This window comes from Mytilus trossulus, chromosome 6, assembly GCF_036588685.1.
Source record: "Mytilus trossulus isolate FHL-02 chromosome 6, PNRI_Mtr1.1.1.hap1, whole genome shotgun sequence".
Taxonomy (NCBI): domain Eukaryota; kingdom Metazoa; phylum Mollusca; class Bivalvia; order Mytilida; family Mytilidae; genus Mytilus; species Mytilus trossulus.
The window spans coordinates 79,301,195-79,445,373 of NC_086378.1; the positions used below are offsets into that span (position 1 = coordinate 79,301,195).

Here is a 144,179-nt window from a genome sequence, read left to right on the forward strand (position 1 = left end):
AGGTCGGATGCCTTTAAACGTTAGCGTCAAGTGTCAAATTAAATGCATATTCAGGACGAGAACATGATAATTTGACTACTTTGTACCACACAAACACGCTGAACCAGGTTTCTTAAATGCGTTTAGTCTTAGATGCATGATTTTTTAATTAGTGGTTAGAGACTTTGATCTAGCTGTCAGATAACTGCGAGAACTCTCAGATCTGTTCATTGTGTCTTTTTGTGTCGGGATGTGTAAGTACCCGACCACGTCCACTTGTATGTTTTGTCTCTTTAATGAGTTAAGCCTTTTTCAACTGATTTTTATAGTTCGTTCTTATGTTGTACTGTTATACCACTGTCCCAGGTTAGGAGGAGGGTTGGGATCCCGCTAACATGTTTAACCCCGCCACATTATTTATGTATGTGCCTGTCCAAAGTCAGGAGCCTGTAATTCAGTGGTTGTCGTTTGTTTATGTGTTACATATTTGTTTTTCGTTCATTTTTAGATCACCTGGCCCGAAGGGCCAAGTGAGCTTTTCTCATCACTTGGCGTCCGTCGTCCGTCGTCGTCCGTCGTCGTCGTCGTCGTTAACATTTTACATTTTGAACTTCTTCTAGAGAACCACTGAATCGAATGAAACCAAACATGGCATGACTGTTCCTTATGAAGTGCTGACCAAGTGTTGTTACTTTGTAGCCGATCCATCATTCAAAATGGCCGCCAGCGGGGGACTTAGTTTAACATTGGACCCTATGGGAAATGCATACAAATGACTTCTTTTAGAGAACCACTGAATGGAATGAATTCAAACATGGCATGCATGTTCCTTATGAGGTGCTGACCAAGTGTTGTTACTTTGTAGCCGATCCATCATTCAAGATGGCCGCCTGTGGGGGACTTAGTATAACATAGGACCCTATCGGAAATGCATACAAATGACTTCTTTTAGAGAACCACTGAATGGAATGAAACCAAACATAGCATAAATGTTCCTTTCTTAATGAGGTGCTGGCCAATTGTTGTTACTTTGTAGCCAAATTTTAGTATCTTTTTTTTATATGATTTCAAAAACCCAGGTAGAATCAGGTGAGCGATACAGGCTCTTGAGAGCCTCTAGTTTTACATAAATAAGGCCGTTAGTTTTCTCGTTTGAATTGTTTTACATTGTTTTATCGGGGCATTTTATGGCTGCCTATGCGGTATGGGCTTTGCTCATTGTAGAAGGCCGTACGGTTACCTATAGTTGTTAATACTTGTGTCATTCTGATTTCTTGGGGATAGTTGTCTCATTGTTAATCATACCACATCTTCTTTTTTTATATGTTAACTCGTTAAACAGTCAGCAGAAAACATGTCACTATATCTGGACACTCTTTTCTTAAATCGACCAAAAAAGTTTGCTTGACTCCTAAATGCAGTTAGCTAATTGGAGATACAGCAAAGACCAATTTGACTAGCTACTTCGAAACATCAGAGGCGGTTAAAAAAAGTAGCCTTATGATGACATGGTATCAATGCCTATGTTCTGGTAGACGACAACCTACAAACATCTTTGAATACAAATTTTCTGGCTTTGGACAGACACCCTAAGAATATGGCAATGTCAGGAAAGCAAATAGAATATGGACATTTAGAGATCATCATAATATCTAAATAACTATACATTTTTTCAGTCTCTTAATTACTCAGCTTAGTTAATACAGAGATTTGAATCAACAAAGTTATTTTTTCAATTAAGAAATGAATGCTTCTTTTTGTTATTTTATTGTAGTGTAAAAGTGTTGACCGAAGCACACTTTGTATGAAGCGCGGAAGCTAAATATGTGTGCACGATCAACATCTATACACCTCAATCCTCATTAAAGTTACAAAAAGAATCATTCATTTCTTACAATACTTTCTGTGCTAATAAGACCATGAACAAAAGTTTTTATCCATATGCGTATGTTGGCAAATAATGTATATTTATCTCTTTTTTCTTCTTTTTTTTTTTATCGTCGAAGAACTTTTTTCGGCCTCAAGACTGTTTTTTATTCGGACATTTTTGTCGTTGGGTTCTAGCCTCATTGACATGATCTGAGTGTCATATTTTGTTTTATTTAAGAATTGAATGCTTCTTTTTGTAAATTTATTGGGGTGTAAAAGCGTTGACCGAAGTACATTTTGTATGAAGAGCGGAAGCGCTTCATACTTAAAATGTACGCACGGTCAACGCTTTTACAACCCTATAAAGTTACAAAAAGAAGCATGCAATACTTATAATTACATTTTATAGCTATGATCATGAAAACACGAATTTAAAATTTTTGTATTTTATTCACCTGTGCACTTTATTGTGGGACCACGTGTTATCATGAATGAAAAGTGTTATTGAGTGATGCAATTGCTTACGGAATAACACGTGATGTGCAGTTAGCCAATCAAAATAAAGTATTATAATGAAACATACATCTAATGTAATTATTTACCTGTGCACTTTTCGGTGGAAGCACGTGTAATCACGAATGTAACACTTCATTCAGATATAAATGAAGATTATTTTTTGAATGACGTTGGTTTAATGAATCTAACGGAGTTTGTTGAAATATACATGTAATGTAATTATGAAAAAGGTTAAACTGTGTAACATAAGAACAAACAACTAATGACGTGGTTCTTAACTTAAGAAAGTCACGCAAATATTTAGCGATGCTTTGAGCGATAACCATCCCATTTTCAATCACGATCAGAAGCAGTAGCATTTATCTACAATAAGTAAGTGATCCACTTATTCTTGATCATTCTTGGCGCCGTGTTTGGCAAAGATAGTATGTGATCTTATTGTATAACCATAGGTAATAGAAGAGACTGATAAAAATACTGTAAAAATATATCCCTTAAGTTTATAGACAGCAAAAACAGACCCAGATGCACAAAAATACTGAATTTTGAGGATAATTCAAAATGTAAAGTCCGTAGTCAAATGGCAAAACCAAAAGCTCAAACACATTCATCGAATAGGAAACCAATTCTTAATAATAGATATATCTCATTAAAGAATTCTCGCACAATTATTGAATGTAAGTCTAGAGTGCTCACACCTGCTAATATTGAAAAATACTTCATTCTTACATGCATTGATATGAAGTTTAAAATAGATTTTTTTCTTCAAAATACTTGACAAAAGTACATAATGAGCTGATGTTTATGTAAGAAGGTTCGAAGAAAATATTATCTTATTGGAACATTTCAAATATCTCAAAATTCTTTTGAGGTTAAAAGCGTAATCCGTTTGTTTGGATGTTTAAAACTTAAATAATTAGGTTATAAGAAAACAAAGCCATTCACGGACCAATTGAAGTTGAACTGTTATCTGAAAAAGATGAAAGTTATGGTAAAACAGGCACGTATTTACACGAAAGAATGACCACCCGCGATACTTGTATCGTCCACGTGTACCATAATAATTCATATTTGAGTAAATTACAACGGTTTTCTGAAGTGTGGGGGAGTACACAAAATATCGTGTTGTTTTGCAAATGATTTTCATGTGAAAGACATAACAAATTTCGTGCAATTGATAAAACTAACTACCAGATAGACCCCTAAAGTTATGTAAACAAATAACACCCGAGTCACATCCCCTGACAAAAATAGCCCAAGCTAAGTATGTTTGTCACAAATAAAACCAGGATAAATTCTTCTGTGACCAGAACTTAAGTTAGAACGTTCGGAGACAAGAAGACTGTACAGACACTGGGACTTGATATGACCGTGCACAAGTGACAAAATAACAACATAGAGGATCGAAAGTTTTAACGATACAATTTGTGGATTTACTTTAGTTTCCGTATTATATAATCAACATGAAAATATTTTTAGTTTTTGGTAAGTACAACAATTATAGATTTTTATTGTTTGTTATTCTAGATAGAATACCGTGAAATATACAAACCTGTAGTTTTTTAAAACGATCCCATCAAACATGTATCAAATTTTCTTTTAATTCCAAACATTGAATTGAAAATAATTTATTTATTTATATATTTGTTATAATAAGAGGTTAATTCGAATGCTCTTTATATGCATTCACGCAATACAAATTGTGAAGTTTCATCAGTTAAAAAAAAAAAGACAAGCCGAAACGTTTTTATAATCTGTGTCTTTATAATTTTAAAACGTCGAGCAAAACAACCAGGCAGAAGCTAGCGAACAATAGCTAGCGAACAATAAGCCAGCGAACAATAAGGCGATATATCGAGAAACCAAAAAACAGAATAAGACAACAACGGCCTTTAAATAAAAAAATATTCAAAAAGGCAGAAAATCAGTTAAAATATAGCAATTTTAACTCAATTTTGAAAAGTTTTTTATCCAATCTATTGATTTAACAAGTCGCATAACTTTTTAGGCTAATATTCAGTACCACAATAACTATGCATCTATCAACGGATTATTTGTAGGTGTAGGGCCACCTATGCACCCTCTTCAATTTAGAACGTATGTAAAAGTAGTCCTACTCTGTAAAATATAGCACCTTTTATGTCATTGTGTAATCTAGAGCTCAAAATTTGAAAAAAATGTCAAAAAATTAGGGGGGTCGGCCTATTCCAGGGCTTCTAGAGAAAAATAATGAGGGGTGTCACGGGGAATGACTATATAGGTCTTGTAGAGGAGAAACAGGCGCTTCTTTTGCGCTAGGTATCGAAGGGCGCTATTTTCAAAAATCTGAAACTAGAGCTCAAAATTCGAAAAAAATGTCAAAAAATTAGGAGGGTGGGCCTATTCTAGGACTTCTAGAGAAAAATAATGAGGGGTGTCACGGGGTATGACTATATAGGTCTTGTAGAGGTGAAACAGGCGCTTCTATTGCACTAGGTACCGAAGGGCGCTATGTTCAAAAATCTGAAACTAGAGCTCAAAATTCGAAAAAAATGTCCAAAAAATGGGGGTAGGGTCGGCCTATTCCAGGAGTTCTAGAGAAAAATTATAAGGGGTGTCACGGTGTATGACTATATAGGTCTTGTAGAGGAGAAACAAGCGCTTCTTTTGCATTAGGTATCGAAGGGCGCTATGTTCAAAAATCTGAAACTAGAGCTCAAAATTCGAAAAAAATGTCCACAAAATGGGGGTAGGGTCGGCCTATTCCAGGAGTTCTAGAGAAAAATAATGAGGGGTGTCACGGGGTATGACTATATAGGTCTTGTAGAAGAGAAACAGGCGCTTCATTTGCACTAGGTTTCGAAGGGCGCTATGTTCAAAAATCTGAAACTAGAGCTCAAAATTCGTAAAAAATGTCAAAAAAATGGGGGTAGGGTCGGCCTATTCCAGGAGTTCTAGAGAAAAATAATAAGGGGTGTCACGGTGTATGACTATATAGGTCTTGTAGAGGAGAAACAAGCGCTTCTTTTGCATTAGGTATCGAAGGGCGCTATGTTCAAAAATCTGAAACTAGAGCTCAAAATTCGAAAAAAATGTCCAAAAAATGGGGGTAGGGTCGGCCTATTCCAGGAGTTCTAGAGAAAAATTATAAGGGGTGTCACGGTGTATGACTATATAGGTCTTGTAGAGGAGAAACAAGCGCTTCTTTTGCATTAGGTATCGAAGGGCGCTATGTTCAAAAATCTGAAACTAGAGCTCAAAATTCGAAAAAAATGTCCACAAAATGGGGGTAGGGTCGGCCTATTCCAGGAGTTCTAGAGAAAAATAATGAGGGGTGTCACGGGGTATGACTATATAGGTCTTGTAGAAGAGAAACAGGCGCTTCATTTGCACTAGGTTTCGAAGGGCGCTATGTTCAAAAATCTGAAACTAGAGCTCAAAATTCGTAAAAAATGTCAAAAAAATGGGGGTAGGGTCGGCCTATTCCAGGAGTTCTAGAGAAAAATAATAAGGGGTGTCACGGTGTATGACTATATAGGTCTTGTAGAGGAGAAACAAGCGCTTCTTTTGCATTAGGTATCGAAGGGCGCTATGTTCAAAAATCTGAAACTAGAGCTCAAAATTCGAAAAAAATGTCCACAAAATGGGGGTAGGGTCGGCCTATTCCAGGAGTTCTAGAGAAAAATAATGAGGGGTGTCACGGGGTATGACTATATAGGTCTTGTAGAAGAGAAACAGGCGCTTCATTTGCACTAGGTTTCGAAGGGCGCTATGTTCAAAAATCTGAAACTAGAGCTCAAAATTCGTAAAAAATGTCAAAAAAATGGGGGTAGGGTCGGCCTATTCCAGGAGTTCTAGAGAAAAATAATAAGGGGTGTCACGGTGTATGACTATATAGGTCTTGTAGAGGAGAAACAAACGCTTCTTTTGCATTAGGTATCGAAGGGCGCTATGTTCAAAAATCTGAAACTAGAGCTCAAAATTCGAAAAAAATGTCCACAAAATGGGGGTAGGGTCGGCCTATTCCAGGAGTTCTAGAGAAAAATAATGAGGGGTGTCACGGGGTATGACTATATAGGTCTTGTAGAAGAGAAACAGGCGCTTCATTTGCACTAGGTTTCGAAGGGCGCTATGTTCAAAAATCTGAAACTAGAGCTCAAAATTTGAAAAAAATGTCAAAAAATTAGGGGGGTCGGCCTATTCCAGGGCTTCTAGAGAAAAATAATGAGGGGTGTCACGGGGAATGACTATATAGGTCTTGTAGAGGAGAAACAGGCGCTTCTTTTGCGCTAGGTATCGAAGGGCGCTATTTTCAAAAATCTGAAACTAGAGCTCAAAATTCGAAAAAAATGTCAAAAAATTAGGAGGGTGGGCCTATTCTAGGACTTCTAGAGAAAAATAATGAGGGGTGTCACGGGGTATGACTATATAGGTCTTGTAGAGGTGAAACAGGCGCTTCTATTGCACTAGGTACCGAAGGGCGCTATGTTCAAAAATCTGAAACTAGAGCTCAAAATTCGAAAAAAATGTCCAAAAAATGGGGGTAGGGTCGGCCTATTCCAGGAGTTCTAGAGAAAAATTATAAGGGGTGTCACGGTGTATGACTATATAGGTCTTGTAGAGGAGAAACAAGCGCTTCTTTTGCATTAGGTATCGAAGGGCGCTATGTTCAAAAATCTGAAACTAGAGCTCAAAATTCGAAAAAAATGTCCACAAAATGGGGGTAGGGTCGGCCTATTCCAGGAGTTCTAGAGAAAAATAATGAGGGGTGTCACGGGGTATGACTATATAGGTCTTGTAGAAGAGAAACAGGCGCTTCATTTGCACTAGGTTTCGAAGGGCGCTATGTTCAAAAATCTGAAACTAGAGCTCAAAATTCGTAAAAAATGTCAAAAAAATGGGGGTAGGGTCGGCCTATTCCAGGAGTTCTAGAGAAAAATAATAAGGGGTGTCACGGTGTATGACTATATAGGTCTTGTAGAGGAGAAACAAGCGCTTCTTTTGCATTAGGTATCGAAGGGCGCTATGTTCAAAAATCTGAAACTAGAGCTCAAAATTCGAAAAAAATGTCCAAAAAATGGGGGTAGGGTCGGCCTATTCCAGGAGTTCTAGAGAAAAATTATAAGGGGTGTCACGGTGTATGACTATATAGGTCTTGTAGAGGAGAAACAAGCGCTTCTTTTGCATTAGGTATCGAAGGGCGCTATGTTCAAAAATCTGAAACTAGAGCTCAAAATTCGAAAAAAATGTCCACAAAATGGGGGTAGGGTCGGCCTATTCCAGGAGTTCTAGAGAAAAATAATGAGGGGTGTCACGGGGTATGACTATATAGGTCTTGTAGAAGAGAAACAGGCGCTTCATTTGCACTAGGTTTCGAAGGGCGCTATGTTCAAAAATCTGAAACTAGAGCTCAAAATTCGTAAAAAATGTCAAAAAAATGGGGGTAGGGTCGGCCTATTCCAGGAGTTCTAGAGAAAAATAATAAGGGGTGTCACGGTGTATGACTATATAGGTCTTGTAGAGGAGAAACAAGCGCTTCTTTTGCATTAGGTATCGAAGGGCGCTATGTTCAAAAATCTGAAACTAGAGCTCAAAATTCGAAAAAAATGTCCACAAAATGGGGGTAGGGTCGGCCTATTCCAGGAGTTCTAGAGAAAAATAATGAGGGGTGTCACGGGGTATGACTATATAGGTCTTGTAGAAGAGAAACAGGCGCTTCATTTGCACTAGGTTTCGAAGGGCGCTATGTTCAAAAATCTGAAACTAGAGCTCAAAATTCGTAAAAAATGTCAAAAAAATGGGGGTAGGGTCGGCCTATTCCAGGAGTTCTAGAGAAAAATAATAAGGGGTGTCACGGTGTATGACTATATAGGTCTTGTAGAGGAGAAACAAACGCTTCTTTTGCATTAGGTATCGAAGGGCGCTATGTTCAAAAATCTGAAACTAGAGCTCAAAATTCGAAAAAAATGTCCACAAAATGGGGGTAGGGTCGGCCTATTCCAGGAGTTCTAGAGAAAAATAATGAGGGGTGTCACGGGGTATGACTATATAGGTCTTGTAGAAGAGAAACAGGCGCTTCATTTGCACTAGGTTTCGAAGGGCGCTATGTTCAAAAATCTGAAACTAGAGCTCAAAATTTGAAAAAAATGTCAAAAAATTAGGGGGGTCGGCCTATTCCAGGGCTTCTAGAGAAAAATAATGAGGGGTGTCACGGGGAATGACTATATAGGTCTTGTAGAGGAGAAACAGGCGCTTCTTTTGCGCTAGGTATCGAAGGGCGCTATTTTCAAAAATCTGAAACTAGAGCTCAAAATTCGAAAAAAATGTCAAAAAATTAGGAGGGTGGGCCTATTCTAGGACTTCTAGAGAAAAATAATGAGGGGTGTCACGGGGTATGACTATATAGGTCTTGTAGAGGTGAAACAGGCGCTTCTATTGCACTAGGTACCGAAGGGCGCTATGTTCAAAAATCTGAAACTAGAGCTCAAAATTCGAAAAAAATGTCCAAAAAATGGGGGTAGGGTCGGCCTATTCCAGGAGTTCTAGAGAAAAATTATAAGGGGTGTCACGGTGTATGACTATATAGGTCTTGTAGAGGAGAAACAAGCGCTTCTTTTGCATTAGGTATCGAAGGGCGCTATGTTCAAAAATCTGAAACTAGAGCTCAAAATTCGAAAAAAATGTCCACAAAATGGGGGTAGGGTCGGCCTATTCCAGGAGTTCTAGAGAAAAATAATGAGGGGTGTCACGGGGTATGACTATATAGGTCTTGTAGAAGAGAAACAGGCGCTTCATTTGCACTAGGTTTCGAAGGGCGCTATGTTCAAAAATCTGAAACTAGAGCTCAAAATTCGTAAAAAATGTCAAAAAAATGGGGGTAGGGTCGGCCTATTCCAGGAGTTCTAGAGAAAAATAATAAGGGGTGTCACGGTGTATGACTATATAGGTCTTGTAGAGGAGAAACAAGCGCTTCTTTTGCATTAGGTATCGAAGGGCGCTATGTTCAAAAATCTGAAACTAGAGCTCAAAATTCGAAAAAAATGTCCAAAAAATGGGGGTAGGGTCGGCCTATTCCAGGAGTTCTAGAGAAAAATTATAAGGGGTGTCACGGTGTATGACTATATAGGTCTTGTAGAGGAGAAACAAGCGCTTCTTTTGCATTAGGTATCGAAGGGCGCTATGTTCAAAAATCTGAAACTAGAGCTCAAAATTCGAAAAAAATGTCCACAAAATGGGGGTAGGGTCGGCCTATTCCAGGAGTTCTAGAGAAAAATAATGAGGGGTGTCACGGGGTATGACTATATAGGTCTTGTAGAAGAGAAACAGGCGCTTCATTTGCACTAGGTTTCGAAGGGCGCTATGTTCAAAAATCTGAAACTAGAGCTCAAAATTCGTAAAAAATGTCAAAAAAATGGGGGTAGGGTCGGCCTATTCCAGGAGTTCTAGAGAAAAATAATAAGGGGTGTCACGGTGTATGACTATATAGGTCTTGTAGAGGAGAAACAAGCGCTTCTTTTGCATTAGGTATCGAAGGGCGCTATGTTCAAAAATCTGAAACTAGAGCTCAAAATTCGAAAAAAATGTCCACAAAATGGGGGTAGGGTCGGCCTATTCCAGGAGTTCTAGAGAAAAATAATGAGGGGTGTCACGGGGTATGACTATATAGGTCTTGTAGAAGAGAAACAGGCGCTTCATTTGCACTAGGTTTCGAAGGGCGCTATGTTCAAAAATCTGAAACTAGAGCTCAAAATTCGTAAAAAATGTCAAAAAAATGGGGGTAGGGTCGGCCTATTCCAGGAGTTCTAGAGAAAAATAATAAGGGGTGTCACGGTGTATGACTATATAGGTCTTGTAGAGGAGAAACAAACGCTTCTTTTGCATTAGGTATCGAAGGGCGCTATGTTCAAAAATCTGAAACTAGAGCTCAAAATTCGAAAAAAATGTCCACAAAATGGGGGTAGGGTCGGCCTATTCCAGGAGTTCTAGAGAAAAATAATGAGGGGTGTCACGGGGTATGACTATATAGGTCTTGTAGAAGAGAAACAGGCGCTTCATTTGCACTAGGTTTCGAAGGGCGCTATGTTCAAAAATCTGAAACTAGAGCTCAAAATTTGAAAAAAATGTCAAAAAATTAGGGGGGTCGGCCTATTCCAGGGCTTCTAGAGAAAAATAATGAGGGGTGTCACGGGGAATGACTATATAGGTCTTGTAGAGGAGAAACAGGCGCTTCTTTTGCGCTAGGTATCGAAGGGCGCTATTTTCAAAAATCTGAAACTAGAGCTCAAAATTCGAAAAAAATGTCAAAAAATTAGGAGGGTGGGCCTATTCTAGGACTTCTAGAGAAAAATAATGAGGGGTGTCACGGGGTATGACTATATAGGTCTTGTAGAGGTGAAACAGGCGCTTCTATTGCACTAGGTACCGAAGGGCGCTATGTTCAAAAATCTGAAACTAGAGCTCAAAATTCGAAAAAAATGTCCAAAAAATGGGGGTAGGGTCGGCCTATTCCAGGAGTTCTAGAGAAAAATTATAAGGGGTGTCACGGTGTATGACTATATAGGTCTTGTAGAGGAGAAACAAGCGCTTCTTTTGCATTAGGTATCGAAGGGCGCTATGTTCAAAAATCTGAAACTAGAGCTCAAAATTCGAAAAAAATGTCCACAAAATGGGGGTAGGGTCGGCCTATTCCAGGAGTTCTAGAGAAAAATAATGAGGGGTGTCACGGGGTATGACTATATAGGTCTTGTAGAAGAGAAACAGGCGCTTCATTTGCACTAGGTTTCGAAGGGCGCTATGTTCAAAAATCTGAAACTAGAGCTCAAAATTCGTAAAAAATGTCAAAAAAATGGGGGTAGGGTCGGCCTATTCCAGGAGTTCTAGAGAAAAATAATAAGGGGTGTCACGGTGTATGACTATATAGGTCTTGTAGAGGAGAAACAAGCGCTTCTTTTGCATTAGGTATCGAAGGGCGCTATGTTCAAAAATCTGAAACTAGAGCTCAAAATTCGAAAAAAATGTCCACAAAATGGGGGTAGGGTCGGCCTATTCCAGGAGTTCTAGAGAAAAATAATGAGGGGTGTCACGGGGTATGACTATATAGGTCTTGTAGAAGAGAAACAGGCGCTTCATTTGCACTAGGTTTCGAAGGGCGCTATGTTCAAAAATCTGAAACTAGAGCTCAAAATTCGTAAAAAATGTCAAAAAAATGGGGGTAGGGTCGGCCTATTCCAGGAGTTCTAGAGAAAAATAATAAGGGGTGTCACGGTGTATGACTATATAGGTCTTGTAGAGGAGAAACAAGCGCTTCTTTTGCATTAGGTATCGAAGGGCGCTATGTTCAAAAATCTGAAACTAGAGCTCAAAATTCGAAAAAAATGTCCAAAAAATGGGGGTAGGGTCGGCCTATTCCAGGAGTTCTAGAGAAAAATTATAAGGGGTGTCACGGTGTATGACTATATAGGTCTTGTAGAGGAGAAACAAGCGCTTCTTTTGCATTAGGTATCGAAGGGCGCTATGTTCAAAAATCTGAAACTAGAGCTCAAAATTCGAAAAAAATGTCCACAAAATGGGGGTAGGGTCGGCCTATTCCAGGAGTTCTAGAGAAAAATAATGAGGGGTGTCACGGGGTATGACTATATAGGTCTTGTAGAAGAGAAACAGGCGCTTCATTTGCACTAGGTTTCGAAGGGCGCTATGTTCAAAAATCTGAAACTAGAGCTCAAAATTCGTAAAAAATGTCAAAAAAATGGGGGTAGGGTCGGCCTATTCCAGGAGTTCTAGAGAAAAATAATAAGGGGTGTCACGGTGTATGACTATATAGGTCTTGTAGAGGAGAAACAAGCGCTTCTTTTGCATTAGGTATCGAAGGGCGCTATGTTCAAAAATCTGAAACTAGAGCTCAAAATTCGAAAAAAATGTCCACAAAATGGGGGTAGGGTCGGCCTATTCCAGGAGTTCTAGAGAAAAATAATGAGGGGTGTCACGGGGTATGACTATATAGGTCTTGTAGAAGAGAAACAGGCGCTTCATTTGCACTAGGTTTCGAAGGGCGCTATGTTCAAAAATCTGAAACTAGAGCTCAAAATTCGTAAAAAATGTCAAAAAAATGGGGGTAGGGTCGGCCTATTCCAGGAGTTCTAGAGAAAAATAATAAGGGGTGTCACGGTGTATGACTATATAGGTCTTGTAGAGGAGAAACAAACGCTTCTTTTGCATTAGGTATCGAAGGGCGCTATGTTCAAAAATCTGAAACTAGAGCTCAAAATTCGAAAAAAATGTCCACAAAATGGGGGTAGGGTCGGCCTATTCCAGGAGTTCTAGAGAAAAATAATGAGGGGTGTCACGGGGTATGACTATATAGGTCTTGTAGAAGAGAAACAGGCGCTTCATTTGCACTAGGTTTCGAAGGGCGCTATGTTCAAAAATCTGAAACTAGAGCTCAAAATTCGTAAAAAATGTCAAAAAAATGGGGGTAGGGTCGGCCTATTCCAGGAGTTCTAGAGAAAAATAATAAGGGGTGTCACGGTGTATGACTATATAGGTCTTGTAGAGGAGAAACAAGCGCTTCTTTTGCATTAGGTATCGAAGGGCGCTATGTTCAAAAATCTGAAACTAGAGCTCAAAATTCGAAAAAAATGTCCACAAAATGGGGGTAGGGTCGGCCTATTCCAGGAGTTCTAGAGAAAAATAATGAGGGGTGTCACGGGGTATGACTATATAGGTCTTGTAGAAGAGAAACAGGCGCTTCATTTGCACTAGGTTTCGAAGGGCGCTATGTTCAAAAATCTGAAACTAGAGCTCAAAATTCGTAAAAAATGTCAAAAAAATGGGGGTAGGGTCGGCCTATTCCAGGAGTTCTAGAGAAAAATAATAAGGGGTGTCACGGTGTATGACTATATAGGTCTTGTAGAGGAGAAACAAGCGCTTCTTTTGCATTAGGTATCGAAGGGCGCTATGTTCAAAAATCTGAAACTAGAGCTCAAAATTCGAAAAAAATGTCCACAAAATGGGGGTAGGGTCGGCCTATTCCAGGAGTTCTAGAGAAAAATAATGAGGGGTGTCACGGGGTATGACTATATAGGTCTTGTAGAAGAGAAACAGGCGCTTCATTTGCACTAGGTTTCGAAGGGCGCTATGTTCAAAAATCTGAAACTAGAGCTCAAAATTCGTAAAAAATGTCAAAAAAATGGGGGTAGGGTCGGCCTATTCCAGGAGTTCTAGAGAAAAATAATAAGGGGTGTCACGGTGTATGACTATATAGGTCTTGTAGAGGAGAAACAAGCGCTTCTTTTGCATTAGGTATCGAAGGGCGCTATGTTCAAAAATCTGAAACTAGAGCTCAAAATTCGAAAAAAATGTCCAAAAAATGGGGGTAGGGTCGGCCTATTCCAGGAGTTCTAGAGAAAAATAATAAGGGGTGTCACGGTGTATGACTATATAGGTCTTGTAGAGGAGAAACAAGCGCTTCTTTTGCATTAGGTATCGAAGGGCGCTATGTTCAAAAATCTGAAACAAGATCTCAAAATGCGAAAAAAATGTCAAAAAAATGGGGGTAGGGTCGGCCTATTCCAGGAGTTCTATAGAAAAATAATGGGGGGTGTCACGGGATATGACTATATAGGTCTTGTAGAGGAGAAACAGGCCCTTCTTTTGCGCTAGGTATCAAAGGGCGCTATGTTAAAAAATCTGAAACTAGAGCTCAAAATTTGAAAAAAATGTCCAAAAATTAGGGGGGTCGGCCTATTCCAGGGCTTCTAGAGAAAAATAATGAGGGGTGTCACGGGGTATGACTATATAGGTCTTGTAGAGGAGAAACAGGCGCTTCTTTTGCGCTAGGTATCGAAGGGCACTATGTTCAAAAATCTGAAACTAGAGCTCAGAATTTGAAAAAAATGTCAAAAAATTAGGAGGGTCGGCCTATTCTAGGACTTCTAGAGAAAAATAATGAGGGGTGTCACGGGGTATGACTATATAGGTCTTGTAGAGGAGAAACAGGCGCTTCTTTTGCGCTAGGTATCGAAGGGCACTATGTTCAAAATCTGAAACTAGAGCTCAAAATTCGAAAAAAATGTCAAAAAAATGGGGGTAGGGCCGGCCTATTCCAGGAGTTCTAGAGAAAAATAATGAGGGGTGTCACGGGGTATGACTATATAGGTCTTGTAGAGGAGAAACAGGCACTTCTTTTGCACTAGGTACCAAAGGGTGTTATGTTCAAAAATCTGAAACTAGATCTCAAAATGCGAAAAAAATGTCAAAAAAATGGGGGTAGGGTCGGCCTATTCCAGGAGTTCTAGAGAAAAATAATGGGGGGTGTCACGGGATATGACTATATAGGTCTTGTAGAGGTGAAACAGGCCCTTCTTTTGCGCTAGGTATCAAAGGGCGCTATGTTCAAAAATCTGAAACTAGAGCTCAAAATTTGAAAAAAATGTCCAAAAATTAGGGGGGTCGGCCTATTCCAGGGCTTCTAGAGAAAAATAATGAGGGGTGTCACGAGGAAAGACTATATAGGTCTTGTAGAGGAGAAACAGGCGCTTCTTTTGCACTAGGTATCGAAGGGCGCTATGTTCAAAAATCTGAAACTAGAGCTCAGAATTTGAAAAAAATGTCAAAAAATTAGGAGGGTCGGCCTATTCTAGGACTTCTAGAGAAAAATAATGAGGGGTGTCACGGGGTATGACTATATAGGTCTTGTAGAGGAGAAACAGGCGCTTCTTTTGTGCTAGGTATCGAAGGGCACTATGTTCAAAAATCTGAAACTAGAGCTCAAAATTCGAAAAAAATGTCAAAAAAATGGGGGTAGGGCCGGCCTATTCCAGGAGTTCTAGAGAAAAATAATGAGGGGTGTCACGGGGTATGACTATATAGGTCTTGTAGAGGAGAAACATGTTCTTCTTTTGCGCTAGGTATCAAAGGGTGCTATGTTCAAAAATCTGAAACTAGAGCTCAAAACTTGAAAAAAAAATGTCAAAAAATTAGGGGGGGTCAGACAGCAGCGGCATAACACAAAAAAAGTCATCATAAATACCAGACGCGCGTTTCATATACAAAGACTCATTAGTGACGTTCGAATCAAAATAATGCTTGAAAGGCCAAAATAAAGGATGAAGTTGAAGAACATTGAGAACATAACATTCCTAGCAGTTTTGCCAAATACAGGTAAGGCAGTCTATTCCTGGTGTAGAAAAACCTTAGTTTTTTCAAAAATTCAAAGCGATGTTAATTTATACGATTATATCAATGATAAGCAAAGTCAACACAAGTGCTGACTACTGGGCTGGTGATACCTTCGGGGAAACAAATCTATACCAGCAGTGGGATCGACTCAGTGGTTGCATTTTAAGTTTTAACTCATCATAGAGACCAGTATTTAAATTTTATATTTACGCCAGACGTGCATTTCGTCTACAATATATCAGTGAATTCCTGTGAAGGGAAAACAGGCGCATCGTTTGCGTAAGACTTCAAAGGGTGCTATGTTCAATTTTGTCGAAAGGAACTAAACAAATTTAATAAAAAACTCAACTGTCAGCCAAGAACGCGAAAAAAACCAACATATCATAGTCAGCAAAGACTTATTTTCAATTTCTTGTCATATACAGTCATAATTTCCCCATCCGAATAACATGATAAAAGAGTTTGTAAAATCTGTTATGTAAATACTGATAAAAAGAATGCTGATTACTGGCTGATTTTCTTTTTCAAGGGTATGTCGAAAAGAAAACGACGAAGATAAAAGAACTTTAGTGCGAATGCCAGCCAATTGGAATTGAAATTAAAAAAACACTCTTTATTTTTTTCTGATATAATTTGTCAAAATAGAACTAGTTAAACACTATTTAAATATCACATGAGTTTGATCAATAACTATCAACTCGATAAGTTATTATCTGCACATGCAGCTCCTGTACCCTTACACAGCAAAACATGTGTTTCATCCTCATTGTTTTCAACACTTTAAATAACCAAGTTTATAAAGTTATGTGATTGACACCTTGAAATAGGTCCTCCACAACTCATAACAGCAGCAAGATGGCAGATTATCAGCATGAGAGAGGCAGGAATGTCGCTGTGACAATTACACGTATTGTCGGTCATCACTTTTCCACTATAAGTCGTTTAGAGAATAAAAATTAGGCAATACACGATATAAAAGACTATCCGAGATAAAAAAAAAAAAAAAAAAAAAGACCCCCTAGGCCACCTGCAAAGGAAAATCAAGCATGATGAAGCTTAGTCAGAAAGAAACCCATTGCATACAATACAATCCTAAAAAGAGAGAGATGGGCATACAGAACCCTTTTAACAATAATTGTTCGAGATTGAATCATCTCTACTGGTTATTGTGCGATAAGACCATTTCAGACGTTTGCTTACGAACAGACACACAGTGTATCCGTATCCAATGTAGTGCAGAGCTCGCCAAAATTGGAAATTAGCATCGTGGAGGAAGATCCAATGTGCAAATGGAATTCGGATCATCTTCCTTGGCCTGATCGTAGCCCGGATTTAAACCATATCGAGCATATTTGGGACACTAATGGGCGGAAAGTGCACAAAAGGACAGACCAGTTCAAATACATCATGAAATAAACAATGCCCTTCATCAGAAAGAATCAAAGGACGTTTAGATGCGGTAATTCGTTTGATTGGAGGCTGCGCACAAAGTACTAATTCTTTGGCGTATAAAGATTAACCATGATGCGAACAATCATCTTAAGATTAATTTTGAAATACCTGACATTGTAAAGTCGACTACAGTAAAAGTTGAAAAATGCAGATTTTGTACAAAAAACACTACATTTTGGTATTAAAATTGTGGTTGCCAATGTTATCATAAACTATGTTTCAATAATATCATACACATATTTTATTATATTTCATCCAAAAAAAGAGGCTGATTTTTCAAGTTTTATAAAATCTAGGTGTTGCAATACTTTTTTCCATGTGTATATATAATCCATCCGTGCGTAAAATGGGTCCATTAGGGTTGTTAACTAAGCGTCTTTTTGAAATAAGTCACTCGCCTATTGCAAATAAGCGGTCGATGCTCAACATAAGAATACAACGACTCGCAACTATGTGAGTTTAAGAACATGGGTTGTTAACTATGCACTATGTAACCGACTTCATCTAGTCAGCCGTTAAACAAACCTCATCTTCACAAAAGTACAAATCGGTATAGATATCTCTTTAGAAAAGTTTGTTAAACGGATAAAATATTTCGACGTAAATTCGAGAAACGATGCTTGATCGTTGTTCGTTTCAGTGAAACTTGGATTACAGTTCTGTTTCAACAGAATAAAGAATTCACGTTTATTCTTCGATTCATTTATGTTTTACTTGCCAATATGACTAAGTGCCGCCCAAGACCAAGAAGTTGTGATGATCCAGGTTGCTTTTCATACCATATTCAAGTCAAGCATTTTCATAAAACTATGGACGGAAAAGATTACCGAATTCAACAACAAAGAGATCAAAGTACTATGTATAAAACACTGCTTTGATGTCTACTCTATCGACAAATGATCGATCCCGTAAGATTTGAGGAAACTCGAGTTTTTCTCGACCACTGAGAACATACCATGATGGGGAAGGTGAACAAATACTTTATGGCCAAATATATTCGCACTTGCGTGATTGGTACTTTAGATGATCTCATTAACAAACAAAAACACCACCAAACAGAGATCGACTTAGGACATGTGGCCGCAACTTATAAGAAATATGAAAGATAATAAGGTGAAGTGTAACTTGTATGCAGACATACTCACTATACAGCAGGGTCAGTTCCGCGTGATTACTAATTCCAGAATTTTAACAATGAGGAAAAACAGGGTTCCCGAACTTCTAAATACTGCGTATCGCATCAATAATCGTATACTTGGGTGATGTAAATGATCTCTTGGAGGAATGGAAAGGTATTCTCAGTCATTTATTTCTTGGTTCAAACAATAAGACATGGAGTCACAACCTCTATTTTGAAACACAAAGGTTCGTGGTTCCATCTCCGTTTCTGGGAGACAATTTCTGGGACCACATTTTCGGCTCTTCCTTCACACCATTTGCGAGTATTATCTTCTGGAACAACGATAGTCTGTCGGAAGGATACGCCACTGATCACGTGTTAAAAGAGAGTCATACCACTTGCACGTAAAAGACAACTTGATAGCTTCCAAAAAAGAGCAGGCTAATGGCGCTACAAGGCAGCACTCGCACAATAAAAGTAGAAAGGGGTATGATTAATTTAACTCATAATAACTTGTTTCCAAAATAACTATGCTTAACCTGACATCTCTAGAAGGTCTATATTCTTGATGATTCTCCAAGACTGTAAAGGTTATGAGAATGTAAAGGTTACTACTTGTAACCAATGATTCAGCGGTTTTCTCTGATAAATCAGAGTAACTACTATGAATATATGCTGCATTCTATAAAAAAAGAGATGTCGACGTGCATCAATTTCATTGGCGTGCCGGTACTATTGAGAGGATTGACTTGCGGGTACACATTGTCTGTAGGTGAAATTATGATATGAATTGGTGTATTAGAGGCAGTAACATGGCTACCTTAAAAAACGATAGTATTGACGGGTGAGTTATAAATAGATGATTGTGAGGATTGAATACAAAAAATCTAATTTGACGGATTTCTTAATCTTAACGAACTATACTGATTTGTTTGCTAAATCTCTTCCACCACCTTTTTATACGAGCAATCTTCTGCAATTTTATCATGATGACCTATATAAATATCATTTGTTTGTGAGTATGAATCTAAAATTTCTCAATTTTTATATCGAAACTATCCAGTGATGTATCCAAAATTCTTCTAAAGTCTTGTAAGTGCTCGTTCTTTTCCGGAACAAATGGCTTTAAGCTTTGTATTACTTTTCCTTTCTTAAAATAGAAATAAAGGACTTCTAAACTATGTGAGAGATGTATTAATCATAGAAAGATGTCAAAGTGACGTGACATTACATTGAGTGCGGCACATAGTAAACGCCATGTGTGTGGTATTTACGAGAGGTATGAGTATGATGCAACGTATTACCCTCAATTTTCAAGGTTTCGATATCTACTCTAGTTTGTCTCAACACATCTCACTCCGTGAATCTATTCAATTTCTCTTTCTTGTTCTTCTTATTTTGCTTACCAAACATTCATCACCTGGATCTCAGCTGCCTTTTTATTTTCGTGAAGTTAACAAATCAATGGTTCTGCATGTTTGAATTTGTGGTCATACTTGTCCAGCTTGTTCATTATTTTTTCTCACGTTCTTTTATTGCTGCATCATATTCTATTTGCATCCATTTTATATCCGTTTCATACGTGCTTTTGAATGAACCAACATTTCATTACAGCATCCGAAATGGCCCTCAGAGCTTTCAGGATGGTGATATTGTGGTCATTCATGTTCCAGTATCTGAAGAAACTACACTTGATCGTCCCTTTTTATCAATGACCCTTTCTGTTGTTATTTTCCCCGAAAAGTGTTATTCAAGTTGGATGACCGTTTCCGATGGATTTGGGCTCTTTTTGGTGAGTCGTCCAAGTTCGTCCCAAAGATGTACCATTGGCGATAATCTGAAGACAATACTGGCCACGTCAACAGTCGAATGGGATTATTCTCCAAAACCCCATTAAAATGTGTTTACAACGGGCGTTTTCTGTTAAAAATGTAGTTTAACGATGCTTTCGGAGAGACGGGAGAACTAGTGGAGCCAGAATTTCGTTCCTATACCTTTTTTCATTTAGGTTTCCTTTACTAATTGTCAGATCGGGGCTTTCCTGGTAGGTTATCCATCCCATACCATTAATTCGCCACCCTAAAGCCAATTTGTTTCCTGTACGTACGCATCAAAAGGCATGCCTTGCACCTGCGGCAGACCATGTCTCTGCCATCGATAAATGTCAAGTTGAATTTGGATTCAGCAGCAAAAAGGATTAGTCTCCATGAAAGTCTACTAGTATGTCATCGAATCTGTACCCTCTCCATTTAACTCGCGACATCCTTCGATTCTGCGTAAGGATAGGTCACTTCAACGAACGACGAACTCTTAGGCTGCCTAGATGAAGACGGTTACAAACTGTTTGCGCATATAGCCTATTTTTGCTTCTTCCATGAGTTTCTCCAAATCGACTACGGAGATGAATAATACGGATTTGCCAATCTTCACATAACTTCGTTTCACGTGAGTTGCAACCTCGGGGACGTTAAAATGTTGTACCAGTATCTCTAAGACGATTCTTTAGCGCCTTTCAAAGTCATTCTAGAGACATTGAATAGTGCTCGATACATTTAATGATCAAAAGGACAACTCCGTTCCATCTCTATAAAGGTAAATGGTTGAAAAAATGCGTATTTGTTTGAAATCGGAAAATAGCGTAAAGTTATCTTCGAATTTAAAAAAAATACTAAATGATCATGAATAGATTATTCAGGTCATTAGTTTTAATCGTGAAAATATTACAAACTAATATATTAAATATATTTTACTTAAAAAGCAAAGTAATGTTTCTTTTTTTATATATACACATGGAAAAAAGTATTGCAAAATATTGATTTTTTAAAACTTGAATAATCAGCCTTTTATTTTGGATGGAATATGAAAACATATTTGTAAAATAATATTGAAACATAGTTTATGAAAACATTGGCATTTTAACGAACAAAAATGTTTGAAAAAAAAATATTTATGTAACCACAATTCTAAAACCAAAATGAGGTGTTTTTTTGTACAAAAAACTGCATTTTACAACTTTTACTGTAGTCGAACTTTACAATGTCAGACATTTCAAAATTATTCTTAAGATGATTGTTCACATCATGGTTAATCTTTATACGCCAAAGAAATAGTACTTTGTGCGCAGTCCTATTTAAACGGTCAACCGCCACTTAACGTATTATGATTTCTGCCATAAATCGACTAATTTGTTGCTTAGGTAGCAGCAATCATTTCTGATGAAGGGCATTGTTTATTTCATCACGTGTTTGGACTGGGGTGTCCTTTTGTGCAAATTACGCCCAATGGTGTCCCATACATCCTTGATATGGTTCAAATCCGGGCTATGATTGGACCAAGGAAGATAAACAGAATTCTATTTGAACAATGGATCTTCCTCCACGATGCTTATTTCCAATTTTGGCGAGCTCTGCACTACATTGGATACGGATAACTGTGTGTCTGTTCGTAAGCAAACGTCCCTGAAATGGTCTTATCGCACAATAACCAGAAGGGATGATTCAATCTCGAACAATTTTGTTAAAAGGCTGCTGTATGTCCACCTCTCTCTTTTAAGGATTATATTTTATGCAATGGGTTTCTTTCTGACTAAGCTTCATCATGCTTGATTTTCCTTAGCAGGTGGCATAGGGGGTCTTTTTGATCTCAGATAGTCTTTTATATCGTGTTATAGTGGAAAAGTGATGACCGACAATACGTAAAGTTGTCACAGCGACATTCCTGCCTCTCTCATGCTGATAATCTGCCATCTTGCTGCGGTTAAGAGTTGTGGAGGACATATTTCAAGGTGTCAATCACATAACTTTATAAACTTGATTATTTAAAGTGTTGAAAACAATGAGGATAAAAACACATGTTTTGCTGTGTACGGGTACAGTAACTGCATGTGCAGATAAGAACTTATCGAGTCGATAATTATTGATCAAACTCAGGTGATATTTAAATAGTGTTTAACAAGTGTTTAACAAGTTCTATTTTAACAAATTAAATCAGAAAAAAATAAAGAGTGTTTATTTAATTTCAAATCCAATTTGGTTATATTCCAGCTGGCATTCGCACTAAAGTTCTTTCATCTTCGTCGTTTTCTTTTCGACATACCCTTGAAAAAGAAAATCAGCCAGTAATCAGCATTTGTTATCAGTATTAACATAACACATTTTACAAAATACTTTTTTCCATGTGTATACATCTATTTTTATCAGACAACACCCGCACGTGGACGAGGGTACTTATACCGTCTTTAAGGTTGTGGCGCTTGTATTGTCATTGATAAAGTTACCCTGTCTGTATGTAGTTTTACTATCATACTTTTTAACAATGCGGTACTCTTTGCTGATTTTGGTTATCTGGTACAAAACCTCTGATATGAAAAAACTGTTGAAAGAATAAAAAGTAGACTGTCTATTAAGTCTGTAAGTGTATATAGAACTTTAGGTTAAATACCAGCTGGCATTCGCACTAACGTTCTTTTATCTTCGTCGGTTTCTTTTCGACATACCCTTGAAAAAGAAAATCAGCCAGTAATCAGCATTCTTTTTATCAGTATTTACATAACACATTTTACAAACTCTTTTATCGTGTTATTCGGGTGGGGAAATTATGACTTTACATGACAAGATTTGAAAATTAGTTTTTACTGACTCTGATATGTTGTTTTTTTTTTGTTTTCGCGTTCTTGTCTGACAATTGAGTTTTTCCTTAAATTGTTTTAGTTACTTTCGACAAAATTGAACATAGCACCTTTTGAAGTCTGACGCAAACGATGCGCCTATTTTCCCTTCACAGGACATTCACTGATATATTGTAGACGAAACGCGCGTCTGGCGTAAATACAAAATTAAAATACTGGTATCTATGATGAGTTAAAACTTAAAATGCAACCACTGAGTCGATGCCACTGCTGGTAGATATTTATTGCCCCGAGGGTATCACCATCCCAGTAGTTGGCACTTGTGTTGACTTGGCTTATCATTAATACAATGCCGTATTTGGCAAAACCTTTTCAACTTTTGATCTTCAGGTCTGTATAACTTTGTACCTTTTTCACTTTAGATCTTTTATATCTTGGAGTTATGTATTCGGGTTTAGTTTTCTGTAATTAGTTAATACCTCAGTTTCTTTATGTTAACTCTTTCATATACATTTGATAAAATTTACTGTTTGCAATAGCATGAATTGTTCTATATAATAAGAATGTTCTTATCCCGGGCATAAAAACAATGCCGTATTTGGCGAAACCTTTTCAACTTTTGATCTTCAGTGCTGTACAACTTTGTACTTTTTTCACTTTCGATCTTTTATATCTGGGCGTCACTGTTGATTTTTGTGTGGACAAGGCGCGTTTTTGGCGTATTGAATTTTAAACCTGATGCTTTTTGTTATCTATTAATCATGTTTTTCTTTGTCTAATATGTTCTCCTATTTATCTGTATTGTAGTCCTGTAATTTTATGTTGTCATCTCAATGTTATATTAAACTTTGCCATTAAAGTGCGAGGTTTGGCATGCCACAAAACCAGGTTCAACCCACCACTTTCATTCCCCTTTAAAAGTGTCCTGTACCAAGTCAGGAAGATGGCCATTGTTATATTATTGTTCGTTTATGTGTGTGTTGCATTTTAACGTTGAGTCGTTTGTTTTTTCTCTTATTTTTGAGATATTGAGATAAGACGTGGCACGGTACTTGTCTATCCCAAATTCATGTATTTGGTTTTCATGTTATATTTGTTATTCTCGTGGTGTTTTGTCTGATGCTTGGTCCGTTTCTGTGTGTGTTACGTTTCGGTGTTATGTCGTTGTTCTCCTCTTATATTTAATGCGTTTCTTTCGGTTTTAGTTTGATACCCCGATTTTGTTTTTTGTCCATGGATTTATCAGTTTTGAACAGCAGTTTACTACTGTTGCCTTTATTTATAAAGTAACACCGCTTTGAATTTTTGAAAAAGCTAAGGTTTTTCTTCACCAGGAATAAACTGTCTGTATTTGGCAAAACTGCTAGGAATGTTTGGTTCTCAATGATCTTCAACTTCGTTCTTTATTTTGGCCTTTCAACCATTATTTTGATTCGAGCGTCACTAATGAGTCTTTTGTAGATGAAACGCGCGTCTGGTATTTATGATGAGTTTTTTTTTGTTATGCCGCTGCTGGCTGACCCCCCTAATTTTTGGACATTTTTTTCAAATTTTGAGGTCTAGTTTCAGATTTTTGAACATAGCGCCCTTCGATACCTAGTGCAAAAGAAGCGCCTGTTTCTCCTATACAAGACTTATATAGTCATGCCCCGTGACACCCCTCATTATTTTTCTCTAGAAGTCCTAGAATAGGCCGACCCTCCTAATTTTTTGACATTTTTTTCAAATTCTGAGCTCTAGTTTCAGATTTTTGAACATAGCGCCCTTCGATACCTGTGCAAAAGAAGCGCATGTTTCTCCTCTACAAGACCTATATAGTCATACCCCGTGACACCCCCCATTATTTTTCTCTAGAACTCCTGGAATAGGCCGGCCCTACCCCCATTTTTTTGACATTTTTTTCGCATTTTGAGATCTAGTTTCAGATTTTTAAACATAGCGCCCTTTGGCACCTAGTGCAAAAGAAGTGCCTGTTTCTCCTCTACAAGACCTATATAGTCATACCCCGTGACACCCCTCATTATTTTTCTCTAGAACTCCTGGAATAGGCCGGCCCTACCCCCATTTTTTTGACATTTTTTTCGAATTTTGAGCTCTAGTTTCAGATTTTTGAACATAGTGCCCTTCGATACCTAGCGCAAAAGAAGCGCCTGTTTCTCCTCTACTAAACCTATATAGTCATACCCCGTGACACTCCTCATTATTTTTCTCTAGAACTCCTGGAATAGGCCGGCCCTACCCCCATTTTTTTGACATTTTTTTCGAATTTTGAGCTCTAGTTTCAGATTTTTGAACATAGCGCCCTTCGATACCTAGTGCAAAAGAAGCGCCTGTTTCTCCTCTACAAGACCTATATAGTCATTCCCCGTGACACCCCTCATTATTTTTCTCTAGAAGCCCTGGAATAGGCCGACCCCCCTAATTTTTGGACATTTTTTTCAAATTTTGAGCTCTAGTTTCAGATTTTTGAACATAGCGCCCTTTGATACCTAGCGCAAAAGAAGGGCCTGTTTCACCTCTACAAGACCTATATAGTCATATCCCGTGACACCCCCATTATTTTTCTCTAGAACTCCTGGAATAGGCCGACCCTACCCCCATTTTTTTGACATTTTTTTCGCATTTTGAGATCTAGTTTCAGATTTTTGAACATAGCGCCCTTTGGTACCTAGTGCAAAAGAAGTGCCTGTTTCTCCTCTACAAGACCTATATAGTCATACCCCGTGACACCCCTCATTATTTTTCTCTAGAACTCCTGGAATAGGCCGGCCCTACCCCCATTTTTTTGACATTTTTTTCGAATTTTGAGCTCTAGTTTCAGATTTTTTAACATAGTGCCCTTCGATACCTAGCACAAAAGAAGCGCCTGTTTCCCCTCTACAAGACCTATATAGTCATACCCCGTGACACCCCTCATTGTTTTTCTCTAGAAGTCCTAGAATAGGCCGACCCTCCTAATTTTTTGACATTTTTTTCAAATTCTGAGCTCTAGTTTCAGATTTTTGAACATAGCGCCCTTCGATACCTAGTGCAAAAGAAGCGCCTGTTTCTCCTCTACAAGACCTATATAGTCATTCCCCGTGACACCCCTCATTATTTTTCTCTAGAAGCCCTGGAATAGGCCGACCCCCCTAATTTTTGGACATTTTTTTCAAATTTTGAGCTCTAGTTTCAGATTTTTGAACATAGCGCCCTTTGATACCTAGCGCAAAAGAAGGGCCTGTTTCACCTCTACAAGACCTATATAGTCATATCCCGTGACACCCCCCATTATTTTTCTCTAGAACTCCTGGAATAGGCCGACCCTATCCCCATTTTTTTTACATTTTTTTCGCATTTTGAGATCTAGTTTCAGATTTTTGAACATAGCGCCCTTTGGCACCTAGTGCAAAAGAAGTGCCTGTTTCTCCTCTACAAGACCTATATAGTCATACCCCGTGACACCCCTCATTATTTTTCTCTAGAACTCCTGGAATAGGCCGGCCTACCCCCATTTTTTTGACATTTTTTTCGAATTTTGAGCTCTAGTTTCAGATTTTTGAACATAGTGCCCTTCGATACCTAGCGCAAAAGAAGCGCCTGTTTCTCCTCTACTAAACCTATATAGTCATACCCCGTGACACCCCTCATTATTTTTCTCTAGAACTCCTGGAATAGGCCGGCCCTACCCCCATTTTTTTGACATTTTTTTCGAATTTTGAGCTCTAGTTTCAGATTTTTGAACATAGTGCCCTTCGATACCTAGCACAAAAGAAGCGCCTGTTTCTCCTCTACAAGACCTATATAGTCATACCCCGTGACACCCCTCATTATTTTTCTCTAGAAGTCCTAGAATAGGCCGACCCTCCTAATTTTTTGACATTTTTTTCAAATTTTGAGCTCTAGTTTCAGATTTTTGAACATAGCGCCCTTTGATACCTAGCGCAAAAGAAGGGCCTGTTTCACCTCTACAAGACCTATATAGTCATATCCCGTGACACCCCCCATTATTTTTCTCTAGAACTCCTGGAATAGGCCGACCCTATCCCCATTTTTTTTACATTTTTTTCGCATTTTGAGATCTAGTTTCAGATTTTTGAACATAGCGCCCTTTGGCACCTAGTGCAAAAGAAGTGCCTGTTTCTCCTCTACAAGACCTATATAGTCATACCCCGTGACACCCCTCATTATTTTTCTCTAGAACTCCTGGAATAGGCCGGCCTACCCCCATTTTTTTGACATTTTTTTCGAATTTTGAGCTCTAGTTTCAGATTTTTGAACATAGTGCCCTTCGATACCTAGCGCAAAAGAAGCGCCTGTTTCTCCTCTACTAAACCTATATAGTCATACCCCGTGACACCCCTCATTATTTTTCTCTAGAACTCCTGGAATAGGCCGGCCCTACCCCCATTTTTTTGACATTTTTTTCGAATTTTGAGCTCTAGTTTCAGATTTTTGAACATAGTGCCCTTCGATACCTAGCACAAAAGAAGCGCCTGTTTCTCCTCTACAAGACCTATATAGTCATACCCCGTGACACCCCTCATTATTTTTCTCTAGAAGTCCTAGAATAGGCCGACCCTCCTAATTTTTTGACATTTTTTTCAAATTCTGAGCTCTAGTTTCAGATTTTTGAACATAGCGCCCTTCGATACCTAGTGCAAAAGAAGCGCCTGTTTCTCCTCTACAAGACCTATATAGTCATTTCCCGTGACACCCCTCATTATTTTTCTCTAGAAGCCCTGGAATAGGCCGACCCCCCTAATTTTTGGACATTTTTTTCGCATTTTGAGATCTAGTTTCAGATTTTTGAACATAACACCCTTTGGTACCTAGTGCAAAAGAAGTGCCTGTTTCTCCTCTACAAGACCTATATAGTCATACCCCGTGACACCCCTCATTATTTTTCTCTAGAACTCCTGGAATAGGCCGGCCCTACCCCCATTTTTTTGACATTTTTTTCGAATTTTGAGCTCTAGTTTCAGATTTTGAACATAGTGCCCTTCGATACCTAGCGCAAAAGAAGCGCCTGTTTCTCCTCTACAAGACCTATATAGTCATACCCCGTGACACCCCTCATTATTTTTCTCTAGAAGTCCTAGAATAGGCCGACCCTCCTAATTTTTTGACATTTTTTTCAAATTCTGAGCTCTAGTTTCAGATTTTTGAACATAGTGCCCTTCGATACCTAGCGCAAAAGAAGCGCCTGTTTCTCCTCTACAAGACCTATATAGTCATACCCCGTGACACCCCTCATTATTTTTCTCTAGAAGCCCTGGAATAGGCCGACCCCCCTAATTTTTGGACATTTTTTTCAAATTTTGAGCTCTAGTTTCAGATTTTTTAACATAGCGCCCTTTGATACCTAGCGCAAAAGAAGTGCCTGTTTCTCCTCTACAAGACCTATATAGTCATATCCCGTGACACCCCCCATTATTTTTCTATAGAACTCCTGGAATAGGCCGACCCTACCCCCATTTTTTTGACATTTTTTTCGCATTTTGAGATCTAGTTTCAGATTTTTGAACATAACACCCTTTGGTACCTAGTGCAAAAGAAGTGCCTGTTTCTCCTCTACAAGACCTATATAGTCATACCCCGTGACACCCCTCATTATTTTTCTCTAGAACTCCTGGAATAGGCCGGCCCTACCCCCATTTTTTTGACATTTTTTTCGAATTTTGAGCTCTAGTTTCAGATTTTGAACATAGTGCCCTTCGATACCTAGCGCAAAAGAAGCGCCTGTTTCTCCTCTACAAGACCTATATAGTCATACCCCGTGACACCCCTCATTATTTTTCTCTAGAAGTCCTAGAATAGGCCGACCCTCCTAATTTTTTGACATTTTTTTCAAATTCTGAGCTCTAGTTTCAGATTTTTGAACATAGTGCCCTTCGATACCTAGCGCAAAAGAAGCGCCTGTTTCTCCTCTACAAGACCTATATAGTCATACCCCGTGACACCCCTCATTATTTTTCTCTAGAAGCCCTGGAATAGGCCGACCCCCCTAATTTTTGGACATTTTTTTCAAATTTTGAGCTCTAGTTTCAGATTTTTTAACATAGCGCCCTTTGATACCTAGCGCAAAAGAAGGGCCTGTTTCACCTCTACAAGACCTATATAGTCATATCCCGTGACACCCCCCATTATTTTTCTATAGAACTCCTGGAATAGGCCAACCCTACCCCCATTTTTTTGACATTTTTTTCGCATTTTGAGATCTAGTTTCAGATTTTTGAACATAACACCCTTTGGTACCTAGTGCAAAAGAAGTGCCTGTTTCTCCTCTACAAGACCTATATAGTCATACCCCGTGACACCCCTCATTATTTTTCTCTAGAACTCCTGGAATAGGCCGGCCCTACCCCCATTTTTTTGACATTTTTTTCGAATTTTGAGCTCTAGTTTCAGATTTTGAACATAGTGCCCTTCGATACCTAGCGCAAAAGAAGCGCCTGTTTCTCCTCTACAAGACCTATATAGTCATACCCCGTGACACCCCTCATTATTTTTCTCTAGAAGTCCTAGAATAGGCCGACCCTCCTAATTTTTTGACATTTTTTTCAAATTCTGAGCTCTAGTTTCAGATTTTTGAACATAGTGCCCTTCGATACCTAGCGCAAAAGAAGCGCCTGTTTCTCCTCTACAAGACCTATATAGTCATACCCCGTGACACCCCTCATTATTTTTCTCTAGAAGCCCTGGAATAGGCCGACCCCCCTAATTTTTGGACATTTTTTTCAAATTTTGAGCTCTAGTTTCAGATTTTTTAACATAGCGCCCTTTGATACCTAGCGCAAAAGAAGGGCCTGTTTCACCTCTACAAGACCTATATAGTCATATCCCGTGACACCCCCCATTATTTTTCTATAGAACTCCTGGAATAGGCCAACCCTACCCCCATTTTTTTGACATTTTTTTCGCATTTTGAGATCTAGTTTCAGATTTTTGAACATAACACCCTTTGGTACCTAGTGCAAAAGAAGTGCCTGTTTCTCCTCTACAAGACCTATATAGTCATACCCCGTGACACCCCTCATTATTTTTCTCTAGAACTCCTGGAATAGGCCGGCCCTACCCCCATTTTTTTGACATTTTTTTCGAATTTTGAGCTCTAGTTTCAGATTTTGAACATAGTGCCCTTCGATACCTAGCGCAAAAGAAGCGCCTGTTTCTCCTCTACAAGACCTATATAGTCATACCCCGTGACACCCCTCATTATTTTTCTCTAGAAGTCCTAGAATAGGCCGACCCTCCTAATTTTTTGACATTTTTTTCAAATTCTGAGCTCTAGTTTCAGATTTTTGAACATAGTGCCCTTCGATACCTAGCGCAAAAGAAGCGCCTGTTTCTCCTCTACAAGACCTATATAGTCATACCCCGTGACACCCCTCATTATTTTTCTCTAGAAGCCCTGGAATAGGCCGACCCCCCTAATTTTTGGACATTTTTTTCAAATTTTGAGCTCTAGTTTCAGATTTTTTAATATAGCGCCCTTTGATACCTAGCGCAAAAGAAGGGCCTGTTTCACCTCTACAAGACCTATATAGTCATATCCCGTGACACCCCCCATTATTTTTCTATAGAACTCCTGGAATAGGCCGACCCTACCCCCATTTTTTTGACATTTTTTTCGCATTTTGAGATCTAGTTTCAGATTTTTGAACATAACACCCTTTGGTACCTAGTGCAAAAGAAGTGCCTGTTTCTCCTCTACAAGACCTATATAGTCATACCCCGTGACACCCCTCATTATTTTTCTCTAGAACTCCTGGAATAGGCCGGCCCTACCCCCATTTTTTTGACATTTTTTTCGAATTTTGAGCTCTAGTTTCAGATTTTGAACATAGTGCCCTTCGATACCTAGCGCAAAAGAAGCGCCTGTTTCTCCTCTACAAGACCTATATAGTCATACCCCGTGACACCCCTCATTATTTTTCTCTAGAAGTCCTAGAATAGGCCGACCCTCCTAATTTTTTGACATTTTTTTCAAATTCTGAGCTCTAGTTTCAGATTTTTAAACATAGTGCCCTTCGATACCTAGCGCAAAAGAAGCGCCTGTTTCTCCTCTACAAGACCTATATAGTCATACCCCGTGACACCCCTCATTATTTTTCTCTAGAAGCCCTGGAATAGGCCGACCCCCCTAATTTTTGGACATTTTTTTCAAATTTTGAGCTCTAGTTTCAGATTTTTTAATATAGCGCCCTTTGATACCTAGCGCAAAAGAAGGGCCTGTTTCACCTCTACAAGACCTATATAGTCATATCCCGTGACACCCCCCATTATTTTTCTATAGAACTCCTGGAATAGGCCGACCCTACCCCCATTTTTTTGACATTTTTTTCGCATTTTGAGATCTAGTTTCAGATTTTTGAACATAACACCCTTTGGTACCTAGTGCAAAAGAAGTGCCTGTTTCTCCTCTACAAGACCTATATAGTCATACCCCGTGACACCCCTCATTATTTTTCTCTAGAACTCCTGGAATAGGCCGGCCCTACCCCCATTTTTTTGACATTTTTTTCGAATTTTGAGCTCTAGTTTCAGATTTTGAACATAGTGCCCTTCGATACCTAGCGCAAAAGAAGCGCCTGTTTCTCCTCTACAAGACCTATATAGTCATACCCCGTGACACCCCTCATTATTTTTCTCTAGAAGTCCTAGAATAGGCCGACCCTCCTAATTTTTTGACATTTTTTTCAAATTCTGAGCTCTAGTTTCAGATTTTTGAACATAGTGCCCTTCGATACCTAGCGCAAAAGAAGCGCCTGTTTCTCCTCTACAAGACCTATATAGTCATACCCCGTGACACCCCTCATTATTTTTCTCTAGAAGCCCTGGAATAGGCCGACCCCCCTAATTTTTGGACATTTTTTTCAAATTTTGAGCTCTAGTTTCAGATTTTTTAATATAGCGCCCTTTGATACCTAGCGCAAAAGAAGGGCCTGTTTCACCTCTACAAGACCTATATAGTCATACCCCGTGACACCCCTCATTATTTTTCTCTAGAACTCCTGGAATAGGCCGGCCCTACCCCCATTTTTTTGACATTTTTTTCGAATTTTGAGCTCTAGTTTCAGATTTTGAACATAGTGCCCTTCGATACCTAGCGCAAAAGAAGCGCCTGTTTCTCCTCTACAAGACCTATATAGTCATACCCCGTGACACCCCTCATTATTTTTCTCTAGAAGTCCTAGAATAGGCCGACCCTCCTAATTTTTTGACATTTTTTTCAAATTCTGAGCTCTAGTTTCAGATTTTTGAACATAGTGCCCTTCGATACCTAGCGCAAAAGAAGCGCCTGTTTCTCCTCTACAAGACCTATATAGTCATACCCCGTGACACCCCTCATTATTTTTCTCTAGAAGCCCTGGAATAGGCCGACCCCCCTAATTTTTGGACATTTTTTTCAAATTTTGAGCTCTAGTTTCAGATTTTTTAATATAGCGCCCTTTGATACCTAGCGCAAAAGAAGGGCCTGTTTCACCTCTACAAGACCTATATAGTCATATCCCGTGACACCCCCCATTATTTTTCTATAGAACTCCTGGAATAGGCCGACCCTACCCCCATTTTTTTGACATTTTTTTCGCATTTTGAGATCTAGTTTCAGATTTTTGAACATAACACCCTTTGGTACCTAGTGCAAAAGAAGTGCCTGTTTCTCCTCTACAAGACCTATATAGTCATACCCCGTGACACCCCTCATTATTTTTCTCTAGAACTCCTGGAATAGGCCGGCCCTACCCCCATTTTTTTGACATTTTTTTCGAATTTTGAGCTCTAGTTTCAGATTTTGAACATAGTGCCCTTCGATACCTAGCGCAAAAGAAGCGCCTGTTTCTCCTCTACAAGACCTATATAGTCATACCCCGTGACACCCCTCATTATTTTTCTCTAGAAGTCCTAGAATAGGCCGACCCTCCTAATTTTTTGACATTTTTTTCAAATTCTGAGCTCTAGTTTCAGATTTTTGAACATAGTGCCCTTCGATACCTAGCGCAAAAGAAGCGCCTGTTTCTCCTCTACAAGACCTATATAGTCATACCCCGTGACACCCCTCATTATTTTTCTCTAGAAGCCCTGGAATAGGCCGACCCCCCTAATTTTTGGACATTTTTTTCAAATTTTGAGCTCTAGTTTCAGATTTTTTAATATAGCGCCCTTTGATACCTAGCGCAAAAGAAGGGCCTGTTTCACCTCTACAAGACCTATATAGTCATATCCCGTGACACCCCCCATTATTTTTCTATAGAACTCCTGGAATAGGCCGACCCTACCCCCATTTTTTTGACATTTTTTTCGCATTTTGAGATCTAGTTTCAGATTTTTGAACATAACACCCTTTGGTACCTAGTGCAAAAGAAGTGCCTGTTTCTCCTCTACAAGACCTATATAGTCATACCCCGTGACACCCCTCATTATTTTTCTCTAGAACTCCTGGAATAGGCCGGCCCTACCCCCATTTTTTTGACATTTTTTTCGAATTTTGAGCTCTAGTTTCAGATTTTGAACATAGTGCCCTTCGATACCTAGCGCAAAAGAAGCGCCTGTTTCTCCTCTACATGACCTATATAGTCATACCCCGTGACACCCCTCATTATTTTTCTCTAGAAGTCCTAGAATAGGCCGACCCTCCTAATTTTTTGACATTTTTTTCAAATTCTGAGCTCTAGTTTCAGATTTTTGAACATAGCGCCCTTCGATACCTAGTGCAAAAGAAGCGCCTGTTTCTCCTCTACAAGACCTATATAGTCATTCCCCGTGACACCCCTCATTATTTTTCTCTAGAAGCCCTGGAATAGGCCGACCCCCCCTAATTTTTGGACATTTTTTTCAAATTTTGAGCTCTAGTCTAGTTTAAACAATGACATAAAAGGTGCTATAATTTACAGGGTAGGACTACTTTTACATACGTTCTAAATTGAAGAGGGTGCATAGGTGGCCCTACACCTACAAATAATCTGTGATAAAAGCAGAGTTATTGTGGTACTGAATATTAGCGTAACAAGTTATGCGACTTGTTAAATCAATAGATTGGATAAAAACCATTTCAAAATTGAGTTAAAATTGCTATATTTTAACTGATTTTTTGCCTTTTTGAATATTTTTTTATTTAACGGCCGTTGTTGTCTTATTCTGTTTTTTGGTTTCTCGATATATCGCCTTATTGTTCGCTGACTTATTGTTCGCTAGCTATTGTTCGCTAGCTTCAGCCTGGTAGCAAAACATAAAAGGAAAAGGGACGACTGAACTAAATAAGCAGAAAAAAGACATTTAAATAAAAACAGTTGTATATAATTATCTAAGTTTTTGGTTAAACCTTTTTCATGAAATAAGAATGGCAAACTGTGGTATATATTAAAATTCATCAAAATATCGATCTAATTCAGTGTATCAGCACATATGGCAACATGTAATATCGAATTATTTATATTCTGAATACCAATATCGGGGTAACTTTCATCAGACCCAATCAATGTTACATTACATGTGTTTCTGCATTAAAAAAGCAAATAATGAAAAACATAAATCATAAAAACTCGACTCAAGATGAGAAAGTTACGATTTTAAGTCCAACTTGATAATGACTTGTTTTATTTTTTTTCAGTTTGTCTTCCAACCTTTGTATACTCATGTAAGTATTCAGATAAAACCGTAACTTGACATTCATTTCATTTGTACTTCTTGTTGACATACGGAATGTACAGTATATACTTGTTAATGTTTGAAAACTTTGCAACATTAAACTGCACAGCAAGTCCAAATGGGCATAAACACCACGAGACAAAATTAACGCCGCAGATCACGATAACCTAAAAAAATCACAGATACAAGACATTGTTTTTGTTTTGATACTTGAATTTGTTCCCTCAAGACCCTCACGTCAAACTATTAAATCCGAAAGTTGTTTAAAACCCAAGAGCAAAATTTTCCTACTTTTTCCAGATGTGCATAACATATAAGTTTCAACGAAAAAATTGCTTGTTATTTTGAGAAAACAACAACGGAAAAATGTACATTTGTGAGTTAGATTTACATTGAACAATTGATCAATTGCCCGGGTCGAATTGTTTTTTGCGTTATCGTCCAGTGGCAAGTTTTCTATGTTTTATATTCAGGACAAATATTTAAAAAACTTAACTCATGCCGACAATTAGTATAGTTTTTTCCATTTTGAGTTTTGTAGGAAAAAACATACTAACCTTTCAAGTTGGATCCGTTAGGCTATATTATCCTATAGTAGTTGCAACAGAACTCCTTCAGTCATCATTTTCGCAAAAATGAAAATTGAGATTAATTTTATATGCGAAGATCTTTTGGTACGGGAAATTTCCAAGGCTTTTAGCACGGAACGCGGTAGACTCGACATGAATATGAATATGACAAAACAGTACATTTTCGGAGTTGTAAGTGATCCAAAATACAGGAGCGTGGAAATCTTCTAATCGTATGCGCGTTGAATTTGTGTTTATATTGGGGTTTCATCTTTAATATGAAGAAAAATGTCTGATTATATACTCTTATCATCAGCCTCAAAATATCAGTTTGACATTTCAACTCAGTCTAGAATTGACATTTTTTTTGTTTGTTTTTTAGCTACTTTCTACGAGCTACATTATTTTTGATAACACAACCGATAAGTACTTCCTGGATAAGGTTTTGTATTACTTCAACATTCATTGTTTAAATTCAAGTTAACCATAATTGAACCAAACGCCAAATTTCTTTCTCCGTCTCATTCAAGGTGTAGTTTTCAATTTCTTAATTTTCTGTATTTTAGTGAACTCAATTATATGTGACTTTCAAACAAAATCAATTTCATGCCAAAAAGGAGAAGTAATACAAATTAGAAGTGTTAATTTTGGAAGAACATCAACGAGGGTGTGCAGAAGTCATCCATCAGTAAACTGCTACTCATCCGGAAGGGTAACAGGACAGATAGCACAGGCGTGTAATAATAAGGATGTCTGTCAACTCACTGCCTCCTCACAGTTTCTTGGTGAAGATCCATGCCAGAATGTCCCTAAATATTTAGATATCATATATGATTGTGATCCAGTCCCAACAACTACTACCACAACAACAACGACAACTACACCTGCTACTACACTCAAACCTACAGTCAAACCACTTACAGGTACGTACATCTAACTATACTACACTCAAACCTACAGTCAAACCACTTACAGGTACGTACATCTAACTATACTACACTCACACCTACAGTCAAACCATCTACAGGTAAGCATGTGTGCTATGCAACAGTCAAACCTAAAGTGGAACCACTTACAGGTAAGCACAACTAACTATATTACAGTAAAACCACTTACAGATAAGCGCAACATCTATACTACACTCAAACATACAGTCAAACCACTTACAGGTAAGTGATCATACTACACCCAAACCTACAGTCAAACCCCTTACAGATAAACGAATAGACTATATTACAGTCAAACCACTTACAAGTAAGCACGCATACTATACTACACCTAACCCTACACTCAAACCTACAGTCAAACCACCGACAGGAAAGCAAGTGATCCGGAAAGGTAAGCTTTTTTGTTCCATATGCGACACCCTACGTTACTTTGAAATGAAAAATACGGAGTAGATTAACACATGATATGGGAATGGATGTATACAAGATAAAATCACATGAACAAACTTTGAATAATGACAATATATGAAAAGAAAATCACAGTTTTTATGTAATTTTGACACGTAGTTCCTAAAATGACGAACTTAAACCGCATGGTTTTTGTATTTGTCATATGAAAAAATAACAATTTGGAGTTATTAAAAGGTCATCAAGTATGTCACCAGTACCTTGTCTCCGGTCCGAAGGGAGTGACCAACACACAAATCCAAGCTTCCACTTTCTTCACAAATGGATCATCTCACAACTTTAGAGCTGATCGAGCACGATTACACACACCAACAATCGACTACCGGAATGGTACAGTGTTAGGAGGTGGATGGTCTGCAGCAATTAACGATAAAAACCAGTTTATTCAGGTAATTACTAGATAAAATCCAGATTATTCTGGTAACTTTTAGATATTTGTTTTTATGCCCAGCTTTCAAAAGTAAGGGGTACATTATTTTCCGGTATATGCGCCCGTCCGCCCCATCCGTCTGTTCTTAATCAGCTTATTTTTTTTTTACTTTAAACTAGTTTCCTGTAAGTTATGGTAACATAAAATTGTACTGGAACGAGAGCGGACAACTCGAATTCACACTTTGTTATTACAAATCAAAACAAGTATTCAGCGTTTTTTTCACGGCATAGTGAAATGGTTGCAAGAATAAAATGGAACATCAATTAAAACCTTTTTAGAATAGAGTTAATAAAATAGACTCAATTGAAAAGTTGTATGAGGATAATATACATATGGGGTAAAATCGTTATAAAACTAAGTTGTATGAGGATACACATATGGGTATAATCGCTTTAAAACCATGTTTAATCCACCATTTTCTATATTTGAAAATGCCTGTACCAAGTCAGGAATATGATGGTTCTTGTCCATTCGTTTTTAATGTGTTTTGTTATTTGATTTTGCCATGTGATTATGAACTTTCAGATTAGATTTTCCTCTAAGTTCAGTATTTTTGTGATTTTACTTTTTTTCCATACTCGTTTTAGTAATAAAAAAGGACGCTTCCGGGTGCGGGAATTTCTCGCTACATTGAAGACCTGTTGGTGACCTTCTGCTGTTGTTTTTTATTTGGTCGGGTTGTTGTCTCTTTGACACATTCCCCATTTCCATTCTCAATTTTAAATTCATAATAGATTTAAGTATTAAAAATTAAAGCCATCAATTTTCTGCATTATATCATTTATTTTGGTGACCAATTTTTATCGTTGAATTGCAGCTATTTGCGTAATATTGTATAATTGCAAAACAGGTTTAAATGCTTAATTTAGCGAAATTAAAAGTTAAAAAAAACCCAGAAAGTTAGAATTCATTTGTTGCAATACGAGGATTTCGCTTGATCATTGCTGATAAACATAAAGTGAACACTTTTTTTAAAACTTGTTTTGCAATTTCATAAGTGCCTATGTTTCAAATATTAATGTTTTATGACTGAATACATTATGCTCCTACACTTATACGGGAATATTCAATGTCATAATTTTGCATGTAGGTAGAATTAAACAAAGTGAGTACTATCCGAGGCGTAGTGACCCAGGGACGGAATATAGATATAGTAACTAAATGTTGTCATGAGAGAGTGACGAAATTTGCTGTGTCTTACAGTATTGATGGTGTAAAGTATGAATTCATAAAAGATCCACAAGGGAATAAGCAGGTATGTAAACACATCTACCCAGAAAATAACACAATAGGTTGTAAAACATTTGACTGCAATAGACAAAAATACTAACAAAAACATTGCAATAGAAAAGAACATATACGAAAACTATTGTCAAACTGGTTCTTGTTAAGGTTGTACTTTGGTCGGGTTTTGGAAATTGTCTTTTGTCAGAAATCTGTCTCCTTGGTTTTTTTCCTACGATACCTATTTTAATAGTTTGCCCCATAACACATTTTTTCATATCAAGACTTCAACAGCTAATAAAAGATCATTTACCCAAATTTTAAATTTCTTTTCTTTCGATTTGAGACCCAATAATTCCAATGCAAGTATAATAGGGTAAAAGTTAAAATCAGCCTTTTTCCGCTATTTATTTTACAGATTCTTAAATATTTTAAAAAGGAGGTCCATAACCTATAAGGCTTATTTTGTTCCTTAACTGATGCTCTTATGACTTATAGTATGCATTTTATATTTTCTAAGCACAAAACAAGTCATCTTTAAATTTGTAGAGTATTTTATAATCCATTAAATTAATATATCTACTTTTTAGGAGTTTATGGGGAACGTAAAAGACGAAGAATCAGTAGTTACAAACATGTTAGGATGTCCAATCATTGCTCAGTACGTCAGAATCCATCCAATCAACTGGCTATCTCATATCACCATGCGGTTTGATCTGATTGGTTGTCCAACTGATTCAGGTACTGTATGCAATATAAATATATAAATATGTAGATTGTTTAATTACTGCTATGTTGTCCCTGGACATGCAGTTTATAACTTGACAGTTATCTGATGTGTTTGTGCATTTGGTTTTGCCATTTGTTGAGGGACTTGACGTTTTGAATTTTTGAAGAGTTCGTTTTTTTGGTTTTTTTTGTAAAACGATATTGATAGATATCAAAATATTAATTTTAAAAGTTTTCGCTTTGGGATTTTACTATAGATCTTTCTGCAATTTCCAAAAAAAATAAAAAATAAAAAAAAAATAAAAAAAACCCAAATAAGACGTTTTTATTTTTCTCATAGATCCACTAGGGAAATGTCCCACGGGCTGGGAGAATAGACCTGGTACAGATGATTGCTACATTATTACATCCAAAAAGACAAAATCTTGGATGGAAGCAAGGCAAGACTGTCTGACCAATCAAGGAGATCTGCTTAAGTTAGACAGCCAAGCCGAAAAGGTAATAACATTGCCGTTTTTGTTTGAATAATTTTCATGCAAACGTATTGCGGTAATATTTTGCACGAAGACTGAATACAAATATAAATATCACCAGTAAATAAAACGCGCCTCCACAAAAGGCTCTTAGGTGACAATGGAATAAAAAGTTAAGTTAAAGTCATAAGAAACCTCAAATCAAAAAAAATAATGCATATGTTTTTTTATACCTCAATGGATAGTTTTAATTATAAAACTTATGTACATATTCTATTTTTCTGAAGAAAATTCTTTAATTCATTCATGTTTAGAAGAAGTTTACTTTATTTGAATTGCTTCCTTCCAGCAATTCCCCCGACATATTTTCCGTATGCAAAGTGACCTCAGTGTGACCCATCTCGTAAAAATCCGGTGATCACAATACGCATTGATGTCCTTAAAATAAACTATTATCTGAATTAACATGTTAAACACGTGCTCAATTTCCGTGCTTTTTTGTTGATTTTTTGTCGAATGTTGACAAACAGGTGACAATCGTTAAACTTCGGCTTCAAAACACGAACTCTAATTACCAGCCATATTTTCACAACAACACTGACCGATTGAAAAAAAATTACGATTATACGAAATTTACACGAAATTTTTTTTGATAAATTCGTGCACAGAAGACTTAGTTTGAGATGTTCGTATGCATTGGTTCAAGAATTGGAAGAACATTATTTTTCACCGGTCACTCGTTTCTTATGACTTTAAGAAGAGCAATGAAGTTAGAAGTTGATGATCATTGAAAACCAACAATTCTTAAAATATTTTCCAAATACAGCCAAGTATTTATTTCGAAAAATTCAAAGTGATGTAAACAGATAATTTATAACAGGTACAGTTCAGTCCGTCTAATATTTGATTTACATCTAAAAATGACAACGAGGGGCATTTGAAAACAACACTTTGTGACAAAAGAGAAGATTTCAGCTTCTTAATTGATCGTGAACTTTCCATTTTTATGTAGTATAATTTCAGCTTTACCTGCATACAGAGTATACTATATCCCAATTAATTGATACGATATTCCCGGGAAAGTATGTCCCGTCATGAGTTTCCTGGTAGAGGGTTGCTACTCAAAAGAAAGCTATTAAACCAAGGGTTCCAAATGGCGAGGTTGAAATCATCCTTTCGTGAATTTTACGGACGCCATTGCAAGTTTGTTGACCGTTAAGAAATATTCGTTTCACAGACGATAAACCATACCCTTTTCCACCTCATAATCACGTGCAACTAAATTTCATCATTATCGAATATACCACTTATCACGGCCTGTTTTTAAACATGTTAGTGAATATTTGTGGATCTGGTTGATTTCGAATGTAGAAGAATAAATTTCCCTATTACAATGTTGTCTTCTCTTAATTATATGGTTATAGCTGACGTAACAACAATTTGCAGTTAAAAGCAATGCTTTTTAATGATTTCAAAGATGTTCGTCAATAGTTTCGAACATACAGAAATATTTTTTTCTATTTTACCAATGCACTCGGTACTAAAGAATTGTATAACATATAAAAAATATAAGTTATCTTGGGGTCAGCACATCTTCAAAGTCGTTATTGTCGTACGTTAACTTTTACAAGAATCGCAAGATTAGATTTTGAACCATACAGCTGCCTTTAAAAACGTATAATTTTTGCATTGTTTTATGCATCACTTGTAGACAAAAACATCAGGTAAGGGACTCTGGCACCTTGTAGCATCTAGTTTAATATCCTTAAGGATCAAATAAGTTTTCAGCTGTTTAAGTTCCTATAATCCTTAGTTTGAAAATAAAAACTTTTGCCAGAGGATGAAATGCTCTAAGTAAGAAATTGTTTTTTTTCTTTGTTTTATTTCTCGTATATTGTTTCAATTTTTTCTCTCTCCATATTTTAGAGTTGGCTGACAGCACGATTATCACAAATACAACATTCTAAATTTGCAAGCAACCAACTTTATCAAGTATGGATTGGTTTGAACAACCGACCTAGAAAAGACTCCAGTAAATATGTATGGACAGATGGTACACCACATGATCTTACTTTGTTGTAAGTATAACGTTACTAGATTTTTATAACTTAACATGCATCTACTTCGTGTTTCATTTTTTTTTATGTTTCCTACATGTATACCGATTTGAAAAAATGTGATAACAAAAAAAAATCATGATCTACAACTTAAAAATACCTGTAGTTTTTATCCGTTTTCAAAATGCATCTGCAAGATTTATGTTATTACAATATAAAAGAAGAATACCATGCGATAATCAGAATTTAACTGGCCAGATTTTTTTTTCAGGCCATGGAAGAAGGGAAACCCAGACAATTATGCTGGAAGTGAACACTGTGGAGAATTTGTCAACTCCGAACTGAATGATGTCAATTGTTTTGCACCTTTACCATACGTATGTGAGAAAAAGAAATGTAAGTTTCAAAGAAATTATAATAACAAACATCAATCCAGATAATTTTACAAAAACATGTCTTTTGATTAACATTTCTATATATAGTGCAGATAAAATTTTATGTTTCCAAGTCATTGACAAGAAAAATAACTGCGTAAAAAAATAAATACTATAAGACATTGATGAAAAAAAAAATCCTCAATAATATGAACCAAAATCTTGGTCTGTTTTTATATAAAGACTGGACACCACCTGCTAATGCAATATACAGCAACAACAATAATAATAACAACAATAACAATGTAAATGGTTCTGGTCATGGAACAAGTGGAAGTGGCTGTCCTACCCCTGGAGGAACAGGAACTGGTGGAACCGGAACTGGTAGTACCGGAACCGGAAGTGGTTTCATTACACCTCCATCAAATCTCATTCCAGCTACATTGAAACAAATTGTCCCAACTAAGAGTAAGTTGATGTTTTTTTTAGTAAATAGAAAACAGTTTATAAAATAAAGGAAATGTTCATAAACTTTACAAACGTGAAAAATATACTATGAAAATAAAAGAAAGGAAACAAACTTCAACTTCTTGGAAAGGAGAAGTACTTTATATTTTTTTTGTAGAAAGGCGTTTTTGTTGATGTTAACTATTAAGTAACAACCGACCTCTTTTCGTTGATTATCTTGCACATAAATCAGGCGGTTATTTCTGTTCTGTTTGAATTGGTTTACGTTTGCAAATGTTTTTTTTATACTTTTGCAATTGAAATGATATTTTAACATTAGTGTTGTATTTATTACTCACAAGTTAACGTTAGTATTTTGTGACGTCATTTGGAATACATACTTCACGTTAGACAGAAGTGCTGTAGTAATATTTGTTGAATGATGGTTGATGGTATTCATTATCTAATTGTTCAGGCATTTTCTGTCCGATTGTCAATTTTAAGAAGAAATAAAAAATTGCTTTTAATTATGTAATGTTTTATTTTATAAACATCATGCTTAAACCGTTATTTTATTTTACTCACGCACGAGTTGAATGGAAAGCAGAATAGTTTAATGGTTTGCTGATATAACAGCGATATAACACTTTTTATTTTGCGGGGGCAAATACATACACGAAGAGAATCATATGAACATCACTAAAAGTATATCCAATTTAATATAATATATGTTCTTTTAAGTTTAGAATTAACACGATATAATCATAGAATTACAACATTTAATTGTTTTTTGCAGAACCAGGAGGTATGAATTTGCCGTGTCCAATTGGTGGTCAATGTTTAACAATAGGAAATAACTTTTATACCAGTAAGTAGAGATTCCAACTATTTCAAAGTTGCTACTGTTTTTCGAAAATTATTTTGTTATGGTGTGGTAAAAAATCTTGTAAGTGTGTTTTTAGTCCTGGTATCTATGATGAGTTTATTTATATTTATTTGAAAACAGTTTTAATCTATTAGAATTTCAAACGGTTTTTACTGTATATAAGGATTCCAGCTTAAGGAAACCGTAGTATACCACGGTTCGAAATTCATAAATCGATTGTGAAAAAAAAATCCGGGTTACAAACTAAATCTGAGGGAAACACATCATGAACAAGGGGAGAAGAACGAAACCACAGAATCGCTAAATTGCAACACACAGAGAAAAGAAATTTAAGACAAAAATAAAATAGTAATAGCCATTTTCCTGTTTTTATCATGTATATTTTTCCAAAATATTCATACACTTTTTTCCCCAGACGGATGTGGAAATGGAACGGACGGATGTATGCACAAAGGATTAGGAGACCACCAATCTTGCAAAGGGTGTCATTACTACCTAACGTGTGCTCCAAGTGGTGTGTTTACCAGACCGTGTCCAGTACAATTGAAATTTGACGACAACTTAAAGGCATGTGTTGGTATTTCGTCAACATGTAAAGGACCTTGAGCTGATTCGATGTTTATTCGTTTGACTTATAAAATTTATATACTACATGTACTCATTGGATATTAATTTATTACCATTGTTCTGTATCGATTTTAAATTTGCTTTATTTATGATGATTTCATTAAAAAAACTAAAAGAGTTACTAGTATTTCATTTCTTCAGCAACTTTGAAGGAAATCAATTTGTTGCATTCATTTTTCTTTGTCGGAAGGGAAGGTCTTTTCAGTTTTAGACTTGGACTCTTACTGCAGCTACTATTTTCATATATTATTCTATAACCATTTATGGTTTGGTCATATCAAATAAAACGATAATTGGTAGGAATAAAGGCAACAGTAGCAGACGACTGTTCTACTATGATAAATATACAAATCACCTGCCAATTAAGAGAAAACCTAGAATAATTTATGATCTTAACTTATAAAAATAAGAGCAAATATAACAGAGAACAAGAAAGTCTGATACAGTGATATGAAACCAAATGTTAAATGACCATGGATTTGTTCATTTGTAACAGCAATCGAGTCCTTGTGTTTTCAATTTAAACATTCATTTAGCAACTGCAATGTATCGCAGTATCATTTACTTGCGAGGATTAATATGTCAAGTGCCACTAGTTGAACAGGAACTGCTAACCTATTGAAACACACATACGGTTTTATTGAGATTCCTAAAACTAGATCGTGTGTTTTCTTTGTAATTTTCTGTTATCGTTTGTTTTCTTTCATCGTTTTTTCCTGATTTCTGTAGTGTTGTCTGTTTTATTAAACTTGATATTTCTTGCCACCTATATATCTTCCTGGAACTTTTATACCTAATTTTATTACGTCATTGACTATTGTCATTGCACAGACTTTTCTCTTAACCAAATGTTAAAACAGAAATTAAATATACGATATAACCTAATAGCATAATGAGCTGGTGTGTGTTATCTTATAATACAAAACAAGGAGATGCTGTATGATTGTTTCACTCATACGCATTGGCATTGCGTCAACTAACAATTTGACAAACATTATACTAATAACCTCCCCTAAGTGTTGAAATTGCATTTAGTTCAAATTTAAAAGATGGTCTTAACCTTTCACCTTGACCATCCTTTCCTGTCTATGGAACACGGACTATCACAAGATTCTTGGTCACTATTGTTTAAGGTCTATGAGTTACACCAACATACCATTAAAGTCGAATACAAAAAGGAAATACCTCTCATAACATATTACATGATCGCTTTGGTTCAAATTGAACAAAATATCCTGAGAAATTATCTAAATAAAACGTTTAACGTTTTAAATTTTCCGAAAATAAGCGATAGCAATAAAAAAATATGTATGGAGGAATAATTCAAATATGGTAAAGTGTTTGGTTTCACAGGATTAGTTTCAAAGGCGTAATAAGAATATCTAATTATGATATCATTATGATATCAACTTGGTTCGCAGAAAAGAATGGGAGAAAAAAACATTTATTTAATTAAACCAAAATCTTTCGGTTAATGAACAAAACACTATCAAAACTTTTCCCCATTTATAGTCTTACTTTGAAAGGAGTATATGCATGGAACAGTCTTTAAAAATTCTATATACATCCCGTGATTATCAAATGTATAAATGAGCGATTATTTGTGTATACATATTTGAATTTATATTTTTGATCACTGTAAATTGATGCTTACATCAACATGTTTATTGAGACGCATAACTGTTTTCAAACTGTATCTTTAATAAGACTGATTTAACCTATGGATGAATGCCGAAGAAAAACACCACAAAAGGATTTTTGCATTGTAAATGTAAAACGTATGAACTACTAAAGCCGGCATATAAGAGAATACTATATTGATATATGAAAAACCTTATTGCATGTTTATCAAATTGTTAGCACCCTCATCGTACTTTCTCCTTTCATGAACTGAAGTCAAATCATTAAAATCGAGCTTATTTTTTTTGTCAACCTATTACATGGACTAACAATAAATGCTACTTAAGTAAGTGTATCATAGAAAGTCAAACGCATAATAATTTCTGAACGAATTCAGAACTTTATGAATAAACTTTTTGTTAACGTATGCTAGTATAAGCTGATACGAAAATTAGCTATATATTTTCAAATTCAATTTTATTTTGTTAATACTCTCCCAGAATCTAAATCACCCTATGACAAATGTCATTCTCATTTCTGCCACTCAGACATGAGCGCCGAATTCTTACCGAATAATAAATATTTAGGTTTATAGATACTAGATATTTGATGAGATCAGAAAAGAAAATAGTGATAAGAAGTATTCAATAGAACTTCAAACCCTGACCACAGCAACACAATGAATACTCTTGTAGTTCCAAGTAAGTTTACTACTACAAATTTATTCAATATTCAAGAAAATGTTGTAAGTATTTGTTCATTGGTTTTTATTAACGTTTATGTTTTGACTGAATAATTCATTTCTACTTTGCTTTTTATATTAGATATATACGGAATCTGTGGTTTAATTTAAAAAGCACTTATTAATCAAAGTGACAACTGAAAACTCACCGGAACTTATGTTGTACTGTCTTTAGGTATATCCAACTTTGAATATATATTTTATGATTATGATTATGTTATACAAACAAAATGTCAACCTGTAGCTGAGACTCTTTTAATCAGGTGATCCAAAGAGTTTTAAAATATGATTTGCATGAAACACAAAACTATCTGAATTTCAATTACCAACAATAGATTTATACAAAGATAACTCATTACAAAATCCAGACATGTATTTGATTCAAAACTAGGAAACTGCAGGCGAAAGCGTATACCCTTGTAGTATAGAAAAAGCCAAACGATATTTAATTAAAAAAAGCCTGTCATATGAATTTTGTGTATTAACGATATGCTATTGATATTATTATATAGCGACGGGACACATTGGTGAAGGGAGTTGGGGGTTAGAAATATTTTTTAGAATACATAAATGGATTGATCTGTTCTGTATATAAATCGTGTGACAGGATTTTCACTGCATGATAGTATCAAGTAATAGGGCATTCTTATATCATATTGATCTCTTTTCCGACACACTATGCGTTTACATATACAATAAGATGAAAGAAGAAAATTTCGCAACAACTGCCTTAAAAAACCTATAACTGCTGCCTCAATACGAATAACCTCGTATCTATTATTCTTAATAGTAAATCATGTGTCTTCAAACGAGTAAATGTTCATCTTCAATAAAATCAAAAGTAGAATACCGCTGTGCAAATGTCATTAATCGATTTAGAGAAAATAAAGCCAAGTAACAAACTAAAACCAAGGGAAACACATCATATATAAGGGGAAAAAAGAAACAACAGAACACTGAAGTGCTACAAAAACAAAAACAATGCAAAATAAAAAGAAACACACTATATTAGATAACAACTGTCATATTACTGTCTTGGTACCGGACATTTAAAGAAAAAAATGGTGGATCGAACTGGGTTTAATGGCTAGCCAACCTCGCTTTAACCTTTTCTCATTGATAATATTCTATAGAAGTAATGAACCCTTATCTGATTAAGTTATTGCTTACCTACAATTGACCCATTTATATATGAATACGGACAGGTCATAATACTTTGTCTCTGTTAAAGATAAGGACTGAAAGTAGTCTAATTATTTGACCTGTAAGTTATGTGTTGACCTCCTGTACGGTCACCTATATTTGTTCACATCTTTGGCTTTTCGTCTCTGTTGAGTTGGTGTCTCATTAGAAGTCACATGACATCTACTTTGTTGATTGGTATATTATTGTCCCTTCCTACTCATACCAAGCAATTGCTCATGTATTTAAAAACACTTTTTTTTCACATAATAGGAATAAACTAGCATATAATTATAGTGAATAAAAAATCCATCTGATCCTAAGAGAATGATATGGATCAAACACTTTTCTAAATTTTGTCATTGTAGCATTTGTAGATATTGATTTTAAGTTGTTGCTGTTATGAATAACCTTGTACAGATTCTATTTTAATGAAGTTAAGAATTTCGATGTATACTGCATATGTTGTGTTGTCCTAAGTCAACGTTAATGAACCATTAAAAAAATCAGAAAAGATTAATAAATGTTTGTAAACGTCCATTGGGAATAATTAAATGTATCTCTGATTCGTTTAAGCTTTATAGCTCACGAGATAACACTCCACGGGAAGAATGACAAATGAAGCCCCTTCTAACACATTATTTGAAATCAGAACAGACTCCTACGCTCAACAACTTCGAATTGAAATAAATGCAACCAACCTAAACCACTGTTGAACGTAACATTTAAAATTACCAAGCTATTTCCATGAATTATAGAATTGTTCTAAATATCAATGGCATATTAATAGTTATATGGTTTGCTACTGACACATTTCGGGTCCATATATTTTATCCTGTATGGGTCCGTAGGAGTCCATTTGTTTTTATTAGATAATGTGCTCTATAAACATTGTGTTTATTATTATTTTTTTTTTTACTAAAACACGAATATGTCATAACACCAAGTCATGTGCAACTCATGTATAATGTAAAGTTCATTTAATCATATTTTTTGTAATTTCAGTTCTTTGTATTCTTATTGTTAGTACCCACGCATTATTATTAGATGTTACTGGTGGACCAACCCATTTCGGTAGGTGATACAAATATGCAGTTAAGTGATTCATTATTAAAATGTCGTTTGTTGGAAATGATTACCCGGGATGACCAAAAGAGGGATGAAAGATATCAGAGGGACATTCAAACTCATAGATTGAAAATAGAATGACAACGCCATGGCTAAAAATAAACAGGCAGACAAATGATAGTAGAGAAGACACAACATAGAAAACTATAGACTAAGTTACACAAACCCAACCAAAACTGGTGGTGATCTGCGATAACTTTGTTATTTTATGACAAAAGATATCAACCCATGTTCTTGTTATATTTCTTAACGCAAATATATGTATTCCATTGTGGCGGATACAATGTATAAGCATTCGAAAGGGGAACAATCGTGCCATTCTCTTAACTGATATGTTTATCTATTTTCATAAATTAGAATGTTCTTTTCATTTAAAGATTTGATTCTTCTTCTCTGTTGAAGATATCCTCAAAATTTAAGGACTAAGTGAGTTTTGTTTTAGATACATACCTCCTGTACATGTATGTTTATAATAAATTTGACACTGGAACGCAAATTACTACAGTTATATCACAGTTTATATGGTGTTTTTTTTTATCACAATTCATAGTGTCGCTGAGCTTCTACAATGTTTTAAATTAAACAAAATTCAAGAAAAAAATATTTAACAAACAGGCTTTGAATATTTTGACAAAATGCATGCTTCCAAAATGCCGTATGTGAACTTGAACATTTTGGTAAATACCAGTGAAATAAAATCTTTGACATTTCTGGATTATCCGAGAACTTAAATTATTTTCACAGAAATAAAGAAATGTATAATTATTTAATTCTTAAAACGATTTTCAAGTTTTCATACACCATTTTGGAAGCAAACTTTACAAACTTTACAAACAACTGACATTGGCAATTTTGTAATATGTCGTATTTCAAACGTTTTGATTGATCTAACTGTATGCTATTTTGTAATACCAAAGATTTCCTCCCGCCCAGACCATTGGTGTCAAAAAAGTCATATACGACATTTTAGAAGCCCAGCGACGATAGATTTTGCATGACTTTTTTGTCACAGATATTTGGGTTTTGAAAGTTTTGCTATGGGGTGGTAAAAATGCTGTATCTGTAAAAGTTTATTAATTGAAAAGTAGTTATAATTAATAACAATTTTTAATTTTTTTTTATGTTATTTATGCTTGGCCTCTTCTACTACTTTGATTTCTTTCAGACGGATGTGAACATGAAACATGCATGAAGAAAGGATTAGGAGACCACCAGTCTTGTAAGGGGTGCCATTATTACGTTACTTGCGCCCCAAATGGCGTGTTTACTAGACCATGTCCATTAAAACTACAATATGACGATAAGTTAAAGGCATGTGTTGGTATTTCGTCAACTTGTAGTGGACCTTGAGCAGATTCGATGATGTTTATTCGTATGACTTTACTTTACATATTACTTGTACTAATTGAAAAATAATTTCTAGTCATTGTTCTGTTGAAATTACTGGTTTGCTCTATCTACGATGATTGCATAAAAAAGTAATAAATATATATCTTCAGCAACATTTTTTAAGAAATTCAATTTGTAAGAGTACTTTCTCTTTTTCAAGTTTTGACTTGGATTGTCGTTTTGCAGTTACTTTGTTACGTCCTTCTTAAATAAAGGCAACATTATTATACCGCTGTTCAAACCTCATAAATCCATGTACAAAAACAAAATCAGGATAACAAACTAAAACTGAGGGAAACGCATTAAATATAAGAGGAGAACAACGACACAACATTAAAATGTTACACACACAGAAACGGACTCAGCATTAGACAAAATACTATGAGAATAACAAATATAACATCAAAACCAAATACATGAATTTGGGACAGTAATGTGAATTCACACTCAAAAATAAGAGAAAACAAACGACACAACGGAAACACAACGTTAAAATGTAACACACACAGAAACGATCTATAATATAACATGCTATTATTGATGTTCTTGGTATGTATCATAAAATAAATGATCGATTATTAGCATAAATTCTTCATAAAAAAAAAATGCTTGCACCAAGTCAGGAAAATGACAGTTGTCATCTGTTCGGTTAATGTATTTTAGCTTTTGATATTGCCATTTAGTTAAGAATATTTCGCTTTAAATTTTCCAGAGAGTTCGGTATTTTTGTTATTTTACACATTGACAAAAATTTTAATTCCCTCTGAAACCCCCTGTAAAAGTTTGATTTTGTTGTAGAGGTTCTCGCTTATCTTCGAAGAGGGTGTCAATTAAGTTTTGTCGGATCAAAAACAAATGAAATTGTATTCTGCATTAAGAAATGAGAGCAAACACTTTTTAGAGAAAAAAGTCTCACAAAATGTACCTTAGCGAGATCACACCTTATATTTCGTCATTATGCAAGTACAGTGCATAGAAGTGTATGAGCACCTGCGATCCCCCAAGTTTTTGGTGGTGTTCGTGTTGCTTATTCTTTAGTTTTCTATGTTGTGTCTTGTGTACTATTATGTAACTGTTTGTATTTTCCTTTTTCTGTCATGACGGTTTATTTTCGGTCTATGAGTTCCACTGTCCTTCTGGTATCCATCGCCCCTCATTCATATAATTCTACCATTCTATCAACATGAATGGGACTAGAATATTGCTTGTTGAAGGTTAGACATACGTGCATCCAACCTCAAAGAAAGGAAATGTGGCGCGGTACTTAAACATCTTGTCATTGTGTTATTGTGCTAATGTTAAATTTGTGCATTTTTGAGTTTTTGCTAATGTGCTTTGTTTATTTGAATTTAAGTTTTCTGTGCTGACACATTTAGATTGTCTTTCTACATTTATTAGGATTATAATACATTATTAGCAATTGTACTCCCAACTTTGACATGTTCACCTATTATGTCTGTTTGTTTTGTTCACACATTATTGTCAATATAATGGATTATCAAACAGGTAATAGGTTTAGCTATTTATGAAACCAGGGTTAATTTTCTTATTCCTACATAAGAAAATGCCTCTACCAAGTCAGGAGTTCGACAGTTGTTGTTTATTCGTTTGATGGGTTTGAGTTTTTGATTTTTCCATTGGATTACGGACTTTCGGTTTTGATTTCCCCCGGTGTGTAGTATTTTTGTAATTTTAATTCTGACAATTTTTGGTTTATCTACTGATTCATAAACAAGATTTATGGAAGATTGAATATGCAGAAATAAAAATTCAACGTAGATGACTAATGTTCCAAAATATCTCAACATAAAAAAAAAACCCGAACAACTTCGAGTGGAAAGAAATGCAACCAACCAAAATTGTTGAACGTAACATTTAAAATTAACAAGCTATTTCCATAAATTATAGAATTGTTCCAAATATGAAGGGTATATTAATAGTTATTTGGTTTGCTACTGACACCATTCGGGTCCATATATTTTACCCTGTATGGGTCCGTAGGAGGTCAGAAGTGGACCATGTAACGAATTTATTGCACACAGGACCTATCCTGCTAAGTTAAGTGTAACAATATACATGAGAACATTAATCGATAACATCACCATTAATAGTAAACGTGTCGTCATTTGTCCCATATGAAATCTACAAACCTCCTACTGATCCATAGGGGTCACCACGTGACGGTGTGAAACAAATCATAACGCAATAATCTACCCGAGGTGCGATAATGGTCATTAACATTTTTTTTAAATGACGCAAAAATTCTATAATTCTGAACAATGATACAATCTTGTATAAATCAACAGTATATTTTTCTATTTTAAAATAATTCACTACTTTATATGGTTTATTTTATAGTGTTTTGATTGAGTGTTAAACATACGAAAGTTTTATGAAGTCGTATTCAAGACTTTGTGGACTATTGTTGTGAAGTGTCCGTGTCACAGATGTCTGCTGAAATGTGTTCTTGTATAACAATCACATCATCTTTTTCATTTTCCCGTCGAACACATTTGCTAAATAGAACTCATGAAATTTCTGATCGAGTTTGAGGACTTCTAAGGATGGCTATAGTATGAGTTAACACGAATAGATGCTATCAATTTTAAATCACATTTTTTTTATTACTAAGGAAGCTCTTTGGTTCATCTACTGACCTATATCGTTTTAAATTCGTCCATAATGATTAAAATGACACCGTTAAAGGTCTTGTCTATATATCAAAACCAAGCATAGATATTTAGCCCTATAATCCCGGTAATAGAGAATTAATGTGATCAGAAATAAAATGGACAATATTACATAATACTTGTGTCTTATCAAGTACTCTATAGCTTATACTACATGACCTAGTGATAAGAAAAGTGTCGAGATAACTTCACTAACCAGACGACCGTATCCTGACCACAGCGACACCATGAATACTCTTGCAGTTCCAAGTAAGTCTACAGCTAACATATAATAAATAGTCAAGAATTGTTTTCATTGATCATAGGTAAATTTGTTTTAATTTTTCTGGCTGAATTATGCTGATCAGCATTGCTTTCTTTCATCTATTTTTCTGAAATTGTGCATGCAAGTTGAAACTATTACCGTATCTTAATAATGAAAAATATATACGAAGCTAATATTTCCATAGACATTTATGTATTTGATTTATTAAACAATATATATGTGTAAACGTATACAAAAAATGAAATATATATTTAAAAAAAATCCTGTTTGAGTTAAGTTAAAAAAAGTTTTGTTTTACAGTGGCATAACCTTTTGGGAAGAGAGTTCAATCACTTTTACCTATTTTATATATGGATAACTTGATTGTGTACATTATCAAAAGTGCAAAGTACATAAATTCGCTTCAATACACTTTCTCGGTACTTTGCTTTGTATGTCCCTTTGCTCTATTTTATTTTTATCAATATTCGAAAGCGTACACTAAAATGGACAAAAAAAACCAACAACAACAAAAAACAGACCTGCATTTAATATTTGATTTTTTTTCAAAACAATTATATCTAGATGGCAAAAACTTACATGGTTAATATTGCTACAACGGGATTTTATTATATGTACCTTTTAATATCTTCTGTCCTATATAAACCGTAAATAACATTCCAAAAAATAATAATGAATATGCGCATCACAAACTAAAAATTCACGTGATTTGGAAGCTTCCTATAAACGGTGACAAGGAATTATATAAAAGCGTATTGGTAATTATCCCTTTCTAGCACTGAGATATTATCATGATATCTATATATTTGTAAGATTTTAAATCGTCTTGTGAATATTCATTGAATGTTGAATGTCTGTAAAATGTTTATCTGTTAATGAGTATAAAGTTCCATTTTTACCAATTACTTTGAAAATCTTCAATTAAACTGATGAGCTCTTATCGTGTGTTAGCTGATACTTACCATAAGATTGACCAATATATAAGTTAAAACGGACAGGTCATAATACGGTGTCTCTGATAGAGATAAGAACAGAAATTCGCCTCATTGTTTGACCTGTAAATTATTAGTTTACTGACTAAACAATGACCTATATTTGTGTACACCCTCGTCCTTTAGTCTCTGGTTGATAAATGACGAATTGGTAATTAAATCATATCTACCTTATTTTCATATAACATAATATTAGGGTTTCCCTATTGGCCTTTTATGTCAAGCCTTGGCCGTGGTCTCGGTGGTCGAGTTGGGTTATTAGTCGCGATACTATATCACTAATATATCAATACGAAAGTCGTGAGTTTGCAGGGGCGCTCGATTCCAATAATTAGTATTGACTGGGATTGTTAGTTTTCCAACTGTAGGTGGGTGATTCTCACCGGGCACTGTGACCTTCTAAACCGACAACAATTAACCGCTTCAAAATAGACGAATGGGAATGCAAGTGGCGTTTAAACCCATTTATTCAAACAATCCAACAGCCAATAAATAAGTAAAGCTGAGCAATTGCTAATATTTCAAAACATTCATTAAATTAATATTTTGTATTAGCATAGTTGTACCTCAAAGCTATTAAAATTGTATGTTTACATCTCAGGTTGTATCATGATTTGCTAATAATCAAATCACAGATACCGGTTTGATCTTTTTAAAAACATCTCGGGCTTTCAAAGCTTATTTTAAAATGCAAAACCATTTAACTATAGTGTATACCCTCAAAAGGTTTATGACTGTTCGAATTTGTTATTGTAAGCATAAATAAAACAAGAATTGTTCTTCATGATGAGAGTTGTGCGAATTAATCATAGATAAGACGTCACATTTGAATTTAATGTTTATCACAGTGTACAAGCGGACAGTGACACAAAACGGAAGTTGCTGATCTGTCCGACGGCGATCGGCTCGTTGTTTTTCAAAAAAATATAGAATATCAACACAAAGTGTCCCATAATGGATTGTTCAGCAGCTCAAGGTAAGTGAATAACTACAATGATGTATTTTTGACCATTTAAAGCTTATTTTATGCTTTTAGCATCAACCGTCTTTTTAAAATAACTCCTGATCATGAAGAGGGGTCAAAATTTTGCGATTTTTCGAGTCATAAATCTTAACAAAACTCCGAAAATTCAAACATTTTCAAGATTTTTAATCGATACATAGTTGAATAATCATATTCCGCATACACACACAAAAGTTTGGTTCATTTTTTTTTATTATATTGTCACAATTGAATCTTTTCTATTCAAAGTGTACTGTCCGCCTCGTTGCCACCGTATGTTTTCATACTGTCCGATTCGTTGGTCATATTCATGATCGATATCTTAAGCAAAAGTAAGATTGAAACATGCAATTTATCCACATTTAAACTTTATTCAACACAGATACTGTCTATGATTATATATGGAAAATATTTATAGATTATATATTCAGCTTGGATCTCGTGTCAATTAAAGGGGGACATTGGTCACTCTTCCAGAACCTTTACTCATGTCTGCTGCTCGTATTCATCGTTTGCGGACCTTGTTGTTAGATTCTCTACCGATATAATATTCTAATAAAAAAAAGAAGATTTGGTGTAATTGCCAATGAGACAACTCTAAACAAGAGAACAAATTAAATGACACAGAAATGAACAACTATAGGTCACCGTACGGCCTTCAACAATGAGCAAAGCCCATACCGCATAGTCAGCTATAAAAGGCCTAGAAATAACTTTTGTTGCATGGTTGTATTTTTCATGAAAAGTTATTACCCCTATTTATGTTTTAAAGTGATAAAAATAACAATTTTCCACATGAATGTATGAATAAATATACCATAAAAATCACCTACGTGCCCCATTTTCCTAAAACAAACTAGAGAAACGTATATTAAATTTTCATGTGCATGCATTAACAATGCTTTTTATATGTAATAATCAGTAACATTTTATAAATGTTGATATTTCCTAGGAAATCGGTCATGAATGTGGATAAATTGCATGTTTCAATCTTACTTTTGCTTAAGATATCGATCATGAATATGACCAACGAATCGGACAGTATGAAAACATACGGTGGCAACGAGGCGGAGAGTACACTTTGAATAGAAAAGATTCAATTGTGACAATATAATAAAAAAAAATGAACCAAACTTTTGTGTGTGTATGCGGAATATGATTATTCAACTATGTATCGATTAAAAATCTTGAAAATGTTTGAATTTTCGGAGTTTTGTTAAGATTTATGACTCGAAAAATCGCAAAATTTTGACCCCTCTTCATGATCAGGAGTTATTTTAAAAAGACGGTTGATGCTAAAAGCATAAAATAAGCTTTAAATGGTCAAAAATACATCATTGTAGTTATTCACTTACCTTGAGCTGCTGAACAATCCATTATGGGACACTTTGTGTTGCTATTCTATATTTTTTTGAAAAACAACGAGCCGATCGCCGTCGGACAGATCAGCAACTTCCGTTTTGTGTCACTGTCCGCTTGTACACTATGTTTATAATGAATTAATAATACTTTTGTTCTTTCAGTTATTTGTATTTTGATTGCTAGTACCAATGCATTATTATTTGATGTAAGTGGCGGACTCAACAATTTAGGTAAGTACAAAAATTAAGCAAATAAATTATTGGTTTCAACGTCGTTTGTAGCAAACCTTTTGAAGGTTAGTGTTGTTTGGAACAAAACATGGCACGATACAACTTTATTATTTATGACGAAATATCGCACAAGAACAAGAAGCTTTTATCTTTTGCTTCTGTTTTGTAGTAGAAACATTAATTTCATCTCTGGAAAGGGTTGTGTTAGTAGGTTCAACCCACCATTTTTGTTCTTAAAATGTCCTGTACTAAGTCAGTGTTATATTATAGTTCGTTTCTGTGTGTGTTACATTTTAGTGTCGTGTATCTGTTGTGTCATAGTTCTCCTCTTATATTGGATGTGTTTCCCCAAGTTTTAGTTTGTAACCCATATTTGTTTTTCTCAATCGATTTATGAATTTCGAACAGCAGTAATAATACTAATTTTGCCTTTATTTGTTCCTATTCGAAAATGTGTCTCTCGGTATCCGGTTGTTAAGGTTGTCTTTGGAATTTCATTGGCAAGTTATATTCCGTTGAAATTAATCCGGTATACCAAAATAACAAATATGAATTCCATTATTTTATCTAGATAACAGATATTTAAAGAAACTTTATAGTCGAGTCCCAAGTTGATATTTAATTGGAAAATGCCTGATTGTGTCATGTTGTGATTTTTTTGCACTTTTCAGATGCATTTCTTGTGAAAAACTGTAGGCCAGTAGCCGCTCCGGCTCACGGAACCGTGAAATGTGCATATAGCACTACAGATTTGTAAGTGCGATGTAAATAACATTAACTTCATATATAATGCTATTTTTTTTTATCAAATTTATTGTTTCCCATCTTTTTTTATTTTAACAGTTTCGAAAGAGGAAAACAAAGGTCTGAGAAAAAAAATAATAATCGAAAAAGAATATGATCGTTTTGGTTAATACTTTTATGTTTATATATAAATTCTTTACTTACTTTTAAGTCACAATAAATCGCATTTTGTATTTAAAAAAGGGACGAAAGATTCCAAAGGGACAGTCAACCTCATAAATCTAAAGCAAACTGACAACGCCATGGCTAAAAATGAAAAAGACAAACAGAAAACACTAGTACACATGACACAAAATAGAAAACTAAAGAATAAACAACACGAACCCCACCAAAAACTAGGGGTGATCTCAGGTGCTCCGGAAGGGTAAGCAGATCCTGCTCCACATGTGGCACCCGCCGTGTTGCTTATGTGATTACAAATCCGGTAAATAGTCTAATTCGGTAGGACACATTCATGAAAGGGAAGGGGATTGTAGCTACGACGTAAGGAACGAATGATGGATTATAATATGTTTGATATTCAAGACGTAAACTGTATACTCTCCCATATTATCTTTAAAGGATTTGTACGGCAACATGCGATACTGGCTTCAGTTTCCAAGGTTTACCAGCAAACAGCCAACTTTCCTTAAGATGCACCACAACAAGTATATGGGCTGATGGTGATAGATTCCAAGACTGCGTGGGTAAGTTGGTGCTTCTCTTTCTGTCAATGACAGTCAATAAGTGACTTTCCGTTTTGAATTTTCCTCGGAATGCAGTATTTTTGGGATTTTACTTTTTTATAATGTGTATTGTACAAATAGACTATAACTATTTAACGAATACTGGATGAAGTTAGTTATTTTATGTATAATCTACAAGTAGAAAATCTCATACTGAAACTAGTTTACATTATCTATAATCATATTTCCTTATGAAATGTTGTAAAAAAACTCCAGAAAAGATACCAAGAGGCAATCAAAGTTCAAACGATACGATATCGAAAAATAGACAACACAATTATGTCTAAAAGTGGTAAATTTTTCTGTTTAAAAATACGTTGAATTATTATCACAACATCCGTATAAAAAGAGAGTGATATTTCCTGATCTACATGTTCCATCGAATATATATAACTGTCTAAATATGTAGATGATTAATAAACATTTGAAAACCACTTTTATGTCAACTTTATGCCTCCGTAGCTGTTGTCTGGATATACTTTCATGGATAAAGCAAAATATTTAAATGCAAATTTGATTTATGTGAAGAGCTATATGAAAAGAAAGGACCTACTGACATAAGACAAATGCGTTACGGGCTATATATGATAAAAAAAAATCAACATTTTATTCTTGGTGGTTTGGATCCATATACTATTAAATAAACTCCAAAATATATTAGTTCCTAAAGCCAATTATTTAATAACAGTAAGGTTGAACAGCAGGCTCGTGATGCTTTTTTGTATTAAGCAAATACGATAAACTATTAAAGTATTATACAATAAAGTTCCCTGTTAAGCAATTATACAAATAATAGTAATAGATACAATTAAACTAAAAACGCTATTCTCACTTCATGATTCAAATCATACCGGCAATCCATATAATCACTATAAAATCAGTGAAAATTGTATACCTTATGCGTTTAAACGAACCACATACACACGTTTTATTATTTTTCGTAATTCGTTTCAAAATTGGCATTGAATAGTATTGTGTCCTTCCCCCTTGGCATCCACAAAATACACCAAGTAGGAAATGATTCTTCGGTTAAATCATATTATACATATGTCTTTTCTCTCAACAGCTGGTGACGGACAAACTGGAACTGGGACCATTGTGGGCCCAAGACCACCAGTTTTCACAGGTAACTGAACATAGACATACAAGAATTAGACCTTTGATATTGTGTTTGATTGTGTTCTTTTAAATGTTAAAACAACAGCAGTATTTTAAATGTTGTGTCTATTTTGTTCTGTTCATACGACTTTATCTTGATTTGCATACTTTAAATATAGTTACGAGGTATGTACTCCCATAAATTACTGTTGCCTCTCCTGCATTTCATGTTGTGCATTTGTCACCTGTTTGCACATAGTGTCTTGTCTATTAAGATTTAACACGAATTCAGATACAAATGTGTACCTGGTGAGATATTTGGCTTTTCGCCCTTTATGTGTTAACTTACTTACTTAATCCTCTTCTTGCGCATTTGCACATGAGGCCACCACCATGTGTTTGCCTGTTTTAAATCTCAGGCGAGCCTAAACTAAAAAAAGTCTTGGATACTTAAAATGGGAAGCATTATCAATGATATTCAAATTTTAAGCAAATCAATTTAAATTCTTGATACAAAATATTAAAACAATAGTTTTGCTTTTGTAGGAAAATGTATTGACCAACTATCAGCTTGTCCAGGGGAAGGCGACTTTACGGCCTGTACTGCCTGTAATCAATTTGTGACATGCGCACCAGATGGTATTTTTATCACCACATGCCCACCACCTACAGTTTGGGACGATAATGAGAAGAAATGTTCTATGGTATCAAAGACCTGCTCATAAACAATGAACAATAATCAAGAACTAGTTTCATCATAGAAAAAGAGTTTTAATCAAAGTATATTGCCCATTTAGTGTTACTTTGTAGTCCCGTGTCACGCAGATACAAGTCAAATTTAAATGGATCATAAAGTCATAAAATAATTTTCTTGTAGTTTTGTTTGAATTGTTTTATTAATTAAATTATTTGTAATCTTTGCAAAACTAAAAGGTATTCCATGGTAATAAGGTTATCTTCTAGCGTTAGTTATTTCCTAAAAAAGTGGTATAATCTGATCTACAATACAACTGAAAGTCTAGGAGAAAGAACGAATGCTATTATATCTTAACACATTGTACGGAAGTCATCGTGAATCGGTTGATCGTTATAGCAGTGTCTCGGCATCTCAACATTCTACGGATATTTTTTTTTTATCCCTGTAATAGATCCACCATCATGACCTTACATTCAACTGGGTACGGAGATGATAGATAGGTCTAAGGAAAAAGTAAAATCACAAAAATACTTAACTCCGAGGAAAATTCAAAACGGAAAGTCCCTAAAAGGACAAAACAAAGGATAAAACACACCAAACGAATAGACAACAACTGTCATATTGCTGACTTGGTACTAGCATTTTCTAATGTAGAAAATGGTGGATTGAACCTGGTTTTATAGCTAGATAAACCTCTCACTTGTATGACATTCGCATCAAATTCCATTACATTGTAAACGATGCATGAACAAAACAAACATACTCAAAGAGTAAAAATGTCAAAAATAGGGGTACAGCAGTCAATATTGTGTTATCATCTTAATTTCTTTAAGAACAACAAATGTAACGAAGAAGCACAAAAAGGCATGCATTAAATTTAATATTATTATTACCAGTTTGGTCATATTCCTTTCTTTGACACATAATTGAGGTCTGGATTTAACTTCAGTTAGGCTAAACATTTTTCGAGGGATGGATAAATGAAATGACACCTTAAAAATTATTTTCGCCTATCTTGCATTTTAAATATTTGAAAAAGTCGCATTTAAGGTGGTATGGTTGTTCATACTTTGCCAAAACGTAGTATCTATTGATATATTTTGAAAAATGTAATAAAAATGATAGTTCACCGCGCATTTTCTCAAGCTACAGGACGTGACAAAATGGCACACTTTGTATGGATTATACAGGAAAAAACACCATTTTGTGATTAGAAACTAAACAAAATGATAGAATTGTTAAATACTTATGGAAAAGATAGCTTCCAGACAATGCTTTGAGAATATCAAAAGAAATATGGGGTCACCGTACGTTTTTTCCGGCTAAAATACAAAATAGGAAAATTCCATGTAGAATCCTTCAGAAAATGCACTGTTCTAGAGTTATCTCCCCTTAAAATTCCAATTTAATCTTTTTTTTAAAAACAACCAAAAATAAACAACATTTGCAAAAATATTAATATTTATAAGTTATATTCTTATAAATTGGTTCATTTAAATGAAAATTCACATTAAATATCTGCATTCCTGCATCAAATTTTGCTACCTTGATAGAAAATCTGAACCTTTGGTTCTCTGTTTTTTACAATCCAAGATGGATGAAGACACCCATACCACCTTAAGTACGGAATAAAACGTAAGTAGTATTTGTAATTAAGGTATAAGCAAGATATAAGAATATCACCCACAAATTGAATTTAGGACAGATTGATTGATTTCTTGATTTTATTGCCACCTTTTGACTATTGCGTTGTAGTCAGTTTTTATTGATTATGGAAGCCGGAGTAACGTGAGAACACCACCAACTCTCGGTAGGATAAAAATACAATCTGTGTCAATTAAGACAGTAGACGAGTGCACTTGTAAAAGAGGGAAAAAAGATACCAGAGGGAGAGTCAAACTCATAGATTGAAAATAAACTAACAACAATTGTAAATTACGGGGTTCTGACTAGCAGTCTTGCTCGGCGTTGAAAGGCTAGTGATACAGTAGTTTAACTGTTTAGACTACTTTACCCACCAAGCCTCCAAACTTTTAAACAAAGGTATCCCATATATTGAAATATGTTCTGAGAATTTTATGCTTTCTATACATCCAGTTCCAAAAGTAGATGATGGCAACACTATAAAATATATATTACTTTTCTTTTCTTACATATAAGGAATCAGGCTTAGTGCTATAAAGGGATTTAAATTTATAATACATTTATTTTTGTTTATATAAAAAAGTAAGAAAAAACTAATTTTAACTGATAATTTAAAGCATTCATTGCTAGTTGGAAAATCTTTCAAAGAAGAAGTAAATAAACTTGATGGCTCTAATTAGTTTCAAGAGAAGTAGGGTCAGGGACAAAGGTTTGTTATTTTTTTTGTAAGACAATTCACAAATACCAAATGCGAATGCGATTAAACAAACTGAATTGCAGAGCACTGCATGTAGTAGGTAGAGCACTAAGTACAATAGGTGGATACTAAATGGGACAAGTATTTTTATCGAAGCACTTGCTACTAACTCGTTTGTCATGACATCTCATAACCCCCCACCAGCATAGCAACTTTAAATACTTCCATCGTGTTGCTCAAGTAAGTGCAAATCCGGTATCTCACGGAGGATTAGCTAAACACAAAACTAGGTTTCCCCCACCATTTATTCCTAAAATGTCCTGTACCAAGACAGGAATATGACAGTTGTCATCTTATAGTTCATTTATATGTATGGTGTATTGTTTTCTGTTTTTTTTTATGCAATTCAGTGTTCTGTTGTTCCGTTTATATGTTTCTTCTGCTTAAGTATCTAACCCGGATTTGATTTCTCTCAATCGATTTATGACTTTTGAACAGCTGTATACTACTGTTGCCTTTTTAAAAGGTTTTATTCCCTTTAAATACTAGTTTATAATTTCTGATATGTGACAACTGTCTCTGTTTCAAATAGCGCATAAACTTAATGACATAATGACAAAGATATTCCGTATGTAATAGTAATATTTAGTATTTTGATATCTAATATTGACATTACTAAGTCTCCAAGTTTATGTGTAAACTAACCGTTAACCCACGAAAACACAGTCAACTACTGTAAATAAATTATGGCATTTAATGTATTTAAAGCAAAACTTAGCTTGTCTAATACGTGTAATAATAAATAGATAAAATAAACAAAAGTTCTATTTTCCTGATTCCGTGGTCGATATATAGGCACGCCTTGGTTAATTTTAAGAATCAGCATGGAATCAGCCCAGATTATATTTTTACTTATTTTAGGTAAGTTTTCAGCATCAAACACTTTTAACATATAAGATTTGAAATTTGAAATAAACTTTTGACAATTTATCATTTATACATACACTGTGATATGTAATCGCCTCGCATCTGACTGCGTGTTGATAATTATTGGATAAAAACAAGTGAGAGTAAATAAACCTTTAGAACGACTGTAGCAACTAGTACATAAACAAACTGTAAAAGAGGAATGCGATGAAAACCTCACCTTTTTTCGGCAATCTGTTTTCTCTCAGTTGTTGACGTTATATTTGTTGTCTTTGTTTCGCTCACAAAAAAGCGGCAGATTATATCGCCAAAGGCACATTAAACGTTACCAAATTTAATATCCCTCGTAAAAGATTGTTTGTCAAATTAGACAGAACATCTTACAAGATATATCAGAGCTATGTTATTCCCCGATTGCTATATGGAATGGAAATACCCCCTCTTAACCAATGTCAACTTGATATTATGGCCCGTTTTCACACAAAAGCATTGCGAAATATCAAAAACATTTTACTTCACTTCAACAAAATACCCGAGTAAAAAAGATGGCATGTTATAATACTAGGATAATTATAAAAATAACAATAACAAATAAACACATAAGAGCCACTGCATATTATTGATCAGACATTTCAAAATTTAACAATTTGCACATGATCAATCGACAGTGAACACACGAAACAGATGCATACATACTTAAACAACGTCACAAATAATCAGTGATTTTTTTTTAATTTTAATTCTATTACAAATACAATTCACTTTAGTCAGTTGTGTCGATTTCAGGATATTTTACGATTGAACATGAGTGCCAAACCAGTCGCTGCAATAAAACAAATATTCCTAGAAATGGAAAGGTAAACTGTGTCGAAGATGGGAAAGGAAATTTGTAAGTAAAACTTACATGATAAATGTAAATACAATTATATATAAAATATTCAGCATTATATAGGCCTTTCCTCGTTCTTTTTTCTATCTTGGAATAAATGCTCATATTGTTGTTGTTCTTGCAATCTTTAGATGATATACTTTGATACACACGAGTGGAATTTCTATCTCAAAGAAGTATAATATTGTGACCAGATGTGACATACCTGAGGTTATTTGTGCATGTTGATCGAATCACTATTAAACACCATGAATATCCAGTTCTATATAAGAAATTCATTCTTAATTTATTTTCAGGAAATGTTACGCTACATGTAACCGTGGATTTACCTTTCAAACTACATCAGTAGAGTTTCGATCCTGTAATCAGATAGATGGTTCCTGGGAAAGTGGAAATATATTTCCTGATTGTATAGGTATGTTGATGACATCAATACTTTTTCATAGGAATTTTAATCAATTAATTAAAGTATTAAACAGTCCACATTGTTTAACCTTAAAAGTTGAACAAAATAAATCCAACTAAGCTTCTAACTGAAAATTTTAAGAAATTACATTTCTTTGCTATCTTGTTTGAATTTAAAATATTGATTTAACATTTAATTTGTAGATGATATCATTAACATGATTAAATGTTGTAAGGATTCAAAACGAAAATATATATACAGAGCTGTTCAATGATCTAGAACGACGTAATTGTCAGTAAGTTGTTGTTTTGCCCCATTTATGGGCATAATGATCGCTGGTCTGTGTGTCCGTTAGTCCTTCCGTCCATTCGTTCGTCCGTCTTGCCAGCATCAGGTTAAAGTTTTGGTTAAAGTTTTTGGTCTAGGTAGTTTTTGATAAAGCTGAATTCCAATCAACTTGAAACCTCGAAACCTCTTTCTAAATTATTAATATCTATTTTATCAGCAATCAAAGACGGGCTTCAAAGTTATTGTAAAACTGCCTTTTCTAGAGGTGGCGTGAATCAGATGAGGATACTTAAAAATTCCAAAGATCTTTTAGAATACATACAATCTAACTCTCTTTCATCTTGTAACAGTATTAAAACATTTGACTTTTCTACTCTTTACACAAGTATTCCACATTCCAAACTAAAAGACAAATTGAAAGAGTTGGTATTACTTTGCTCTATAAAAGAGAAAGGCCAACGTAGATACAAGTATCTTGTCTTAGGAAGGGATAAATCCTACTTTGTAAAGAATCACTCTGATTCAAACAAAAAATTCTCTGAAACCGATATTATCAAAATGCTTAATTTCTTGATTGACAACATATTTGTAACGTTCGGAGGACGTGTTTTTCAACAGACTGTCGGCATCCCAAATGGGAACAAACTTTGCCCCTCTACTTGCCGAATTGTTCCTTTATTATTATGAGGCTGACTTCATGCAGGAACTTCTTAGGAAGAAAGATAAGAAGTTAGCAATATCCTTTAACTCTACTTTCCGCTATATAGATGACGTTCTTTCGCTAAACAATTCAAAATTTGGTGACTATGTGGAACGTATTTATCCCATCGAATTGGAGATGAAGGATACTACAGATACAGTTAAGTCGGCTTCATATCTTGACTTACATCTAGAAGTTGACAATGAGGGTCGGTTGAAAACAAAACTTTACGACAAAAGAGTTGATTTCAGCTTTCCAATTGTGAACTTTTCATTTCTAAGTAGCAACATTCCAGCAGCACCTACATACGGGGTATATATCTCCCAATTGATACGATATTCCCGTGCTTGCCTTTCCTATCATGATTTTCTAGATAGAGGGTTATTGCTCACAAGGAAGCTATTAAACCAAGAGTTCCAAATGGTGAAGTTGAAATCATCCCTTCGTAAATTTTACGGACGCCATCACGAGTTGGTTGACCGTTATGGAATAACCGTTTCACAAATGATATCGGATATGTTCCTTACGTCGTAACTACAATCCCCTTCCCTTTCATGAATGTGACCTACCGAATTAGACTATTTACCGGATTTGTAATCACATAAGCAAAACGACGGGTGCCACATGTGGAGCAGGATCGGCTTACCCTTCCAGAGCACATGATATCACCCCAATAGTTTTTGGTGGGGTTCGTGTTGTTTGTTCTTTAGTTTTCTGTGTTGTGTCATGTGTGCTATTGTTTTTCTGTTTGTCTTTTTTCATTTTTAGCCATGGCGTTGTCAGTTTGTTTTAGATTTATGAGTTTGACTGTCCTTTTGGTATCGTTCGTCCCTCTTTTGAAACTTAGTACAAATGTTCCCTATGATATGATATTTCTAATTTTCTTGCCAAATAAGAGATTTTTCCACATTTTCACTGTCCACTGAACATAGAAAATGATAGTGATTGGGCATTCGTGTACTAGGGACACATTCTTGTTTCAAAAGAAAAAGGGAGTGCAGTGGGCTTGAAAATAAACAATGTTAAATGAATCCTCCAATCGTCAAACTTTTTTTGTACATTTGAAAAAAATTGAGAACAACACGTTTAATAATTTCTTGTGTCCGAACATTATATTTGATGTAGTTATCCAGATTTTAACACACAATGAATCATTTTTATGTTAGGTTTACCTATTTTATGTGTTAACTGTATAAAAAAGATATTAGGTAATGAAATAAATGATGTATAGAAAAATTAAAGAAGAATAGAATTATTCAATCAAGCTTGTTAACAATTTATAAAATTAGTATTGGTTTTTTTTAAGAAAAAGACGAATGACCTTAAAATCAAAAATATGTAGAAGGAGAAATTAAGGAAACTTCCAACCAAAACTATCAAGACTCTACTTTTTTTCTTGAAATGGTGGTACCTAGTTGACATTCGTCTGGTTACCATTGTTGCAGTCTTTAGAATTCCATTGTTCTGTTAAGCTTCGTTTAAAGTGATATCCGAAACCTGTATACTGTACGAAATGTTTAGTATTTTTGTAGTAACTAAACAACAGATAACTATAAAGTCGAGTTCAAAATGATTCGACATGTATACATATTGTGCTAATCAAGGACAATTTGAAAATAACGCACTAGATGAATACTAGGCATTGTATTATCAAATTTAAAATACATTACTTCTTTTAACACATTTACAGATACCTTTCTTATGAAACATTGCAGGCCAGCAGCCGCGCCAGCTCATGGAACCGTGACATGTGCGTATAGTGCTACAGATTTGTAAGTGCGGTGTAAATACTAGAAGCCTCATTAAACAAATCAAATCTACATTTGCCCATGATTAAACAAAACTGATAGCTGCTGTAATTGAGAAAGAGAAAAAACGCGGTGATAAAACAGTTTTCAAGACCCTTATGTCAAAGTGTAAATTAAAAAATAAACTAGACATTGATACTTTTATTGAATTATGTACACTTGTTGAAAACTTCAAATCATATGGTTCGGTTCTTTACAATGAATTGGACAGATTAGTATTTTGAATCTTACGGATATGCATATATAAATACGTAGTAGATGAGGTATAACTGCCAATGGTACCAAATAAGAAGGGTGGAAAGAACAATAGGTCATCACACGATCTTCCATAATGCGCATATCCAATACAATATATAAAGCTATAAAAAGCACATGAATGACAAAATAACATAGTGAAACTATTTAAAAGAGATAACCAAAAACTTGCGGAAAAATAAATAGGTAAAAGCAATTATAGCTGAGAACATACTGCGGATTCATTATTATTCGTTTGATATCAATTTTCGTGGTTTTCGTAGAACAGCTGAACCCCGAATTTAAATGTTCAACGAATTACATTTTTTATCAGGTTGTTTGCATACTTTTGTAAAACCCCAAAATACATCACTTAAGAAAATCCATTGTAGTTATGCCATATATATATAAAACATAGTATCTAATATATATGATCTACTTACTTTTTAAATTACTTTATTTGATCTCTAATAAATAGATGAAGAGTGGAGTTTTAATTGTAAGATTTATTTACTATTCGAGATATTATTTTACAGGACTTGTACAGCAAAATGCAACACTGGCTTCAGTTTTCTAGGTTTACCAGCAAAAAGTCAACTTTCTTTAAAATGCACAACATCAAATACATGGTCTGATGGTGATAGGTTTCAAGACTGCGTGGGTAAGGTGGCATTTCTCATTGTTACGGACAATCTTTTGTGAACTGTAGTAACCATTAACTTTTCTGGATATATCTTCACTGGGAACTTTAACAAAAACTTATATTTGAAAGCTAAAGATGTGTCAGGATAAATACATTGTACCGAAACTCGCGAGAGCTTTATACCCAAATAGAATCTAACAAAATAGCAAAATCAATTTTATGTCAATAAATGATATCGGACAACACATATGTGAAATGTTAAAATACCTTAAAATTTTACGTATATATACTGTTTAATGAGATGTAAAAAATACCATATAAACATTCAAACTTATGTGTCGAAAATGAACTGACAACACCATGGATACAAAATAATCAGAAAAAAAACAAAAAAACATCAGAACAAAAAAAAAACCAATATCGAGAATCAAGGACTGAGTAACACAAACTCAATAAAAAACTGAGAGAGATCTTAGGTGTTCCGGAAGGTTAATGTCTTCCTGTTTCACATGTGGCACCCGTTGTGTTGCTCATGTAAGTACAAACCAGGTGATATGTCTATTTCGGTAGGTCACATTTGGAGAAAGATGACGAAATTGTAGTAATAACAAATACGATATTCCCTTGCTTTTATTTCTTATCATTATTTTCCTGATAGAGGGTTGCTACTCACAAGGAAGCTATTAAACCAATAGTTCCAAATGGTGAAATTGAAATCACCCCTTCGTGAATTGTACGGACGCCATCACGAGTTGGCTGACAGTTATGGAATGACCGTTTCACAGATGATATCGGAATTGTTTCTTACGTCGTAACAACAAACCCCTTCCCTTTCATGAATTTGACCGACTGAATTAGACTACTAACCGTATTCTTTATAACATGAACAACACGAAGGGTGCCACATGTAATGCAGGCTCTGTTTATCCTTCCGGAGCACCTGAAATCATCCCCAGTTTTTGGTGGGGTACGTGTTGCTTATTCTTTAGTTTTATATGTTGTGTCTTGTGTACTATTGTTTGTCTGTTTGTCTTTTTTCCTTTTTAGCCATGGCGTTGTTAGTTTATTTTCGATTTATGAGTTTGACTGTCCCTTTGTTAACGTACATTTGTTCTGTCTAACAGAACTTTGTTATAAGCGTTGTCATTATATCTATTCCTGTTGGAACAAATATTCTATATCATTGATTCCGTTAGGAACATATACTGTATTATCGGACCACAGATGAATTATCACGTTGTGATTGGTTAAACGCCGTCACGTGGTGACCCCCTATGAGACCGTATGGGGTTAGTAAGTTTTATATGGGGTTCATGACGCGTTAATGGCGACGTCATCTTTTAATGTTGTTGTGTTTCATTGTTTATTTTTCAACAAAACAATAAAGAAAAAGTCCAGCGTCCGATAAATTCGTTTATATACGGTTAACTACTGACCCCCGCCGGATCCATAGAGGGTGAATAAAATTCATAGGGGACTCGGCCTCCGGCCTCACCCCCTATGGATTAGACTAACCCTCTATGGATCCGTATGGGGTCAGTAGCGAACCATATAACTTATAAAATTTATTCCTGTGGAAATAGTATTCCAGAATATTTTGTTTCCTTTTAAAACTTTTATTATGAAGGAACTTCTATTCCGTGACACCTCTTGTATCTTTCGTCCCTCTTTTGGAACATACGAAGGCATCTGTGAAACAGCTATTCCATAACCGTCAATTAACTATTTATGTTTTTCAACTGAGTACTTTTAGTTGCCTTTTTATTTTTTTCTGATTCGAGTATCACTGGTGAGTCTTTTGTACACGAAACGCGCGTCTGGTGCAAATACAAAATGTGAATCCTGGTATCTATGATGAGTTCATATTCACTTGGAACTCTTGCTTTAATAGCTTCCTTGTAAACAAGATCAACAAGTATTGGCTCACTTCAAATACATTAGAATATGATTTTTAATCAATTATAACATTTTATACATAGAAAGTAAAATACTATATTTCGTACTTAATAACGGCGATGGTTTGAAACACAATTAGAAAAAAACTATATAGAATGTGTCTAATACGTTTAAAGGCAGCACGTTCTCACTGAATAATAAATGCATTTGGATGTTTTATTAAACTTCCCTGCTAGTATCTAAATAATAAATATAATATTCTGTGGAGTCAAGATAATTGTTGTCGTTCTCCCTTTACGTCCACATAAAAAAAGTTCAAATATAATATATAGTTGGTTATTCTTGCTACATCATCATATGTTTACAAATGTCTCTTCTCTCAAAATTACAGCTGGAGACAGACAAACTGGTCCCGAAACTCATGTGAGTCCAAGACCACCAATATTTACAGGTAACTTTAAATGAGGAGAATATCTCTATTAATATCTTTGGTATTGTGATATGTTGAATTTAATTTTTGAAGCCACATCAACATGCATAAAAAATATATATTGAAATCATTTTAAAATGCAATAGCCGTTAATCATTATCATAAAAAAAAAGAATATGTGGTATGATTGACAAAGAGACAACTCTTCATACACGACCAAATTAAACAGACATTAATAACTATTGTTCAGCGTACGGTTTTAACAAGGAGCAAAATCGATACCTTTTATTCAGCTATAAACGACCCCGAAATCACAAATGTTACGAAAAAACTAACGGCCTAATTTATGTACACAAAAATGAACAAAAAACAAATATGTAACACATTAAAAAATAACAACCACCGAATTTCAGGGTTTTGACTTGGGACATACACAAACATACGCAATTTGGGTAAATATGTTAGGGTCCTAACCCTCCCCTAACCTGGAACAGTTTTCATCCTTTATACATTTGACTTCCTTAAAGTCATATTAAACGAGTAACTGGTGATAAATAATGTTTTTTTTCAATTCTTGAACCAGTGCATGTATATATCATAACTTTAGTCTTCTGTGCACGATTGTATCGTTTTTTATGCAAACGTATCCTATAATCGTCAATTTTTTGCGCTCTGTCTGTTATGATGTGAAAATATAGCAGCTGTTTAAGTATCTTATTTTAAGCCGTAGTTTACCGATTGTCACCTTATAGTAAACAATCAACAAAGAAGCATAGACATTGAGCACGTGTATAATATGTACAATCAGATAATAGTTTATTTAAATGACAGATCCATGCGTATTGCGATTATCGGATTTTTACGAGAAGGGTCACGCTTAGGTCACTTGATCACTGCGAATTACTTCCTACTACCAAGCAATTAAAAAAAAGTCAACTTGTTATGAATTTAAGAATTTTCTTCAGAAAAAGGTCTATCTTCATAAGTTTTATTATGAAAACTATCCATTAAGTTCGAAAAAAACATATACATCATTTTTTTAATTTTAGGTTCCATATGACTTCAATCTAGGTAATGTTCTTACCTCAAAACTTTAAGATTTCTTTAAATGCATCATTAATAACATTAATGATACACATTTTTATCATTGTTTTTATATCTTCTTATGAACATATTCGAACGTTTTTTTTTTTGCTTTGAAGGAAAATGTATTGATCAACTATCAGTTTGTCCAGCTGAAGGTGACTTTACAGCATGTACCGCTTGTAATCAATTTGTGACATGCGCACCAGATGGTATTTTCCTTACAACATGCCCACCACCTACAGTGTGGGACGATAACAAGAAGCAATGTTCTATGGTATCAAGCACATGTTCATAAACAATGAACTATTATTAAGGACTGATGTCATAATAGAAATTCGTTTAGAGTGGGGTGTATCGCTCATCTAGTGATAGTATGTAGTCACGTCTTAATTATATAGATGCAAGACATTTTTAAATGGATCATAAAATCAAAAAATGATTATTAGTCTTTTTTCATAAGATGTTTCTCTATTTTTTTCTCTATTTAAAAAAAAGGTAATCTTTTAAATATTTCACTGAAAGTCGTATACTCTGATGAGTCGAAAATAAGAATTATAAACGATACAAAAATAAGCTAGCCTAGAAGAAAGAACGGCTGACTGTATTTCTTCAAAAGTTCTAATTTCAACATCATGAATCGGTATATTGTTCTTTCAGTGTCTCGGCTTCTCAACCGTCTATGGGTACTTTGACTCTGATATAGATCCATCATGGCCAAGGTGAACGAAGAGGATACAAATGTATATATCCTTCGTGTAGAAACGAGAAGCTATCGTATGATTGCCAATGAGAAAACACTCCACCAGAGTCTAAATGAAAAAAATGTTCAGCTATTGGTCACTGTACGGCCTAGTTAGGATCTTGTATAACATTGGTTATTGTTTGTTGCTGTTTATATTATTTGTTTTAAGTTCAACATTTTGTACATCAATAAGGTTGTTAGTTTTCCCTTATAGTAGTTTTACGTTTGTCATTTCAGATCTCCCAATAGCTTACTATACAGGGGTTTTTATGCTCATTGTTGAAGGTTGTACGATGTGTTTTAGTTGTTAACTTTTATGCCAGTTTGTCTCTGGCGGAGTGTTATCTCGTAACACATTATTCTTATTTTAATATAAGAGAGGTCAACACTATTAACTATGCTTTTCTTACGTATACGCCTTTATATAGTGTATACGCTCAGTGCTTCAAAATAACGTCAAAGGTATTAACATACACCCTAACATTGATTTCTAAAACGTAAAGATCTAGCATACAAATTTCACAACTTAGACGTGCATATATTCATAACAGTATGAAGATCAATGAATACCGGTAGTTGAAATATGACAACAATCATCACCATTTTCAAAGCATCCATCACGCGCTAGAAATCAGTCCATAGACTAACAGTTTAGCATTTTCCACAGTGGTCATATTCGGTAAAGTGAATGAAACTGATGGATCAAGTTAGATGTAGGAGAATTAGAAACAGGACAAGTGTGGTAAAATGTTAATATAAAATAAATATCAACCTGAAATGAAGTAAAACAAAATAAAACAAATAAGCACTTAATATACTCGTTAGAAATAACATACACGGGACAAGAAGTCCATGACGAGTAGAATCGAAGAACTTAATGCTATCTGTATAATAACTCATCGTGTTTAGTATTCCCTAAAAATAATCGTATCAGTTACTCCTTTCATCATAACCATGATTGTTCCTGAGTAATGAATAAAAAAAATGAATACTCGATCAACCGGATTGAAATGCTTACTACTTCCTGTGATATGTTTTCGGGACTAATACTTAACATTGTGTAACTGCATGGACTTTGGACATTGGGAGGGGGGGATATCCTAGCAACGAGTAGACCAGAAGCAGTATCGATGCCGTTTGTGTCATTTTGATATCACAAGGACTGAGAGTTAACGAGCAATGTCGACGCACTTACTGTTTGTTCTTTCATACTGGTATCCTTGGAACTAGCTATTCTCTAGCAGCAATTGTGGAGCAAAATGAAACAAAAGTGTTCTTAATTTGCTGCTTTTTAAGCAGGCTCATTATTGAATGGCTGAACCCGCCTTAGATCACTTATATTTGTAGGAGAATGTGATTTTTTATCAATGAAATCAATCAACAGACAATCGATCAACATGTTCTAATAAATTCCCATGGCAAGTACAGTGGCAATGACTATTAGAAATAACGAAAAGTCCCTAATCAAATGGCAAAATCAAAAGCTCAAACACATCAGACGAATCAATAACACTGTTATATTCTTGACTTGGGACATGAATTTTCTTGTGTAGAAAATGATGGAGTAAACCTGGTTTAATAGCCAGCTCAACCTTTCACTTGTATGACAATGGAATTATATTGACAACGATGTCTGACCATTCAGACAGATATAATAGGTAAAAGTAACTAAAATGGGGACACAGCAGTCAACATTATATTATAATCTTAATTACTAAAAAAACAAATAAAATGTAACGAAGTAGTACAAAAAGATATATAAACAAAGTTTATAAGCATAAACATAGATTACTATATCTGTATTTGGCAAACCTTTTAGGATTTTTTAGTCCTCAATAATGCTCTTCAACTTGATTTTTTATTGTCAAGATATGAAGCCGACTTAACTATATCTGTAGTATCCTTTATCTCCAATTCGATGGGATAGATGCGTTCCACATAGTCACCAAATTTTGAATTGTTTAGTGAAAGAACGTCATCTATATAACGGGCAGCAGAGTTAAAGGATATTGCTAACTTCTTATCTTTCTTCCTAAGACGTTCCTGCAAATGTAGGTGGAAGTTGAAATCGTATGCTAAACTATGCTACTGAGATGACCGTGTATGTCAAATTCGAGGTATTAGTCTAAACATGAGGCGGAGGAAGCCATGTCTGTTTTTTTTCCATTAATTTCTAGCGTTTGGGGATATATTATATAATCATCATTAATATTTATCTGAATGTGAAATTAAATGATCTGGCTTCTTTGATCGTCTTGTTTTTGACTCGTGTCCAATTGCAATTCGTATGAAAATAAAAACAGGCTGGCAAGTAGAGGCGCACAGTTCGTTCCCAAAGGAATGCCGACAATTTTTTTATAACGTCTACCTACAAATTCAACAGATATGTTGTCAATAATACTTCCAGCAAATTAATCACATGTTTCTATGTGTAACATGTTTTACATTTTTGTTCACTATTAACAAAATATGCAGCCTGTTATCCCAAAAAATAATAATCATAGCGTATGTGAATAATGAGAATCATCATGGATTATTTCTTTTAGACAACTTTTTAATTTCACATTGGGAATGGTTGTAAACATGGTTTAACAAAATCAAAAGTTTTAATAGGACTAATTTCATAAAAATATCGAGATTTATAATATTATCAAGAAGTTCTTTAGAGTCCAAAAAAAGGTAATGATAATACCACCACGCGAGTAAACAGTTTCAGATTTATATGCAAGCACAATTACATTATTTGAAGATTTGTCCGCCGAAACAACAATACACATATCATGAAGAGATAGTAGACATTTCAGCCTCTTTATCTCTGAAAATGGACCATTCACAGAGTTTTTCAACTGATGAATGTTACGTTTTATTAGGGACCTGATTGTTTTGACCCATTAGTATATCACCCACATTACAAGCGAGGATATAACTATCCAAATAATCACCGGTTTAGATATTTCAATGTGAATGTTGTTAAGATCATTTGTTTATTTGTTTGAACGAGATTAAAATATGATAAAACACACAATACAATGGCCAAAACTAAAAAGACGAATGGACAAACAACAGTAACAAAACATCAGATATAAAACTAAAGACTAAGCAACACGAATCTCATCAAAGATTGAACTCATGTGCCTCGGAAGGGAAAATAGTTCCTTCTTCACATGTGGCACCCATTGTGACAGTCTTGCAAATAAATGAGATTATACTTGTCCCTTTATATATAAAATATAATTTAATATACTAATATTTTAAGTTAAAACTATAAGAAAAAAATAAAACTCAAAGTAATACCATATAAACTATTTTTTTTATAAGTGTACCTAGATGGAAACCATATAACATTTTTTGAAATAATCCTTCATTGCTGCAACATATTTATTAAAATAACTATTATTTAAACTATTTTGTATCATTGGAAAGCTTGACAATTGATCAAATACACGATACTAAAAAACTGTTATTTGTTTAGTATATATCGTAATTCCTTGATAAAGATAACAAGATGATACAACACATTCCATAACAGGGTGCAAATGGAGGGGTCCTTCATTTCTGTTTCTTGAACTTTTTAATTTAATAAAAAAAAAAAAAAAACTTTTTTTTCAGCCGATTCCCTATTCTTATTTTTAAGCCATTTTTTTCTTTATTCGTTTTGTTTTTTATAACTTTATTCTATACTATGTGCTTATTGTTCCCTATTCTCTATTTTTTAATCCTATCCAAAACCTTCTATCTACTTCCGTATCTTTCTGACACGTGACAACTGTCTCGCTTTCAAATATGCAGATATACTTTATGACAAAGTTCTTCCGTATCTTATAGTAATATTTAGTAGTATTTTGATCCAATATTGACATTTCTTAGTCTCCAAGTTTTTGTGTAAACTTACAGTTACCTTACTGAAACACTGTCAACTACTGTAAATAAATTATGGCATTTAATGTATTCAAATCAAAAGTATGCTTGTCTGATACGTGTTAATAAATAGATAAAATAAACAATAAAAATCTATCTGCGGATTCCATGGTCGATATATAGGCACGCCTTGGTTAATGGATATGTTTTCAGAATCAAAATGGACACCGCCCTGATTATTTCTTTACTTATTTTAGGTAAGTTTTCATCATCAAAGACTGTTAACATTTAAGGTTTGCAATTTGAAATAAAGTTTTGACAATTTATCACTTATACATACATGATTATAGGAAACCGCCTCACGTCTGCCCGCTTGTTGATAATTTTAGGATAAAAACAAGCGAGAGCAAGATAAACCTTTTGAACTACTGTAGCAACGATATATAAACAAGCGAGAAAAATCATAAAAGAGACCAAACAGATATTGGAAAAATGAAAATAAAATTCATAAATTTTAGGCGCCCAAAGTTTCGCTTTTCCAAACCAAAATATAAAATTCCTTATTAGTTCAACTTTGCCTAAGGTTATAGGAACCTTGGTGGATACAATTGAAAGAAAATCATTCATTAAACGGAAACCCCGTTATTATTTTCAGATTCGTCTGTTTTTTTTCTCTCACTTAGAAAAGATTAATACGCTATCAACCAAACTATAATAGAAAAAATGTTGAGAAATCCAGGAATATAACACTTCAACAAAGTATCTGATTAAAATGATAACATAACATATAATGAAGATAATATGTATAACAAAGTTATAAAAATAAATATAGAACAGCCGAGATGTCGATTGGACATTTATTTTTAAACAATTGTGTCCGTCTCCGATTAGTGCATGGTATTTATTGCCGTTAGATCAAATAAAAATCAACACCAAATTCCAAAACTACTATCCAGAGAAATGACATTCCATTTTTTTTACCTAAATATTATTTCACTGGAAATAGGAGATAAAAAAAAAATTCATCCAAAATTGTTACACTTATTTATTCCCATAAAAGCCGAATTATACAGAGTTAATTCAGTAAATGACCTAAATGTGCTTGTTGTTGTCCATTAGAAGATGCGATTCATTTTTTCGTTGAATGTCCACTGCACATACATTTTATTGATTATCTTGTTATAAATATTCAAAACTTTATAGTTGCTATTTTCATAGAACATATTTTCCTTTGGAACATACTTAATTGGTGTTATACAAAACCCAATCCTTTTCAGATAAACTACATATAAAACAATTTCTTTGATTATTTTGATGTGTCTAAAAATATACTCGTATCTATCTGCTATTGTCTTAACATAAGAAAATGTATATATTTTCCATTTTGTACTAAATGATATAACTGCAGTAATCTTGAATTTTTTAAAAGAGTATTTATCTGGAGGGGATTATGTTAAGTTGTTACATAAGTATAGCTTGTATCCAATTCTATTGTTTACATAGACAATAAGATATGTTCAGACATTACGCATGTAAACAATTCAAACCTGATCAAACAAGAATAACTGCGAGAAAGATGAAATCTTAGTTGCACCCCACAACTCAAGAAATCACAATGCTATGCAATAACAATTTGTTTATCTTCAACAGAACATATAATATTGCCTATATAATGAATTGACTGTTAATTTTATACATCTATGGCGATTTCAGGATATTTTACCACTGAAAATGAGTGTCAAACCAGTCTCTGCAAAAAACCAAATCAACCTATAAATGGGCAAGTGTTCTGTATCAACGATAGTGGAACATTGTAAGTTAGAAGTACACGATAAATTTGGATGCACAAATACATGAATATTTGCTTTCTTGGATGTATAGAAATCCAACGAAAGCACCCCCTATTTTTTTTGGCAAAAGTTATGATCGTATCCTATCATATACATGTATAGTTTTCGGTGATTTTAGAATTTCAATTCTGTCATTCTTCTCTGCACTTATGTCGGATTTATATGGAACTTTATTCTATCTTGGAATAATGTTTTTTTGGGGTGTAGTAGTTGCAATCTTTAAAAAATCCACCTGTAACACAATAATTGATGGTATTACTTTTTAACTAAATTGTCTTAATTTAACCGAATCTATCAATAAAGTAAGCCCTTTTGTTTGTCGTCTCCTACTCTTAGTCGATTGAGTTGTTATAGGCACCAAATTACCCACAAAACACAAAAACGTTCATGAAATGTTCCAAGAACGTTTCTGTTTCGTTGTGAGAACGTTGTGATTTAACATTGTTGAAACGTAAAAGTGTGGACTACCAGTTACGTTGTAAGAACGTTATGATATAACGTTATGGAAAACCAACCTGGAACCTAAATGGAACCTTGTGTAACCAAACTAGAACCTTGATAGAACCTTGTATAACCAATCTGGAACCTTTATAGAACCTTGTGTAACCAATCTGGAACCTTTATAGAACCTTGTGTAACCAAACTGGAACCTAAATATAATTATGTGTTACCAATCTGGATCCCAAATTAAGCCTAGTCCCAAATTTGTATGTTGGCACAACAATGGCCCAACGTTGTTTTTCTCTCCATCTTCCTGAACATGCATGAACATTTTGCCAATGGACGTTTTAGCAAATAACAATCTATAAGGAATTGTACCCATATTTGAATGAATTAAATCAACACATCCATGTTACCTATTTTTCTTAAATAATTAATACAAAAATATGAATACCAATACATAATTTATTTAATTTTACAAGGAGCAAATTCTAAAAACTTTTATTTTATGTAAATACACGTTGCAACATCAGATCTAGAATGAAAATTATAAAGTATATCCATGATGTTTCATTTCTGTCAATGTAATTCACTTCACCAGGTTCATACAGTTATTTCCTAGTTCTGTAATTCACTTCTAATATTAGGTTCATACAGTTATATCCTAGTTCTATAGTTTCACTTCACCATGTTCATACAATTACTTCCTAGTTCTGTAATTCACTTCATCAGATTCATACAATTATTTCCTAGTTCTGTAATTTCACTTCATCAGGTTCATACAATTATTTACTAGTTATATAATTCACTTCATCAGGTTCATACAGTAAATTCCTAGTTTGTAATTTCACTTCATCAGGTTCATACAGTTATTTCCTAGTTTTGTAATTCACTTCTTCAGGTTCATACACTTATATGTACTTCCTAGTTCTGTAATTTCACTTTATTAGGTTTATACAGTAATTTAATAGTTTTGTAATCTAACATGGGTTGTATTCACAAGAGTGTTCCTTTTGTTTTCTGCTACCCTTTCTTTTGGCACTTTTTCTGAATCCGTCTTTTGTTTAATTCTAATCCAGTGTAGCATATCTTCATAAAAATTATTTCACTGCCCCTGTAATAAAGAAATGAACAAATGAGTACTCAATGTATACTTCTTTTGAAAATAATAAATCCTAAAAGACTATTGTTTAAAACTTGACTATACAAGGCGATTCCATTGGGATAAGGCACTCATACCACATCTTCCAACATTTATTTAGATTGTTAGACTTCACTGAGCTTGCTAAGTTTAGCCGGACAATTGAGGGTAGATATGAATACAGGAAACAGGACCATGTAAAAAATGTTCTAACTAAATGAATAATTCTATTGGAAAAAATATGAAGTCAAATCTAAATACAACAGCATTATCGGTATTATAATATTTAACATTTCAATTATGCATATATATTTGCAATCTTCGAATCCGATGTGGCAGTAAGGATTGCTATATGTTACTAACTTAAAAGAATTTATTGTGTATTTTGTCCAATTCTTTTAAATTTGTATGAACTAAATATAATTAAACAACATTCTGAAACAGTATGTAACAGGGAAAATTGTAAAATACACTTTTCCATTGATAAGGGTTATAAATGTATTTTTTGTCATTCATAATCATATACGTATATAAGAATTTTTAAAGTAACAATCAACTTACATGTTTCTTTCTCTTTAGATGATGCGATTTTCTCTTTTGTTTTCTTTGTTATTACTGCTTTCTTACAAATACACGACAGGAAATAGTCTCAAAAGTGACTATCCCATTACACTTAGATTTCCTATAACCTTAATTACCATAGCAACTATCTTTGAAATTTGTCTAACATCTGGTCAACATCATTCTATAGGTCAACCTTATCAGAATATGCTTGATTAACATAATGGCTGTATCAAATATCATTTTGTATATAATTGATAATCATGTTTCACAAATTAAAGTTGAATGAAAAAAGTTATAATAATTAATGAGAATAATGAATTTTAATTTTTAATCGAGCAATCTATATGTTGACGGAATAAGAAATTATTTTGTTCTTAATACAGTGTTGGTTTTTTAGTTTTAAAAACTCTCAGCATTGCCTTTCTGAAGCAAAATAAAGGTTTGATTAACATGCAAGACGGCAAACATATTACTTGCATTTTTCTATCAATTTGATAATTATTTTTTTTTTGGAAAGATCATTTAAAAAAATAAATTAGGAACATTATTCGAACGTTTTTAGAATGTTAGTAAAGTAACGTTAAAAAGTAACCAATATTAAACGTTTCTACAACGTATTACTTGTAACATAACCAAACTGAAACTTCCACACAACGTTAAAACAAAACGTTCTTAGAACGTTGATTTGTAACGTTTCATTTTAACGTTCTTACAACGTTCGTGTAACGTTTAGGTCCGAAATAACCTTACAGGAACCAATCCACAACGTTCTTTAAACGTTATGTGTTTAGTGGGTATGCGTTCTATTTGATTTTTTTCCTAGAGTAATAAAAGAAGGCAAGGCGATTTTAAGACATGTTTACTGTTTAAGGTCCCTCGTACTTACAGTGCGTAGCCTACATTTTTTTGAACGATGTTAGTCTCAATGCTCCTAAACTTCGTACTTTATTTGGCATTTTTTACTTTTTTAGATTCGAGCGTCACTGATGAGTCTTTTGTAGACGAAACGCGCGTCTGGCGTATATACTAAATTTAGTTCTGGTATCTGTGATGAGTTTATTTAGCTGTCCGATCGCCTACGTCTTGGAAATTTCGCTGAAGAAGTTCTGTTTGTTTGCTTTCTTCTGTGTTTTATCTACAACTAGTTTGATTCATATAAATAAATAAATAAACAATTCTTATAAACAAATCAGTTTGATGCATGTTGACAAAGCGGAGTAACTCGATATCATGTTTTTGAAGCCTGTTTTCTGCCAGTATTTAACGCTTTGTTCCCTGTTACACGGCCGAACTCACAAATGTAAAATAATTCAAACGAGAAAATTAACGACCAAACTAATGTACAAAAAAATGAACGAAATATAAATATGTAACACAGTAACAAACGGCAACCACTGAATTACAGGCTCCTGACTTTGGACAGGCACATTCATACATAATGTGGCGGGGTTGAACATGTTAGCGGGATCCTTACCCTCCTATAACCTGTGACAGTGGTTTAATACAACAACACAAAAACGAACTATAAAAATCCGTTAAAATAGGATTAACTGATCATATGGATACAAACAGAAATACACATAACAAAAACAGAGTGAACGTGAACAGGTACTTGTACATCCCAACAACAAAAGTGCAAGTCTCAGAGTACTAGCAGTTGCTTACAGTGTTTGCATCACACTATCAATATTCAATTCATGTAACATATTCGTTTTCTCCTTATCACCAGGAAATGTTATGCCACATGTAATGGTGGATTCACCTTTCAGACTACGTCGGTAGAGTTTCGTACCTGTAATCAGGCAGACGGGTCATGGCCTAGTGGGAATACCTTCCCTGATTGTATAGGTATGTTAATGAAACTAACAATTATTTAATATGAATATTAATACTGTAACAACTGTTTATGGTTGAGCACTTTTTCGGACCCTCAAATTTGACCATTACAAAAATATTTCGAAGTATCAAAATACAAATGTATGAACACAGACCAACGATAGGTAAAGTTAAAATACATTTACTAGTATATCTTTTTTTACATGTTCCGTTAGTTAGACTGAACGTACATCCACTTTATTTAGACTTTGGTTGATCATGAGTTGTCTCATTGATTACCACACCACATCTCCTTATTACGGAGCCATGTTAGTCTCACACAGATTATAAAGTGTCTTTTAAAGTCCTGCGCTGATGATGTGTAAAGTCTAGCGCTGGAGATGTAAAGTCTAGCGCTAGAGATGTAAAGTCTTGCGCTGGAGATGTAAAGTCCAGTGCTGAAGATTTAAAGTCTATCGCTGGAGATGTAAAGTCCAGCGCTGGAGATCTAAAGTCTAGCGCTGGAGATGTAAAGTCTAGCGCTAGAGATGTAAAGTCTTGCGCTGGAGATGTAAAGTCCAGTGCTGAAGATGTAAAGTCTATCGCTGGAGATGTAAAGTCCAGCGCTGGAGATCTAAAGTCTAGCGCTGGTGATGTAAAGGCAAGCGCTAAAGATGTAAAGTCTAGCTCTGGGGATGTAAAGTTTAGCGCTGGAGATGTGTAAAATCTAGCTCTGGAGATATGCAAAGTCTAGCGCTGGAGATGTAAAGCTAAGCGCTGGAGATGTCAAGTCTAGCGCTGGAGTTGTAAAATCAAGCGTTGGAGATGTAAAGTCAAGCGCTGGAGTTGTAACATCAAGCGCTGGTGATGTAAAGTCTAGCGCTGGAGATGTAAAATCAAGCGCTAGAGATGTGAAGTGTAGCGCTGGAGATGTGCTAACATGTTTAACCCCGCCACATTATTTATGTATGTGCCTGTCCCAAGTCAGGAGCCTGTAAATCAGTGGTTGTCGTTTGTTTATCTGTTACATATTTGTTTTTGCATAAATAAGGCCGTTAGTTTTCTCGTTTGAAGTGTTTTACATTGTCTTATCAGGGCCTTTTATAGCTGACTATGCGGTATTGGCTATGGTCATTGTTGAAGGCCGGACGGTGACCTATAGTTGATAATGTCTGTGTCATTTTGGTCTTTTGTGAATAGTTGTCTCATTGGCAATCATATCACATCTTCTTTTTTATAAAGTATTAATGTCAAGCGCCATAGATGTCCAGTTATGCGCTCGAGAATTAATGTCAAGCGCCAAAGATGTCCAGTTATGCGCTCGAGTTTTAAAAATAATAAGTTGATCCCTTTCTTGCATCCTTATTTGCAACACGCTATATAACACGATTTAACATTTCTAGCGATAGACTTTACATCTCCAGAGCTTGACTTTACATCTTCAGTGCTACACTTAATATCTTCAGCGCTAGACTTAACATCTCTATCGCTTGACTTTACATTTTCAGCGCTTGACTTTACATCTCCAGCGCTAGACTATATATCTCAAGCGCTGGACTTTACATCTTCAGCGCTGGACTTTACCCCTCCAGCGCTTGATTTTACATCTCCAGCGCTAGATTTTACATCTCTAGCGCTTGAATTTACATCTCCAGCGCTTGACTTTACATCACCAGCCCTTGATTGTACATCTCCAGCGCTTGACTTTGCATATCTCCAGCGCTAGATTTTACACATCTCCAGCGCTAGACTTTACATTCCCAGCGCTAGACTTTACATCTTCAGCGCTTGGCTTTACCTCTTCCGCGCTTGACTTTATATCTCAAGCGCTAGACTTCAGATCTCTAGCGCTGGACTTTACATCTCCAGCGCTAAACTTTACATCTTCAGCGCTTGATTTTACATCTGCAGCGCTAGACTTTACATCTCTAGCGCTAGACACATCTAGCGCTAGACTTTACATCTCTAGCGCTAGACTTTACATCTCTAGCGCTAGACTTTACATCTCCAGCGCTAGACTTTACACATCTTCAGCGCAGGACTTTAAAAGGCACTGTATAATCTGTGTGATACCAAGAGGGCTCCGTACCTTATCTTTATAAAGATGTAAGCATCATTGCCAATGCCAAGCCATTGACCATACTGGACTTACGGTACACCAGCATCAATGTCGATCCAATGACGAAACAAGGTTAAATTACTCTACTTACTGAAGAAACTTAAGGAATAAAATAAAGAAACATTAAATTTCTACATTTTGAAAATATTTCAGTGGCAGCTATTTTATTTTCCGTTTACATTCAAGTGACGTTACTTATAACCTATTATTCATTGCATAAATGTATTCATTAAATTGTTTTTCGTTTCACGAGTTTGAATTACCTTTTTGTTTCTTTCGCCTTTCTTTCATTACATTGTCCGAATAGTGGATGAAATATTTGTTTTTCAAACTAGCTTTATAGATCATATTTTACTTCTATGTAATTTGACAGATTCTGGTTCAAGATGTCGGTCGTTGTCGCCACCAAAGAATGGAGTTGTTAGATGTGAATCAGTCAATACACAGCTGTATGTAAACGACTTTAAATTATGCAAGATAAAAAAAAAAAAAAACATACTTTGTTTTGTACATTTATAGTATTTTCTTGTTTCATATGGACAAGTTCGGTATTTTTTTTATATCAATGAATTTGTTGAAAGATTCACAGAGTAGACAAGTTCGAAGTCTTAATCCTTATCAGACAAAATGTAAAAGATTTAAAAAAAAAATCTCTTCTAATTTCACTTAGTAAAATTGAGAATGGAAATGGGGAATGTATCAAAGAGACAACAACCCGACCATAGAAAAAACAACAACAGAAGGTCACCAACAGGTCTTCAATGTAACGAGAAATTCCCGCACACGGAGGCGTCCTTCAGCTGGCCCCTAAACAAATATATACTAGTTCAGTGATAATGAACGCCATACTAATTTCCAAATTGTACACAAGAAACAAAAATTAAAATAATAAAAGACTAACAAAGTACTCTATATAACATACAGACTCTTTACAGGTAAACCAAACTAAACTGTCTGTTCATAGTACGCAGTAAAAAAATGTGACTAGACAAGTTTAATTTTTAAATTGTTATTTGGATGGAGAGTTGTCTCATTGGCACTCACACCACATCTTCCTATATTTCCTATATCAAGATATTGATCCTTGTCAAGTTGTAGTGATTAACAGGAGAAACATCAAAATTGGTTATTTTTGCAAATAAAGTTCAACGAAGTAAACATAGAACCCTTTCTTGAAAAAAACCCTGTAAATTTCATAAGATCATCTACAGACCTCTTACACACGGACACAGCTTTCTATTCCTGAGTATATTATGTAATTTTGTTGTCAAGGACATTTATTCTATACCCGATAATTTGTATAAGTGATTCCATAAAATATTTGTGTCTGTTATATTAGGACTTCAGGTTTTTCAGTTGTAATTTATTTCAATAACGAGTAATAAAATTGAGAATGGAAATGGGGAATGTGTCAAAGAGACAACAACCCGACCAAATAAAAAAACAACAGCAGAAATGCATGTATTATTTTATTTTAATAAACAAGTTGAATATAATAAACCATTCAATTTAAATAGAATAATTAAATATAGTATGTTATATATGCGACATCATTTGCAAATTCTTGTACTCGTACGGCAAATATAATTAAGTCACGAATGAATATGTTATTTTCACCTAATGGTTTTTCATGCTATTGCTAATTCATCACGGTGGGTATGGTTGTCCTGCGAGAGAACGTACTGTGCTGGTGATTCGGTCCTGACGGGTGCTGGTGGGTCCTGATTCTGTGCTGGTGGGTTTGTTTACATTGTATCAGAACGGCAATAAAAACGACTGTTTTGTTGCTTAATTTTTCTCTGATGCGTCATAAGTACCATGCAAAGTATATTACAACAATATTATATTGCAAAAGTCGTGCAAGTTCGTTTAACGGAATTGTCCTGACGCGGTGCTGGTGATAAGAAAAACGGTCCTGGTTCTGTGCTCCGATGTCCTGGTTCTGTGCCTTTATATTTTAGTTAAAAGTGGCATATATTCAAGATCATTGATGCTGTACTGTTATTGACTAATTAACTGTTGCCTGCTTTCTTGAAATTAACATTGTTTTGAATCCGTTTACTGTTATTATGCAAGAAAAAATACCCCTATTTTTTTTTTTTAAAATTAACTGTTATCTTATTTATTGGCCTGTTAATTGAACCCTTCTTGTCCCCTTTTAAGATAAGAAAATGTGTTTACGATTTTCGGGATTACGATCATTTTGCAAGATCACCAAAATACGTTGCAATTTATACAATACTTATATAAAGTAGATGATGTGGTATGTTTGTTGTCAATGGACAAGTTTCCTTAAGAAACCAAAGGAAGTATGTGTTAATAACCATACGTCATCGTAATACCTTCAACAATAACCCATTAAATAAAAATGTAAAAGGTTACCGTTTTGCATAAAAATGGAGAGAAAAAATATAGAACAAAGAACTTTCTGAGCGTTTGAATCATATGTCTTTAGCAGCTTAAATCACATTTTTTTGTGAACAATTGAGTGCTGACTATAAGAATGACAATAGATGCGGGATTTGTTCTTTTTTCTTTTTTTTTGGGGGGGGGGGGGGGGGGGGGGGGGGGTGATGGGGATAAGTAAGAGCGAGGTTGCAGTGAAAGTTTTAAGCTTGGAATAGTTTCCCGTAAGATTGAAAAGTTGTATTTTAAAAGAAAAATGTATCTTATATTCATTAAGGATCACTTGCTCTATCTGTAAGATTTTTTCAACATAACTTTTTTGTCTGAACGGTTATCAGTTTTTTTTTTCGAAAGTTCGATAGAACACTAAAACAAATCACTATTTAATGAAAGGGCAGACTAGAATATATCAGAGAATGAAGACGAGATAACCTAGAGACCACTATAAACAAAACTAAGATTTCTTAGCTTTTTCATTTCAAAATTTCTAAATAAATAAATATTTTTGATAAAGAATTACGGAGGAGGAAGTGAACAATGTGTCCTACTTTACTATATTTAAATATTTTTATGAATAAAAATCAAATGTGCCTTAATTATAATTGAAAATGAGTAAATGGAAAAAATACATAACTAAAATACACTTTTATTTTAATATTGGTAATATCACTAAGCTAGCTTTTAAGTTTTGTGTGTCAAACACACCATCTCTGTAGTAATGACTCCATACTATTTTTTTCACTTCATCCATTTTTTTCTGCATTTTTTTATATTGTCAATTCTTAGTATTATTATATTTAAATGTAGCCTTAATTTATATTTAAAAAAAACGAATCTAAAGCCAGATATATCAAACATTTTTGTTTCCATCTATCCGTTTTCAGGACAGTAACAATCAACGTAAACACGCCTGGAAAGTAAAATGCGTACTCGGCTGTCTGTAATCGATCATTTTTAGACACCCTCCTAAAAACAAACCGGGGTGGGGGTTCAGAGATGCAAATTAAGTACTCAGATCAATATTTTATCTTTTCGTGTATGGTTATGACCCCTTCTGTGGCTTGTCAATTACGAAATGTGCAAACTGCAAAAGTATTAAAACAGCACAGACAATGAATAATGGAGACATAATTTTGTACATATATCAAGGGGAAACTTCTTGCAAAGCATTATTATTTATAGTTCATTACTGTTTTTAGTAGAAAAAGAGAATTTGGTGAAAAGAAAATCACTATTTTTGTAGAAAATTCACAGACGTTTGTAAAGAGACTTTTGTTATGTTTAGCATCGGATCAACGCAAGGGTACATTATCCTTAAAAATCTATTTAAAAGTATTTGAAACTAACGTTTGCTTTGTTAATTGTGCATTTCAAAATTCCCCAAGGGTTACTGGGAAATAGAGATATGGTCACTTGGTCTTCTCCTGACCGGCAGTAAAACGCTTGCCGAAGTGGGGTGTCCGTTTGGCTGTGCGGGATGTATCAAGTTCGCAGTCGCGTCCGGTCAGAATGGGGACGTTAAATCCGATGTCTCGTGTAAAGAGAGTGCCACGCTCTTTGCACGTTAATAACCCTTGCAGCAACTCTTTGAGGGGTCCGTAGGTGGCCTGCTGCAAGGCAAAATTTCTGTTCTTATCCAATACATCCTCATTTTCCAGTGGCAGTCCAAAATTCCACGACTATTGGCCTCTTTTATGACAAGACCTACCTATTGTATTTATTGTGAACTTGTTCTCGTCCTGAATATGCATGAAATACTTGCCACTGGACGTTAAGCAACCAACAATCAATCAATCAATAGCTTCATACTACGAATTGAGTTTAAAAAAGAAATTCTTAGATTAAACACCTATATTTAACTTTAAAAGGTCATACCAGTTTAAAACAATACAAATCTACACACACACACAAACTGGCTTAATTTCAAATAATTACATTAGATGTATGTTTCATTATGATACTTTATTCTGATTGGCTAACTGGACATAACGTGTTATTCCGTAATCAAATGCATTGCTCAATAAAACTTTTCATTCATGATAACACGTGGTCCCAAAATAAAGTGCACAGGTGAATTAAATAAAACAATAATAAAATTCGTGTTTTCATGATCCTGCATTTGTAGCTAAAAGAAATGTAATTATAAGTATTGAATGCTTCTTTTTGTAACTTTATAGGGTTGTAAAAGCGTTGACCGTGTGCACATTTTTAGAATGAAGCGCTTCATACAAAATGTACTACGGTCAACGCTTTTACACCCCAATAAATTTACAAAAAGAAGCATTCAATTCTTAAATGGTTATCAACCTGAATCGCTATAAGATCATATATAAGCTCACCTGTGTCGAGGGGTCGTGTGAGGTTCATGTATTGTCTTGGCGTCCGCAATTACAAAAAGATCTTTTCTGAAATTACTTGACCAAATGTTACCAAATGATTTTTCAAGAGTGAATCTAGAAAAGACAATATTCATCAACAAACATGACCACTGTCTGTTAAAATGTATTCGAGTTTTTAGTTACAGCCGATTCCATCGAGTATATAGGCAAACATAATATCTTTGGTTAGCTTGCTTGTGAGCTAAACCGTACCCTCCTTTCGAAGTAGCCTGGTCCGACAGACAGAAAGATGTGTCATTTGTCGGACTAGTATATACTCTTAAAGTAGGGTAGTTTACATAACCTAACAATGACTTTTCTGTTCATCAAGCAATATAACCAAAATTATTCCCTTTGTCTTCACACTCATTGAAATCGGCTTTAATATTGCAAAAGTTCGAGCAATTAGGGCAAAACTTTCCGAGTAAAAAAAATCAAAATGTCTATCCACCTTGCACATTTCAGAACATTCAGATCAGATAACGAAACTGGGTCCAGCAAAAATTTATAAGCAATTTAAGATTTTGACCCTCACAGTTTCCATTCACCTTCCATTCATGATAATTAAATTGAACTGTAAAACATTTCTTGGTACCTTCTTAATTCCTTTATAAGTCTCATGTAAACATAATTTTGACAATAACTGTTGTGAGCACAAGATTCACTGCACACTTTTAAAGTTCTGCTTCATCAAACATTAAAATGTGAACTTAAGTTTTGAGACTTTTAATCGACACGATTGAGATTTTTGTATATGTGAACATGGTTTATCTACTAGTATATAGTTGAAAATGTGGCTTTGAACTAGCGTTCAGTACCTGCGAGCATTCGTTGTTCAATAATGTGTGTCTTTGTGTAATTATTTAATGTGATATATTGTTGTTTTGGTACACCACTGTAACAATGAAGGAGGAAATGAGGAGGGTTGGTTGGGTGGAAGTGGGGAGGGGTATGCGGAGCGCTGTCAAACATGTCTATGCGGCATGGGCTTTATTGTTGAGGCATCAATGTAAGGGGCATTTAATATCTTAATAAAACTATTATTATTTTAGATACTATATATTGTTCTCTGATATTGGACGAAAGATGTTGCCCTTTTATGTAATTATGTTATACAAGTTACGATCATTTGAAAACACATATTAAACAGCCAAATGGATGCACAAGAGCTAAATAGGAGTAATAGATCCTATTGACAACAATTATCTGCCCAATTTTATTGATTTTGTAACATTTGTTTCAAATATGACCAACTTCTAATCCAAAATCACCAGCACCGTATCAGGACCTACCAGCACAATGACAGGACCCACCAGCACAGTATCAGGACATGAGTAAATTGAGAAAATGCTCATTTTTTATAAATTGCAATGTTTTTTTTAAAAATAGTTTTGTCGTGTGGATTGCGGTATAGAAAGCGGACTCTATGAGCATTTTTGTTTTATTTTTTCAGTTCAAGATTTTCTGAAAATGAGCATTTTTGTGTTACGCTTACTGAAACAGTTTAGAGGGTCAACTTTTCAATGGTTTATATATGAACCCATAAGAAATAAAATTGAACAATCTCAACTGTTTTCTTCCATTTTTTATTAGTGAAAACGTCAAAAATCATCATTTTCGTCTTTGTTTACATTTTTTCATTGATCACCAGCACCCGTCAGGACCGAATCACCAGCACAGTACGTTCTCTCGCAGGACAACCATACCCACCGTGTGTAAGCTTTGTCATTGAGAAAAAAAATCCAAAGCCGCAAATAAAGATTTAAAAAAAGGACATCATGATTCTCTTAGGTAAAACCAGACATTGTTAAAACAAATTTGTATATGCCGAAACCGAGAGATGCACTCTTTTATAGTGATAACTGTGTCAACTGCAAGTCACGTAAATATGTATGAAATGTAAAGATTATAGAAAAATGCGATTACGATAAATGAAATAAATGTTTCAACATATCAAACCGTTTGACATTTATGCTGCTAAAATCTTATTTTACGTCAATGAATAAAACGTGATTGCTGACAAATTTTATTCATAAAAGTACTGGAAGATTAGAAAGGATAAACAAAATCGTTTAATCGACATGTTATACCATTTACAAATTGTCTATAAAAATCTTTTTTACGATTTATTATCATATGCTTATATTTATTAAACCGTACTTATACAATAACCAGCACTGCGTTAATAATTTGAAAAATATCTGCAAAATATAATATTATTATCTAGACATCATATAATGAATTGTAATTCTAATCATTAGGGTTTGTATAGCTGAATGTGACAGACAGTATGTGTTTCCTACTGGACAGACAGCACTTAAGAAAGTTTGCAATGCATCTGTTGGCTGGCAATCCACCGATCGAATACCGGACTGCAAAGGTAAATCTAAAATGTTCCAGTTCACTCATAGAAAAAAAACCCCAAAAAACATGTATATACTGTATTTTGTTTGACCAGTAAAATTGATTTATACCCCTGAATTTTTAAAATAGAAACACCGTAATCGTACGGGGCGCCGAATGGGACTCTTGTGGTTTTGTACTCAAAATTCAATTTTGTACGGACAAAAGTGACTTTTGTTCAACAAAAATCAGTTCAGTTTAACAAAATTTGTATCATACTACAAATTTAAAATTTTGTCATACAAAATTATCTGTCAGCGGACAAAAGTCACTTTTGTCATGACAAAATTCATTTTTGTTACACAGACTTGACTTTTGTTACCTAACTTGAAAATTGGGCGACAAAAGTCGATTTTGTATTCAAATTAGTTTAGTTTGGTTTCTGTGAACTAATTTGCATACAAAATCGACTTTTGTCACACAAAATTGACTTTTGTGAGACAAAATTGACAAAATTGACAAAATTGACTTTTGTGAGATAAAATTGACCAATGTGATCAACAAAATTGACAAAATTGACCAATGTGAGACAAAATTTACTTTTGTCTCAACAAAATTGACAAAAGTGAATTTTGTCTGAACAAAATGGACAAAATTGAATTATGTCTCAACAAAATGGACAAAATTGTATTTTGTCTCAACAAAATGGACAAAATTGAATTTTGTCTCAACAAAATGGACAAAATTGAATTTTGTCTCAAATTGATTTTTGTCACACGAAAGTCAATTTTGTCTAATGAAAGTCAATTTTGTCTCATAAAAGTCAATTTTGTTGTTACAAAATTGAATTTTGTCGTCACAAAAATGAATTTTTGTCTCAACAAAATTGACAAAATTGACTTTTGTCTCAACAAAATTGACTTTTGTCTCAACAAAATTAACAAAATTGACTTTTGTCTCAACAAAATTGACAAAATTGATTTTTGTCTCAACAAAATTGACTTTATTCTCAACAAAATTAACAAAATTGACTTTTGTCTCAACAAAATTAACAAAATTGACTTTTGTCTCAACAAAATTAACAAAATTGACTTTTGTCTCAACAAATTTGACAAAATTGAATTTTGTCTCACAAAAGTCAATTTTGTCTCACAAAAGTCAATTTTGTCTCACAAAAGTTTATTTTGTCTCACATAAGTTAATTTTGTCTCACAAAAGTCAATTTTGTCTCACAAAATTGAATCTTACCTCACACAATTGACTTTTGTGATTTAATTTCCATATCAGGTAACAAAAGTCAATTTTGTATGCAAATATGTTTATATTATTTGCATAATTTAAGACAAAATTGACTTTTGTCATGACAAATATGAATTTTGTCTACAAAAATGAATTTTGTCTACAAAAATGAATTTTGTTATGACAAAAATGAATTTTGTCTACACAAATGAATTTTGTTATGACAAAAATGAATTTTGTCTACACAAATGAATTTTGTCATCACAAAATTGAAGTTCTCACAAAACAAGTCTGTAGCACATAGTTTTGTAAGACAAAAATGATTTTGTTATGACAGAATTGAATTTTGTACAAAACCAAAAGAGTCCCATTCGGCGCCCCGTATAATCGGTCAAAAAAGAGTTTCTGAAATTATTTTCATTTGTAGGCTACAACTACTACTACAAATACAAATGTTATATGTGCCAATCATCGCGCTTAAAATTAGCAGAACATTTACAATATACACATAACCTTACTATCTAGAAATATAGGATGACAGATTATGTCCACCACTTATATACGATATATTGAACTTACGAATTCAAATGATTGTCATCAATTTGCCGTTTTAGAATCTAAATGAATATGGATAATTTCATTGTTCGTACCCCAAAATGAAAATAATATCACGTCATTGGATACATTTCCTTTCTTTGGGACGTTTTCAACCAACCACGTGTACACTATTGAAAATATTACCCAGAATTCTTTAGATTCTGAAAAGGCGATTTTTTTCCACCTCTGTCACTGGGTTTGTTCGACGGGCTATAACACATGCAGCATGGTATTAGTGCCAACGAGACAACTCTACATCCAAGTCGCAATGTATAAAAAAAAAAACAATTGTAAGTCAATGTACGGCCGTCAACACAGAACATTGGCTCACACCGAACAGCAAGGTATAAAAGGCTCGTAAAAGACTAGTGTAAAACAATTTAAACAGGAAAACGAAAGGTCCAAAAAACGAGAAACAAGAAACAATTAAGAACAACACCAACACACAACAACCAATGAACAATAGGTTCCTAACTTAGGAAAGGTGCAAACACATGCATCAGGTTTAAACATGCGCCAACCTTCACACTAACCTGAAAATACTGTTTTTCAAAGAAAATCCATTCTGTAAAAGATCTTAAGAAACTTTGAAAAGCTTAAAAGATATCACGAAAATTTCAGAGAAAATACCCGGACTGTAGTCTTTTGACTAGTGAACACCAAAAGGTGGCTGTTCATTTGTTTAATGATGCTCATAATAAGAATTTCGTGATCAGAAAGAGGTTTGATCCATCTTTGACAGTATTGAAAACTCTTCACCTTCGAATCTACCGCCACTTATGTCATAGTGTGAATGAAAAACAGCACCAACTTCTCAAAAAAAAAAAAAATTTAAAGAATGCAATGTCGAACATGAATTCAACGTTCAAAACTTTGATACTTTGGAAAAATATTGGATGTATTAGTGTTAATATTTTTTCTTTAGCTAGCTGTAGTGCTCGGTATCTGATATCAGGAAGTACAAATATAACTGATTCTGACTTCACAACGTCGTCAATCCTCTCTGAAAACCAAAAGACATTTTCGCCAAGAAAATCGGACATATTTTGTGTAAACGAATGTGGATGGAGGCCATCCCGATCTGATCTTAACCAGTTTGTACAGGTAAGGCATGGTGTTCACCTGTAAAAATATTTACTTAACCATTCTAAACCAGTTCGTACAGTTAAGACATTGTGTTCTGGCGTTTCGGAAGGTTTCATATTCACATAAGAAATACATTATATGCATTATAGTATACTATATGCCCAAAAAGATCATTGGAGATGTAACATATTAGCAATATTTTGATTTGATTCAGTTATTTTGTATAAAAGCAAATCAAAATCATCTTTTATTTGCAAGAACCATATAACCATTTTTCCAATACCTTATTTTACATAAACTGAAAACACAATTATATTATAATGACGGGTATAAATGTTTCAAACCAAAAGTGAAAATCAGTCTTAAAGAAGGCTTAAATAGTTTGCTTTGCATTATTACCCAGCTTAGCCGTTTGTCTCTGCCTTTATGTGAAGTAATTATATTTTATGACTGATTAGTTATGTCCCTTGATGGAACTTTGAATTGTTTTTCATCTCTATAATTACTTTTTTTTATTTTTTTTTAAATAAACAATAACTTTTCTTTCTCGTCCAACTGATCTATCAAATATTTTAAGCTATTGTACAGTTAACAAAAGCATCGGTTTCTGACATTAACAATCCCGAGCAACCATCGATTAATGATCTGTTGTAAGAAAGATTGTTTTACCCTATCACACTCACTCATGACTTTTAGTATAAGTTCAAATACACCCCAATTCTCTTTCTCTGTAAAGTTGTCAGCAGTTGGCACAAAACTTAGAAATATGATTATTCTGAACAAATTGTATATAAGTGTTATTTTTTAACCTAATACATAACATTTGTAAGATATTTAGTTCTATGAAACAAGAAACTATGTTATGCATTTAAAACAATCTTGTGAAGTATTTTTATATTCTCAGCTTAAACCTTCAATACATAATACTATTTCATCTTTCCAGATTAACTTACAACGAGCAGGACGTTTACTTGGAATTACAACCAAAGGCCTCTCTGTTGGACCATCTGAACTTTATGTCACACGGTTTCGGATTCTACACAGTATGGATGGGAAAGTATTCACTCCCTATAGTGACGCAAATGTCACCGACAAGGTAAGATGGTGCACCCTCCCCCTTATTATGAATAATTTGTGATCATCATGTGTTTAGTGTTTTGGAATCACAATCATTTTGACCGCTGACTTATAATTAATTTTTAAAATGCACATGTGGCACATAATAATTGTTGCATTTTGTTTTGTATTAGAACAAAACAAAAAAAAAACCCAAAAAACAAAGCAGCTACTTATATATTAGATATAGGAAGATGTGGTGTGAGTGCCAATGAGACAACTCTCCATCCAAATAACAATTTAAAAATTAAACCATTATTAATTTGTTTTCTTTAAAAAACCTTAATACTATTATTAAATTATTTTCGTAACAGCGTGGACAAGACAATTTTTGGCGCGCTTAGGTTATCAATTGACTGGATCAGATAAGGTGCACCTTTGTCTATAACGCCCACTTGTCATATCGTACGTGTTATAGACGTTTGAACCGTGGGGTCGCCGAAGGTTCTAAACGCCTAAATCAAATAATACTAGCAGATGACTGAAAGTTGTGTGTTGATTTAAATGTTGAATACTTAAACTTTCTTTTTTTCTTCTCTTGCATCTGCATCTGCGTTTACTTAACTCTTTTATTCTATTCAAATCCTCTTTTTGAAGGCCCCTGACAGACTGAGTGAGCATAAAATCACTGTTACAGATAGCCGATGACAATTAAGTTAAGCATAAATGATTCAGAATTATTACCAACATAAGTATTGCGCTTATCCACGTTGTTACTGAAATGATTCTATATGTATTACTAATCAAAACCTTTTAACATTTCAGTTCTTTTCTGGCAACACAGATGGATATTTACCAAAAATGCAGGTATTTAGTTGTCCTTTCGAAGCCCAGTACATCCGGATAAATCCTTTAGAATGGCATGATGGGATTGGATTACGATTTGATCTACTAGGATGTGACATCGATTGTAAGAAAATTATCAAAATATATGTACAAAAGTTCACGTTCTTAATTGTAAATCATTATAATAAATACAAAGAACGCATATTGAATGATAAAAAAACCCGTGGAAGACAAAGGAGGTGACATTATATCGGGACAAAATGTATAAACTTTTTCTTTTTATACCATCATAAAACTTGTTACGCAAATATTTTGTTTAAAAATATACGAAGAACAATTTTAATATTTACCAATCTCTGCTTCGATATTTAATTCTCATGTTCATTAAAAAATAACGTTCTGTTTCACAACTGTCTACAAGAATAAACAAAAGATTAAACCTATGTGAACATGCCACATTTTACATATGTAACAGTGCTCACCAAATTGCACAGTTTGTTTGCATTCCAGAATCAGATAATTGTTGCAATGATTGATAGGTGAATATAATTGGAAGTAAAATACATATTTAGAGGTATACAAATGACCACCTATCATTTTATCTGTGATGCAAATTACTATAAACATATTTTGATTATTTAAGCATTACCAAAGACAACCGTACAACCACACACACCACCACAACGTGCGACAACAATTTCCACTCAAAGTACTCCCCAGCCAGCCACAGGTATAACCTCAGGTAAAAGTAAATGTCTTGCCTTGTAATTGAACTTATGTTTTAGAAGTCTCAGCTGTATTACATGTACTAAACTTCCGAATATGTGAACCATGGTTTGATTGGGATATGAACATATCATTATCCCTAGACGTATCCTGTTCTAGAAGTTAAAACCCTTGTTTAAGTGGGGAGTCGGTTTTGATATTTTCGGAAAATACAAATCCGCAGTCAAGTCTGTTTAAAATGTAAAAATCAAAACTGACGTCTCGTGAAGGAAGTGTGATATCCTTACTGTATGTTTGAAACATTGCTACAACTCTTTGAGGTGCTTGGATGTACAGTGTTGCAAGGCCAAAATTTCTGCTCCCTACCGCAGTGTAATATTTTCAATGGCAGTCCAAATTTGCAGCCCGTCAATCCAGTCATCTTGTAGAACCAGTATATTATACTGAATGTTAATTTGTTAACGTCTTTTATTAGATATAAATAACTAGCAAGGACGTTGAGCAAGTATAAATCAGAGCATGACCGTATAAATAAAAAAAATCAGCACCCTCAAATCCCATTTTTGTTCTATATACTACATATACATGATATATAAATATGTTATTCTATACTTTGGAAATGTTGTCTGACGTACTTTTTACCTTTTCACAGGTGCTACAGGAAAGACAACTCTACCTCAACAGCCATGTTCACCCGTTCTACCTCCTCCAAATGGTGTCGTCAACTGTCAAAAGACTACAACGGAACTGTATGTAAAATATATCTTCTACTATGTTACATAGATTTTGTTTAAACATATTTATTTATAGAGGATTGGGAAACAAGTTTTGCAACTTATATTAATCCCTTTCCACTTTGCGGGTGCCGGTGCGAGTGCTGCCTTGCAGCGATATTAGCCTGCTTTTTTTCGAGATCGTCAAGGGTGTCTTAAACGTACAAGAGATATGGCTCTCTCTTAACACGGGTCAGCCATTTATCGTCCCCTTCCGACGGACTATCATCGTTTCCTCAAGACCATACTCGCACATGGTGTCAAGGGAGAGCCGAAAATTCAGTCCCTGAAATTTACATCCCAGAATCAAACCAGGAACCTTTGTGTTAGTAGTCCGATGCACTAACCACTACACCACGGCTCTCCTTTTGAAGGACACATAAGCAATTTATTTGTATGTACAGGAGAACCGTTTTAAATTTTTACACAATACGATTTATGCATTTTTCTTTTTCACATATGTTATTTTTGCTTATCTGCAATTTATTGATATGAAATATTCTAAAATTAAAACCGCTACGTATTTTTATACAATAAAATATAGTTAGATAATATATCTGAAAGATGGATAATCCTAACGACAAAATATCTAAAAGACACGTAGAGGGCAACATACAGTATTCAACAGTTCAGAGATGTTAATACCATATTTATTTTGAGTCTGGAAGTTTTTTTAAATTGAGAATTAATACAAGATCTATTATCAACATTACACTATCCGAATCTCATAACAACATCAATAGCAATATTCCAGAAAAGACGACTTTAGATTTTCGCGCACTTTCCTCTTTTCCTCAGTTACACTGTTAATGTTATTACGTCACAATAAAACCCGATTATTTGATGTCCTCGCTTTCACCAATTGACCACAGTTCAACTAATATAACTTAGTCATAAAAAAATCATGAATGTGTGTATCGGTTAAATAGGTATTGCTTACTACCACTTTTTTTTTATCTGGTGGATATTGACAATAATGCCCATCTTCGCGTGTTTATATATTTTACAGTTTTACAACAACATATTTACCAGTATGATTGATAACGAAACATGCTTTTCTTTCGAATTAATAACCTTTGTAGGTCTTGTACAGCAATATGTAACGATGGTTTCCAGTTTACTACAACACAATCACTTATACGGCTGACATGTCAATTACAAACAGGAACGTGGAGTAATGGGAAAAACTTTCCTGCTTGTATAGGTAAGTACTTTGAGGGTTCACAAAACACTTGATTTTGTTAGTAAATAAGACGTGCGCAATACCCGCTTTCTAAATAAAATTAACATGTAATTAAAAGGTGAAAAAACTTTTTAGTTTCAACGATTTTTGAAACAATATAAAAAGACCAATGAATACTGCAAAACTAGTACGACATGACATTGAAGAGACACGCTTAGCTTCATATGATGAGGGGACATGGAAGGAGTTTTTGAATTACTTGGTGCTCACTCATTTTCGTAATATAAGTTCATATACATGTAGGACTCAAATCAATGGCGGGTTCCAAATGTATGGCAGATTCCCAATCTCTGGCAAACGTGACGTAACACACAATAAACAACTCAAATCTATGGCAGATTTTTGTTTTCTCCAAATCTAGGGCAGATCTTTAAATTGCGTCACAATGGAATAACGCAATATCACCTGGCCGCCGCCACACACTATTGCAGAACTCATAGATTTGAACACGATTCAAGATAAGGGTCAACAGTTTGCGGATGGTTTAAAGGAACATGTGACCTAACTATTATTAGGAAGAGGGACAAAACGTGCTCTACAGGCCGAAACCTGGGATGAACAAGCTAGGGCACCACTTTTTCAGAACCGTATTATAAAAAAAGGAGTTATAGTAAAAAATTTACTACCTGCGGCTGGTAAAGTTTATTAGGTAAAAGATAAATTTAACGAATACCTATTTGATTTAAATTGTCAACAAATAAACAAAGATGTATTAACGATGAAATAAATATTATTTAATCCTGAAATTTATTTAATATTTATTTTACCAACAAATTTTGGTTACCATCACAATGATCACTATTTAGTTGACCATTATTTCACAAATGTTTATAGACATGTCGTACATTTCCACTATTTTCAGACAAATCATTGACCATATGTGTACTGCTTTTCTTTCCATTTGCTCAAAATTTGCCATAGATTTGGAAACAACGAAAATCCGCCATAGATTAGGAAATTACTAAACTTGACGTCACATTTGCCATAGATTAGGAATCTGCCATATATTTTGAACCTACTATAGATTTGAGTCCTACATACATATTGTAATATTGATATTCTAAATAGTTACTTTAAACAATACAACACAAACAGTCAGGAAAGGGGAAATATTTTCGTACACATATTTTGTTTATATTTGCCAGATCATTTTAAAAAGTTTGCTTTATGTTCAAAAACATATTTTATATTCATTTTCAGGATGATAACAATGTTTTTTTTTAAATTAAATATGAATATACCTTGATTTGTGCTAGACCAACATGTCAAGCCATATTTTAATTAACATTCTGAAGAAGTATTGTCACCGTATTCGAACTTGATAATTTTATTCTGGGCCAACAAGTCTAAACTGCATTTACTCCTTTCACGGTACGTACATGGGGGATAAGAACCTGCCAATTAAAAGTCTTTAATAAGACAAACCTAACCAACACCGGGCGAGTAAGCTTCCGTGTTACCAAATATGCTGCCCAATTACATACAAAAAGTACACCTATCATGTACACGTACTTATTTGGAGGTTATGAGACTTTATTGTTAAAATATAGAGCAAATGTCAATATTGTACAGCTGAAAAGATTCTGTTACATTTTCTATGATCTTTTATCGTATCGATTGTACACGTCCTGAATTTCTTTCATTACATTTCCAAACGTAATATCAAAGTTATGCTTGGAATCTTCTGGCTTGAACTGTTGGTCAGTATCAACAATTAGTCGGATATTTCCATTTTCTTCAGTATTTAAACAAAAGTCGAACGCTTCTAAGAAAACAGACTCCATCAGTTTTGACTGCATTGGATAATGAATTGGAACTACAAGAGCTATCAATGGTAATCTCACGGGAGGTTGATTCTTCGGAAACTCTCCGTTATTACATTTGTAAATCACACCTGTCTGGTTATCATGGTGCTCCTTAAATCGTTGTCGGAAGTTACGACCAGTAATACCGACATAAATAGGATATTGATGTACTCCCGAATCTAAGTAAAAAATGTACATTCCGCTTTGGTTATTTGGGGTTTTATTGATATCCTCTGGTTTATTTACTTGATAACTGGATTGATCTCCCCAAATTTTCTTAACGCACCAAAATATGAATGGTGCGTTTCTTTCTGCATGAGATGCCATCTTTACCTAAATATAAAAAAAAGATATCTGTCAAAATGTTTTAGGGTATCATCAGCCCAGTAGTCAGTACTTCGGTGTTGACATGAATATTAACTATATGGTTATTTTTATAACTTCCTGTTACTAAACTGAATTTTTCGAAAAACTAAGGATTTCTTATCCCAGGAATAGATTACCTTCGCTGTATTTTGGCACAACTTATTTAGAATTTTTGGTCCTCAATGCTCTTCAACTTTGTACTTGTTTGGCTTTATAACTATTTTGATCTGAACGTCACTGATGCGTCTTATGTAAACAAAACGCACGTGTGGCGTACACAATTATAATCCTCCTCTACTGTATCCATTGCTAAAACATGGTCACGGAGACCTCTACCAGTCATTTACAATGTATGTTGAAGGACGCCTCCGGGTGCGAGAATTTCTTGCTACATTGAAGACCTGTTGGTGACCTTCTGCTGTTGTTTTTTTCTTTGGTCGGGTTGTTGTCTCTTTGGCACATTCCCCATTTCCATTCTCAATGTTATGCATTATGTACAGATATATGGTGGACGGATACGGCCATTTCACGATTTCTCGATTTCTCGATTTCATGTGAAAGTGAAAGAAGACAACCCGAAAACCCGAAATGACCGAATACGGCTACCATACACATATGATAAAACCTTTGGATTTCTTCAACCTCAGATCTTTTTATAACTCATGGACTTAAACACATTACCGTATTAAGAGTTGATACCCCGTCTGTAATGAGAAATTGAAAGGTACGACCAAATCTAAAGGTACGACCAAATATAAAACTACGATTTCTACGAAATAATTTTATTTATGAAATATTGGTGCTAATGGACTTAGTCAGTTATCAAGTAAAAGCAGTATCATTTGATACCATATTGAACTATTCACAACACATATGTCAACTCAGTAATCTTAAATATATAACCGTACTTACCTATAAATGAGATAAGAAGTCGGATGACCACACGTATGATATATATCAGACAAATAAACTTTTGTTTGTTACAAGTTTTATTTATAACCTAAAGCATTTGGAAAAACCGTGGATGTGTATGCATGTACAGGATTTCCTTTCCATCAAGTGTTTATATATATAAGTACTTGTCTATATATATATTATGTAAAAGTACAAAGAACTTATGATACATGAGTTTAACACTCAATATAAAACGTCAATAACAAACATGTTCAACAATTATGTATGCGATAGATAATTTAAACAAGTGTGGTGCATAAAAATATCGAACTTACCTTACCTTATTAACATAATCGGTACCAATTTTTCTGCAACAGATGCATTAAACGAGATCATAATGAAAGGTATTCTTTCAAATACCCTTACAGTCTTAACGTAACAACAGTATATATGTATCGTTATCTCACTACCATGGTGTCTCTTGGAATCTGTCATATGAAGAGAGGTAATTGATTGAAATGGAATTGTCAAATCAAACACAGTAACAACATGCTTGTGAAATATATTATAAGGGATAACATAACACATGTACAAAAAAGGCTGTGTTGACACCTAAAATAACTACTCGGAGTACAGACGAATCTGTCCAGTTCGAACTGTTTTAAGGCCTACCATCCACTAGCTATATAAAAATTAAATGTTTGTAGCTAGTGGATGCTAGGCCTTTGAAATTTCTAACTGGACTGGCAAATCTGTACTCAGAGTAATCTTTTAAGTTCGAATGCAGCATTTTTTGTCCATTTGTTATAATGAACAATAATCAACACTTGGTTTTAAATTTAGATTGAAATTATTTTTTAAAACTGAGTCTTTCACAATGTTTGTATTATAACTTCCTTACTTTTAACTGACTTGCAATATAGACATAAGAAAATGTCGTATGATTGCAAATGAGACAAACTTCAAACAAAGACCAAATGACATAGACGTTAATAAACTTAGGTGACCGTACGTTCGTTAACAACGACCAACATCCAGACTGTAATTCTGTATACTTTAAATATATATATATATTTTTTCAAATTATAGCAGTCAGTAATCAACTTATAACAGCAAAGCCCTCTAACAATAGTAAGTATAACTGATTTCTGTGTTTGACAGTAAATATATATACAGCATTGTATGGATTTTCATGGTCATCGTAGAACCCCCAACATACTATTTTATAATTAAATATTTGTAAATAATTTTCGAATCAAGCACCTCATTCTTGGCTGTGTGTAGTGCAATAAGAGAACACACAAACAAATTAAATAGACTCGGACGTGCATTAATTTAAAAATTAAAAGTTTTTAGAACCAAGACTTATAACTGGTCTTAGTTGCATCTACGTAAAACACAGCTTTTCAAGTTGGAAGTACTGAGGTCAACTTATAATACATAAAATGGAATTCACCGGATATTCTTGACAACATGACAGATCAAATCAACCACCATCATCAGAATCCTCCTTTGAGTACCATTCTAGTCACTTCTAGTCAGTCATTAAAATAATTTGAAGATTTGTTTTAAAGAGCATCAAATTAAAGTTTGCAAAAATGATACATCAAAAAGATTATATTTGGTAAAAACGTGGCAATACCACAAACAGTATGAAAAAAGTAAAATCACAAAAAAAACGATGCAATGAGGAAAGTCCGTAAGTAAATGGAAAACCCAAACACATCAAACGAAAAGATCATTGCTGTCATATTCCTGATTTCGTACAGACATTTCGTAACTATGTAGAAAATGGTGGATTTAACCTGGTTTTAAAACTAGCTCTCTTATGTATGACAGTGGCATCAAATTCCATCATATTGATAACGATGTATGAACAAAATGAAGGTTTCTAATTCTGATTATAAATACAACATTTTTTCAACTAGTATGGTTTTCTATAGTTGAAAACTAGATTTAGTGCACAATATAAAAAAGAAGATATGGTATGATTGCCAATGATACAACTATCCACAAAAAAACAAAATGACACAGACATTAACATTTATAGGTCACCGTACGGTCTTCAACAATGAGCAAAGCCCATACCGCATAGCCAGCAAACGTTGTTTTTTTGTGGCCTAAAGTTAATATCTACTTAAAACTTTAGAATAATTATATTTTTCTTAAAAAAATAATAAAATTATCAACAAAACTTTAATGAATATAAAGATAAGAACATATTGTATGATTTATCATTAGAAAAATCTCAAACAGAGTCCAAAGGACATAGAAGTACGCAACTACAGGTTTATGCCACAACTTTTCTTTACTGTAGGAGTACTACTAACACTATAATTGTTTATTTCAGGAAAGTGTGTGAGCTCACAATCGGACTGTAACGTATTTGGTAATGGAGACTATAACACATGTGGTGATTGTCGTTATTTTGCTACTTGCTCAGATACATTAGTGTATATCAGATCATGTCCGAACAATTTATCGTTTGATTCCGTTACCGGAACTTGTCAGTTTGTCTCCAACACATGTCGTTCAAGTAGTGGTGTCCCCTTCGGATGATTTTATGTATTTTATAAAATGTGATAGATTTTTGCTTTAAAAGATATTTTGACAGTAATAACATAAATAAGTGTGTATTTTTTGATGGCTCAAATGTAAATGCTCTCTTTTCTTACCTTTTTTTTATTGTGTAATTAGTCTGTACATATATATGCAGTGTTTCTATTTTTAAGTGTATAGAAAATGATAGAATAATTTGCACGTATAAGATGAATAAATAATAATATAATTTATAGAATTAGTCTAACACAGGGGGTTTATTGCTGAGCGTTGTAAATGAGTATAGTTCCAGATAATTTGAAACACAAACAGTTAAGGTTTCTTTGATGAAAAGAAAAATCGCCAAGGTAAAAACGCTTCTGTATAATTAAATGAACTAAGTGTGAAGAAGATTTGAATGGATAATCTGTTGGAAGCCACATTTTAATTTTCCACTCTTAGAACGTCTGGAATAAGATATACTAGTAATACGCTGCATTGGTTATTACTAGAGGCACCAGTAGTATAAGTTATTGTTAACAATTCCAAAAGTTTGAGATCCTTTATTGTAAATTTGTGCTGATTGGATTGCATTTATTTTACCCTTTATGAATTTATTTTTCACATTTTATGTTTACTTTCTATCTTGAAATGCATGTTTCAGGTACATATTATTTATCATGAATAGAATTAACGATAGAATACAACTAGAAAAGACATAGAATTAATATTTAAATACAGGGTTAATAAAACAAAAAGACAGAAAGACAGTCTCTTAAGACATGGGGGCAATTTAAAACCATAAACTCGAGTGAAAATTTATCTCAAACGTTGATCATAAAAAGTCAAAACAATATACACAAAATGACCTTAAAACTTATCGAACCGTTTTGTTCAAAGCTCTTCAAAACGTTTTTAATCAACAATTCATGTTTCATGCGTATTTACTACAAATGTGTACAAATGACGCGAAATTTTTTTTATTACGGGGTTATTTTCCCTTTACCTAGGTCTTTCTCTTTATATTGAGTAGGATAACCAAAAAACAAATTAAAATAACCAACAAAAACGAACTCAGATGAAACAAATAAAACGAAAAGTCCTCAACCAAGCGGTAAAATCTAAAATTTAACACCTCAAACGAATTAGTAGCAACTGTCATATTCCTATTTTGGAACAGGCAAATGTTAATGTTGGAATGATGATAATATATATTTTGAGATCAGTGAATAATAGTAATAATATTAAAAATAACTATTCATTGCATTAAATTCGTATTTTAATAATCAATGCCCCTTCAGGTGTGCTTGTTTCAGAATATTCAAAAACAATATACCGACGTTGCACAACTGATAAAAAAAGAGGACATGAAGTAAAGCAAAATCCAGACATGAATTATAAACTTTTAGTCCGGCCGATTGGTGCAGATATAGAGCAGAATTGCTCACTTGATGAGGAAAGCATGAAACTTTGCATAGTAGTTCTTGGTTATATACCCTTTGATTTCAGCTATGGACCGACTCTGAAAAATCCAATATGGCTGCCATTTTCAAGATGGCGGAAAAACGGTATAAATATCAAGACTGTCCTAAAGGTATTCTATATAATTTCGGAAATTAAAGTAATGATTCTTTAAAAATGGACTTCATGTTCTTATATTTGTAATCAATTAATTTTAAAATATAAAAAAAATAATTTGGTTATTTCTATTACACATACATTTGCAAATATGGCTGCATATACCAAAACAAATAGTGAAATTCAAAATGTTAATCAATATGTTACATGTTATTGCAATTGTTCTTTAAACGCTTTCAGTTTTAATGGTTGGCATGAAATAGGTTGAAACGAGTCGATTGAACGTTAATATAGGTCGGGTAAATGTGCTGGAATAGTAGGTAACTCATCTGAACTTTGAGGCAATGTATAGTATCTCTTCAATGCGACGTCTTACGTCACTTATCGCGGTTTCATCTGCCGTACCCACTTCATCGTCAAATTATTCTATGTAATCAATAAGTGTACCTTTCTTCAGGCGGATTAGACGATTGCCATCATTTAAAATGGTTAAGGGGCAACTGTTTCCTTTTCCAACTACATGCGAAACCAATTCGCAACTATTCAGCGAGCATGGTCCTCAAATGCACTCCTGGTCAGCACTTTTATTAGTTTTAATGGTAACAGTCATTTTTGAGTTTGGCGGAACTGTGATGGTTCGTTTTATGCAAACTTGCTGAGTTGAAATCTCGTTTCCACTGTTAACACATGCCGCATTTATCACTTTATTGTTGATGGTAATTATGGGAGTACTCAGGTTTATCACTGCACTCAGTGTGTCCAAAATATCTATCCTAAGTATAACATCGTCTGTTAATGGCTCTTTGCACACATCCCATTGTATGTTTACTCTATTAATGTCAAGAGTCGTTCTTTATAATCTTCCCAATAACAAGCTGTTAACCCAAACCACGTAGCGTTACGTTCTCCAAATCTCCATTTTCTACCGGAATTAATTTCTCATTTACTAATGTTATCATTGCAGCAGTGTCCACAATCATGCTCACATTCTGGTCATGTATAGTACCTCGTACTGCGAAGCTCTTTCAAATGGTTCGTCTGATGACAATATCGGACGAGGCCGTGGGCATTTGTTCGATTTTGTGATGAGGTGATGTTTCATGGCCAATAGACTTTGGAATAGTGCGTTGGCCTACTGGTCCGACCCTTTGCTGGTTAAAGACTTCATTGTTGGGGTTGCACTTTGATTTGCTCTGTATTCTAGTGAAGGTGACCGTTGTCTGAAATAACCGGGATTTCTGGAGTTTTTCCGTTGTCTTTAGGGACTATATGCTCTCTAGCTTAGTGGGGTGTTGCTGATCGATAGGCATTAAGCTTGGATATATTTCTAACTGGCGATCTACTGCGATTGTATTGCTCAGGAGATCTTCCACGTGTATATTGATCAGGTGATCTTCCATTGATCTGCTGATCTTCCATTGATCTGTTGATCTTCCATGGTTATTTGATCAGAAGAACCGAGGTTATATTGATCAGGTGATCTTCCATTGATCTGCTGATCTTCCATGATTATTTGATCAGAAGAACCGAGGTTATATTGATCGGCTAATCCAAGGTTATGATAATTAGTTGAAGCATAACATCAGCTAGTTTTGTGACAATTATAATGAGGTTATGCATCTCATTATCAAAAGGACTGCTCATATTTGCTTTATCGGTCAGTGATACTGCGCAATCAGCAAAGTAGATTTGTCGATGGTCATAATTGGCACTTTTTGATCCATATATCGCCATCTGATTTGCTATTGAGGTTTTCAATTGTTTTAACGCCTTATTGAATGTTTCTGGGTTCCTCTCTATTACATGCCTTGAAGACTCTTTGTCTTTACATCCTCGACGGAATGCTTCGGTTCCAATCTGGTTTGATCGTCTTTCTTGCAGAAGAGCTGCTCCAAATGAATGCTTTTTTTAAGGCCTTGGAATCCTCATCTGTGTTTACCTTGCGAGTTTCCCCAAAGCCAACATCGGCCTGGCAATCTGGGACCTACACACATTTGTCCTGTTTACCCATTGTCATCTACCGGCAGTTCGTTCAAATTGGTAAATGAACGCTTCCCAAGTAATGGATCCTCTTCAATTGAGTTTTTGCATTTTTGGGAGCTGTGGGCTTCGCCTCCGGTCCCTTGCACCAAGATTTTCTTGCCATCGAATATATTCTCTCTCCAATGAGGAGTCTGAAGAAGAGGTTTTGCCACACTCTTTTGGTTTCCTCTGCCCTTTCCTGGATCGGTCAGTGGAGTCAGCTTGCTGTTATGGGAAGCCTGTTAGAGCTCCAGGAGCTGACGAGATAATTATAACTGGAGTAATAAATGTGGGATTTGCCATTGACTCGACGGGGATGATACCGTAAGTAGGCATTGCATTCAGCATTGGAGAAACTTGATAGAATCCACTTGCAGCCAATTGTTTCTGCAATGGTGTGCTGCTCTGAACCAAATATTATTGACTCATAGTAGATCGTAAGTGTGCGTAAGAAGATACAGACGTCTTTTGCTGGTATCCTTGATTAGTACTAGAGGTTTATAGTATGTTGTTAAATGGAGATTGTTATTGAATAATTTGAACTGTCTCATGCAGGGCCAAGGGGCCTGATGTAGGACTTTTGACTTAATGTGAAGACACCTTCAACAGAGTTGGCGCAGTTGATGGTTCATGCGAACTACAATTGGGGAAAGACTCAAGGCATGGATTTTGTTGTGTACTTTTGGTAAACTTGTGTTGTACTGGCTAAGGTCAAATTTTGTTTAGATGATGTGTCCTTTGCAGGAATTTTAACTTCTTTATTTCGATTGTCCACTAATTCATTTACAACAGTTGTTGGAATTTACCCTGCTGTTCAAAGGCACTTTTAAATTGAACTGTGTCTCCTTCCTCAGTTGTTGTCAGCTTGTCCATTCGTCTCACCATAACATTGAATATCTTATTGGTCTGACCATCAATTCCGCCAAGCAATTATTACTAGCCTTGTGGTCTATCCTGTCTTCAGACTGCTGAAGTTGTTGAGATATTGCAATCATCTGTTCGTTATTAATATTCATTGCCTTTTTCTGTTCAGCTTGAAACGTAATGAGACCAACACATATTTTATCAATTCGCGCTTCGCTCTGTTTTATATTGCGGTAAATCTCAGCTGTTCTTTGAGATTAGATTTTCTATCTGCTAAAAATTATTGGTACAATTGTTTAATAGTAATTTCTGAGCTGTCCTCTGTTTAATCGTCTTCAGCTGTGGGTTTCTCCATATCTTCAAGTGATTTAGTTTCTGCCATTTCAATGTTCTTGTCCTTGTTGTCCTCAATTCCTGTCATTTCACTGGTATGTGTTTAAATGATTCTCAATTCACAGTTTAATGTTTCAAATTGCAAAATATTGCGACCCAAGAAATAAGATAGGCACTGAATAATATCTTAAGGCGGATAAATCAAAAATCACAGCTTTTATGTGTGACCCAAGACAACAAATAGTGCTGCTTTTAATGAAAGCTACTACTGCAGTTTTTTATGAAAGCTACTACTTTGTGTATGAAATGACAAGCAAGGCAAAATCAAAAAGGACACTACTGGGACAGATACTAAATGACACTATACATCAATTAAATGCTTATATATATTCAGGTCAATTCTCAATAATGAATATTTGCTTATTTTTCAAGGCGGCCATTTTGAAAATAGCCGCCATTTTGTATTTCAAAAATAGATCAAAACAAAATCTTGCTAAGTACACCAGGTTATCAAATATGTTGATTTTTGTGCTTCCAGCATCAAATCCTCTGTGGTGTGTGTAATAATGGAAAATATTTTAGAACGTACGGCAGCCATCTTGAAATAAGCCGCCATATTGAATTTTGAGGGTGGGTCCATAGCTAATATTGCTCAGTACACAAAAATGTACCTTCATGCAAAAATTGGTGCTTTCCTCATTATTTGAGCAATTTTTTCACCGATCGGCCGGACTATTTGATTTATGGAGTTTTATTCCTTACAATAAAGTTGAAATATATCACAAGGATATTCAAAGTCGAAAGATAAGTTGACAATACCATGGCCAAAAAGAAAAAGAAATTGGCATACAAACAAACAACAAATGTACAAAACACAACGTAAACAACTAATAACTGAGCAACATGAAACCCATCAATAATCGGGAGTGATCTCATGTGCTCCGGAAGGGTACACAGACCTTGATCTGCCTGTGACAATTGTCGTCGTGATCGTTTAAGGTGGCTCGGGCGTATTCGAAGTTTCTATCAGAAGTGCCGTATTTTTGGTTATTTTATTCTTTATAGAAAATGAATCAAATTGGTCGAAAAAAAATAGGGGGTCACGGACCATTTAAGCTCAATATTTTACTTTTAAACAGGTACGTAAAAGGGACCATGTTTCAATGAAATTATAGGGGAAATAGAGGTGTTGATATATATTTTTTCGGAATATCAAAAAAACGTTCTATGACAATTGTTCCAAATCTGTAATATGAAAAGCTGGAATACAGCTTCAAAGAATGAGCCAATAAAAAACATAGGTCACCGATAAGGGAAAAAAAATATTTTGCCTTACAACCCAAATTTGGGCGGGAAAATGGTAAAAATGGGTGAAATGTCATTTTGACCCTTTAAAAAATACCGATAATAACGAAAATGTTCTATTAGTCACATAACTACAATTATCGGTCGTCCCACGGTCTATATCACTCTGTTCAGCTCTTAATATTATTCCGTATCATGCCTTTGTGACGTCAAATACGTTGACCCGGCCTTAATAACTTTGACCCGGACATATCAGCGACGTCATAATGTTTGAACCGATGTTAATAACTTTGACCCGAACTTATCAAGTCATCTTTTGTGTGCTGGTGAAACAAAGAAAACACTTCTGAAACACGCAAATATAGTCCGATAAATCGATTATCAGATTATCTGCATATTGATATTGTAAAATATCAGCTGCTTGACATTATATGAAGGCTTTTTGATCTCGTTCGCTACGCTCACTCGACAAAAAGCTTCATATTATGTCTCGCAGCTGATATTTTACGATATCAACATGCAGATAACCTGATAATCGGTAATGATTTAATATTTCTAATCAATCAAAATATTAAAAAATTTTACGACAAATACTTTTGTAATTCATGCGTGAAAATTAAAAGGTGAAAAATCGTTTTAGTTTCAACGATTTTTGAAACAATATAAAAAGACCAATGAATACTGCAAAACTAGTACGACGAGACACGCTTAGCTTCATATGATGAGGGGACATGGAAGGAGTTTTTGAATTACTTGGTGCTCACTCATTTTCGTAATATAAGTTCATATACATGTAGGACTCTAATCAATGGCGGGTTCCAAATGTATGGCAGATTCCCAATATATGGCAAACGTGACGTAACACACAATAAACAACTCAAATCTATGGCAGATTTTTGTTTTCTCCAAATCTAGGGCAGGTCTTTAAATTGCGTCACAATGGAATAACGCAATATCACCTGGCCGCCGCCACACACTATTGCAGAACTCATAGATTTGATCACGATTCAAGATAAGGGTCAACAGTTTGCGGATGGTTTAAAGGAACATGTGACCTAACTATTATTAGGAAGAGGGACAAAACGTGCTCTACAGGCCGAAACCTGGGACGAACAAGCTAGGGCACCACTTTTTCAGAACCGTATTATAAAAAAAGGAGTTATAGTAAAACAAATTCTACCTGCGGCTGGCAAAGTTTATTAGGTAAAAGATAAATTTAACGAATACCTATTTGATTTAAATTGTCAACAAATAAACAAAGATGTATTAACGATGAAATAAATATTATTTAATCCTGAAATTTATTTAATATTTATTTTACCAACAAATTTTGGTTACCATCACAATGATCACGATTTAGTTGACCATTATTTCACAAATGTTTATAGACATGTCGTACATTTCCACTATTTTCAGACAAATCATTGACCATATGTGTACTGCTTTGCTTTCCATTTGCTCAAAATTTGCCATAGATTTGGAAACAACGAAAATCCGCCATAGATTAGGAAATTACAAAACTTGACGTCACATTTGCCATAGATTAGGAATCTGCCATAGATTTTGAACCTACTATAGATTTTAGTCCTACATACATATTGTAATATTGATATTCTAAATAGTTACTTTAAACAATACAACACAAACAGTCAGGAAAGGGGAAATATTTTCGTACATATATTTTGTTTATATTTGCCAGATCATTTTAAAAAGTTTGCTTTATGTTCAAAAACATATTTTATATTCATTTTCAGGATGATAACAATGTTTTTTTTAAATTAAATATGAATATACCTTGATTTGTGCTAGACCGATCATGTCAAGCCATATTTTAATTAACATTCTGAAGAAGTCTTGTCACCGTATTCGAACTTGATAATTTTATTCTGGGCCAACAAGTCTAAACTGCATTTACTCCTTTCACGGTACGTACATGGGGGATAAGAACCTGCCAATTAAAAGTCTTTAATAAGACAAACCTAACCAACACCGGGCGAGTAAGCTTCCGTGTTACCAAATATGCTGCCCAATTACATACAAAAAGTACACCTATCATGTACACGTACTTATTTGGAGGTTATGAGACTTTATTGTTAAAATATAGAGCAAATGTCAATATTGTACAGCTGAAAAGATTCTGTTACATTTTCTATGATCTTTTATCGTATCGATTGTACACGTCCTGAATTTCTTTCATTACATTTCCAAACGTAATATCAAAGTTATGCTTGGAATCTTCTGGCTTGAACTGTTGGTCAGTATCAACAATTAGTCGGATATTTCCATTTTCTTCAGTATTTAAACAAAAGTCGAACGCTTCTAAGAAAACAGACTCCATCAGTTTTGACTGCATTGGATAATGAATTGGAACTACAAGAGCTATCAATGGTAATCTCACGGGAGGTTGATTCTTCGGAAACTCTCCGTTATTACATTTGTAAATCACACCTGTCTGGTTATCATGGTGCTCCTTAAATCGTTGTCGGAAGTTACGACCAGTAATACCGACATAAATAGGATATTGATGTACTCCCGAATCTAAGTAAAAAATGTACATTCCGCTTTGGTTATTTGGGGTTTTATTGATATCCTCTGGTTTATTTACTTGATAACTGGATTAATCTCCCCAAATTTTCTTAACGCACCAAAATATGAATGGTGCGTTTCTTTCTGCATGAGATGCCATCTTTACCTAAATATAAAAAAAAAGATATCTGTCAAAATGTTTCAGGGTATCACCAGCCCAGTAGTCAGTTCTTCGGTGTTGACATGAATATTTATATGGTCATTTTTATAACTTCCTGTTACAAAACCTTTTTTAAAAAGGCTAAGGATTTCTTATCCCAGGAATATATTACCTTCGCCGTATTTTGGCACAACTTATTTGGAATTTTGGGTCCTCAATGCTCTTCAACTTTGTACTTGTTTGGCTTTATAACTATTTCGATCTGAGTGTCATTGATTCGTCTTATGAAAAGGAAACGCGCGTCTGGTGTAAGTAAATTATAGTCTTCCTCTACTGTATCCATTGCTTAAACATGGTCATGGATAGCTCTACCAGTCATTTACAAAGTATGTTGCATTATGAACAGATATATGGTGGACGGATACGGCCATTTCACGATTTCTCGATTTCTCGATTTCATATGAAAGTGAAAGAAGACAACCCGAAAATGCGAAATGACCGAATACGGCTACCATACACATATGATATAACCTTTGGATTTCTTCAACCTCAAATCGTTTTAATACTCATGGACTTAAACACATTACCGTATTAAGAGTTGATACCGCGTCTGTAATAAGAAATTGAAAGTTACGACCAAATCTTAAGGTACGACCAAATCTAAAACTACGATTTCTACGAAATAATTTTATTTATGAAATATTGGTGCTAATGGACTAAGTCAGTTTTCAAGTAAAAGCAATATCATTTAATACCATATTGAACTATTCACAACACATATGTCAACTCAGTAATCTTAAACATATAACCGTACTTACCTATAAATGAGATAAGAAGTCGGATGACCACACGTATGATATATATCAGACAAATAAACTTTTGTTTGTTACAAGTTTTATTTATAACCTAAAGCATTTGGAAAAACCGTGGATGTGTATGCATGTACAGGATTTCCTTTCCATCAAGTGTTTATATGTATATATAAGTACTTATCTATATTTATATAAGTACTTGTCTATATATATTATGTAAAAGTACAAAGAACTTATGATACATGAGTTTAACACTCAATATAAAACGTCAATAACAAACATGTTCAACAATTATGTATGCGATTGATAATTTTAACAAGTGTGGTGCATAAAAGTATCGAACTGATCTTACCTTATTAACACAATCGGTACCAATGTGTCTGCAATAGATGCATTATACGAGATACTAATGAAAGGTATTCTTTCACATACCGTAACCGTCTTAACGTAACAACGATATATATGTATCGTTATCCCACTACCCTGGTGTCTCCTGGAATCTGTCATATGAACAGAGGTAATTGATTGAAATGAAATTGTCAACTCCAACACACTAACAACATGCTTGTATAACAAATGGCTGTGTTTACACCTAAAACAACTACTCGGATTACAGACGAATCTGTCCAGTTCGAAATGTTTTAAGGCCTACCATCCACTAGCTATATAAAAGTTAAATGTTTGTAGCTAGTATATGCTAGGCCTTTGAAATTTCCAACTGGACAGGTAAGTCTGTACTCAGAGTAGTCATTTAAGTGCGAATGCATCATTTTTTGTCCATGTGTTATGATGAACAATAATTGACACTTGACTTTAAATTAAGATTGAAATTATATTTTTAAACTGAGTCTTTCACAATGTTTGTAATATACCTTCCTTACTTTTAAGTGACTTGCAATATAGACGTAAGAAAATGTGGTATGATTGCAAATGAGACAAATCTCAAACAGAGACCACATGACATAGACGTAAGTAGATATATGTGACCGTACATTTGTCAACAACGACAACAACCCGGACTGTAATTCTGTATACTTTTAATATCTTTTTTTTTTAAATTATAGCAGTCAGTAATCAAGTTATTACAGCAAAGCCCTCTAACAATAGTAAGTATAACTGATTTCTGTTTTTGACAGTAAATATATACAGCGTTGTATGAATTTTCATGGTCATCGACGAAACCCCAAAATACGATTTTATACATTTAAACATTTGTAAATAATTTTCGAATCAAACACCTCATTCTTGACTCTGTGTAGTGGATCAAGAGAACATACAAACAAGTTAAATAGACTCGGAAGTGCATTAAATGCAGATTCCATAAATTTGTTTTTAGAACTAAGACTTATAACTGGTCTTAGTTGGTTCTAAGTAAAACACAGCTTTTCAAAGTTCGAACCGATGTTCTAATACTGAGGTGAAAATATAATACATAAAATGGAATTCACCGGATATTCTTGACAACATGACAGATCAAATCAACCACCTGCATCATAATCCTCATTTTAATACCATTCTAATCAGTCATTTATTTGAAGATTTGTTTCAAAGAGCATCAAATTAAAGTTTACAAAAATGATACATCAAAAAAATATATATTTGGTAAACACGTGGCAATACCACAACCAATATAAAAAAAATGAAATCGCAAAAATATGGAGCACTGAGGAAAGTCCCTAATTAAATGACAAACCCAAAAACTCAAACACATCAATCGAAAGGATAATGACTATCATATTCCTGACTTCGTACATGCATTTCGTAACTATGTAGAAAATGGTGGATTTAACTTGGTTTTAAAGCTAGCTCTGACTTGTATGACAGTGGCATCAAATTCTATTATATTGATAACGATGTGTGAACAAAAATAAAGGTTTCTAACTGTGATCATAAATACAACATTTTTCAACTAGTATGGCTGTCTATAGATGAAAACTGTAGATTGTTTTTTTTTTAATTGTGGCCCACAATTAATATCTCATTAAAACTTGAGGCTAATTGTATTTTTCTTAAAAAAATAATTAAATTATGAACAAAACCTTAATTAGTATAAAGATAAGAAGATTTTGTATAGTTGCCCATTAGACAACTCTCCACCGGAGACCAAAGACATAGAAGTAAGCAACTACAAGTGTATGTTACAACTTTTCTTTACTATAGGATTACTACTAACACTATAATTGTTTATTTCAGGAAAGTGTGTGAGCTCACAATCGGACTGTAACGTATTTGGTAATGGAGACTATAACACATGTGGTGATTGTCGTTATTTCGCTACTTGCTCAGATACATTAGTGTATATCAGATCATGTCCGAACAATTTATCGTTTGATTCTGTAACCGGAACTTGTCAGTTTATCTCCAACACATGTCGTTCAAGTAGTCGTGTCCCCTTCGGATAATTTTATGTATTTTGTATATTGTGATAGATTTTTGCTTTAAAAGATATTTTGACAGTAATAACATAAATTAGTGTGTATTTTTTGATGGCTCAAATGTAAATGCTCTCTTTTCTTACCTTTTTTTATTGTGTAATTAGTCTGTACATATATATGCAGTGTTTCTGTTTAAGTGTATAGAAAATGGTAAAATAATTTGCACGTATTGGATGAATAAATAAATATATAATTTATAGAATTAATTTAATCAGGGGGTTATTGCTGAGCGTTGTGAATGAGTATAGTTCCAGATAATTTGAAATACAAACAGTTAAGGTTTCTTTGAGGACAAGAAAAATCGCAATTGTAAAAACGCTTCTGTATAATTGAATGAATTAAGTGTGAAGAAAATTTGAATGGATAATCTGTTGGAAGCCACATTTTTATTTTCCACTCTTAGAACGTCTGGAATCATATATACTAGTAATACGCTGCATTGGTTATTAATAGAGGCAACACTAGTATAAGTTATTGTTAACAATTTCAAAAGTTTGAGAGCCTTTATAGTAAACTTGTGCTGATTGGATTGCATTTATTTTACCTTTTATGAATTTATTTTTCCCAATGTATGTTTACTTTCTATCTTGAAAGGCATGAACCGTCATGTACATGTATCATTAATAGCATTAACGATAGTATACAACTAGAAAAGGCTTAAGAGAATTATTATTTAAATACAGGGTTAATAAAACAAAAAACAGACAGACAGTGTGGGCGAATGAAAACCATAAACTCATTTTCCAATAGTTACAAGTACGATTCTGTAATTTGAGAGGTCAATGAAATATTTACAAACGCTTGTTCAATCGAGTAAAAATTCATCTCAAACGTTGATCATAAAAAGGCAAAACAAAATACACCAAATCATTTTAAAACTTATCGAACCGATGATTATTGATCAAAGCTCTTCAAAACTTTTTTAATCAACAATTCATGTTTCATGCGTATTTACTTCAAATTTGTACAAGTGACGCGAAAAAATCCCTACAAAAAATATTACGGGGTTATTTTTTTTTCTTTATATTGAGTAGGATAACAAAGAACAAATGAAAAACAACATACCGACGTTGCACAACTGATAAAACAAAGTGGACATGAGGTAAAGCAAAATCCGGACATGAATTAAAATCTTTGATTTATGGAGTTTTATCCCTTACAATTAAGGTGAAACAAATCAAAAAGATATCCAAAGTTGAAAGATAAGTTGACAATACCATGGCCAAAATGAAAAAGAAAAAGGCATTCAAACAAACAACAACAGTATACAAAACACAACGTAAAAAACTAATAGCTGAGAAACACGAAACCCTTCAATAATCGGGAGTGATCTCATGTGATCCGACAGGGTACGCAGTTTTCCTTATACATTCGTTGCAGCAACCACATAACTCGGCGTGTAGTTTCAAATGGTTTTCCTAAATTGAACTGTTGTTTACCTAATAAAATTTAAAAAAAAAATTAACAAGGGCTATAATAACCAATTTTGTGAATTTTTAAGAGTATTAATGTCTTATAGTTGACTTGATGTTATATGCTTTTAAACGTATTTTTAGCTTTGTAGTTTCTTGTATGTACGAATTGTGTATACCTTTAAACATGAAAGCGTACAAAGTAATTCTAATGTTATATAATTCGCTATAAAAATGCATTGTAAGATAATAATATAGGCAATACTCCTTTGTTCTCACATAATCTATATATTGCACAGCCAACGTGTACATTTAATTCCTTAAAAAAACTGCATAGTTAATGTAGTCAGGAGCCTCTGGCCTTTGTAAGTCTTGTATGATTTTTATTTTTAGTTTTTTGTGTATAATTCGGAGTCTAGTATGACGTCCATTATCACTGTACTAGTATACTTATTTTTTAAGAGGCCAGCTGAAGGACGCTACCGGGTGCGGAGTTTCTCGCTACATTGAAGACCCATTGTTGTCTACTCCATGGTCGGGGTGTTGTCGCTTTGACACATTCTCCATTTCCTTTTTCAATTTTATTTCCTTACATCAATAATTCAATTAATGAGGGATGCAATTCAATGGATAGCATCATTACAACAACACCCGTACAAAGTTGAAGAAGTTTTAAGCAACATCGCTAAAACAGATACGACGCCTACACGGCAAAAGTAAAAAAAAACAAAAAACAAAAAACAAACTTCGAATACAGTTCAAAGTGGAAAGTCCGTCATCAAATGGTAAAGTCTCAAGCTGTTTACATCGAACGAATGGATAACAACTGTAAAAAACTGACTCGATACAGTCACTTATATAGAAAATTGGCGATTAAACCTGTTTTGTAGCAATCTAACCTTTTACTATAGTATGACAGTCGCATACAATTACATTATATTGACAACAATGTGTGAACAAAACAAACATAAATTATAGGTAAAAATGTCGTCTCTTTATCACTCAAAACCACAATTTCTTATAATTATGTATGTGCCAACGAGAAAAGCGATTTTTTAAAATATAGATTAGATCGTTGGTTTTCCCGTATATATGGATTTACACTAGTAATTTTGGGACCCTGTATAACTTGTTGTTCGGTGTGAGCCAAGGCTCCATGTTGAAGGATGTACCTTGACATAAAATAAATTACTTTAATAAATTGTTATATGGATGGAGATTTGTCTCATTGGCACTCATGCCACATCTTCCTATATCTATAAATACAAAGCACATTTGTAAAATCAAACGACAAAAATATTTCAATTTACAAAAACAAAATAAGACAATGACGGAATGTATAAATCCCGAGCCACGTCAAATGGATATTACCTGGAATCTAAACTTCAAGACCATAGTGAATTATTTGTGAACTTAAAACGGAATATTTATAAACAAGGTCTTGGCATATTCCGATGATGATTATTAGGTAAAAAGACGAGACTTTTTTTTGGCATACATTTGGTTTATCAGCTTTCTGCTCTTACACTGGTGACGTTTAACAAAGTCTGAGTAGCAGCTGCAAATTGACTGATGATGAGTTTGTTGGTTTTGATATAATGTCCTTTTGATGATCACATTTTTTCATCGCTTCCTATTTATTAATTCGGCTTTGAACTCTTATACTTACAGAAAAAAAAATATAATCAAAATAACGATATTCGTTGTTGTATTGGTTGATTTCGATGTATTTAACATTTTTGTGAAAAAATATTTTAATACGTGACCATTGATCGCTACAGAACGATAGGAAAGCCTGTGGCAACATCACTTGGCATATTTTAACCAATGAAAAGTAAATCATCAGAAAAAATAAAAATGCAGCGACATGATTAGTATATGACTATAACAATTACATTTTATTGCTAAATAATCTGCTAAAATGATGATCCTTTTTTATTATTACATGTTTTTGACGTTTTTACACGACAAAACAGCTGACTGCTATAAAATATATTTTTTCTTAGTCGTTAAAGATGTCTTTAATTCCTATTTATGTTCAATTCTGCCATAAAATTACGCAGCATTGGAGACGTTGAAAAATAGCTTTCAAAAGAAACTAATCTTGCTTCAGTCTTTGGATATTTTCTTTCAGAGGTAAGCATACAAATGATTTATGTAAAAAAGATATGACACGAAGTATAATGATAAACAATCATGTATTTATGGTTTACCAAAATATGACATGGATGTACACAAGACAAAATTTCACCTCTATGAATTTTTTTTTCCATCTGGGTGTTCATTGGAAGGATTTTGATCAGCTCTCACTACGCCATATACATCGTGTTTCCTTTGCAAAGTTGTCAAGGGTATAACCGAAACATACAAACACACATTCAAATCATTCGTTCGTTGGACTTTATCTATAATTTTTTATTTTACGGAAAGGATTTTATCTCGGTTATATTTTGAAACCCTTACATCTAAACATATAATTAGAAGAAGAGGTGGAATACAAGACAAATGCAAGTTGTGAATAAAGAGAAAGGTGAATGTCTTCTGAATTAATTTCACACCAAGATTTTGTTTTAAGTTTTAAATCTCTACTCAAATTCATAGATTCACAGTCCCTAAACGAAAGTTAAAAATATTATACCAAATTTGAGCACTGAGTTTTTCTCAAAAGTGTATTAAAACATCACATATCAGTTTGTTTTAGAAATATGAGTTTGACTGTCCCTTTGGTATCTTTCGTCCCTCTTTTATCAAAACCAAAACAATTTTGGAATTAAAGATGTCTAATGGTTTACGATCCACTATCAAATAAATTGAGCGCAAACCTCTAAATTGTGGCTTTCCCAAATATGTATTGCAAAATTGTGATAGTTTAAATACTGATATCAGACTGTCAAAAGTCATGTGAACATAAAACCGGTATAAAGGAAATTTTTCGATCGATTTTTCATTCTTTTTAATTTTCAAATTCACGTGGCAAAAGAGTAGCAAAATGAAACATGTTCTTCCTTTAGTAATACTAATAACATTGATGAATGCTGAAAACAAATACAAAGATTTCAAGTAGGAAAAAGTCAAATAACAAAAATACAAAACTCCAAGAAAATTCAGAATGGAAAGTTCCTAAGCAAATGAAAAAATCAAATATTTTTAGTGTGTTTAGATGTTCAAGAAGGGAAAACATTTAATTGAGGTATATTGTATTGTTTGTTCTTATCAAAACTTTTCTGTATTGACAAGGATACATGTATCAGACTATATCTGTTTCATAAATACATTTATTCACAGGACAATGTCAGTGTTAACACTGGCCCTCTTATTGGTTGGCATATCATCAACATTAGCATGTGACTGTGCCAGGTACGCTGAATTTAAAACTATCCAACAGCAGTATTGTGAGGCAGATTTTGGTATGCATTATATGGTTAACTATGTTTTTCAATACTCATTGTATTAACATATTCTAATTGTCCTTCCTAAACAAATATATACAGTTCATTGTTATGCTGATGGTAATTCAAACAAATAAATTAAGTCTATCGACGGGTGACTCATGTGGAACAGGATCTTTTTACCCTTCCGGAGCACCTGAGATCGCTCATATTTTTTTGTGGTGGGGATCGTGTTGCATTATCTATATTTTTTTTATGTTGTTTCTTTTGTACTCCTATTTGTCTGTTTATCTTTTTCTTTATTACCCATGGCGTTGTCAGTGTATTTTCGATCTATGAGTTTGACTGTCCCTCTGGTATTTTTCGCCCCTCTTTTATACAGTTTAGTTAATTTTTACACTTATATCTATGGATTCCACTGTGAAAGACACAATCTAGAATGCCAATGATAATTTTCGCGCTTATGTAGATATATTGCAAGCTAAATAAATGTATTTTAAGCATCAACATAAGTACCTACACATATCAGTTCAACCGCCTAAGATGATATTTGCTTTAGCTATTAAAGATCGCGATGTGTCTACTCGCATCCCTTCGACACACTGTATGAATGAAAGAACCGTGAAAGTCAGGTTGTCATCTCTTCAAATTTAATTTTCTATTTTTCATAATCATGTTTCTGATATTATCTTTAAGCTATGTTGACCATAATTGGTAGAACAAAAAAAAAAAGATTTAAGACTCGCCTGTTTAACAAAGAAAAAGCAAACACGTGTGCACATATATATTTTCAGAAGTTTTGAACATGTGATAAAATACAATTTCCACTTACAATGATATTGCCAATATATACTGGCGGACTTTAAAAACTAAACACACAATGTGTTGATTTGTTTACCAAATCATGATTGATCCTCGAATAACTCATACACTGGAATTTCTCTTGAGACCCATTATTGGCTTTTGAAAGTGTCTTGCTCTTTGGTCGGGTTGTCTCTTTGACATTTTTCCATTTTAATTCTCAATTTTACTACACATATTTCTTTTTTTTTTTATTGGAAAACGATAACTGACTAACTAAATAAAGGTGATCGGAAAAAAACAGATCATACATTGTTTTCCCAAAGCAAACGAACTCAATTTCACTAATGTTGATAATATAAGAATACTTGTATGACCGACATGATTATGCATTTTATATTAGTTTTCGTGTGGATATAGACCATTATGTGTTTTTTTTATATTGCAGTAATTGCTGGACAGGTGTTTGGATCTGAGAATGCTGAAGATGATCAAGGAAATGCCAATATAAAACTAAAAATTAGAATAACGAATTGGTACAAGGTATCATCATACGTTTAAACCGAAACCTTATATCGTTTTTTTCCCAATATGATACACTTTTCTTTATAAAGAATACCAGCTGGAGATCATTTTCAGAAAGACATACATTGTGTTAATTCCGCTATTAACTATATAAGATTTCTTAAATTTTTGTCCATTTAATTTCAGTAGTTTAAGAAGGCGCAAAAGTAAGGTTTACCGCCTCAGTGTGGAATTCCATTTTCCCCAAATTCAGTGTTAAAATTCAGTTGAACACAATTGACTTGCATGAAATAGAACTTTAATCAAAACTCCAAAGGGTTGTATATATAATTAAGTTATTCTCAAATGTATATTTTCTAAGCCAGTTTTATAGCTGATGAATGCATTGCTGTATAACTCGATTTTAGACTCAATCTTGAGAATAAGGGAAAAACACATGCGGTAAACGCCAATTATAACTGCCAGTTAATCACTTAAAAGATAGTATAGGGTCGTCATAACCCAATCGATTCATGAATGAAATAGTTCCACAAGAAATGATAAGTATTTTATAGGGACAAAGAAGACATCTAGGATGAAATGATGCATAACTTATTTAAAAGACAATTACCTGGTTGAATATATATATATATTTATATATATATACAACTCGTCTAAACATCAACCCAACAATGTTAGATCTGTAAATTAGCTTTCGCAAATTTTTGGTTCTTCCCTCGCCGGGATTCGAACCCATGCTACTGTGATATCGTGACACCGAATCGCCTGCACTGCAGCCGTCCCGCTAGACATATATGCAACACATACAGCAATTGCAACACCAACACCAACAATAACTAACAGTATCAATGTCTTGTACCATCTGTGTTTTCAAGACTAAAACAACACCATCTTTTGTCACCGCTTGTGAGACCGTGAATTAATGCCACTAATTCACCCATGAAAAGACAAACGTTAGGTTTCGTTTATAAACATAAAAAGATAATACGATTGTCAATGAGACGATTATTAGGGTGTTAATGCCCTTTAACGTCAGGCGTCAAACAGTCATTTTCGGCTACCGTTGGAGTCAAATTGAAACAAATTTTATCGTGATACGTCAAATTTCTCAAATCATTATCGTAACCGTTATTTCTATAAAAAAATAGCGTCACTGGTTAAATTCAGATGATTTTTTATCGCCTAAAAGAAAATGCACATTTTATCGTCATGCACTAAAAATTACCGTTAACGTCATTTGGCTAGAATTTATACCGTTATACGTCATGAATGTACCTCCATTACTACCCTCTATGATGTACCTCCTTTTATTCTGATTTTTTTTAAAAATTTTATTATAATGATAGATGACAAATATGACTGTATCAAGGAATTTTGTAAAGGTTGTCTTGTGATCACCAAATTGTACACTCCGTTTATAGCAGTTCTTTAATATAACATTGAGATTGTGCAGCCTTTACTTTGAAACAGTTTTAAACAGTCATAATGAACGAAGGATGATTGGTTGTCTCTATGTACTGTTGTAACCATCGATCCATTTATAGGATGTATCTGTCTTTTATAGGGAAAACCAGACAACGAACATGTGTTTGATTTATATCGTACCCATGATTTATATACGTATGGAACCCGCGACAAGTGCGGATTACCACTTGTAAAAAGTTCGTACGTCCTTGGAGGTAAGTGTTTATAAAAGTATTTAACAAAAGAAAAAGAAGTAAAATCACTTAAATACTGAACTTCGAGGAAAATTCAAAAAGGAAAGTCCCTAATCAAATGGCAAAATCAAATGATAAATGGACAACAAATGTCATATTCCTGACTTGGTACAGACATTTTCAAATGTAGAAAATGGTGGATTGAACCTGGTTTTATAGCGCTAAACCTTTCATTGGTACAACAGTCGCATCAAATTCTATTATATTGACAACGATGAGTGCACATAACAAAGACTCGATACACTCATCATAGATACCAGGATTGAAATTTTGAATTTGGGCCAGACGCGCGTTTTGTCTATAAAAGACTCATCAGTGACGATCGAATAAAAAAAAAGTTTAAAAGAGACAAATAAAGTACGCAGTTGAAGACAATTGAAAACCAAATATCTGCAAATACAGTTAAGGTTACCTATTCCTGTTGTAAAAAAAAAGCTCAAGCGAAAAATATCACGTGTTGTGTCATTTTGTTTGTGATTCGTTTTTGTCTTATTTCGGTGTTGGTCTTGTATGCCTTATTGACTAATATTTGCTCTAATAACGCTTGTCGAGTTTAATTTATTCTTATTGTCAGTAGACAAACAGATATTATGATACTTGACTTTTAATACAAAAAGGGCAATTTCCTTTAATATCACAGAATATCTCTCTGCAATTCGAAGACTCTTTTCACGTCACATTGATAAGGATTTTAAAGCATTGTTGGCTATTAAATTGCTAAATAAAACAAAGTTGAATGTTTTATGCAAAATATTTAATGGCATTATACATTTCAGGTAAACGAAAGGGTGAGTACATATTAATCAATTTTCACGATTCTGAAAAAAAAAATATAAAGTTGAACCAATACAAAAAAAAAAAATAGGAATAAAGAAAAACCAATAGTTTAATCTTTAAGCTCAAATAAACTCATCATTGATACCAGGATTAAAATTTGTATTTACGCCGACGCGCGTTTCGTCCTCAAAAGTCTCATCAGTGACGCTCGAATGCAAAAAAGGTAAAAAGGTTAAATAAAGTACGAAGTTGCATACAATAAATTGCTACCAAAAGGACAATAGGAAAAAAATAAGTCGAACAATACAATCATACAATTAATAATAGAAATTATTAAGTTTCTTAGAAAGATAATTGGCAGTGCTACGTGTATGTAGTAAGGATAGATAGGAAAATTTATTCTGGGAGCTATATATTATTACTATTTAACGCCTAGTAAAACTGATTGCATGAAAAGTGGTTAATATTATTTGTTTGCTTAATCGTGTTTTCCTTCTTCCAAATACTTATAACCTCGACTTTGTCCACACTTTTCATAACTCCAACCGTTAAATGAGTGATATTAAGTGATTAGGCCTTAAACAACTGTATTGTTAGAGACTTTAAATAATGATTGGCAAAGGTTTACCAGATAATTGCTGAAGTGGTCATTGTTCTAAATCTCGGAACCAACTGGTATGCGTGTTTTAAGGTTTATTTAAAAGTGCGTATGGAACCATGATGAATATGGTAATTTTTTTTTTATATTAGGTGGTAAACTATGGATCAGTGAGTGTGATTTGAGGTGGTCATTGTTCTAAATCTCGGAACCTACTGGTAGGCGTGTTTTTTTTTAAGATTCTTTAAAAGTGCTTATGGAACCATTATGAATATGGTAAAACTTTATTTTTTATATTAGGTGGTAAACTATGGATAAGTGAGTGTGATTTAAATTACCCAGGAAATGACCTACCATGTGAGGATTATAAAAGAGGATGTGAATGTACGGTAAGTCACGTGATATTCTTAGACTGTACTTATAATCTAGATGATATGATAAGAAAATGTACAGCGGCGTTTAAGACTAGGCCCGGCTTGTTGTAAACATTTTATTGATTTAAAAATCGAAAACAGTCTCAGTAAAAATCTTTAAACTCATGTGAAATGAGTTTCTTGAAATGTTAATGTTCTGGAAACTAATGCACCAATGCATGCATTAAATACTACAAAAAGTTTTCCATGCATGTTTTCTAATATTTAGTATTATCAACACATTAAATATCAACCAGTGAAAGGTGATGCAAGCTGAATAAATTTTGGGTTTGTTACTAAAGTATTTTGGATCGAGATAGACAAAAAGTACAGAGCACGACAGTCAAGTGACTTAAAAAAAAAAAGACATGTGTTTTTAAATTTTTCAGGAGTTCCCATTTATTGATTAAAATATTCCTTAAGTAATTTGGTGTATTAAATTTGTTCATTAAGAATATGTTATTTCTATTTACCATCATTATTCCATTACGGTTTTCTTTTGGACTTACGCAGTGCTATGGCCGAAGTTATGACGAGAGGTTTCGTAGTTGAGTCACTACATAGGAGAAAATTGCGTCAAATTTGTGTCTGGGAAGTCATTAGTCTATTATCGGTAAATTTATGAAGATTTTGAAAACATAACGGATTTTCTTTTAACTAATGTTCACGTTTCTTTCTTTTAGAGTAAAAATTAAGTATATAACACATGCTAAACTTTCCAAAATATTTTTTTTATGACCTTAATATAAGAATATTAGGGAAGGAGGTTGAATCTTTGATAACAAAAACATAAACGCAATACTAATAGATACGTTATTACATGTAAAGACGATAAAAAAATATAAATGCATTTCATACAACAGCAAAACTATATTCACAGTACTTTGTTAGAAGCGATATTCGTGGTGAAATTTTAACTAAAAAAACAAAAAGAATTAGACGCAACCTTTAAAGGTATAACATGTTTCTCATATTTGGAATGCTATGTGATATTTACCGAGAAATATAGCGGCTGTATCAACGAGTCTGTCCTAGAACTTGGCTAGAATGTGTCTGATTGATTATCTTAGGACATGTCAAAGTTCATTTAAAAAAGTTTCATCAAATAAAATATGTCCTAAAGTAACGATATACAAATAGGTATTTTAGGATTGTCTTAGGAAATTCCAAAACGTAATGATGTCATATGTCGAAATAAAAACAATGGATTAGCATAAAGTCGATAATGAAAATACTAATACAATATTTAACTATAATAACTGTACTGTATTAGAATTAAACCAATCAAATAACATATTATTTAATTTATGTAAAATATTCAATTGTGTTACTATATTGTAAATTTGTAGACAAATTTGATCCATAAAATACTTCAAGATATTTACAAAGAGTGTTTCTAATACTCAATTGAGTTTTGTGGAATAATAAGCATATTTCAAGAACTTTGTTTGTGTGTTTAATAATAAAGAAAATGTGGAAATATTTAAATTTCGGTTTCAGAAAAAAAAAATGACTTCTTTTTTTAAACTAAATAAATGCTGATTCACATGAAATTAGGTAGACATAAGGAAAAACTCTTGGTGATATAGATATATTTTTATATCTCTAAATAGGTTTAATGATGAGATGAAAATTTTTGTTTTATTTTGTATGGTTTTTAATCTCATTAGAATCTAATTTTTCACTTTGCTCCGTTAGATTTTAATGATGTTATACGATTTCAAAAAATCATAAAATAGTAGTTAACATCGGTGTCTTGTTTAGTGTGAAACATTTCACATGCTTCTTGTACTTACTTTCAAATTGATTTAAGTTATTACTTGATACAAACGGATCAAATGACTTTAGAATATCATCTAATTTTTATGTTATTAACATATGTTCATTCCAAACATATTTTTTTTATAAAAAGTAATAAAACATTTTAATTTTCTTTATTTCTTTAAATTCATAATAATTTTACCTCTAAATCTTCTATTTTTCCTTATGAGAAAGTGATAAAATGTTGCATTTCTATAAAGTTCATTAATTATTTTTAACAGTTAAATACTTATAAAACACTTATTGTTATCATATAAACATCTATTGAAATATTTTTGTTGGCATTCAAGGAATAGGTACCATATAAAATGTTGGCATTCGAGGAAGACACCATATGTTTTAACTTGTATGCATGGATTTTTGTCTCCACGGCTTATATATCACATATTCCATTTATGCACATGGTCTTTCATTACACATAGCAATTACAAAGAAAACTATCCTCAGATTTGTAACGTTATCATAATATTTGTGGCTCCAAAAAAAGGGATATATAAACTATCATAATCTTACAAAAACGCAAACTTTGGCAGTTTGTCATTTGAATGGGAAAACACATATTGGAACATTATGGTTTTTATTCATACAAAATAAAGACATTATGTCATACATGTAGAAGGAAATTTTATAGAGCTGTTTCCGTCAATGACGTAAGGCAGCAACCATTTGATTTTCTGGGGGCGGGGGAGGGGGGGGGCTATGTTTTTTTATGGAAAAAAAAAGTATGTTTCCAGTTTTTGGAGAAAAAAATAATTTGTTTTTGATTCTGAGAAAAAAAATGTGTTTGTTTCATCCTCAGCTGCCACTCTATGTCATGCTTAAATTGAAAGAAAAAATTTGTCAAACCCCCCCCCCCATATTCCCCCCAGAAAATCAAATGGTTGCTGCCTAATAACAACCAAAAGAAGAAATATCAACAAATAATTATTCAAAATTATTACAATAGACAAGTGTTCTACCTAAACTTTGTAAAGCTCTAAATAAATATAAAAAAAAAGAACAAACGACAGATTTTTTTAACGATTTTCTAAAAACTGAACATATAAAAAAGAAGATGTGGTATGATTGGCAATGAGACAACTGTCCACAAGAGACCAACATGACACAGACATTAACAACTATAGGTCACCGTACGGCCTTCAACAATGAACAAAGCCCATACCGCATAGTCAGCTATAAAAGGGCACAATAAGACAATGTTAAACAATTCAAACGAGAAAACTAACGGACTTATTTATATAAGAAAATGAACGAAAAACAAATATGTAACACATAAACAAACGACAACCAGTGAATTACAGGCTCCTGACTTGCGACAGGCACATACATAAATAATGTGGCGGGGTTATGTACATGCATATTTAACAGGACTAACACTTTTTAATATTCAATATTAAATAGAAGAACATAACATACAGTAAAATTTGACATGGAAAATCAGTCAACCCTCTGATAACGGTATTCAAAACTGTGTCTTCTAAATAAATTATAATGAACAAAAAGCAACAAGGTAATACGACAACAAACTATCGAACATGTATGTATGCTAATGTAACTTAAAAGTAGAAAATGCAATTAAAAAGACGATTTTCTCATTTAGATTTAATATAACACAGCTACATTTTTGAGTACAAGATGTTCGTTTACTCGTCTTTGTCTATTGATTCACAACCTACCTACACCAAGCATTTGAAAAACTGTAAAACGCTATTGTGCTTGTCCATTGATGAAGGACGTGTGTCGGTTTCTAGTTTTCTATTTTTGATGAAAATGAGATTTCTTGTTCCTGTCACTTCAATGACGTTTATCCATGATAGCTTAATGGTTCTCGCATACTAGTATACTTAATGTAACGCTTTCTTTTTTTCTTTTCTAAATCATTAAATTGAAAATTTAGATAAAAAGATGTAATGGAATTGGTCATTGCCAACCTGTTACAAAAGGATGCACCTACAGAGGGTTTGATGATAGATTAAGTGATGCATGTGTACCAGTAGCATATGACAGATGTGAATGGAAAACATGTAATAAAATGCAGAAACTTCAAAGTGCGACAAACGTGGTACAAGTTCCATCAGGAAATGGCATTTCTGTAGTGTCAGGCCCCAGCGGCTGGCAAGATCCTTATTTCGGTTCGTCCAATAATATTCCAGTTATGCAACCAGTATATCCAATTAATAATGGCCAACCAGATAACAACTACCCGCCGGCTACTCGTGCTTGGCCGGCAACCAGTAGACCTAGGAGGAATACTGCTGTCCCATGGTGGTTAGAGCCTAGTCATTTTGACGATTATTAGCTTGGTTTATATTTAAATGTAGATAAGAAAATAAAAAAAAACCATCGTTACTAGTGCTTCATAAATTTATCCGTTAGTAGTAAAAAGCATCATGAAATGCCTTTTATTTATTTTCTTAAATATTTACTAATCCTGTAGCAGAAAAGAGGGGCGAAAGATACCAGAGAGAAATTCAAACTCATAAATCGAAAATAATTCGGCAACGCAACGACTTAAAAAGAAAAAAGACAAATAACAGTATATAAGACAGAACCTAGAAAACGAAAAACCAAACTACACGAACCCCACCAAACACTAGGGGTACTCTCGTGTGCTCCTTAAAGGTAAGTAGAAGCAGCCTTAGACTTTCATTAAATTGTGTACCTTTTGTTTTTTTTACATTCTGTTTATTAAATTCTTTGCAAAATATTATGACACACGATAAAAATCGGTAATATTCAGTCAACGTAGGTACTGTACTACTGATAACAAATCCTGTTCATATAAAACTACGTTCTTCATTTTTAAAAATTTCAAATGCACTTACATGTAGAAGGTAATTTCAAAAAGCAAAAGACAAAAAAATAGATTTGTTTATTTTAACAGTTAGACGTGCCTTATATGCCGGAGAACATTAAGATTACAAGCAATCTTGGCCAGGCTTTTTCAGAATTCGTATTGTCATCTGATGAGGTCACACAATAAATTTTGAGGGCTTTTTTCTATGCTTGCATGATCTTTTTGCCTGACCCGTCCTTTTGTCTGCTTTCTGCAATTGTTTTATTATCATACTTGTTGATGTTTCGATTTCCGAGTTTCCCAAAATAATAATAATAACGACAATAGCAAACTAGAATTTGAATCGTGATGCACAATTATTTGATCTATAAGACAAAAGAGGCAATACGAAAAAAGGTTTTCTTCTTCTATTTTATAAGTTATCAGATTCGTCTTCTTTAGTTATTAATAAACCAGTTTACTTCCTAAAAAGATAAATACAAATTGACAGTCATGTACAGTGCTGTACGTAGTTAAAAAAACCCACACAAGGTATGTTTGTATGATTTGTAGGACGTGGAAGTAGCAAGCATAACATTCTAATTCGATAATAATGGTACTGATCTGATGTTACTCTCATGGATTACAGTATACCTGCAGATATATCGATATATTTTCAGTCAAAACAATCTCTATCTGTATCTCTTTATGAATGTTTTGCGTCAGAAGTGATGTTTTGGATTTACCTTCACCATTAGCGCTTACCAATATAGGAATTTGACAGCTGTTGTCCATTCGTTTGACGTGTTTTGTTATTTGAATTTGCCATGTGATTAGGTACTTTCCGATTGAATTTTCCTCGGAGTTCAATATTTTTGTGTTTTTACTTTTTGGAAGCAAAAAAAAACCAATAATGGCATATGAATAAAATTGAGAATGGAAATGGGGAATGTGTCAAAGAGACAACAACACAAACATAGAGCAGACAACAGCCGAAGGCGACCAATGGATCTGTAGCGAGAAATTCCCGCACCAGGAGGAGCCCTTCAGCTGGCCCATAAAAAATATGAAAGTAGTTCAGTAATAATGGACGTCATACTAAACTCCGAATTATACACAAGAAACTAAAATTAAAAATCAGACAAGACTAATAAAGGCCAGAGGCTCATGACTTGGGACAGGCGCAGCAACAATGCGGCGGGATAAAACATGTTTTTTGAGATCTCTAAGCTACCCCTTTACCTCTAGCCAATGTAGAATAAAGAAACGCACAACAATACTCAGTTTAAGAGAAGTCCGAGTACGATGTCAGAAAAAGTAACAAAAGAAACTAAACAAATTGACAATAATACATAAATTGACAAAGGACTACTAACAGTTACTGACATGCCAGTTCCAGACCTCAATTAAACTAATTGAAATGTTATGTCTCCATCATATGAATATCAAGCACGATCCCTCCCATTTGCGGCTCAGTAGTATACTATCATTTGTTAGAACTTTATTATATAATGACATGTAAAAGCTATTCCCTTTGTACATTTTATTTGTGTGTTGACTTCGAGGCGGGAAATTGAATAAAATACATATACACTGACATGTCCTTGGTTGACTGGACCAGACAACAAACTGGTATTTTTTTATTTTAACTTCAGTATTTGGTTCAATCGGTATATGCTGTGTCTCGGCTTATATTATTAAGGCCAATATGTGGCTCATTTAAGCTTGTTTATCCCAGCAACATTCTATAGGTGACTATCTAAAGTTCAGTGGTTGTGGTTGGTTCATGTTTGTGTTGTTGTTTTCATAAATTCATTTGTTATAAATTAGGTCGTTTTCTTTCTCAAAATCGTGCCTCTTTTCTAATATTATAGATGATATGGGATTTTCGCATTGTTGAATGTCATACAGTTGCCTACATGTATAATTAATTACATTCATTTCATTTGAACTTTGTTGATGATGATTGCATAATTGGCAATCAGCCATCAAAATTCAACTGATGTGAATAAAGGCAACCATATGTAACCGTATGGCACTCAACATCGAGTAAAACAGATACCATCTATAAAAAAATATGTACAGAATATTTATGGTTATCCTAATCAAATGTGTGTATAAAATACTGAGGACATTCAACCCTATTCAAATGTATATAGATTAACGAACATGTATCCTATGTAAATATATGGAGAATAAAACGGATTGTATGAAATTTATGACGAACTTGTTGAGGTATTGTAGGAAAGAGGAAAAGATCAAGATTTATAGGCTTTCGATATTACGATAACTATTACTAAAAAAAGAAATTTCATTGCAGAAATCATAGGTGTAAAAGTAAACTCATATGTAATTAATTGTATTTTCTAGTAAAACAATTATTGGGGAAAATAAAAATTGTTTTCCATTAGATATATAGAGAATAATACATGGCAAAATACGTATCATATGTCGTATCATCCCGAGACATCAATATCAGCCCGAGGGCCTTTAGGCCCGAGGGATGATATTGGGCGAGGGTGATACGGCATGTGATACGGATTTTGCCATGTATTATACGCTTTATCATATATTTCAAGAAGAGTTTTATATTATATGAACTGTTTTCTGATCCATAGCAATGGGTTACCTTCAGTTCTGCTTTTGTCTTGTTTCAAAGCTTTAAAATAACTGCTCCATTATTTATACGAAGCACCTAGGTTACCTTACAATCTGTTGTTTTGAAAATATTTTGTTTATTTTTGTATATATTTGAGTGTATTGTATTTTTTATAGTTGCATTTAGTGTGCCAAAAAATTTGTTGTAAAAACTTGGTTCGTGACGTCACATACAATATGAAAACTTGATGTTAGTGACGTTACATACCAAACAATGACGTCATTCAAAAAATTGACCTATTTTTAGAAAAAAAAATCTTAAGCAAAAAAAAACAAAAAAAACTGACTTTAGTTTAAAAAAAAAAAAAAAAAAAAAAAAAAGGTATGCGATACGGATTTTACCATGCGATACGGGGTATGCGATACGGGTTTAGCCATGCGATACGGGGTATGCGATACAGGGTAGGTGATACAGACTGGAAAAAAGAACCTTTATTAGATATACAAAATAGCTGTATTTTGTACTAAATATATGATAAATAATAATATTGTATTTTTTTTTAATTTACGAGCGTATTTGGCATTTTCCATGGTTTGGAACCAGTCGGGGTTATGCCAAAGCGCAAAGTATTTAGAATTACTGTATGCAATACACGTGGATAAAAAACTTAAAACGTTGACAAAAATCTTAGAAGTTTGAAACATCCGTTTTGGACAATAGTCTAATGCGTATTAAAATTTAAGCTTAAACTGATAACAAAATGCAGTAAATATGTTAAATAAAAACAGAATAAACAACACACTTTGATATTCACTCGTATGAAAATGTGATAGAACTAGCAGATTTTTAGAATAATTTAGAGATAACTTTCAAATTTACTTTATACAAAGCGACTAGCCATGCTTATCTACGTATAGGTTTCTAGCTCTAAATTATTATTTTCTAGTTTTCTATGTTGTGTCATGTGTACTATTGTTTGTCTGTTTTTCTTTTTCATTTTTAGCCATGGCGTTGTCAGTTTGTTTAAGAATTATGAGAGTTTTGACTGTCCCTTTGGTATCTTTCGTCCCTCGTTCATATAAATGTTGAAATTGTCGAAAAGGAGAGGCGAAAGATACCAAAGGAGCATTAAAACACATCAGGGTGAAAGTAATATGACGTACAGTTTTTAGAATTAAAATAAATAAAAGTCCCCCTTTTATTAATGTTATACATGAATTCACATTTCTTTATTCAGCAGAGATCTGTAGTTCGACTTTAAACACAATTAAAAATTTACATACCTTTACATCTTTATACAAATAATGAAATAGGCTTTCTCTTATGAGGAACTTTCAAAAAACAAAACGAAAAAATATAATATCGTTTCTTTACTCATTGACAAGAAATTGCCTCCGTTGAAATACTGAAAACACCCCATAGAACAAATTATATGGATGATTAATATTGACCATTTGATATATGGCTGTGTTCGAAGCGACACAAACATGAAGGTCATAAATTAGTTTGTTGAATGAAATCAAATCTTTAACTACTTATGGATGCCGTCGGAGGTCGACCGGAATTTTTAGCCAGGATTTCTTGACATGTATTTAACTGTATGACACAATTCGACGATTTATAGATAATAATATACTTTGTTTTAAATTTGCAGATGTTTATTGATTTACACTAAAGGTCTCAGTAACATTCTTATTCAACACATGGCACAGCTGCATACAATTTTGAATGTCAACATGTCAGATCAACCAATAAAAATGAGAAATCGGAAATCAATTACTCAAAGAGATAACCGTTAGCAAAGAACTATTGATCCAAAATCATAAATGACAAATATATTGAAAAGGGGAGTGTTTAGTAGAATATTGTAACCCCCGAATGTTAACCTCTGCTTCACCTCGGTTGCAATTTGTTTTCTTTTTGAATCCTTATTTTCAGCGCTATAGTATTTGTGTACTGTTTATTTGTCAAACACTTATATATATTTATTTTAGATCAAAGATTTAAATTTGATAAGTGTGTTAAATTTTTTTTAAGAACGCCAACGTTAAAGTGCATATAAAATAATTACCATTGATAAAGTCAACACTAGATATGTGTTATGTCAAAAAAAAGCAACTACCCCCTTTCATAGGACAGCTACACATTTGACTCAGAATAACAGGCGTCAAGTACAGATCTAACATCTAGAGAAATAAGGGTATTCGAAAGATAGCTCAAAGATCAATACATAATAGACTAGTTCTCTCATAATTGATTATCAATCAGAATATCCCCAACGGATAAAATGTTAAGCCATTTTACCCAGAAAAAGAACACGATCGTGTGCTCTGTCATAATATAACATAAATATTGAAAGACTGTTTATGCAAAACCTGGAATTCAATGTACGGTGTTTTTGAAACTATCAAAAATTAAATTAATATTAATACAGCTGAAGGACACCTACGGGTGCGAAGATTATCACTACATTGAAGACCCATTAGTGGCCTTCGACTGTTGTCTGCTCTATGGTCAGGTTGTTGTCGCTTTGACACATTCACCATTTCCTTTCTCATTTTAGATAAAAAAAAAAACAATTATCAACTATCTTAGGGAAAGGATTGACATAGTGCACAAATGAAAATTGAAATTATGTTCGAGAAATAAGTTGTATGTACCAACCCAACTGCACTAATAGGTCAATTCTATATATACTAAGAAATATTCGAAATATTAAGCACTCCTCACTTTCTAAAAGACCACAGTTGTCGTATTTAAGTGCTTCCTACATAAGGGATTTTTTCTTTGATATTAGGATACCAAACATTCTTACAACCTTTTTTTATCATGATTAACAAATATTATGTTGAAATATGCACATTTTATTACCACGTTTTGAATGAAACGTTCTGACTTAATTATAAGTGCATCAAGCTGTACAAATCGGTTTCTCTTCCTTAATCTTTCTAATGACAAATTAATACAAAATTGTTCAACTTCTTAGTGAACGTGACTGTTGTGTACTTAAAACAATTTAAAGCATAAGGATTTTCATTTTTTTTTCTCCATTTAAAATTACAGCTGGCATGTAATGTTAAAAACTTAATACATGTCTCATGACAACAACTATTTGCGCGTCATAGTTTACTTCTTAAATAAAAGACAATGCATTACATGCAATTTTGTCAGAACCTCACAACGGTAAGTAATAATATCTAAATAAACTTTTAATAATTATTAATTTGTTTTAAAAAATGTATACCTCTGAAGAGCTTGCAACTGTAGGTTAATGATAGTTAAAGTTTGATAATTTATTGAAAATAATTTCAAAATGATAAAATCTAGAGACCGGTATTCAATGTTCATATAATTGAACACACACTCCATCTTTCCTTTTATGTCTTTTGATTTTATATTTATCTCGTCCATCCTTTTGTAAGTAGTAATTTAAAATGCCATAAGCTACAATTTGATCACATGGGGATTTTTTTACGAAAATATACATAATATCTATTTTTCAGCTAGTTAATTCAAATATTTAATGACATTTATACAATTTTATCCAATGTTAATTTTTGGTTTAAGATGAAACCTTAGTTTCTAAATAATATCTTAGTTCACAAACGATAAGTTAAAATGTTTAAAAGTCTTTAATCTATTTTGAACATTCAAACGAGGAGCAAATACAACGGGAAATGACGAATTCCAATTAAGAGGGTATGGGTGCGTCAACATTCATGTCTGTAGTTGTCATATGTGTATTTTTTTTGGAAAATTTGAGTTTAATGAACTGATATTTCAACAAAAGAAAGTTTTCAAAGAGGTACTTGTTGTGCTAAACTACTAGTCGATTTTTGTGTACTCAAATGAATCAGAATTCACACAAAACCTTTTAAAGGACAATAGAAGAAGCATCTTCGGAAAGTTCTTTCATGCATATTAATCATGTTCTGTCCCTAAGTAACCAATAATTCAATGATAGCCTTCATCTCATCAATCCAAGTGAACGTTAAATGTAGGATACATTGTACAACAGAAAGTTGAAGGTCTGATTCATACCTTCATCTATTTCCTCTGTTCCATTTCATGTCGTTTAAATGTTCCATTTAATATGCTACGCCCATATATATGATCAAATTATACGGACTACTTTCAGAAGGGTGTGTTTCTTATACTTAAAAAAATGCTTCAACATAGTTACTAAAATTTACACTACATTCATGTTACGTCCACCATCAGAAACACAACACCTATGGTATTCAGTATTTAGCGGGCGTGGAAACTGAAATTTTAGCATTTTTTAATGGATACTGCACGTGGCAATTGTTTTTTTTTACAAATTTCCTTATCGTTGAATCAGGAAAACATTGAATCAGGAAAACATGAATCTTCCATACTGACCAAATTTTCCAATGATACAGAGGAGGCAGAAATAACCTTAGGCTAGCAAAAATGTATGATTAATGATGATTAACGATACGCTTTTTATATGGTTGCACACTGAAACTCAATGGAGCAACTTGAATTCTAATCAGAAAAATGGAATGAATTGCAGCGAATCGACCACTTCATTCACAACCTTTCGTATTTTATTGTAAATACTTATAATATATGTGTATGAATATGTTGCAAAGCGCTAAGGGTATTTTTTTATATTATATAATGCGCTGTTATGAATACTGTATAATAATAATAACTTGAATAAACATGTTCCGTTCACAAGAAAGAACATAAGCACTGCCAAGTAAAAACATTATAATGTCATAAACCTGTTAAATTTAGAATAAATTCTTACCGCTAATCGTTGTAAAATGCACAAAATGATATCGACGTTAGATTGATCTGGTTTAAAGTTGCAGAAAAAGAATGATTGGACAAACAATCAAAAACAAATAACCTCGGAATCAACTAGAGGTTAGTTTACATTTTTTTTTTATTCCATTGGATATATTGACAAACTATGATTTCCTGAGCTCGAGACTAAATATGACTGACAATTCACTTATGCGCTTTACACTTGTGTGATTATATTGGCTCACGATTGTTTAAATAATTTTAAATGATGCATGAAAGAACTTGACGTTTAATTTAAATCGTACCAAGAACTCAGAAAAAAGATGGCTGATAGGCAAATCTAAAAGCAAAGATACAACAATATTTAGATTTCAGTGGAAGGAACAATGTAAACTGATTATTAAAGCAACGTATTGCGATGTGTTTCTTTATTCTACATTGGTTAGAGGTATAGGGGGAGGGTTCAGATCTCACAAAACATGTTTAACCCCACCGTTTGTTTGCGCCTTCCCAAAGTCAGGAGTCTCTGGTCTTTGTAAGTCTTGTATGTTTTTTTTTTTTTTTTTTAACATTTGTCCATTCATAGGTTTTTGAGTTTAGTGTGACGTCCATTTTCACTAAACTAGTACACAATTCTATTTTAAGAGACAGCTGAGTATTACCTCCAGGTGCGGGATTTTCTCGATGCGCTGAAGAAACATTGGTGGCCCTCGACTGTTGACTGTTCTTTGTTCGGGTTTTTGTCTTTTTGACATATTCCCCATTTTCATTCTAAATTTTATACATATATCGACGAAACTGATAAAATACTACCTTATCTAAACGAAAGTATGCTAAAGAAATCAATGTTTCTGTCAGACTGTACAAATGCGGTTAGTCGTCTTTTGCGTTTTGAAATAATTTGACAATTTTTAAACGAATTAAACGGCTTTCAAACTTTTTACATCTGAGCATAGTTTTGTGTGGACGTAGCCCGCGTCTGGTGTATATAAATATAACCTGTTACCTTTGGTAACCTTTGATGTTACCTTTGTTATTCGTTTGTTTCTCTGTCCTATATTTTCTCCCATTTATCTACTTATTTATTGTAACCCTGTCGTGTAATGTTGTCATTTAATGTTAAAATCAACACTGCCAATAAAGCGGGAGGTTTGGCATGCCACAACCCAGCATTGTTTCATAAAATGTCCTCTACCAAGTCAGGAAAATGGCCATTGTTACATAATAGTTCGTTTCTGTGTGTGTTACGTTTCGATGTTGTGTGTCTGTTGTGTCGTAGCTCTCTTATATTTGATACGTTTCCATCAGTTTTAGTTTGTAACCCGGATTTGTCTTTTTCTCTATCGATTTATGAATTTTGAACAGCGGTATACTACTGTTGCCTTTATTTAAGCTATAAATCATTATTTAGATATTCTAATTGTATCATTTTTTCCAAATATAACCAGTAAAAGAAACATATGCAATTTTTATCACCAATAAATGTATTGTGTTGTGCATTTCAGGCAACATGTTATTGATCGTATTCTTGTTAATGTTTGTAATGATGACTCAAGTGAATGGTGAATGTACATGTGGAAATAAAACTCTACACCAACATTTCTGTGATGACGAATTCGGTATGTGCAGTTTAATCTAAGTATCGGCTTTCAAGTTCAAATATTATTATCAGTCATCAATACATTTTCAAATATATTTCAAAAATTTAAACTTGTTTATGAAGTGGACACCAAAGTTGTCTGGTTTCATCATAGAGGGTTTGTTTGACTATTCGTTTTATTTTTAAATACTTCGTACATCTATCACAATAATTCTGAGTTGGCGTATTATAATCCTTTACGAAATATCTTGAAGGCTACATTTTCTTTACATAACGATCACATTACTACATTTTTTTTTATAAATCTGCCTTGTGCAATCCATTACTTTTTTTAAACCATGATGATTTCAAGTTTACTCAAAATGTTAATACAAAACAAAATCAAAAATAATTGTTCAATTGACATATATACACTTGTTATCACAGGTACCAGGTTTATAATTTTATACGCCAGGCGCGCATTTCATCTACATCAGACTCACCAGTGACGCTCAGATTAAAATAGTTATAAAGCAAAACAAGTTCAAAGTTGAAAAGCATTGAGGACTCAAAATACAAAAAAGTTGTGCTAAATAGGTTAAAGGAATCTATTCCTGGGATAAGAAAATCCTTATTTTGTAACAGGAATTTTATAAAAATAACCATATAATTGATATTCATGTCAACACCGAAGTGCTGACTACTGTGTATTAATAGTTGTAATAATTTTATCTTTTACTTAACTTTACATTAAATTGGAAAAGATACTGAAAAAGTCACTAAAATTAAAATAAATATTAATAAATTTATTTTACATTCCGTATTCACACGACACTTAGTCACCATGAATATCAAAATGATTGAGTCATTGGTTATTTGTATCTTAATAAGTGAATTTAATTGAGTTTCAATAATACAGCTTTGGCTTGATAACTGATACATTTAAGGACGCCTTCAAACGCGGGAATTTCTCGCTACATTGAAGACCTGCTGGTGACCTTCTGTTGTTGTGTTTTTTATGGTCGGGTTGTTGTCTCTTTGACACATTTCCCATTTCCATTCTCAAGTTTATATTCATGTACTTTCAGTTGTTAAAGTTGTGATACTAGATCACAAACTAAGCGATGACAGTGATAATGGAAGAAAATACATAACGTATGTTTTGAATAATTACAAGGTAAGGAAATAAAACGATTGTCACATAGACGACGTCATATGCATAAACAAACAGAACAGATACAGTTTAAAAACACAATCGACTAGGCAAAAATCCAAAAAACAATTTACGACAAAAAAAATTGATAAAGGATATTTCATATAATCAAGGACATATTCTATGGATATCATCCAGTGCTTTGAAAATGATTCTGCAGAAAAAAATCACCGTAACACTTACAAATAAAAAAAAAGGAATTAAGTGGTTAGTCCTTCTGTAAACCACATGTATTGTAATCCAAAAATAACTATCTGTATTATAATCCAAAAAAACCCATCTGTATTGTTATCCAAAAATAACCATCTCTATTGTAATCCAAAAATAACCATCTGTATTGTAATCCAAAAATAACCATATTTATTTCTTATGCAGCAAAAATACTGCAATCTGATTGGTTGACTACCCCGGTGTAAATAACACCCCACCCTGGTTCACCCGGGGATAAATAAAATTTTGCCAAAATTTAAAAAAAAAAAATTGCGAGAAAAAAAATAAAAATAAAATTTTTCAAAATTAAGAAAAACAGAAGATTTATATAAAAAAAAAAAAATAGAAAGAAAATGCGAAAAAAATTATATAAAAAAAATAAAATAAAAAGTATTTTACAATGTGCAGCAACATGGACATTGAAAACATATTACGCTGGAAATTTCTCATTACCATTTTTACAATTTACTTACATCCTGGTTTCAAAATGAGTAAAGGAACTTTTCATAAGAAATAAATTCGTTATCTTGGTGTAATCAGGGGTGTACGGAATTTTACACCGTTGTTGCAAATTCATACATACATTCGGCTGCGCCTCAGAGTGTATGAATTTTCAACAACGGTGTAAAATTCTGTACACCCCTGATTACACCAAGATAACTAATAGTATTGTAATCCAAAAATAACCATCGTTTACAGTTAAGAAAAATAAAGAATAGCGGAAGAATATATTCTTTATGAAGCAAGAACTTTTAGAAGGTCTACAATGTTAAAAAAAACCCTGCTGAATTAAACCTAAATAAACATTGTTTTTGCAATATAAAAGTACTCTTGCATAAACATCACAAAGTTACTAGAAACACCTCAAAATTTAATTGTCTCTTTGTTTAAGTAATCACCACAGCATATCATTCTCCAATTTCAAAATTTGGATCGGTTGAGTAAGAAAATTGTTAAGTAGAATGTACATACATTTCGAAGCGGTGACAATTACTCCACTCAAGCATAACCGGAAAATCTTCTCACGGTTTTCATTGCAGAACCAATTGTGTAAATTACCAGCCGCGAAAGCCCACAGACATATAATAAACCACTGGAGATAACATTACAACAGTCGTTGTATGGTTTTTCTACCAAAAATATGTACAGAGAAAACCATTTTGAGCGATAGTTATTTCTACAACAGTTTATGAGTCACTACGCGATTTTTCTGATTTTTAAAGGGTATGTATGTAAATTGAATCGATTTACATAAATTCATAGAACTGCTATGAATTATAATTATGAAATCTCTGTACACGTTGCATATTCGTGAAAGACTTACATTTCAAATTCAAACTACTAAATGTTTTACAAAATTAAAACATGTCAATCTGTATAATAAGTTATGTAATCGAATTTGAAAATATGAATACATGTTATTACGTATATATACTGTACGCGTTCTTCTTTTGCAAGGAAAACAATGAGTTAATGCCATGGGACTATATGGAACTGTTTACAAATTCTACAAATAGCACGTGTGGTGTTACTCTTATGCCATTTCACCATTACATTTTAGGAGGTATGTATATTAATTTTATGTGAATATCTTATCAATACCATTCGAACCTAAGATACGGAAATTGAATAAATAATGCTGAACTGATGACTCCATGCTTTTTTTTTTATATTCAAAGCTCTAACATTCAACACTGTCATGACTATGCATGTAAGAGATTTTTTGTTCATTCTAAAACATGTATTATAGTTAACTAAACCCAAGTTAAACTTCCTCCTTGGATTTTGATGGATTTATTTTAAAGGCCAATTAGAGACTCTTTGTAAGTTTCATGTATATTTTAAAGGCTAATCAGAGACTCTTTGTAATTTTCATGTATTGTAACCTTTACCAAATGAAATTAGACAATATTTCGGAGATACTTATTTGTCCTTATTTCCATAATTGTCTCAATTTGTTTTTGTTTATTCACATTGACTTTTTATTCGAATATTCAAAAGAACTTTTAAGAGTTTTCAAAATTGCATTCATTTACCTGTACATTTATGAACACGTGCATAATAATAAAAATAAAAGTCAAATCGACAGATTTCCGAATTATACAAAACCAATAAAAAAAAACACATGTTGAGGTGAAAATATGGTATTCAACTCATGTATAATAATGTTTAGAGTTTAGTTGCGTGAAATTGTTTTCATTGACTACTAGTTCTTGTTATTCAGCTGCAGATAGGTCTTTAATACATCTAGGTTGAAATATGGAATAACCAAAAAAAACCAACAAACATATAAAAATCAGTTATCGTGTACATGTATAAAAAGTAAAATCACATATGTAACAAGTCTCTCGCATTTCTTTATATATTTCAGGAATTTACAGTGGTAAGTTAATTTATATTTATTTACAGTTTAAATCTACTAGACATATACATTTTTTGTTGTAATAACGTCAAAGAATTAAGCCGAAATTTATTGTGAAACTTTCTTATCCAAACTTATTGAATATGCGTACTTTGGATTGCAAAATGCTACTATAAATGGTTAAATAGTTTTCAACAAAACATTAGGCAGAATAGTAATATCCAGTCTTGATATATCTGAATAAGGAAAAGTTTATATTTCTCCGATGGTACAGGTTACCATTTGCCTCAGTATGAAATTAGCTATATTCACAATTCAAATTTCATAAATTGTGTAAATGACACCTCACTGAGAATATGTTATTTTTAATTAATATAGTGATCGTTTCGAACATTTGTGTTGAAAAAATATTTTTTGGCAGTTTTGATTTACTATAATATTAAAATAAATGTGTCGGTATTGTCTTTAATCGGAAAGTCAATTATTTGGAAGCTTGACGTGTTAGCATTTGGTTATATAAAACCGTTACCATCGGAGAAAGCCTTCTTAAGTAAGTTTTTTTTGTCGTATCAAAGGCCTAGGATGACCACATGTGTATACCGCAGTCAAGTGTTGTGTGTATTTCAAGCGTTTTCAAGTATGTTTTTTGTGATTTAATATTTACACGATGAAATCTTGAACTTATATTTGAGAATTGAAAACTGAAATGAAATAAAACATTAAAATAGTCACTCCTAAATCCTTATTGTAATAAATATTTGATTTACAGAGGGTAAGCACTGGATATCTCTGTGTAATTTAGTAGTGGTGGGAAGGGACATTCCATGTGATACGAAGGATTATAACAACTGCGATTGCAAGGTATATATGATTGTTTATCTAGGAAGTTAACAAAATTTGATATGATTATAGTTAAACATCTTATTAAAATCCGTGTGTCAAGGGGTTTCTTCTCGAAAGTACATTATTATGAAATTATTATGAAACTAAGGTTTCAACTCCCTCAGGCAAAGTTGGCTTTAGACGAATTTGGCAATTATTTTAGGTATTTTTGACATATAGCTCTTCAATGATTTTCGGTACTTATACATCTTCGGATTTCAAATGTTTGGCTTTGAGCGTTCCTGATGAAGGTAAATCCAGAAAAGCGCTTCGGACGCAATAAATTATAAAACGTGTTGTTTTCCATTT

General features: G+C 33.8%; 7 protein-coding genes and 2 long non-coding RNA genes across 15 annotated transcripts; 7 read left to right on the forward strand and 2 right to left on the reverse strand.

Moving 5' to 3' along the window:
* Positions 1 to 3,412: 3,412 nt before the first annotated feature.
* LOC134721954 (uncharacterized) lies at positions 3,413 to 43,704 on the forward strand. 3 transcript variants are annotated; one of them, XM_063585290.1, is made up of 13 exons: positions 3,413 to 3,849; positions 34,312 to 34,338; positions 35,485 to 35,841; positions 36,511 to 36,722; positions 37,857 to 38,021; positions 38,581 to 38,731; positions 39,060 to 39,217; positions 41,119 to 41,270; positions 41,521 to 41,645; positions 41,867 to 41,985; positions 42,016 to 42,091; positions 42,867 to 42,938; positions 43,372 to 43,704. In XM_063585290.1, the coding sequence occupies exons 1-13, from the start codon at positions 3,828 to 3,830 to the stop codon at positions 43,560 to 43,562; spliced, it is 1,827 nt and encodes a 608-aa protein (XP_063441360.1). In that variant the 5' UTR covers positions 3,413 to 3,827; the 3' UTR covers positions 43,563 to 43,704. The 3 variants fall into 3 exon arrangements, with proteins under 3 accessions (XP_063441360.1, XP_063441359.1, XP_063441361.1); XM_063585289.1 differs by having other exon boundaries at positions 41,867 to 42,091; XM_063585291.1 differs by lacking the exons at positions 3,413 to 3,849; positions 34,312 to 34,338; positions 35,485 to 35,841 and adding an exon at positions 35,937 to 36,087 and having other exon boundaries at positions 41,867 to 42,091.
* Positions 43,705 to 52,416: 8,712 nt separating this feature from the next.
* Positions 52,417 to 59,685, forward strand: LOC134723786 (uncharacterized). Its single transcript, XM_063587334.1, has 6 exons — positions 52,417 to 52,583; positions 56,118 to 56,186; positions 56,858 to 56,939; positions 57,552 to 57,676; positions 58,782 to 58,841; positions 59,360 to 59,685. Exons 1-6 carry the CDS (start codon positions 52,562 to 52,564, stop codon positions 59,536 to 59,538), a joined length of 537 nt encoding a protein of 178 aa, XP_063443404.1. The 5' UTR covers positions 52,417 to 52,561; the 3' UTR covers positions 59,539 to 59,685.
* A 2,624-nt stretch (positions 59,686 to 62,309) lies between these two features.
* On the forward strand, positions 62,310 to 71,525 carry LOC134723784 (uncharacterized). The gene is made up of 7 exons (XM_063587333.1): positions 62,310 to 62,772; positions 63,565 to 63,667; positions 63,964 to 64,082; positions 66,752 to 66,833; positions 67,640 to 67,764; positions 70,034 to 70,093; positions 71,275 to 71,525. Exons 1-7 carry the CDS (start codon positions 62,736 to 62,738, stop codon positions 71,451 to 71,453), a joined length of 705 nt encoding a protein of 234 aa, XP_063443403.1. The 5' UTR covers positions 62,310 to 62,735; the 3' UTR covers positions 71,454 to 71,525.
* Positions 71,526 to 75,770: 4,245 nt separating this feature from the next.
* Positions 75,771 to 116,202, forward strand: LOC134721951 (lactadherin-like). Of its 5 annotated transcripts, none has more exons than XM_063585282.1 (13): positions 75,771 to 76,015; positions 77,472 to 77,571; positions 81,484 to 81,602; positions 84,062 to 84,137; positions 90,734 to 90,852; positions 93,577 to 93,755; positions 94,681 to 94,833; positions 95,619 to 95,763; positions 96,283 to 96,381; positions 97,018 to 97,114; positions 98,221 to 98,342; positions 114,649 to 114,690; positions 115,778 to 116,202. In XM_063585282.1, the coding sequence occupies exons 1-13, from the start codon at positions 75,979 to 75,981 to the stop codon at positions 115,984 to 115,986; spliced, it is 1,497 nt and encodes a 498-aa protein (XP_063441352.1). In that variant the 5' UTR covers positions 75,771 to 75,978; the 3' UTR covers positions 115,987 to 116,202. The 5 variants fall into 5 exon arrangements, with proteins under 5 accessions (XP_063441352.1, XP_063441355.1, XP_063441353.1 ...); XM_063585285.1 differs by lacking the exons at positions 114,649 to 114,690; positions 115,778 to 116,202 and adding exons at positions 102,539 to 102,577; positions 103,797 to 104,502 and having other exon boundaries at positions 96,283 to 96,369; XM_063585283.1 differs by lacking the exons at positions 114,649 to 114,690; positions 115,778 to 116,202 and adding exons at positions 102,539 to 102,577; positions 103,797 to 104,501.
* On the reverse strand, positions 99,894 to 101,596 carry LOC134721952 (uncharacterized). Its single transcript, XM_063585287.1, has 2 exons — positions 101,465 to 101,596; positions 99,894 to 100,519 (listed from the first exon to the last, which is right to left on the reverse strand). The coding sequence occupies exon 2, from the start codon at positions 100,511 to 100,513 to the stop codon at positions 99,977 to 99,979; it is 537 nt and encodes a 178-aa protein (XP_063441357.1). The 5' UTR covers positions 100,514 to 100,519; positions 101,465 to 101,596; the 3' UTR covers positions 99,894 to 99,976.
* On the reverse strand, positions 112,153 to 113,722 carry LOC134721950 (uncharacterized). Its single transcript, XR_010107947.1, has 2 exons — positions 113,591 to 113,722; positions 112,153 to 112,778 (listed from the first exon to the last, which is right to left on the reverse strand). It is a non-coding gene; the product is annotated as an uncharacterized LOC134721950 (long non-coding RNA).
* A 4,518-nt stretch (positions 116,203 to 120,720) lies between the features above and the next one.
* Positions 120,721 to 125,441, forward strand: LOC134723038 (uncharacterized). The gene is made up of 5 exons (XM_063586671.1): positions 120,721 to 120,838; positions 122,070 to 122,164; positions 123,711 to 123,825; positions 124,641 to 124,652; positions 125,392 to 125,441. The coding sequence occupies exons 1-5, from the start codon at positions 120,721 to 120,723 to the stop codon at positions 125,439 to 125,441; spliced, it is 390 nt and encodes a 129-aa protein (XP_063442741.1).
* A 97-nt stretch (positions 125,442 to 125,538) lies between these two features.
* Positions 125,539 to 129,819, forward strand: LOC134723787 (uncharacterized). The gene is made up of 2 exons (XR_010108178.1): positions 125,539 to 125,628; positions 129,371 to 129,819. It is a non-coding gene; the product is annotated as an uncharacterized LOC134723787 (long non-coding RNA).
* A 9,315-nt stretch (positions 129,820 to 139,134) lies between these two features.
* On the forward strand, positions 139,135 to 142,478 carry LOC134723039 (uncharacterized). The gene is made up of 4 exons (XM_063586672.1): positions 139,135 to 139,243; positions 140,292 to 140,380; positions 142,085 to 142,190; positions 142,474 to 142,478. Exons 1-4 carry the CDS (start codon positions 139,135 to 139,137, stop codon positions 142,476 to 142,478), a joined length of 309 nt encoding a protein of 102 aa, XP_063442742.1.
* Positions 142,479 to 144,179: the final 1,701 nt, after the last annotated feature.

Coding starts and splice junctions, on each gene's coding strand:
- LOC134721954 (XM_063585289.1), top strand. CDS start 3,828: ATGAAAATATTTTTAGTTTTTG. Junction 36,723..37,856: donor ATAAAAACCAGTTTATTCAG/GTAATTACTAGA, acceptor TTTTGCATGTAG/GTAGAATTAAACAAAGTGAG. Junction 41,646..41,866: donor CGTATGTGAGAAAAAGAAAT/GTAAGTTTCAAA, acceptor TTTTATATAAAG/ACTGGACACCACCTGCTAAT.
- LOC134723786 (XM_063587334.1), top strand. CDS start 52,562: ATGAATACTCTTGCAGTTCCAA. Junction 57,677..58,781: donor TAGATTCCAAGACTGCGTGG/GTAAGTTGGTGC, acceptor TTCTCTCAACAG/CTGGTGACGGACAAACTGGA. Junction 58,842..59,359: donor AAGACCACCAGTTTTCACAG/GTAACTGAACAT, acceptor TTGCTTTTGTAG/GAAAATGTATTGACCAACTA.
- LOC134723784 (XM_063587333.1), top strand. CDS start 62,736: ATGGAATCAGCCCAGATTATATTTTTACTTATTTTAG. Junction 63,668..63,963: donor GAAGATGGGAAAGGAAATTT/GTAAGTAAAACT, acceptor ATTTATTTTCAG/GAAATGTTACGCTACATGTA. Junction 67,765..70,033: donor TAGGTTTCAAGACTGCGTGG/GTAAGGTGGCAT, acceptor TCAAAATTACAG/CTGGAGACAGACAAACTGGT.
- LOC134721951 (XM_063585282.1), top strand. CDS start 75,979: ATGGACACCGCCCTGATTATTTCTTTACTTATTTTAG. Junction 84,138..90,733: donor GAATCAGTCAATACACAGCT/GTATGTAAACGA, acceptor TCTAATCATTAG/GGTTTGTATAGCTGAATGTG. Junction 98,343..114,648: donor AAACTTTCCTGCTTGTATAG/GTAAGTACTTTG, acceptor TTTAAATTATAG/CAGTCAGTAATCAAGTTATT.
- LOC134721952 (XM_063585287.1), bottom strand. CDS start 100,513: ATGGCATCTCATGCAGAAAGAAACGCACCATTCATATTTTGGTGCGTT.
- LOC134723038 (XM_063586671.1), top strand. CDS start 120,721: ATGTCAGTGTTAACACTGGCCCTCTTATTGGTTGGCATATCATCAACA. Junction 120,839..122,069: donor GTATTGTGAGGCAGATTTTG/GTATGCATTATA, acceptor TTTATATTGCAG/TAATTGCTGGACAGGTGTTT. Junction 122,165..123,710: donor GAATAACGAATTGGTACAAG/GTATCATCATAC, acceptor TGTCTTTTATAG/GGAAAACCAGACAACGAACA.
- LOC134723039 (XM_063586672.1), top strand. CDS start 139,135: ATGTTATTGATCGTATTCTTGTTAATGTTTGTAATGATGACTCAAGTG. Junction 139,244..140,291: donor TTTCTGTGATGACGAATTCG/GTATGTGCAGTT, acceptor ATGTACTTTCAG/TTGTTAAAGTTGTGATACTA. Junction 140,381..142,084: donor ATGTTTTGAATAATTACAAG/GTAAGGAAATAA, acceptor TTCTTTTGCAAG/GAAAACAATGAGTTAATGCC.